Source organism: Rhinichthys klamathensis, unplaced genomic scaffold, assembly GCF_029890125.1.
Source record: "Rhinichthys klamathensis goyatoka isolate OS25496 unplaced genomic scaffold, OSU_Roscu_1.1 h1tg000064l_1, whole genome shotgun sequence".
Taxonomy (NCBI): domain Eukaryota; kingdom Metazoa; phylum Chordata; class Actinopteri; order Cypriniformes; family Leuciscidae; genus Rhinichthys; species Rhinichthys klamathensis.
In genome coordinates, this window is record NW_026606607.1 from 1,945,615 (window position 1) to 2,065,074 (window position 119,460).

The following is a 119,460-nucleotide window of genomic DNA, read 5'->3' on the forward strand; positions in this document are numbered from 1 at the left end:
GATACTCTTTAAGCATTCTGTTTTTCGCATACTATATAGCAGGGAAGTATTCGATTTCAGACAAAGCGAAGGAATGTTAGAATGTTGCTATCATGTTTTGGCACATTGCTAGCATGTTTCTAACATGAATTAGCACAATGCTATGTTTTCTTCTACAGAAGATAGATAGATATGTTTTCTTCTACAGAAGATAGATAGATATGTTTTCTTCTACAGAAGATAGATAGATATGTTTTCTTCTACAGAAGATAGATAGATATGTTTTCTTCTACGATAGATAGATAGATAGATAGATAGATAGATAGATAGATAGATAGATAGATAGATAGATAGATAGATAGATAGATAGATAGATAGATAGATAGATAGATAGATAGATAGATAGATAGATAGATAGATAGATAGATAGATAGATAGATAGATAGATAGATAGATAGATAGATAGAGGCCTTTAACTTTTTTGTTGGGTCCAGAAGGGAAAATGAACATGTATTTGCACACTATAAAGGGGTGCTAAATAAAGAACACCTGAACAGCCCTGAATCAAAATGATTTATTACAAATTTATATTGAATGTTGGATGGTGTTATTTTCCCAGCGTCTGGCCTGCAGGTTTGACCTCTTTGTCAGTATACAACCAGACAAAACCAACATGAGGGTTTGATTTACTTTACAACCTGCTGTGGTTATCTCACATCTCAGACAAGCAATGAATGCACTGAAAATTTACTGCTAATACAGAACTCAAAGCTGATGTTCTCTGAGAATCCCGAAAAAAGAAAAAAAAATTCTGCTCATCTGTTTTGGATCTGCTGTCTTACAGGCAATCTGCTTGAAAAGTCTTTAATTCATGTAATATGTAGCAAAAAAAAAAAAGGCTGCTTACACCTCCAAAGGCGTTACACATTACACTAAATCTGAAACTATTTGCACTATCCACTATAAAAAAATTGACCTTTTGTGTGATTTCTGAGTCTGGTTATGATATTGTCCTACATGGTTGGTTTAAAGTGTCGATTGAGAGCTGTTTGTGCCTCACACCAAGCTTTCCATGACTCAGTCTGGGCGCCAGCCGGGTACAAATGCCAACAGCCGCCATCTGCCATCAGTTACTGCACCTCATGACTGGAGAATGCAGCGCTGCACTGGAGACACAAAACACTTTATTTCATTAAATCAGTCAGTGGTTCATAACAAAGCATGAAGATAGTGCATTGTTATTTGTCTTACAAAAGATTGTGAGACTTATTTGTGATTTAAGATCCCATTAAATGGTCTGACGAAAGCAATGTTCTGTTGTTTATTTCCAAATGTAAGTTCACGTCAATGAAGGACACTATTAAATTCAACTAGATTCGGTAGTTTGCACAACAGACTAACAAAAGTCAACTCAACAGGGATGGATGGATGAGACGTACGGATAGATAGATAGATATATAGATAGATAGATAGATAGATTGATAGATAGATAGATAGATAGATAGATAGATAGATAGATAGATAGATAGATAGATAGATAGATAGATAGATAGACAGTTTTCATCCGTTTATTGTCTGTCAGGTGAGAATTGTCGCATTGTGAAAGTCTGATAATAATAGCTTGTTTATGTAAAGCCACAAGCCTCGTGAATTTGCAGACCTGTGTGACTCTACCTTATTCTTCTTTTCTTTCTTTTTTTCTGAAAATAGCATTGATTTACATTTTTGAGACTTAGTCACGCTTGGAGTGGGATTAAACACGATTCCTGATGACATCTGAAAGCTCAAGTCAATAGGAGAACATGGAAGCGCATGCGAAATGGAAAAGTGCTGTATGGGTACACACACACACACACATAGAAACAGTACACTGGGATAGGATTGTAGTTTTTTTAAAAGGGTTTAACGTGCATGTTAGTGCAGATAAAAAAATAAAGAAAAAAAGATTGGACTAAGTCAAATCTTAAGCACACAATGTATAATGTATCATGTTGCTATTCTATACAATACAACCTTACAGGCCTCAGTATAGGTGTTTTGGGCTAAATGCCCCCCTTGTAAGAGAAGAACGAACAGAGCTCTCTTAGTTCCAGATAGAGTATCTGATGTATAGCTACAGATTACAGGAGGGAAAACCACCTCTTGTCCCCCTGAATAAAGAGGCATTTTGGTTCTATGTGACAGAATTGACAAAGTAACTCTTTGTTGGCTTGGCTGTGACTCACTCGCTCTTATCAAACATCAGCATTTAGGAACGGTTAACTTACCTAGCCGATAAACGCTCCACACCTCTGTGGGAACCTGGCAGCCTCTCTCCCATCAGCCTAAAACAAGATCCGCTGAATGACAGACAAAGAGACGGGTGAGTTTCTCATGCTGGGTCTCTGAGGTACAACATCACCAGAGGAACATGGTAAAAAAGACACAATAATGAAACACTGCACCTTCACATGATGTATGGTATGGGACAGAGTACTGTTGCATTTCTCAATAGGTGCTAATGGTTTGGATTTGTGATGGTTGACCCAAATGACTTGTAAATATAATGTGATGTTGACCCAAATGGACAATATATATAACGCTAAATATATAGTTCTAAAAATTGTTCTATATATAAAATAATAGCAGGGTCCACACAACAGCTAAAATTAACAATAACGATAAAACGATAAAAACATTGACAGCCAATCAGAATCCATCCTGTTTTAAACAGCTTGAGCATATAAAGCAGCAGACGACAAAACTGCAGCGCACACTTTGGGGCCATTTACACGACACCGTTTTCAACTAAAAATTGCAAACTTTATGCGTTTTTGCCATTCGTTTACACGATAACAGCGTATTGGGGGCCTGAAAATGCAAACATTTGAAAACGTGTTTCACAGTGCACGTTTTTTTTAAAATGTCTCTGTGTAAAACGTCTCAGTGTAAACTGCAAAAACAATAATTTGTAAAAACTGTGACGTCATGCACATGCGTATTGCGTGTTCAGTCTATAGGTGCGTAGTGTTTCCTTACAAAGTAACATCGCCAACTACTGGCCTGGCATGAACAATACAGCGGTTTAAGTCGTTTTTATAGATCCGTGTGAGTGGGGATCGTTTTGACGTTGTTGTCTGTACAAAAAAACGCAAAGAAAAAACGTTTCCGTTTTTTCAGTGCATCATTGTCGTGTAAACGTACCCTTAGAATAATCTGAATGATATCATACGCTGATGTAGATGCTGATATAGTTATCATTATAGATATTTTTATAGTTATCGTTATTGGTGTTGCAAAGCTTTTGTAGAATAAAATTTTATTTTATTTTATTTACATTAAATTTAAATAATTTTTGAATACACATATAGAGATGGTCTACTCCATCCTCTCATTTGAAAGACTTTTTTTTGTATTTCACTTTTAAATATACATGAATGTCTCTGTTAAACTCAAAATTATCTTGTTTTAAACATGAATTTTGAATTATTGGGGTATGTTTATCATGCAAATGAACATGCAATGTCAGGGGGCGTTTACATGACACCTTTTTTTTTTTTTAACTGAAAACTTTTGTATGCGTTTTGGCCATGCATTTACACAACAAGGGCGTTTTTGGGGCCTAAAACGCAAACTTTTGAAAATGTGTTTCAAAGTGCACTTTTTGTCCCCATGTAAAACGTTTCTGTGTAAACTACAAAAACTTGAATTTGTGTCTATATAGGCGCAAAGTGTTTCTTTACAAAGTAAGTGACATCGCCACCTATGGCCTGGCAGCATAATATAGAGTTTTTAGTCATTTTTGCGGATTCGTGTGAACAAGAATCATTTTGGCAACATTGTCACCTGTACACGAAACTTTTCAAAAATGCAAAGGAAAAACTTTTCCATTTTTAGGACATCGTTGTCGTGTCAATGTTCCCTTAATCAATACATTTTACTCAATAAACCTGTGGAAACATCTGGCTTTAAAAAAATAAGAGTTAATTCTGTTATTAGTGAGCCATATAATGTAACTAATCGAAATATTCCCGGCCAAGTGCCAAAGTGTGGAAAGAAACAGGTGAAAACTTGAATTATTCACTTGATCAATATTAGTAGTAAAAGTAATGTTGCTGTTGTTGTTTCATCAACTAGGATATCTAACCAAATGCTAGTAAACCTTACATTGTTTTGGTCAATGGTGCAGCAGGCCTCCGAACAATAGGAGAAAAGCTGCTCTTTGAGATTCAGCAGCCTTTTATTTCAGAATGGGTCACAAGAGTTGTCCTATTGTTCCTGATGCATTGTGGTGGAAAGAAGCAAACAAAACACTGCCCTCCATTGCCTTTGTCCTAAAGCTCCACACTGCATCCATACTCTGTGTCACGATAATGGAGTTTGAGAAAGGAAATGTTCTTTAAACCAAGAAAGATGCTGTTGGAATGTTAGAAATGTTGTTAGGCTATAGTATTGTAAGCTGCCATTTTTCTCCTTTTCTTTTTACTGATAGGCTACATGACTAGCTGGTTATCTCAAAAGTGTACAATTTATTTAGGTAAGGGAGTGAGTACAATAAGAAAGTTTAAACAGCATGCAGAGCTTAGCATATCACTAAAAATGCACTATAAATCAATCCCAGGTAAATATAACTATTATAATGTCAGGTTTTCAGGCGTAGAAATCATTCTAGTCAGTGAAACGGCCTTCGTTGCTTTGAAGAACTGGATTTGTTTAATCATGATTACATAAATGCTGAGAACTAGTGTTTGGACTTAACTCTTGGAAGAGAATCTGATCATTTTAATTAAACCCAACAGAAAAAAAAGATTATGTGACTTTCTGGAAATGTCAATTGATTCCAAAAAATAATTTTCAAGAGAACAACTTGTTACAGCATGATCTTGATAATATCTCTCAAATATTTACTGCTGGCAGTAGGACATAACAAAATTGCAAATCAGGCTTTAAAAACAGGTTTCTGAGCCACTATTGAATTAAACAAGCACTCAAAATCCGCATTAATAGTGACTGTAAGCAACTGAGCAGAGAAAAATACATACGCATGTGCCTCTTATGTAAGAACAAATCCGGTTGGTTGAAGTCGACAAGCTTATTTGAATATCGCATGCTATTGGGCAACAGGCCGGCGAGCAGTCAGAGGGGGCGGGGCGTCGGAGTAACTGAACGCCAGTCAATGTAGCAAATGTATTTGGCTTTGGGAAGTCCGAGTCTTTAAGCGAATCGGTTCGTTCAAAGGATTCGTGTCAATGGGCATACTCAAAGGAACAGATTCACCAACTCATTTGAATCAAAACTCAGAAGTATTGCTAGAAGAGGTCTCCGCGAGATATTTTACGGTTTCTTTTTGAACTAAAAAAGATATTTAAGTTATGCATAATAGACATAGCCTACTATTGATTGGGCCAAGTGCTGTGTTATTCATGTCACCCCCTGCCCTGGCAAACTTACTATGGAAATCATATTTATTTACATTACATTCATTGTTAGGCTACTGATCATGTAAAATCATCAAACCTTAAAACAATTTAAGAACCTTTCTCTGTTAGTTTATTTAAGATGCTGTAGCTAAGTTGCCGTTTTGTTGTAGGCTACTGGTATTTTGGCGCATACTGTAGTTGCCATGGTAAACTGTTGTAAGTGCCATGCCATGTATCTTCAACTTCCAAGATTCAAACGGATCAATAAAAAGAACCGATTCAAAAACCGACTCGTTCGCGAATCGGACATCACTAGTAGTAACTGTCGCGCCGCCAACTGGAAGAAACCGAGATCAAACTGTTCGCGTTCAAATCTTTGATACATACGTGCGCTGCGTTCTAAACGCTAGTCATTCTTCGCGTCCGTATCAGCTAGATTCGGTGATTTCTGTGTGTTTTTCTTTCATTATGGAGCTGCTTATTTGGCTGTGGAGTGCTGTAAATAATCTTTTGTCGATAGATTGAAAATCGTTTTCAACGCATCGGATATTTGGATATTATTCGCGTGTTTGGCAGAGAAACGATGCATTATGATTCATGGTCATCTAATAACTGGAACAGGTAGGTGTCTTGCTGACCCCTCTCTCTTACTATTGTTGGGTACTGTTGTCATGTAAGAAATTTGGAAACACAAAGGAAAGTGAAGATGATGATTGGATGAGCGGAGGACATTCAGACCGAGATGATGGTTTTATGATTGTTTACAATCCACATTAATCTACGGAATGATAGTACACACGCCTGTTATCAAACACCCTGCATGTATTCAAACAGCACATTTTCATATCATGACAGCACATGGTGTTAAATCGGGAACAGTACCCACTCTACTAATTTAGTCTCAAATAGCTACCACAGATCTCTCCATAGAAACACATGGTGAAATGAGATGGTAGTTAGGGCAGTGTGTCAGATGACAAGCTTTCGCTGTTAAACTGTACACTGTAAACAAATATTTTAATGATTTATCACAACTTTTTACCTTAATTTTGTCAAATCAACTCAGATGATTAATGTGCTTCAGATAATAATATTTTTTTTCTGAGTTTCTATTTATTAAACCAAATTTCTTCATTGTATCAACTCGATTTTTTATTGTATTTAAATGAACTTAAGGCAACCAGGTAACTTACTCATTATAAAGTTAAACCAACATTTTTTTTTACAGTGTAGTGTTCAAAGCAGGTCAAATCATAATTCTGCTTTATCATCTCAATAATATATTCTGGCAATGTCAGATTATCTCGTATGTTTACTAAGCAAAGAAGTTTTGTTTTCTACCCTGCTCTGTTTTACCCAGCTCTATAGTTTACCTTACTCTACTGTATATTTCCATACTCTGTTCTACTATTGTGCTTTATAGGCTACTCATCATATTTCTATTTTATCTATTGGTAAACATCATTGGAAAAAGTGCTAGCTAAGAGAATGAGAACACATTCCACTCTGTCTGTTTTTGTGCTCTACTCTGTGTTTACTCTACAATATTCATACAGCATGATGTGGGCTCGCCTCTATTCAACTCTATTCTACAGTTCCACAATGGCAGTTTTAGGAAGGCCTGTTGGTGGCTGTTGACCTGGATAGAGCATCTATTTGACAGGGGACAATCATCTTAGTCATCATACTGTATTTGTCCTACATTGTGTCCTCTCATGTAACCTTTCTTTGGCCGCAGGACTTCACATTGGGCGGGCATGAAGAGATCGGACGGTGTGGATTAGATCATTGGGATTATAGCACTTTGATTTCTCTCATCTCAATGTTGGGCTCCAGAGGACCTCTGCCTTTGTGCTCTGAAATGAAATAATGGCGACGTGTTGGGCTGCGTCAACGCACCACGATGACAAGAAAAATCCAGCAGCGTCGTCAGTTTGCGAGGTAAATAATTTCATTGTTTTAAGTGAGTGAAAGCACAATAAAAATGACAGTAAGGCCTACACCTTCTGCAGCTCAAGATGGGACGAGTGCTTTAGTCAGACACACTTGCAGTGCTGGCGGGACGTCCGTAAACCGAACTGGATGATTTCGACTTTTATTTAATTTGCTTATTTTATTGGCTTGCCATGTCAATATGTCGTTTTGATGGTGATCTGTTCAAACCTTTGTTTTGTCATGCAGTTCAATTTATAAAGGAATTAATTTATGAAGAAAATTAATATGACAACCACGTACAGGCCAGTAATATTGATACATATTATATTTACATTTGTGATTTTTTTCAGAAGCATTTTTTGAAACATCTGATATCATTACAAATTTGATACCGAACAACAATACAATATTTGTATAGATTGTGGTCTCATAACACGGTATTTTGTTCCTGGAAACAGCCGCTGACTGTTTATATTGAGACTGCAATCATTAAATGAAGTAGCCTATTTGTTTTATTTGGCAAGCAAGGCCCTTACTTATCTAATCTCAGTAATGTTGTATGGCTGCAAATGCATAATAATATCACTCTTCAGAATACTAGAGCGATGTAGGATCGTGCGTGTCCTCTGACATGCAGTCAGGCTCTCAGTGATGATGTAACACCGCATGTCAGAAGAATATAACACAGTTCTGCCAAACGCATGCTTGGATTAACCAAGTAATGGCAAAAACCAGTGTGTGTGTGTGTGTGTAATCGCCTTACAGAGTAGGCTCAGGGCCTATGGGTATAGAAGGTCGGTGGGCACAGTAGTTTTCAAACATGTCGACAGATCACTCAGTATGTGTCAAGAGGGATTCAGTATTTATAATCTGTGTGTTTGTTTCTTAAGCTGCCAGTTGTTGAAAGAAATTGTTTATTTGGAAGGAACAGAGCATTACTTTGAAGGATCAGTGCATTTCTTTAAAAGTGCAGTACATGTTTTTGAAGAAACAGTGCATTATTTTGAAGAAATGGTGCAGCTTTTTGAAGAAACGTGCATTTCTTTAAAATAACAGTGCTTTTTTGCATGTTATATTTTGTTTGCATTCAGCTTTTTGAGGAAAACATCATTCATTTTGTCTTACCTTTAAAGTGTTTACCATAGGCTTATTTTTTAATAATATCATCTGAAACTCTTAAAGGGATAGTTCACCAAAAAAGAAAATTCTGTCATTAATTACTCAGCCTCAGTCATGTCGTTCCAAACACGTAAGACTTTCATTCATCTTCCTAACGCAAATGAAGATCTTTTTGTTGAAATCTGAGAGCTTTCTATCTCTATAAACAGCTACACAACTACTTTGACGCTTCAAAAAGTTCATAAAGAGATCGTAAAAGTAATCTGATATGATTTGAGCGGTTTAGTCCAAATTTTCTGAAGAGACTTGTTCACTTTATATGATGAACAGATTGAATTTAGGCTTTTATTTACTCAAATTAATGAAAGAATTTTCATTTTTTGGCGAACCATCCCTTTAACAACATCAAGGGGCCGAAAATGACGAGTAAGGGTTAACGCAGAACACGGTTAGCATCATATGACCCTTTTAAAAGTAGTACTATACCTTGATTTTTTTTACCCTACTGCCCTGCGTCTTGTGTTTTTAAATGCAAACAAACAAAAAAACATACGTGTGACATTAGTTTGTACTTTGTTCACGAGCACTTCCCTCTTAATAACTAATTACGATTGTGCATGTGGCACAGTTTTTGGGAACTGGTTGTCTCAGTCCAGTGCTCGGTCCTCACTGCTACCTAGTTATAAAGTTAAACAGTAACTGAAGTTCTCAGCAGGTGTGTGAAATGTCCCCTGCAGACTCATAAAAAAATGCCTTGAGCTAACAGCATCTGGGCTTCAGTAAGCATCATTGCACTACCACCAGCAAAATATAGTTGGGGATTACATTTTAAACAGTGATATACTTCAATACAAATAATATTTGTTATATTTCTGTGATATACAGACAGTAGCTCTGTTTCAAAACCTACTGATCTGCCTTTCTGTTTAAAGCTACCTTCTATCTATGGCAGCATCCTAAACATTCTGGAAACTCACAAGTGAGTGAGTTTAACACCTCTACATAGCAGTGACTCCTTTCAACACACAGATATTGTGAATCACATGAATCTCTTGACTTCACAATTAGAGTTTGACATTAGCATGATGCTAAGCTAACATCGCCATACTCTAAAATAATAAATTAATAAACTTGTATACATAAAAGTGAAATAAGTACATTGAGCTATTTTGTTTGCATAATCAACATTTCTTGACTTGCAATTATTTACTGCGCTTATTGCAGTGCATTCTGGGATTGCCTCATTGCAAAAGATACATGCGGTGCTGTCTTTTGTAAAAAAAAAAAAACTCACTTAGAATTAAGTCTCATACTTTTTCAGCTTCATGTCGGCAACACAACTTTGCTGCTTTAACATTCGGTCTAGGTAGGCAGCCACCCAGCTAATGTTGTGGAAAGGTTTTTGTTCAAGTTATGAACAAACATTCTTCCAGTAACGTTAATGAAACATTCGTACAAAGTTATCTAGGAATTTAGTAATGTTCTCAAAAAGTAAGTACAAAAACATTATACATCGTTCATGGAACATTTTTACTTGAAACGGTTAGAAGAATAGATTTACAATTTAACATTTTTAAATGTTACTAATTGTTTCAGAACGTTCAGAGAACATTGAAAAGTAATGCAAAACATAATTAGAACATATTTTGTTATCTTGGCTATAGTTTTTTTGTTACCATTTTTCCTTTGCAGAGCAAAGAAAATTAAATGCAGTAGCATTATATCTGTCTAGTCATATATAGTGCCACTGGCAAAACTAAACATTACGGTGTGTAATTGCTTTGTTTATATGCATGAAAGAGTGATGTGATCCATTATCCACACATTCGGTGTCCCTCATGGTTAATTGTTGGGTCCAGTTGTGTTCCTGTCTGTGATGAAGCTTGTTTAATTCATTAACACGCTGAAATCCTCCACTTATCATGAGTTAAACCAGTGTTCTATTTCCATAACATCACCCCCAAGACACACATAAGAGTAACTGCGATTAGGGTACATATAGTATCAGTGCCTTTTCTTAAGTTCTTCCTTGTAGAGCATGGACAGGTGCTTGACTCTATACCTGCTCCAGTCTCTCCTGACACCTAATAGACGCCTCCCCCCTCCATCCTGGTGGTCTCAGGTGGGCCCGTTATTCTGTCCCGTCTAGTTCTCCATGTCTAATGAGGGCGTCTCTCCCTGTCTGCCTCTCTCTCTTTGTGTCTCCCTCCCTCGGTCGCCCTGCCCCCTGTGAGGACGCCAGTGCCATGGAGGGTAATTAAAGCCCAGCTGCTCCTCGCTTTTACACCTCCACTCTCTATCTCTCTCACACACATACTCTGGTGTTCCCCTGATGAGGTCACCTTGTGGAGGTTCTCTCTTGTAAAGCATGTTGTAAATCTTATCGTCAAGTCAGCATGAAATTAAAATGTACTTCCACATAACCATTTCAAAGTTTGGGATCAGTAAGATGGTTTTAAAACAAGTCATTAATGCTCAACAAAGCTGTAATTATTTTAGGCAAAAAACCCGCAGTAAAGCTAATTTTGTGAAATATGATTACAAATTAAAATAACTGTTTTCTATTTAAATTTTTTTTTTTAAATACAATTTTTTTCTGTGATGACAAAACTGATTTTTCAGTATTGCTTAGCGTTATAATATGCTGATTTGGTGCTTAAGAAACATTTCTTATTATTATCAATGTTGAAAACAGTTGTGCTGTTTTTTCCCCCAGGATTCTTTGATCATTTCAAAGGAGAGCAGCTTTTTTGAAATGGAAATCTTTTTTAACATTATAAATGTTTTTTTTTTTTTTGTCTGATGTTACCAATACTCTAAACTATGATTCTGATATTTAAAATTCACTTTTCATGATTCAGTCAATTGCTGATGAAAAAATGTGGGTATAGAAGGGTATATCCTGTTTCATTCAGAAATACATCAGATTATAGACTTGACTTTAACAAAACCCTGATTATTTGTGAATTGTTTGCTCAAATCATTAAGCAATTGAGCCCTATTGTAGATGTTGTGGAGACGCCCTTTACAAACTCATCTTTTAGATCTGACCGTTGTCTCATTGAATCCAATGGACCAAACCATAATCCAGTGTTGACGGGGATTTCTGTGTTCTGTTCTGTCTCATATCAGAGCTTTCAGTTGGCACTTCAGCCCTCCACCCGCACATTCTGTTTCCATATGCATTGATTTCTGTTGTCTGTTCAGAAAAAAAGAGAGAGAGTGTTAAATGCTGGCTGTCAATGTGTGTGTGTGTGTGGATTCACCCCTGTTTTCAGTCTATACAGTCTCTCCCTTTCATGTGAATGTGTTTCTGTGTACTTGCCTTTGGCTTGCCCTCTATTCTAACATATTTGAGAAACGCTCTGTTCGTTGCTCTGCACAAAATCGTGTGACATTTAGGGGCGGATTCACTAAAAATAGACTGTGTCACTGATATCGTACTTTATTTGCATTTTGTATTGTTTTAGCACCTGGTTTTAAGAAATTATGCAAATCAAGTAAAGCTATAAACGCCCACAAAATCACTGCTGAGCGCGATATGCACAGGACAGTTCCCTATTTGTTTCTGCCATTGTGGTTTGTATGCTGGCATTTCTACCAGAATTCATTGGTCACCTAGCTTCACGTCTTCAGCCTAAAGCAGCCTGAAAACGTCTTGCTGGTCTGGTCTTTTTCATTCAGCAGGGCTTTAGTGAAAGCACACTAATATCTGAAATAGTAAGATCTAGTAGATGCTTTGATCTCTAATCCAATAGATTTCCTTAAACCCAGTGTTCCAGTTCTTGACCTGAATCCACTCTAGAGATGGATATTTCTGTCAATAAACCTCTCAGAGCTCTAGTCTTCCTTTGGGAAACATCAGGAATGTCTTATTTAAGGGCTTCTCCCGATGATACACGGCAGCCGCTTATCCGATTCCCAGTTATCATCATTCAGTCAAGCCTTTGGACTGCTTATGAGTTAGTATAGGTGCTGCTAAGATTATTTTGTCCATCATTGGAAAAGGACATTTATTGTTAATGCTCATTTTATCTGGAATCCCCGCCACAGTAGGTTAAATTCACAGTGGATTTACTTTAGGCATACTTTGTGCTTTTCTGCAGTATAGCTCCATTTTTTATGTCATGAGCAGCCATCAGATGGTAGTTTGTTGTGTAAGCCTGTAGTCAGAAAGGAAACCAATAATCTATAGTATAAATGACACAAGTCTGATGCCTCTCTCTCTCTTATTACCACTTACTGGATGGGTAGATTGAGTATGTTTCTCAGTGGGAATTGTGTCTAGTGAGGCAGTATCGGTGTATATTACACATGCCCAGAGCACATCTGTGTTAAGTCGTTGCCACCTGGTCTGATGTGCAGTTAGTGAAACGCATGGATAGTGGATACTGCTCATGTTTGGATGTCACACACACTGCGACTCTTACAGTCTTGTTCTCTCTTAACTAGCTCAGCATTGTAATCATATTCTCTATCAAAATAGACCAAACTGTTTTGTACAGTTATTGTTAATATATCTCTAAATAAAAAAACTTGACCTGGATCTCATTTTAATTTTTTAGATCTTATTAATTTGTATTTTTGTTATTATTACAAGAGGAACAAAACCTTTAGTAATTATGGTATACTGTAAAAATATATATATTTTAAATATAAATAAATTATAATTTAATATGAATCAACATGTCTACATTAGGATACCAACTAAAGTAATTTTTAATCATTTGAATTTTTAATCACATTAGGTAGAAATACAGTAACTCCTTAAGGTAACAACTGCTAGTGCTTACATTACATTTTCACAATGTATTTGAAACTTGGTTACCATGGTAAATATTTGTAAAAAGTACAGAGTAGATCGAAAGGCCGCGTCAGCTCAAGTAATATGTTTGAAGTATGCTGTAATTCTTTCTTCTTCCTTCCTTGATTAACTTAACCAACACTCTATATGAATGAAGAGACTCTTGTTAGCAATATTGTGTTCCACACAAAATCTATGGAATGCTGTCTGTGACAATGAGACTTCCTGTTAGCGAATGGATGCCATATTCCTCTGTCACTTTCATTTTCATGAGATTTCATTTGGTTAGCTGAATTTAATCTTGATAGCATCTGAATGCTCCGCATAGCTTTAGTATTCATGTTCTGACCACAGGCGTCACCGTGCATTAGAATAGTTTGCCTGCATGTTTCACACATATTTGTCTTTATCATGACCAGATTATTTTGTTATTTCAATGACTTTTTTTTGTGTGGTTGGTTATTTACATCTGCATGGACACTTTTAGATCGAAGCAGGAAATATCACTCTTTTCTGTTAGTGTTAACTCATAGCAAGTCTGCTTAATGAATGAATTGAACTACTGATGCAATAAATACTTTACCCTTTGTATCTCATGTTGCTGAATTTTGACTTTGACTGTGATTTGCCCAGCATGTTACTAGAGCAAAATCCTAATCAACCAATTCGATTTAATTGAGAAAGGTTTTGGTTTAGGGCAAGGGTCAGGCTTGAACTGATTTTAGGGGTTATTAACGCTTTAGGGTTAGGGTTGCGGGTAGTCTTAGCCTAAGAATGCAAGTAGATGTTATTCGTGGACTGTCTGGTGCATACAGGACACCAAATACTCTGACAGACTCTGTGAATCGGGTGCAACAGTCTACCTAGATTTTTTTTTTTGGTTTATAAACCATTATAAGAATCACCCTTATTTAAGATTCTGGGCTGGACCAATGAGTGATTGGGGAAATGTTGTTCCAGTACCAACAAACGATGCTGATCCAGAAACGGGTCACAATCACCTACTGAAAATAACCAGAATTTCACAAAATATGGCCCACGCTGTGTACAGCTGACTTAAGTTCAGCCAGTGTAGGATGGTGTGGTGTAGTGTTTGTAAGCTGTTAGTGTTTATGTCTTCTCAGGACACATTAATAGCTGTATCTTCTCATCGCCTGAATCATTTTCCATCTGAACTCAAGAGTCATGTGATGAGTTTGTGTCAAATCAGCCAACGCCTGAATTGACTACCCACACGTCATGTATGGTTTTTTTAATCCTGTGATTTGGCAGGCAATCATTGATTTGTTCTTTTGATGTGTGCATTCAGAGCTTCACTACCGGTATTGATTTCATCTGATTGGCCCCTGGGCTGGTCGAAAGGAGTCCGAATATGAGGTTGTGAACCCTAGACTGATCCATTCACTGTTAAAGGGGGAGATTCACAGTTCATTAATGACAGAACTGTGAGGGTTGGTTTATTTGTATTTTTAGGGATCAGACCACGGTTTGCAATACAGTAAGACCAGGGTTAACTGTGTTTAGTTCCTTCACTTGGTTGTTCCTTTGCCTGTTATATCACGTCCAAGAAGTTTGCAACACTTTGGGGTATGTTTCAATGTTTGTTTTAGTTCTTGCAGTGCCCAGAGGAAACACTGTACCCAATGGATGTAGTTTTTTTTTAGTGTACAAGAATGATGTGTTTCTCCAGCATGTGTTTATACAGCACTACATATGAGGCCCTGGTGTTCCTAGCCTGCACATTGGGAGTTTGGCCCAACTGACCCGCACAACATGAGTGTGTATGTATCCCTGACCTGCCTAGAGATCCTTCATGTGTGGCTTCATCAATCCGCTCCACATCTTCATGTAATCTTCCCCATCTACGCTTTGAATTTCATGTTGCTGCAGCCTTTTATTGCAATCCAGCATAAATGTTATGCAGAGCCAAGAATAACCTAACACAGTTGTCGGTCTCTGGTGCATTGCTCTGGTTTACCTCGCTCAGGCTTGACCTAGTATCCCAAAGCCTCTCTGAAAAGCCTCCCCATGGTAGTGCATGTCCACTGAACCCATCCTTCTAAACAGCTTCTATTCAGCACTCCCGCTTTCATTTTGCTTCAGACTCTGATGTGGTTCTGGCTGCCAACTCCTTCCATCTGATTGACAGTTGGCATTTGGATGTTATTAAAATTGCATGTGTGGAACCAATCTGCTGACAGTTGGATTCCTTTTGTGGTTGGTGCATTTCTGAGCCAAGATCTGCAAAATCCAGCCAGATTCACCTTGGCCCCATTTTGCTACTTTGGATATCACAGATATAGTGTTTACAGTATCATAACATCTGTCAGATGTGTAGATTCCCCTTGATCATAGCAATTTGCTCCTATATGTTTCTAAGAAGCAACATACTTAAGATTCATAAGAGATAAAGGAACTAGATTTATACCACCACTACAATGCTAAGGTACATGTTATAGGACAGGGGTGTCCAATCCTATTCCTGGAGGGCCACTGTTCTGCAGAGTTTAGCTTCAAACACAATTAAACACACATGACCTAGCTAGTCAAGGTCCTCGGGCTTACAATAAGCAAGTGAGTTGGGGTAATTTGGTGCCAAACTCTAGATGGACGTTGGTCATCCAGGAGCAGGATTAGACACCCCTGTGCTAGGGTGTCCTGAGAAGTATTCGCTAGAGAGTTGCTAGGGGGTTTCAATTGTGTTTTGGGTGGTTGTTGTTTACTGGCCCAAGTTAATGCCCCCAATTCCCCCCCCCCAAAAAAAATTAATTGGCACTCTCCTTCTAAATATTGTTTTGTCCTCTGGGATTTTTTCACAAATTTTTTTTGTCTGTATAAAAACAGTGTAAGTGTTTATTCAAAACCCTAACCATAAGTATGAGCACTATTTACAGCGATGCTTGCTTTACCAAACATTTACAAGTCAATAATAAAATTGCCCCAAGTAGTGCATGTTGTACACAGTTCAGCCAATTCAGTTCTGAAAGCATATTCACACACTTGCCATAGTCTCGTGACACGTTCTATAACATGCAAATGCCCAGTTTTGTTTCAACCTCATTCTTCTGTTTCTGCGATGCGTGAGAGGATCACAGTGTTTCTTTAAAGCAGTAGGGAATTTAGAGTTCCTCGGGATGTGTTTTGTCTTTTGCAGTCTTGTCTCCTCCATCCAGGGGTTAAGCCTGCTGCGGCAGTGCTACGGCAGTGCTACCTGACTCAGCACTGCGAGAAGACGAACAGATGGGGTGATTGAGTGGTAGAGCGAACAAGAGGGAGAGACTGATTACTCTTAAATACTGAGCACTGGATACAAGCCTCCTTGTTGGTGTCATCACCTTCTTATTATTTGGAGACCTCTCTTTGGAACATTGTAGTAGAACTTGCGGACGTCTGGGTGGATTTCTTGTGTTTTGGTGTTCGAATGCATTATTAATCCAGCACTAATGAGCTGTGGAAAGGATGCGTTTAGCTGATGGAGTGCCTGCTGGGCACACAGATGGGCTCAGACGCAACGCTCTCACTTCCTCACACCCCCTATCACCTTTGTGCCAGGAGCAGGCTCCAAGGGACCGACTGGAGAGTCAAGCGATAAAAGCACAGGTGGACGAGGGGGTGCCGTCTGTATCAGGGCTAATGCCATGGCTCATCTAAGAGTTCTGGACTGCATGATCAGCCACAAATGGAGTCGGATATGTGACCTTTACTGTGCTTTTAACAGTCAGGTCTGTGCAGCCTTTCTCCATGCATGAAATGCAATTTAGTGTGCATGTCTTTTTAAAATGCACAGTATCTCCAGTCAAAGAGTCACATTGTTCTGCCGATATTCATAGTTCCTTTTGACCCTGGCAGCCCTTTCTGTCTTATCTCATGGAAATGCTTGTCTGATACCAAGAATAACTTGGTGTATTCCTGCTGCGTGGGAATGCAGAACTGGTTGTATGGGGATGTCTGATTTCACAGAGGACTCGTGACTGATCTCTAGTGTTTTGTCGATTTTTTTATTGTTATTATTTATTTCTGTATTTTCCATTCAGGTGAATAATGTGCACTTAGTAGAATTGGCTTGATGGCTAGAAAAACAAATGATGAAACCTTTAAAGCAAAAAAAAGATTCTGAAATATTGAGGCTTTCAATAAAGTAAAATGATTTATTGTTATCAATGTCATTATATTTATCACTTACTTTTAAGGAAATAAAACTAAATAATCTAAAGAGCATAGTCAGAGCTTCTTAATGTAAAGTGTGCCATTTTCTTCTGTCCTTGCATGCTATCCGTCTTCTGAAAGTGAAAGCAGATGAAATACAAGACTACTTCTGTAACACTTAGACTATTATCTTAGTAACTATACTCAATGACAATGCTTTGCACATCCCTAAATAGCAGCACATTTCATTCAGTACTAAAATATGAAACATTATGGTTGGTGTTTTATTTGGTTCCTTTCCTTCTTTGATACTGGTAAACTGCAAAACCCTAGCACACAACTGGTGCAGCTTTCTTGTATAAGTGTGTGTGTGTGTGTACGTGTGTGTGCATATATCTCTGGCTTCTTTTCAAAGTTCATTTGGCACGCAGTTCATAGACAGACAAGTGAGAGACTGTAATCATTGTCCAGCTCTGTCTTTCTGTGTGATCTGAGTTGCGGGTCGTGCTGTGCCGTCTCTAACTCAGCAGTGCCTTCTTGCTTCGCCCCTTGAACTAATTTAATTTTAGCTCTGCTGAAACTGTTTGCATGCATGTAGGACTGATGGGCCTCTGTTTGGAGCCATGAACACAGTCTTTGTGCTAAGGCTGCAGTATGATATTCAGCATTCACACGCCAGCACCTGGTCATCGGTTGGAAAAAATGACCGGCCCACGCTGGGCAAATCCTTAACCTTCCAGAAGGGGTAAAATCTGTTAGAAGAGCGTCCCGTTGTGTTGTTTTTTTTGTCTTAACTCAGTTCATTGTGGTTAAATGAGCATGTCAGCTAGTCTCATCATTATGACGACCGATAACATCCCTCATAAACGTATTAATAATTCATAGCAGCCCAGCAGTGAAGATCCCAATTATATTGGTCTTTGGGAGCATCTGTGGAAGCCCAGGGGACTCTAATTGGCCCACCTGCTCCGCTGAGGGTGAGGGGCCCCACTCTTTGTGTAACTATGGCCCCAGCTCACGCTCGCATCACACCCGCCCTGACAATACACCCCGAAGTAACGTATAGAGCATGTGAAGGGCTGTGAACAGGATCTGAAGGGAATTAAAGCATTAGAGAAATACTCCAGACTGAGCTGGTTTACTTTCACTGGGGCTGTATGTCTGTTCTAATGATACTGCCTGTGGGCTTCACCTTCTGTCCTTTTGAGATCACTCTTGCATAGCCTCATGCTTCAGGCCCGTTCACAGACCATCTGATGCATACTTCACATAGTACTGGGAGCAACTAACTAAGAAAAGTGATGCTACTAACTTTTCTCAGTTGAGTGACTGCATTTCTCAATAGAGATCTCTTTGTATAATACATTCATTGTGTACATTGGTCTCTTTGTATAATATTGTATTGCACTCAGATTTTTAGTTAAGTCTATGACTATTGCAGGCCAATGGTTCAAATGTTTACTTGCTGAGGTTTGTTCTAGTGCTTCAATCAAGTACGTTTGAGCTTCTGTTTAAAAACCTAAATTCAATCTGTTTATCATACAAAGCAATCGTGTCTCTTCAGAACATTTGGATTAAACCGCTCAATTCATATGGATTAGTTTTACGATCTCTTTATGAACTTTTTGAAGCGTCAAAGTAGGCCTGTCACGGTAACTAATTTTGCTGGATGATAAATTTTCCAAGAAATTATTGCGATAAACGATAATATTGTCGTTCTGAGACCATTTACATCTAAAATAATGATAATGGCATAATAATGCAGGTACACCTTTTCAAAGGTTATTACACTTTTATTTCTAAAGACTATTTAACACTGAAAATGGAAAACATTTGAAATATCCACAATAAATGAACAAAACAACCAAAAACAATAAAAGCAAAAAATGCACTTGAATAAATACCTAAAACAAGAAATAAAATGGATGTAAACAAAACCCGACCCTACCCTATGATAAATTATTTGTTATTAAATCATTAACACACAAACCACTGTTAATTTAACATAAAAGCAAGCAGGCTACTGCGTGCATGGTTTGGCATGACTGAATGTGCGCAAAGTGCGCTCCCTTAATAATTCCTAAAAAGCTGACAGTTCATCGCAATCTCACACATCTATGTTATTATCAATGAAGCTGACTGCACAATCAATCTTAATCTTAAAGGAGAACTCCGGCGCAAAATGAACCTTTGGTCTAACCAGCGCACTTGGATCGGCGTTCGTAGATCGACTGGTAGAGACTGTTTTTCAAAGATGGCTTCTGCCTGTATACGCGAAGTTGACTGTATGGAAAAAAATATCTTCTTATTAAACTGTCTTGACACTGACAAAGTTCTCAATGCTTCGGTTTGAAGGTAGGGACCCTCATTATGCTACCGTGTTAGTGTGGGGCTATTTTGAGCCTTGTTAGTGGTATTAACAAGCGATTTTTATTTGTCATTACTCTATGCCCAATATACTAGCGTTATACTAGCTTTATAGGCTAAACTGTTTTTAGAGATAAAACTATTTACATTCGATAATCATGAAAACAAATCTCAGATAACGGTTGACTAGGTAACAATGTGTAATTAGACCAAAGGTTCATTTTGCGCCGGAGTTCTCCTTTAAATGCTTCTGATTGGCCATTGCGTTAAAAAAAAATCAGCACATATGTCTGTGATTGGCTACATCGCTCAACGCTGCAAACATGTTATGAATAGAAACTCTGGCCTGTAAATCGTTTCTATTTTTGTTTCAGTTGTTCTTGTTGGTTTTCTGCAACAGATGAATAAAATTCTATTAGTTTTTATATGTTTTATTCATAGATATTTCTAGTTTGCGGGAGTCCCGCGAATCGTTTTACTCTCCCGCAACCCGCACACACAGAGTGAGTGCAATACCGCCCGTGCCCGCGCTCGCACTCGGCCATCAAATCTGGTGCCGCACCGCACTCTATTGCGTTGGGAGTGCACGTCTCTAGATCTTTTTTTACATTCTATGCTCTAGAATCTAGATCAAGGGTCGGGTCGGGTCAAGTTCGGGCTCGGGCAGAGAATCTAAGCTGTAGTTCACTCCTCCTACGCTAAGGAACCGTTGTCATCCAGTCTCTTTGGTAGAGAGAGAGAGAGAGAGAGAGAGAGAGAGAGAGAGAGAGAGAGAGAGAGAGAGAGAGAGAGAGAGAAGGAAAACAAACAAGCATGCAAATGGAAATTATCGCGGCCGGAAAAATTATCAAGCTAATTTCTTTTATCGTGCGATTAATTGATTTATTGACTATCGCGACAGGCCTACGTCAAAGTGGGGGTTACGTTGTCTGTCAATGGAGGGAAAGAAATCTCTCAGATTTCATTAAAAATGTGTTCTAAAGATGAATTTAAGCCTTACGGGTTTGGAACGACATGAGGGTGAGTAAATTATTACATTTTGGGTGAATTAACCCTTCAAGACCGAATGCCCGGACCGAATATTTTGTCACGCGTTTTATTTCTCAACTGTTTACGTTCACTTAAGACCTAACCGACTGTGTTTACGAGGATACTCGCCAAGACGTGCATTTTGACAATTTTGTGTGAATTTGTCCATTCAAGCGCAAGAAGACGAGAAAGAAAATTCAATTCTGTATTTGCGTGCTGTCTGAGAAGCGGCTATCTGGACACGCACTTTGGATGTGTTGCGCACAGCCGCAAACAAAACTTCTCACACAGAGCCCAAGAACTGCTATACCTGCTTAACTGCTATACAGTTGGTTAAAAATAGTACAGAATGTGAAGAGATTCTGAAGTGCGCACCTGATGGACACTTTACTATCTCATGAAGCCATGGAAGAGGAGTTGTGAATGGCAGTGAAGCAACGCAGCTGACTCGGTTAGTCACATGACTGTGACAACATGGCCAATGTAGAACGGCCAAATTGCATTCATACTGTACTACACACATTCATACTATATCGTCGCAAAGTTTGTTACCCATGAAATGTAGCCACTTGGACAGTTTGACATTGCAGACACAACTCTAAATTGTCCACTCTCTCAAATGAATTCTCTCATTGGAAGTCTGATTCATTTTAGCGAATCAATTCGGATTGTTCATTTAGATGTATCGGTTTAAAAACGATTCTGTTCAGTCATTTTGTCTTTTCAGTGAAATACATTAAATTTATAAAAAGAAATTAGTCATTTTACAAAATAATATATTTGCTGGTCATCACTGTGTTTTTGACTCATACTTGTGGCTTATATAAATTATGGTGTTTTCCAGTTTTATTTGTGATATTAAGCTTAAAAAACATGTTGATTGAAAACTAAATTGACGCATTTAATAAAATACGAGTTTAAAAAAATGGTTTTACAAACAATTTAGACAGAAATGTGTTATGCTCATGTCTATTGAATGAGTGTACTTTGTGAGGTGTCTCACACTGCCCAGTAGAGCTGCACGAGTCTGGATAAACTTCGAGTCACTATATTTTGTTTCAAATATATCAGGATTCTCCCACGATTCTGAACAGACAACTAAACAAAATAACATGTTTTTTTTACCAGACGTTCTGACAAAATGTTAGATGCTGTAGTCTACTTCAATGTTTAGGCTAATTCATTTGAATGAATTTTTTTTAAAATTCTGTTTGAATGAATGATTCAATGACTCACTAATAAACAGGCCTACTTCACTTGTTTAATTTCTGGATGAATCAGCGTTTTTGGAAAAATCTCTTGACTGAATGATTCAACGACAAATACATTTTTAACAGTAATTTGGCGCCACCTCGTGAAGAGCCAAGTTACATTCAAAAGGGGATTTGCTCTATATGATCGCTTCCATAGACATAAGTGTTTATATACACTTTTATCCCAGTAATTGATGTTTTGAATATTTGTAACATAAATAGCAATACTGTGTGGTTGAAAAGACTGTTTGTGAAGCTGTTTCCTATATGATAACCACTTTCTCTGGGGCATATTTGAATTTTCCGTTGTGATTTTGTCAAAGGTTTAATAGACAATGGCGAATCATTGTCATTTAGGAATGAAATAGCGTGGGTGTTTGAATCGAGATTGCGATCTTTTAACGCTTAATCATGCAGCTCAACTGACCAGTATTGATTTTGGTATTGGAGCTTTTTATGAGTGCAATATCAGACAGATACAATCGGTATTGGTACATACCAGCCGCTACCATCAGCGCTTCCAAAGAAAGTTAATCATTGGATTCTGTAAAGTTTGTTGCTTTGCAGGTACTGAATGTTTCTGAGAATACATATTCTGACACCTGCATATTTTTTTGTTTTCAAAGTTATTGCATAGCAGATTATTTTAGTTTTAGCCTATATGTTAATGCCACATAAAAAAAATAAAATTAAAAAAACAACAGCAAAATAACTGTGAATGGCTATGTGAGACTAACTCTTACAAGGCCCCATCACATGATCTGTGATGGGAAAACCGGAAAAGCCCGCTAGCAGTGTCCACTCAAAGAAAACTGATAGAAATCTGTGTGAGGAAGAAACATGAGAGGGATTACGATATCAAAGGCAGATTGTGCATGGATAACCAACATTTTCTGACATAATTTCACTCCACCCACTCCCAGGAGAGAATTCACAATCCATTTATTTCGCCCTGATGCCTGGGAAGAGTGAGAGAAGTGTCTCTGCTGCTGTAACGTGCCCTGTGCTCTCCTTTAAAGAGGAATTCAGGACCACACAATTATCTCCATTGATACGAGAAAGGGAATCATAAAACCTCCAGATCAGCTGCAGTGGAGAAGGGCAGCTTTTGGCTTAGACACATTGGTTTGGTTGCCAGTATTTGACACTGTACAGAGGTCACTTTATATTTAACTTATTTGCACGGCTGTCGGACCCGCTGCTTTATGTGTCACTTCCTGAATCCTGTATGAGGGTACGAGATCTACAACTATCTGTGTGTGTGTCTGTGCAGTGCAACTGTTTCTAATGCAACAGTTGAGCATGTGTGCTTACTATGCATAAAGAAACTGCTCAACAACCTGTAATATACAGAGAAATAAGATTGGTTATTTGAATAAACATGCCTAGATCTAGGGCTGTTGCGATAACCGCAATATTGCGGTTACCGCAGCAACCGCCAAACCGCGTTTTCTTTTTTCATAAGGCCATCCCCTTCGTAGTTGGTACCATGTGTATTGAATGTTAAATAAGTTAATAATGATAACAAGACTGTTTATCATGGTGATTTGTACAGAGGCTTCGTGGATTTGGACTTAAGCCTAAACAGACAGTGAATGAGATCGCCTGAGCGCGTGCGATTACCTGTCTTTGAAGTCAAGTCATGTATATTCGTGAAAAGGTTGCCGTTTCCAAGAAAAGCGAAATATTTGTCGTATCATCCTTTTAACGTGTAAGGGTAGGCCATTTACCATGAATGGCGTCAGCGCTGGTCAGCATTACACAGCGCGAGGAAGCCGTGGGGGGAAAGCAGCGAGTCACGCATTGGTCTCTATTAATTGAAGCATTGCTTCAGCTTTGCCCAAAAGTGAAGCATTGCTGGCCAGCTGAGCCTTGAAAAGTGGAGCTCAAATGTAAAAAAAACCCAATTAACGCCTTGTTTCATTACATCTATCATTTAAAGGAGCTGTATGTAAGAAATGTATTTCAATTAATCATAAAATGGCCCTGATATGTCACTAGACATTAAGAAATCATGTACATTTCAAATACTTATAACACTGACAACAGTAGTCCAGCCAGGATATTGTAATTTAAAAAGTGAAGTTGCAGCCCTCAACTGATGTTGATGTTGTCATGTTGTGTTTTGGTCTGATGCGCCGCCCTCCACCTATCTACCAATCACGAAGTCAGTGGTGTTTCGGCATCCGTGTTGCCAGCTCTGCTCTAGTTACCACAGCTGCAGCTCGTCACGTTCCTGCTGGATCCTGCAGTCTATCTGGCAACCTCGAGTCAGGGAGGAGGGGGAGGGGATACACCACTCTACAGTAATTTGAAAGTGATTGCAGTACCAGTTTTGGCCACAATCTTACATACAGCTCCTTTAAGGAATCAGCTTTTTTGAACGTTTTCGTTGAATGAACGGTTTAATGACTCACTCAAAGACAGTCCGTTGGCATAACAATGTAACTGCGCGCTGAGTGACAGTCTTTCAATGCGCAGAGACGCTGTTTAGTTTCGGTTACATTGGTTACATTGTTTTTGTGTATGCTGACCACGTCATAACACGTATTTATAGCAATAAATAAATATAAATAAATAAATGGCGGTAATACCGCATATCGCGCTATTGAGCCACTCAAAATTACCGCAAGGGAAATTCCTTCACCGCGACAGCCCTACCTAGATCTACTGACTTATCTGTATTGTACTACCAAGGAAGCATTCACACTGACAGCAATTTGCACCAACAAAGTCATTTGATGTCATTCAGTTTCACTGAGAGTTGTGGATCTAAGGTGACACGTGCTGCATTAGTTATGTTTCGAATTTAACTCCTGCGCAAAATGGGAATATTGCATCAAACATTTGCGAATAAATCAGCGTTTCCATCCAGTGAGTCGAATAGAACAAAATCGTCACTTCCTGATAAACTGGTGCTAAATATCACTAAGAAAAGTAGGAGAAACCACTCTAATAAATTACTTGCGTCTCAGAAGGCGCAGACGAAACGCAGACTTCGTGGGAATGTAGTCGTGTAAGACCGCTCTGGAAGGTAATTATTCCAAACCACGTTGATGACAGACTTTGGCTCAGGCATTTCAGAAAACAACCAAAACAGAAATGTCAGATGCTGTGCAAAAAGATCAGTCTGCTGGTTAGTTTAGTTATGCCGTCACATGATTTGTTTTGATGGACATTGAGGGATTTATTCGGTAAAATTGTGTAGTTTATGCACGTTTTCTTATCGGATAAAAATGTATCCGATAAGTTTTTATGCGCATTTTTCGAATTTATGCACATCTTGGCGTTTCCATCCAGCAGTTTTTTTTATGCGATATCCTAAAATAGGTGGATGGAAACATAGCTATTGTCTGTTTGCAATGCAACAAAGTTGAGCAGTTTGTTTAACGTTATACAAAAGAGTTTAAACGTTTACGGTTGACCGATGATATTTGGCATTTTTTAATTATCGGCAATAGTGCAAAGTTTTTCTTTTTGGCTGACAAGTGTCGTAAGTGGGACTTTTATTTTGACAGTGATGTTCAACAGTTCTGTTTAATGATAGAATGGCTAATGCCCTAATTGTATTCTGTAAATGTATGCATTTATATCATAAAAAAAAAGACTTATACTGTATCTAATAAACATTTAATTACACAAACCTCCTAAACTTTGGCGAACCAAGCTTTCAGGGCTTCGCAAGTGGGCATTGAAGTGTGCATGTGGTATTTATTATTTGTAAGTAATCAACAAATTTGTGTCTTTCCAAACCTGTATGCATTTATTTTACACATTCATTACACATTTTTTCCCAATAGAATAGAATAGTCAGCAATCCAGTGTTGTTTTTGACCTCACTGACTTTTATTGCATAAGCTTGCAGTTTAGTGGACAGAAAACTGATTTGTTCAAAGTAAAAAGAATTGTTTGAGCAACAGTACTTTCCATTAGGGCATCCAGCAGTTGGCGCTCCCACTGTATAATATAGTGACTAGGCGACATCTGATTCATGTTTTCTGTATGGACGTGTCTGTGCAGTTAATTGGTTCTGATGCTTGTACTCACATTGACACTACACAGCAAAGTACATAACCATATGCAGTGAAAATCAATGTGTGCTAATGCAGCACAAATATTCTCTCCATATTTTGTGCCGGTACTATAATAACATGAAACATCTGCCTCCAAAATACCTTCTATAAACACAGAAACGCACTGTGGTGGTACAGTGATGGTATCAGTTTGCTATGCCACTAGGGCTGTGCTATAAAATCCTCTATTGCAACACGGCATGCTTAAAACAGTTATGAATTGCTGATATTGTCACGGAATGCCGATGAAGGAAGATACTGAAGAATGAATATAGCTATAACCGACAAAGGATAGAACAGAACAGGGTGTAAATACACAAGGTGAATGAGGGAACTAAACAGGCACAGGTGGAGGAAGATTAAACTCATTAGGACTAACAAGAACATGTGCAGACAGAACGAATGGAATCGTTACAGATATATGCTCAAATTTATTACATATTTACATCATATATAAAGAATATCATGGTACATGTCCAATTGTGACACTGGCATGCCTGTATAAAAAACACACTAGGCAGATCAAACACATTTGCCATTCGATCTGTCTCTCTTTTCTTATTATAACTCGAGTGGCGTTAATGGTGGAAATGCACTTGTTTTCTGTCTCTCACGAGTGTGTGTTTCTCTGCTGTGTGCTGTTATCCAGGGTTTAACACGCTCTGAATGTGAAACAGGAGAGAGAGTATGTGAGACGTCTCCTGTGAAACGACACAGGTCTTTTGGTGCAATGCAGGCAGGAGGAGGCGGAGCTTAGAGGAGGCATCAGAGGGGCAGGTTCAGAGTGGGAGGGATTGTTTCAAACCCCGCCCCCATCCACTTACGAAACACACACACACACACACGCAGACGCACACACTCATTTAAATATACCAGATCACTCTCTCTTAATGTAAACATCACAACCACAGGTCAAAGAGGAGGCGGTTACCATGGCAACAGTGCATAGTAGTGTAGAATGCTGCATGAAGGCCAGAGAAGCAGAGCAGCAGTGATACATCGCTGTAACTCCACCCACTCGACCTGCAGTGGAGGGAAACCACACGGCAGAACACACGCATATACTGCAGCCATACATAGAACACTGGCAAAAAATGATTGTAGCAGTACTATAACACAGGGATGCTATTTTTATGATATATAATAATAATAATAATTTAATTTATTGTCATGTCATTGCAGTGATACAGCGATTATTACATTAGGGCATCAGTCGACAGTGCAATTTCATGAAGTACAAGAGATCAACAAGAGCATATTTTGTAAACAGGGCACAGCGGCAGATATCAACCAAGAAAAAAAAAAAGAAGGTATATGAGGCGGAGAATCACTAGTAACCAGGAAAAGAGAGTATACTTGTATGTGCTGCAGCGATGCAAAGTCCAGTCACAATTATTGCAATTGTTCGATAATATGCATAATAGACGGATTAAGTGAAATCAACAATAGCACAGAAACAGGGCAAAGCGACATATAACAAACAAGGAAAGGGCATATGAGGCGAAGAATCACTATTAACCAGAAAATGTGTATAATTGTGTGTGCTGCAACAATGCAAAGTCCAGATCACAGTTATTGCAGTTGTTGGGTAGTGTTAGTTTAGAAATGTATTTCACAATAACGATATAGCCTATATCACGATATAGTTATTTTACCTCGTTTATGTTATTAAAAATAAGAAAAAAAAGCAAATTTCAAACAATAGGACAAATACAATGTAACAAAAATTGAGTTTTTCAGGCACAATAGCTTTATTTAACATGTAGTTAGAATTCGTACAGAAATGTAATAATCAAATGTAAAAAAAAAAAAAATATTGCATAGTATTCACTGTATGAATTAAATACAAATGTATTATTATGAAAGCTAAAAAAAGTTAAGTCGAGAACAGTACGATTCACATTATTAACAAATCTTTTGCTGATTCACATTAAAGCAGCACTAAGTTGGAATTCCGTTTTTGTCAAACAGCGACCCCTAGAGTCGCTGTGGAGTACTTGTACTGTCGTGAATAGCACTCACGCAGAGATGGCTTGCACTCACGGCCGGATCCCCTCCCCCTGTACACCGGTACCTGTTCAGTAGGATGGACGCTGTAACGAGTGGAAATAAAGTATGGCCCCTTTAAGAGCTGCGCGCGCCCAACACCACATGTATACGGCGCCGGGTTATTTCTGTTTGATGCTCATTTTATCAGAATTTTATCAGATCTGTTTTTTGCCGTAAAGCAATTCGTTACCTCGCGAGACCTGATATCACACGATACTTCCTTCCCGCCGGCCCAAAGTTGCAAGGGTGGTTTTGCGGCTCACAGGCACCAGGGGGGTGCGAGACGACCACCGTTCAACACGAAATCAGTAATATAAACATTACAATGACTCCAAAGCTGTTCGGTTAAGGTAAAAAAGTTACTTAGTTCACCTTTAATAACACAGAGCAGCAGATCCTGTATATTGGGCTGCTGTCACTTTAAGACCAAACGCTCGGATCCATTATACTGATACACATCCGGTTTACACCCAACTGTTTACATTCACTTGAGACGTAACCAGCTGTGTTTACATGAATACTCCACACAATGGGCATTTTGACATAATTGCGTGTATTCGACCATTCAAGCGCAATAAGACGTGAAAGAGAGCTGAGTTCGCGAATGCATGCTGAGAAACGTGGCTTTCTGTTCATGCGCTTATGCTGTGTGTCAGTGATCGCGTGCACTGCATTGAGTTATTTTTCACTTTTTAACATCGAGCATGTCCCAAATTCACGCACGTACCCCTTTTTATATTCTCATCATGCATTTCATCACCCTGAAGTGTCAATAGTGCTATTACATACCGCGGTATACACAACATTTTATACCAAGATAACGATGTCGTCATACCGCCCAGACCTAGGTGAAAAATTTTCCCATTTTCATTTTGACCCCCCTCTACAAAATAGTGGATTACTCAGTAAATATCCATCCATGACATTTAATATTTTGGCTTTCATCATTCATCGGGGCCAGGGAATTTTCCCAAATTGTATTGATTTGACACGGAATAACCCTATAGTTTTATGGTAATACCATGGTATGTTCTGTAAGGGAAACACTCCGGCAAGCCTACTTATGTTTTATAGATTGCATACTTTTGCTGTGATTGGGTGTCTGTTTTGCTCCCAGTGAATATCTCAGGAAAAAAGCTGCTGTTCATTTAACATGTGCTGTGTGCTGCAGTTTGTTGAACACATCAAAAGTGCTCACCATGAAAGATATGAAGCTGGTTTTGTTTCAAAAACACTGTTTATGGCTTATTGAAAATGTGTCAATTGCTTGGTGATCTTGTATTGATCCTAAATATTGGGTTGACAGCGTTTTTTTGGTTTGAGTGCAGTTAGCAGGCCTCATCCATATGTTAGTGAGTGATCTGCGCTGCTTTCATTTGAGAGAGCACATGCATGCCAGAGATGAGTTCTCAGAGCTGGAGTATTTCCTGTCTGTGAGCCGTTTGACCCTCCCTAACACACACACACACACGCACACACACACACACACACACACACACACACACACACACACACACACACACACACACACACACACACACACACACACGCACACACACACACACACACACACACACACACACACACACACACTGATACAAGGAACAGCACTGCGAAACAATGTACTGTAATGGAGTGAGATAGAGAGAGAAATGAAAGTTGATATAGAGGAAGAAAGTATTATCAGAGAGGGAGATAACCATATAAAGATAGACAGATCGAATGTAGGAGTGTATAATAGCATCTTTATTGGGTCCAGCTGGACTGGGGTGTGGTCATCGGCCGAGAGACCCGCAGAGCTCAGAATGGAGCTACAGTCAGAGTTTCTGAGCCCGCTGCCAAACGTCCGCCGTAGACGAGTGTATGTATGTGTGTGTGTGTGTGTACTGGCTTGACTGCACAGGAGGGCAAACAATGCAGTGGCATCTATTTACACAGAATAAGCCACCTGACACAATGGCGTCTGCACTAATGCCAGTACGGTCACGTCTGAACATGTCCCTCATAACGGTCGCTGCTGTGCTGGGAGTATTATGACATACTCTGGGCAGGCAGGTCAGCTGTCATGCGGCACGTCCTGTTGTGTTATTTGGCTACCTTGGGCCTGCAGTGTGTCCCACCCTGCTTGTGCTTTAGTAAATTGCTACTTCTATGTTCATTGGTTCTAAACCTGCTGATCTTCTAACAGGCCTTTTCTGAGTTTATTAATTTGTTTAATTGGTTTTTCACATCTATTCTTGTTTAATTTTTTTGTTTTTTTTTATGATGTCAGTAGGGGTGTGACGGTTATTATATAACCGTGAGACCGACGGTTATAGTTGAACACCGTCATTAGAACTCTATAACCGCCAAAACCGTGTTATTAAAATATTTTTTACAAACATTTTTTATCATAGAGAATGTTTAAATACTAATATCAGCTTAAGAGGGAAACGGAGGCTGCTACTGCTGGAGATGATTCGGGAGAGGTCTGTGCCCCTTTACCGATCAGAGCGCGCGCTGACACGGAGTAAAGCCTTGTTTATACTCGACGCGTCCGCACGATCGCGAAGGTGCGCGCGGCAAAAATGACGCGTTCGGTGCGCAAGACCGGCAAGACCCCATTTGGCTTGGCTGTGTGTTTATATCTATGGGCTGTGTGCACGGCTTTTTTTTGTAACAGCGCGCGCGGCGCCGCGTCCGAATCAGACTTCAAGCCGAATCTGCCCGAGCATGCACGTCTCACCGCACCGGCACGCAGTTTGCGCGTCTAAATTGCAAAGTTCATTCCAAAGTTTTTTCGTTAAGGTTTTGTTACTGTGTGTGACTTATAAAAAAAAAAAAAAAGCACGTTCATTGCAACGTTTGTTTGTTTTTTTAGTTAAGGATTTGTTTACTGTATGATACATTTAATGGAAAGCACGATCACTTCTAGTTGTCTTGCTGTTCATGTTAAATAAACGTAGAGCCAGTAGCTATCAGTGTCTGCTTGTTTATTCAAACTAAGTTGTCCTATAACAGACGAACAGTTATCCCCCCCCCCCCCCCCCCCCCGACGACGGTTATGTTATGAACCGTCACATTTGACTAACGTCATAACCGTCATCACCAATTCTGAAACCGGCACACCCCTAGATGTCAGTTGAGCTGAGTTGAAGTTGAACTGAGGTAGCAAACAGGATGCAAAACTGCCATTCAAATTTTAAATTCAAAGAAATTAATATATTTGTAATTTTTAACTAGCCTAGAAATGCAAGACAAAGTACGTTTTAAGGTTTTGATTATTAAAAAAAAAAGCACTGACGTCTGAAGTCTGACACATGCCCTTACACATGCAGAGAGAATTATGGATAGATTAACTTTTGTAGCCCAGGCTGGAAAAGCACTTCTTTTCCCAGAATGCATTATCTGTGTTGAATTTCTGTGCTTTCAGTAAAATTCACTTCATGTAATTCCTATTTAAATTCAATGGTGGTTTATATAGTTTAAAATAGTAGTATTTTTCCTTACATGGTTTCATTTCAGAAGACATTAGCTGCGTTTACATGGACCCTAATAATCCGAAGGTAATTGGACTAGAAGCACAGTCGTAATAAAAAAGTCACATGCAACCTTACATTTTGATTAAATTGGCCAAAGATTATAAGGGGTGGTTTAAAGCTTATTCTAATCCGATCGAGAGGACATAAAACACTTGGAAAGGCCTGCGCATGTGCAATGACGTAGAAAGGGTGTAAATTCTGAATTTTACAATGTATCTCCAGCTCTTTTTGGTTTATTATTTGTTTTATTCTTGGCCTTGTGCCTCTTTCTACTTGACAAACTTAGTAGAAAGCATCATGAACTTATTTGTCTGGAGAAGGGAATTCAGGATTGAACCTGCATCACCCACTTGAGCCAAATGTTTCAATTTCTGAAGCACATTTGTGAACCACTGCGTCACAGCCATGTCAGGCTCTAAGATTGAATTGGACCTCACAATAACCACGTCTTTCCCAAAAGTTAAGCGTGAGTATCCTTAAGTGAGTATCCTTTAACCCCCTCACACAAGCACTCATCCACGCACGCATCTATTTTTGTTGCCATCCTAAGTAGTTTGTTTGTTGTTCCATCTCATCAGTTTCTTTTTTGTCTGTGAAACAATGAGCCAAGCCTGTGTTACCAACTTGTGGACAAACAAATTAGCATTTCCTAGCATACAGTACGTGCGTACTATGCTGTGGATGAAATTTATGTAATGCGCAGTATACGCATACCATAGCGTATGTAAGAACTGAATTATATTTCTGGGCAAACATTACTAATGCGGTGTATCTAGGTGACTCCCCTGTAAAGGCTGGATGGCTCCCCCTCACATGTATATCACAGTACATTCCTCCCTGAATTCTTTCCTGAATTAGTGGTTTTAAAAGCAGTTATTGGCTGTATTGGGTCATCAGGGAGTAAGTAAAAGTCAAGTGGTTTGGTCTGTGTGTGTGTGTAAAGGCACCATTTGTATTATCTCATCCAAACAGCATTATTGTTCCTCATTTCCTGTTACTCTGATGTGGTCGGAACTGTGTGAAGAGTGTTTCCTAAAATCAACCTGGTGGTCTCATGACTTTTGAGCACCCTTAAAAGATTAGCTTACATATTGTTCTTCTACACTGTAAAAAATTTCTTGTCAAATTAACAGTAACTTACTGGCAACAATTATCCAGTAGTTGCTGTATTTGATTCAACAGTAAAATTACTGTAACACTAACTACAGTAGTGTTAAGCATACTGTAAAATTAAATACATTATTTTACCGTAATTTTTTTATCATGTTGAACTACAGTATTACACCGTTAATTTTTAATAATACTGTATAGTATTATACAGTTATGAAATGTTATTTTATTTCTTTTATAGTGCTACTGTGTAACCTGTAGAATATGTAGAAAATCCGTAGAAATATTATTTTAACTGTTACTGGGAAATAGAAAAAAGAACAATTGAAGATTTAACTGCACAACCAGGTTTATTGTGTATATTCAAACAATACATTAGTAATAATAATGTAATATAATACAACAATAAAAATCTGTTTTAAAAAAAGACTAATGAACAATTTATCATTAATAATTAAAATCAGTGAACAATTCATATATTTCAATTCATGGAAAAATTATCCTGAAGAGGTAAAATAGAAACTTGAAAGCAGAACAGGTGAGGATGAAGGCCAGGTGCGGAAAAAAGTGGAAGAGCAGCGACAGCACTTCTGATAATCCTGCAAGAAATGATAAGCACAAATCAATCAGAGGCTAAACATTCAACTAATAAATAAAAAAAACTAAATCACATTATCAACACCTTTTAAGGGGATTTTTTTTTGCCTATGGTATCCACTTATTTTTCACAGAAGAGTGGGCCGGTTTCATACGCTTACAGTTATTTCTAACTGTACACAAAAGCTTGTTATGCTTCTTGATATTGCAAACTGGTATTCCTTACCCTATTATTTTAATGTATTGAATTTGTCATAATTGTAAACACTAGTTTGAGGCACAAATATTTTTATCATTTACAGCATTTGTTATTCATCTCTTATTTCCTTATAGCGGCTAATGAACCGGAAGTCTCGCACATTCACAGAAAATAGCTTACTTCACTTTTGAAGTTGAAAAATAAGGTGGATATACTGCTTGCATGTTGTGTGGCATACATGGATATACATATATCGACTATATTAGGGGTGGGGGAAAAATCGATTCACATATGAATTACGATTCCATCTTCTGCGGATTCAAACCGATTCACACATTTCAAAAATCGATCTAAATGTTTAATAATGTGATGATGTTGTTTCAAAGAAGGACAGTTTAGAGAGTGCACAAGCTTGAAACAGAGGAAGCATTATGAATGAAGCTTATACTTGACTACAGAAGTTCATATCAATATCTTAACAAATAGAAAATAGTCTTAAATAATGTTTAGTTAGTCGAGCACACTTCAGGCTTTTCTTGCGATCTTTCCATGTACAGGTAGGCTACTTTAGTTTTTACATACAAGAAACACGTTCAACATGGACACGCAAACGGTTTTCTGTGGCAACGAACAAATACCGCCTATAAAAGAGCATGAACATGTCCTGTATCAGAGGCTAAAGTAATAAATATTGAGAATGCAATGGGCCTTATTCTATATCTCTGACTCCAAACAATCGGCCACTGATGAGGGCTGCGTTTCCCCAAAGCATTGTAACCTTAAATTAATTATAGAACAATTACCACCAATGGTCTACAATCAATTTAGGCTTACGATGCTTTTGGTAAACGCAACCCAGATCCTGATGATAGTCAGTTCCTTTCATAGATATGTCTGTTGACTTGATGCTCACTAATTTGAATTACGAAAAAGATGCGTGTATGAACGCTGAGCGGCAGCGGGCTAGATTAAATTAACGCAGATATGAGGTGTGTATAATTGAAACTAAATAACTCCCACTCGATTGGGAATAACAGTAGCTGCTGTTTATTTCTATGCTGTTCGATTTTGAATCAAATTTAAATTTGATATATGCATAGAATATATTTAAAATCTATGATCAAATATAAATCTATGCATATATCAAATTTTAATTTGATTCAAAAGAGAATTGATTTTTGAATCAAATCGTGACCCCAAGAATCTATTTGAATCAAATAGAAAATGTATGGTTTAAGTCATTTCCGCCCTTTTTGGATTTTTCTAAATACAGATTCAGACACAAATAATTTCTACCGATATGGGCTCCGCTGCACATCCCTAATATATCTTACCTTAATGATTTTGCCAGTCATATTCTGCAAAGTCCCTGATGAAAGATGTGTGAATTCAAAGACATGTTCTTCCTCCGAACAACCTTCCCACTCTTTCTGCTCCCCTGGAACTGTGATGTGCATTTTGAATTTTCAGGATTTATCCTGAAACCTGTAAATAAATAAAAAAATATTTTCCAACTGAATAAAAAACAACAACTCTTACGGACCATTTCTTTAAATATAGTCATTCTAACTGCATTCTAATAGGCTTCATCGCGCAGTTTAAATGGATAGTTCACTTCAAAGTGAAAATTCTGTCATCATATACTCACCCTCCAGTTGTTTCAAACCTGTATACATTTCTTTCTTCTGCTGAACACAAAGGAAGATATTTTTAAGAATGTCAGTAACCAAACAGTTAACTGGGCCCATTGACTTAGTATTTTCTTTATCCTACGATGGAAGTCAATGTATCCAGTTAACTGTTTGGTTATGAAAATATCTCCCTTTGTGTTCAGCAGAAGAAAGAAATGTATACTGGTTTGAAACAACTTGAGGGTGAGTATATGATGACAGAATTTTCATTTTGAAGTGAACTGCTTGACTCTCAAGGCGTCGTTTTTTTTCCTTCAAATGAGTAGTCAGTTTGCACATAGTTAAAACAACAATTACGATATTATAGCTGACAATACTGTAAATGACATACCTAGCTTTGTCTTTGGACAAAAATGCACACTTTTGAGCCCTTCCATCAGATAGACTGAGGTAAATATGAGCGCGCAACTGCACAAGGTTTACTGGCTGATCGTCAGGTCCTCACAGACGAGTAAAAGAAAATAGTGATTTACACGAAAATAAGCGCGAATAAATCGATAAGAGGAATCGTAATGTTAATTTTTATAACAATAATCCGAATCCTAACCTTGGGTATCCGATTTCAGGATACATTTCTCGATTTTCAATTCCCAACCCTATGAAAATGTAGGCTACGTTACCCGCAGGCGCTTCCACCGACTTAAAATGGTAAATAACAAAATGTTTAGATCATTCTGACCGTATACGTGGTCAGCTAATAACTGTAAAGTTAATAATTAGCTAGAATCCATGTATGCATACAAATAATAAGATTTATTACTTACCAGATGACGAAGTTCCCCAGGTCGGCAGAAACAGACACGATCGATGCACTGACATGACAGTCACAGAAGAAAAACTCGTTCAAACTCAAATGCGCTCTCATGCACCCCCCACTGACAGAAATGAATACTGTCATGGTCACCCCATCCTGAAAATGTTTTATGTAGCCTAAAAATAACGTTGCTATACCAATTTTTCCTGCGGAATTGTGTGTGGGTTTTTTCGCGGTCAATTTGCACTGCTGTATTTAGATTTACAGTAACTGATAATTTCCCAGAATGCATTGAAAATCAACAGTAACATACTGTCAACTGTGTGCACAGTACATAACTGTTGAAAATACAACATAATACTGTGACAACATCTAAATCTACTGTAACTTACTGTACATAGGTTATACAGTAAGAAACTGTTGAGAAAAACAGTATAATCCTGTGAAAACAACAGAAATCATTTACAGTGTACCTGGGCAGTTATGTTTAGCTTTTCATCCTGGTCTGTTTATATGGGTAATTACAGAATGGAGGTAATGGCATGCATCAGGTGTGATGCAGGTGTGGGAATGTACGTCCTCTTGTGTTGTGAAACTTTTCCTGACGGACTTTAAGCTCACAGTACACACACACACACACACACACACACATATCCAGTCACTACATTCCACTGTGCATATCTCACCAAGGGCCCCAACTGCTTTTAATCATGTTGGTCACGAGGCGGCCCAGCTGCTTTAGGTTTGGGTGGGACAGCGGAGGAAGGGGGGGGGGGGGACCCTAAACTCTAATAGCGAACATATTTCTCTAGGCCCGACCCTCTTCTCCTTATGACTTCACCCTCCGCTGAGATCAGGCCTGAGGACTGTCAAGAAAGGGAGAGTTTGTCTCAGACCGGTCTGTTTTCTCAGTTCAGTTTTGAGAACTCTTTAGGTCATTGAGGTGATGATGAAATTTCACTGTTATGATTATGGGTGCCTTTTACATGCTAATCACTGTCATTTAGCATGTTCTCCTATTACTGCAAACAACATAACAATCCATAGATGTTGCCATAAATGTCAGAGTGTAATGTCCCATGGTCTTAATGTCATGTTAGCAACAGAGTGGACAGCCCCCTCTGCAAGAGATCTGCCTCTAGCAAACTACTCCTACACTGTCCTGCATTGCGTGATCAATACATTTGTCAATTTCATTTCAGTACTCGGTAGGTAATGTACTCTTGGGGATATGTATATAATTGATCTCAGGCATCACTGTGCACTTCCGAAGCCATAGTTTCACTTTAGTTCTCTAGTCTGGACCACATGCTGACTCAAAGCTAACCAATCAGACCTCAAGATACTGCCAAAAATCTGAAAAAAAGTTTTTTTTTTAGTCATACATTGGATATGTGACTGCAACAAGCCACCCACAATAAGAAACGAGGCCTCTATTTTTGTTACTGTATGTTACGCACACATTGAAATGTCTTTGGTCTGAAATTTCGCTACCCCCACAAAGTGTTTGAAAAATTACTTGCCACTGGAAACTTGCTGAGTCATGTTTGGTCAAGACTCTTGGTCTGTTTAAAGAGGCCCTCAAAGAGACCAAAGTTCACATTCAAGTTCAAGTCTATAATGCCACTGCATGCAATGGAAGAATTGTACTGTCTCATGGCAATAGGCAACAGGCATGGATGACTGCCTTTAGCTCTCCCTTTTGCGCCAAAGCAAGACATGCCTTCTGCTGAACAGGCTCCTCAATCCAACAATCATGTCATGGAGGGGGTTTGACATGTTGTCCATGACGTTTAGCAGTTTGGACATCATTCTTCTCTCAGAAACAAACTCCGGAGGTTCCAGATCCACTCAAATGACAGAACCTACCTTCCTAATGAGTGTATTTAGCCGGTTGGCATCTCCAAGTACACCAGCACACTAAAGTAGACTGAACAGACTGAAAGAACAAGCAAAGTATTTAGCAAAATACATTGATGGATCTGAGCCTTCTCAAGAAAATAAATCTGCTACTGCCCTTTTGTTGATTGTCATTGTAGGTTTTTCTTTATTATGTAATTTCCTGAGTTGCTCATACAAGACTCTGGAGTTGTTTTTCACAATGTAAGCTTGGGCAGTGTTTTGCAGGTTACCTGGTTACTGTAGTTGAACCATTTGAGTCTTTGTGTTTGGCCTCTTCTGAGGGGCTTATGTTACACATAGAGCAACATACTCTGTCTATCAGGATTTCATCATGGAACCTTCGGATAAATTCCAGTTCCTTTTAAAAGGCTTAAAGGATTGATTTATTTTTTTAAAGCCTCAAACTTTAGGGCACATGCTTGCTGCCAAGCTCAGGGGGAGGCTGGAGATGAGATTTTAGGGAGCTGTATTTTAGTGTGGAAGATTTGCTGCTAAATATCCTGTCTTTATTCAGTTACTCTACCTTCGCTTTTACTATGTAGTTCAGACAAAAATGTACAGCATGATCTGCACTCACTGCCAACGAGGCATACTCTCTGTTCCCACAGACAGACTTCATACATCAGGACAGTGCATCACCATGGTCCTTGACCTGTGTCCATCTGTTCCTATTATACCCCTTTTCCACCAAGGCAGAGCTGGTGCTGGTTCGGAGCCAGAGCCTAGTTTCAATTCGGTTCTTTGTTTTTCCACACGCAAAGCACCAGCTCCGAACCAGGAAAAGTGGTTCTTAAGTAGCACCAAATCATTGCTGGTCTAGAACAGAGCCAAGTAAGAACCGCTTGCGTCAGGGGCTGGGGGCGGGGTTACCGTGACCAACAAGACGATTAGAAACTTGTGACCGCCATTTTTAAATAGCAGCTAGTCGAGCTAATAGCGGCTTGATTATAATATCCGTCTATGTAAGTTACGGCGAGCTGCACAAACGCGTTGGATTCCGATGTATTTTTGCAAACCCATGAGCATCCATAGTAACGCAATGTCCGTTATTGTTGATGGCTTGTTCGAGATGCATCGGAGCGGCGCGGACCGATCGGAGCTGCGGGAGTGTTTGGAGATCATACGACTCCTTGTGCTTTTGGATCGCTTTCGCAGTGCTTTGATGTCATGCGGCGATCGATCTGCGAGAAGCCGATGCATCTCGAACAAGCCTGGCGTGTTTGTGTTTGCCGTTACCGCACTAGCGTTGCTGGGCAACATGAGACGTATGCAGTGACGTAAGATCTGGCTCTGTTGTGGCTCTCTAGCCGGTGGAAAGGCAAACCGGTTCTTAGTAAGCTTGTCAGTCGAACCAACTCCGAACCAGCTCTGGCTCTGGCTCTGAACCAGCACCCGGTTCTTGTTGGTGGAAAAGGGGTATTAGACAGTTTGTCCACAGTGGCTCGTCTCATCTTTGGCCCTGTCTCAAATTATGTACTTAATGTGGACATGGATTTTTAAAATTTAGAAGGGTGATCATGAGTGCCCCCTTTACGGGAGCTGTTCACCCTTGATTAGTCCTTTTGCCAAGCCTTCTCTGGTATGGACTCCCCAGGACCACTATCTGACAGCCTATCTGGCATGTCACCAAAGTGTTGGTTCAGACAATGATCACAGGGCATAGGGCAGCATTTGGGCCGACTCTTTTGAAAATCTTAAATGTTTTACAATGATCTAATCCATAAACTCTGACCTCTAACATCTTTTTAAATGCCTTTAAACAAGACAACTATGTATCTAAATGCACCTGCAATCTAATAGACAGTAATTCATTAATTTGTTATTTCATTTTACTTGTTTTTCCATCTTACCTGGTTCCACTAGCCCTGTTTGTCAAACTTCTTCATAACTATCTTAACATTGATAAAAATACAGACCAACTGATCTGTGTCCATGATGGAAGCATGGGCTTTGTGGGATGGGATTCACTCTTGCCTGTGTCCAGATTAAAGGCGGATTCTTAATCAGTCACTCAAGCTTAACAAACCCCCCACCTAGGCTGATGGTGGTCTTAGCTGGTGGGGCCATCTGGCCGTCAATCTGGGACTGCTCCTGAACCAAGAGTTGTCCTCGGCTTAGTTAGTCTACCCCGAAAGAAGTCTATGATGACTCTCATAGGACAGAGCAGAGAGTTTGTGCTTGAGTCAACTGTCCCCATAATTCAAACAGCTAAATAAACATATTAAACAGTGTTTTATTAAAAATGTGCAAATGGGAAAATGTGTTAATGCCATCTCAAAATGGCCAAATATTACCTCACAAATTCGTCTAACCAATATATTGGTCTTTCATGTGTAGACATTCAAAAATTCTGTTTCTAATACAATGCAAACCGCCTCGTTTTTTTCCCGGCTAAATGCATGTGCCAAACATCACTGTCTGTTCTCTACTACACAACTGAAGGAGATTGATGATGCTCCTGTGGTGCCCAAAGAACTGGATTTAACAAGATCAGCCTGTGTGAGAGGTTGAGATCCTAAAGTAAGCTTTGTTGATTCTGGTCCCTACTGGGGATTGACTGATTGATCGATTCATCTGGCTTGATTAAGTCTTGGTTATCTCCAGACTGCCAAGTGTCAGGCAAAGTGCAGGTTAGATTATATATTTGACAGCAGTAGATGAATGAAATGTTGATTAAATGCCAAAGCTAAGAAAATTAAGTTATGCGGAAGCAATGCTTTTCCACAAGCAAAAACAGAAAATGAGAGATAAACTTCTTTGCAACAGATACTGCAAGTAGATACCTACTCTCATTAGACATTCTCTGCTATTTTAAATGCCTCTTGTTTTATTACACAACACCATTACTGTTTCAAAAGGGAAATAAAGGAACAGAACATATTACATCAAATCCAGCAAACACATTTCTGAATCTTTGCCTCAGTCAAGAAGACACATGCTAACATGCAGTCATTTGAATGATGCTTGGTAACTCTGTACTTAAAAGAGGTTGTAAAACTATATAATTTTATGTGAAATCATTTAATAATCTATAACTATAATCTGTAACGTGATTCTATGGTGTTGTGTGAGTCTATCCCAGCAGCAGAGCTCATGGTGAAGGGTTTTCTAAAGCTGTAGAGCTGCTGGGATGGAGGTGTGGAGGGTTTAATGGCCTGTTCTAAGCTTCATATGGCTCTGGTCCTGATTGCATAAGCAGAACTTAAAAACAAATCAGAAACAGCACCATAGAGAGACCCTGTGTTTTGACAAACGCTACATACGTCTGCAGACCTTTTTGAGCAATGTGAAACCATATTGAAATGCCAAAGTGGAAAAGAAAACTATGTTTATCCAGATTCCTTGTTCCTTGGTATTCCCCTTTCGAATATTAACACAGTGCTGTCACAGTGGTGGATTTCACCAAGAACTTACTCCGGAATGTCCATGCCAAGTCCTTTATCAGCATCCTGCGACGTTTAGCTCCAAATTGCCCCAAGATATCGGCCTGGAAGTTTCTAGTTATCCTGCAGACCTTGATTAGCTGGTTCAGTTGTGTTTTATTGGGGTTGGGGTTAAACTCTGCTGGATGGTGGCCCTTCAGGAGCAGAATTGAGCACCACTGAACTGACATGCTTTTGTGTGTTCTACCTCCTCGATAGCTCGCGTACGATGCCCAGCCGTCTATTTGATGTGTGTGTGTGTTTGCCTTTAAAGATGTGTTCCTGTTTTCAAAATTGCTAGATAGAACGTGACAGAATAGAACGTAGAGTTGGATATGTTGAACTATTTTTAAACATTAGAATTTAAAAAGTATCCAGCTGTGTCATGACTCATGTGGCAGATCACATGAGGTTCACTGTCTATACCCCTATTGGCCATTTAGGAGCAGATTTACTAAACAGGGCAAATTAGCGTGAGAGTGCAATTCCAAAACAGTGCCGATGGGAGTGGAAAGTTCTGCGCGTGATCTACTGACGACCCCGCAATTTAAAGAACACAGACGCAGTCAGATCATTTCCATAATGACCAACGCAATCTACCACGTAGCATCTGGTGCTTTTTTATGTGCTTTTTTGGGCGCTAACTAATGGCACAAACACCAGTACATTGAGCGCAAACCTTAGTAAATCACCTTGCGTGATTCATTTAAATACTCTTCTCCCATAAATTTTGCACCTGAAAGGAAAACTCCTACAAATGCATAAGGTCAGCCGCAAAAATAACTGTGTCCACGCCTTTTCAGCACTAATTTTTCACTGCGTGTCTTTAGTAAATCCTGACAGTAGGTTTTTTATGCCAAGAGGGGGTTTACGCTGGCGCAAGCTGTTAGTAAATCTGGAACCTAGTCATTGCGTATTTGCATAAAGTTCAACGCTTTTTTGTCAATAGTCTGGGACTCATATTTCCTCAAATTGCCAACCTTCATAGTACTAATGATTGACTTCTGGGAGTTTTTGTTTTTAATTCACTGTCAGTGTTATTTTTTTCCATCATCTTTGTCAACCATCAAGGTGTTATCAAGGATTTATCATCATAAGTTTAATTTATCTAACATCCTAGTATTACTCTTAAGTCTTCATATCTCTGTTTTGTGAAACTTAGAATCTACTCCACCTTAAGGTCCATTTTTCCAGGCTTACGTCTTCTCACCTCTTTCTCCTCCCGAGTCTCCTGACCTGACCTTAACCCTATATTCGTGGTAAACTCCAGCCTCTGGCTTTCCACGAGGGATTCAGCTGAGAACAGACATTATGCAAAACGACTGATTACAGCACTACAACACAGCAGACAGTAAATCAAAGCAAATCCTGCTTTGGATCTCTCTACTCAATTCTGGAGGAATGCCTCGGAGGAGACAGTTGGACATACAGCTCGTAAGGCCAGTGTTAGGACAGATGGGCTTGTTCAGAGATAGGATTTCCCCTACAGCCTCCTCCACTGTCCTTAGAGAACCCTGATATATTTTAGATTGGTTATATCACCCTTTTGTGGTCTCTAAGATCACAGGAACTCTCATATCTTCAGACCCAACAAGGAGGCAAGTGGAGAGCACAGGTGTTGGACATGTGTCTGATGAGAAATGTGACAATGTTTGTCATTTTTATTAGTTTAAAGCTGCAGTCCGCAGTTGTTCCTCTTTGTCGCCATCTCTGTTCGAAATCTGCAATTGCAGTCATTCGCGGAATTATCAACTTTACGTGAGTTGTACCTCGGCAAGGCACAGCGCGGATGAATCCAATGTTTGAGGAGAATGTGCGGTGTGGATACTGGCATTCAGAATCACAGATTATACTTTTTGGAAGTATGACCAACATAAGAATTTTCACCCTAAAATGTAATCTGAACAAGTAAGTAACATCCACTTTTGTTCTTCTGACCAACTAACCGGAAAAAGGCATTGCCGTAAATCGCGCTGATTAAATCTAACGATCGTTTATCGTTTGTCAAACCGTGCAAATTATACTCTGTTCTCAAATTGTTAATGCTGTGAGAAAAGGCTATAAATCTCCACCTCCAACATCCTCACACGCAATATAGACTATACTAGCCGAGACTCCTCCTTTATGTGTACAGATGTGTGTGTGTACAGATGTGATGTAATGACGCAAAGACATGCTCGAATCCCCCGCGGAAATCCACCAGTACCACTGGAATTAAAAACATTATTACAAGCTTACCGTTTTGAATCGAGCTAAGGCAAGCAGATAGTTTTGAACACTGGCTGGTTATGTACTTGCTCAAAAAATTATTTTGGATCATTTTTAACCCAAAAAAGTTACGGACTGGAGCTTTAAAGGGATTGTTCACACCAAAATGGAAATTCATTTACTCACCATGTTAAATTTTTTTCTCATGTGAAAGACAAAAGGATTTTCATACTGCAAAAGTTTCTCATCCTATCTTCGTTTATGTTCCACAGAAGAACGAGTCAGTTTTGGAACGACCTGAGGGTTATAAAAGATGATAATTTTCATGTTGGGTGAACTATCCCTTTAAATAATTTTTCATGGAAAACTTTTCTTCTGTCATAGCTCTCAAATCTCATTATATCTTGTTTGACACTGTTGTAATTGATAACAAAAACTAAGACTGTTAAAACATTTGAATAAATTGAGATAAAGCTTATAATAAAATATAAATATTAGAATAAAAAAAAAATGCTGCCCTTGGCAACTAATGAAATAAAATAGTTGAAAGACTGAAATTAAGGATTTAAATATATAAAACTATATATGTGTATAAAACTAATAAAAATGACTAAAACATAAACTAAATAAAAAAATGCTAAAATAAATGCTTATATAATAGCAATGGTTTGACATTTAGTTACATTTAACACTGTTGAGTGCAGAAGAACATTGTAAGTGAATAATTTAAATTTCAATCTTTTTCTCACACATAGATATCACATGGCTTTTCCCCCAGTATACGAATTTAATTGTATGGAAAAATAAAATCATAGATATTTTTACTGACATAAGTCAGGTAAGTGGGGTGAACTACTCGTTTAAAACCTCAGAATGGCCGTATGACCGTGTCTGCACATCTGCTACATTAGCAGTGTGAGAGGAGAGCGATACACACACCCATCAGCTGATGGAGGCGGAGACACAGTGTTCTTCCATGTGCCGTGGCCCTGAGCCTAATAAAATGAGGAAAACACCAGTTTTTCTACGCATGCTATTCACTCGCAGATGCTGTGGATAGTTCAAAATCACTCAATTTATGTGATCATGACCCCCCCCCCTCTCCCCTCTTGATTTCTTTTTCTTTCTTGTTTAAAAATCCCCCTCTAATTTATGACTCTGTGTTCAGCTTTAAGGGTGTGGGCCGCTGCTGTCATACTAACAGCTCCAGCAATCTTTAGAAGATCCTGTTTCCAACAGTCAGGACTATCGTCCTGTAAACTCCACCAAAGCCCACAGCAACTGCTCGTAAAAACAACTGAACTGGCCAAAGTCTTGTTTTCTCCAGTATAACCCCAGCCACTCGGCTCTTTCGATATGAAGTCATCATGCTGGAAACTCTTTCCATCCAAATGTTGATGTCAACTGAGAGACCAACCAATGGCGAGAAAGACCCGAGCTCACGCTCATACTGGATGCCTTTGGGAGTCATATCGATCTGAATCTTTCATGTGCAGGCATTTTTAGTATTTTTAGATTTAAGTATGTCTTTCAAAGCACTAATGAATTTGGGATCCAGGTTGTGAATATTTCACCACTCACAGAAATAGACATGGGAGACGCAGTTGATAACATGCGTGACATGTCTCAGCTACGGTTGTGTGTGTGTAGTATTATCTGAGAACGCTCCATTCATGTGTTGTGTTTTAATTCTACTAATAAAGTTCAGAAATTCCAATGGCAAGTCAATTTCTAATGGCAGTTTCAGGCAAGTTTATGGTGGATTTCTGTTTCCTAAACAGCTGTGGAGGGTCTGTGCTATGTTGTTCATTAGCTCTCTAGTTAGTGTCTTTTATTGTTTCCTTTGAGTAAGATGGTTACATCACTGTCTTAACTGACCTTGGAAATGCATTTGGAAAATGAAGTGTAATTTAACTGAATTTAACTTTTTAAAAGCAACTGTTGTGACTGTCTCTCAATGTTTACATCTGCAAGGCTATGAGTAGTGCGGCCATTTAAATGAAAGAATTTTCATTTTTAAGTGATCTATTCCTTTATGTATCCTCATGTTGTTCCAAATAACCCATATCATTTTTTTCATTCGAACACTAGTTAGAAAAAGTTTTTTTGCTGAATTCATCAAATTCTGTTTCATAAATGGCTTAAACATTTTTAAGTCTTATTTTAGTATTGTACTATTATAGTATTTATTAATATTTTGAACTTTTATTCTTATTCGTTTTCATTTTAATTATTAAGTTTAAGTAATTTTGTTTTGTGCTTTTGTCATTTTTATGATTTTATTGATTATTTAATAAATATTTATTTTACTCTTCTAAGTAATATTTATTAGACTTTTTTATTATTTCAGCTTTATATCAATGAATGAAAATTATTTTTAATAGTTTGACGTTTAGATGTCAATAATAGCACTGTTCTCAAAATATATATATTTTTTTTCCACAGAAGAAAGAAAGTCATACAGGTTTGAAATGGCATGAGAGGGAGTGAATGACGACAGTTTTCAGTTTGGGGTGAACTATCCCTTTAAATTTTTGACTTTTTCCTCACACAAAGACTTTTAAGAGAAAATTTGGAATACAGCGCAATTCACGTAGACCACTTTGATGGTGCCTTTTGGTAATATTTGGAGGTTGACAGGCCCATTCCCTGTTCAGTTTCATTGTATGGAAAAGAGCAGCTTGAACATTCAGCAAAATATCGATTTGTATTGAATGGAAGAAAGAGATTCATACAAGTTTGGCAGAACTTTAGGGTGAGTACATTTAAATGTAATAATTAAGTGATGTCAGATTTTTTTTTTTTTTTGAGTGAATGCTTGGAGACATGTGCAAGTTGCTCTGGCCCTGCTGCTGTACGGCCCTGTTTGTGTGATTTTTTCCAGTTCTGCTGTACTTTAAATACTGAGACCTCTTTCAGCCCACTGGAACGCTTGAATCATTATACACACCACACATACCTTCACATGTTCCTTATATTTCCAAGTGTTTATGTATCTGCCTGTTTGTGCATGAATCAGGGGGTTGTATGAATGATAAATCTGTTTTGAGTGTATGTTATCTGAACGCTGTGTCTTTGGAGTAGGAATTCAAAACTTGAAATTTGTTATGATTTTTATTTACGTCAAAATAAGTGTACTTCTTTAAAGACGACAAACGATTATTAAAACAATGATTTGAAATGTATTAAAAAAAAATTACTAAAATTTTTTTTTTAAGTGCACTTACATTTGTTGGAAAATGTTTAATTCTAAATAAAATTATTAATTATAAAACCATTGCATAAAATCAAATTTATTGTATATGGTTCATAAGGAATGTTACATGTTATTAATTTTCTCTTTTTTTGGTATTCCATTCACAGCCCTTTAATTTTTCATTGGTTTTGTTTGTCTGATTGGGTTCAATCCCTCAGGCAGAATCTGTCTGAATGCAAATATTCAGATTATCGCCACACTCTTTCTTTGTCACAAACATATTTTGCCTTCTTTTCTGCATGGGAGCAGCTGCTGTTAAACGCATGAAAGGGTGTGTGATTGACAGCAGCATTTGTCTATAAGTGTCTGGGGACCCGTGGGGACAATGGCAGGGCCCTTCACTGAGCAATAGCTGCCACACCTCAGACCCTGCACCCGCACCATCGGGCCCTGGTCCCTTTGTTGGTGTTCAATAGGGATCTAGGAATCTTCTCTATATCTCTAGGTCCAGGTGTAAAATAATAGTCCTTATATGATGTAATGTTACTTATTACTATATTCTTAAAGTGGATTCTAAAAATCGTAATATGGAATTTGGTATTTCGAATTGGTATTTCGAAGCGCCCATGATAACTATACCTTGCATGTTCATTATCCTGATATATCGTATTACCGTATATTGGATACTGTCTACTTGTCCCACAGTTTGTAATTAAATCAAAGTGTACTTAGTGTGTTAAGAAACAGTCATGAAAGTGTACTCTCTTTAAGTACACTTAAGTGGCCTTTTATTGTGAGTGATTTCACACTATTCTCATGCAAACACAATGACATGTAAAACAATAATGAGTTATGAAACCGCAGTGTCTAGCTTAGCTTTTTTTTTGTGGTGTCTAGTGATGTTAAACACACACAAAAGCGCATATGCTGTGTTTTCTTGTTTTATGGAGACTTTCCATAGACATAATGATTTTATACTATTTTTATACTTTTTTATACAAACTCTATCGCTAAACCTACCCATCACAGAAAACTTTCTGCATTTTTCATTTTCAAAAACCATTACTTAGTATGACTTTATAAGCTATTTTCCTCATGCGGACCAAAGAATGTCCCCACAAGGACAAGGATTTCGGATATTGCCATCTTTGTTGGCACATTTTGTCCCCATAATGTAGGGTTTACCTAGTCTAGCGTAGCCAGACCTTCAGACTGACGGCAGAAGGTCTGGACTCTATCGCAGCTTTTCTTGGCCAAGAGGACGTTTGACTGACATGTAACGCAACCAATCACAGTTCGTTTTGTTCCACGTCATGTTTAGGGGCGTGGCAATATAATGTCGGTGTCCTTACAATAACAGACCGGCGTGCATCTAATAAATTATTCATTCAAGAACGTTGTGCAACAAGTTTACTGCAACAATAGAGCCGCGAACTTCACATACTTTTGAAAATCAAGCGTTTAGTTGATCCTGGTAAGCGCTCATTGTAAACACAATGGCTTTCTTCTTCCACAAGGGGTTTTGGCGTCACGCATTTGTTTCCAGGCGGACCGATAAAGAACGAGACACACAAGTCACCCGGACATCCTGTAGAATTCAACCAATCAGATCGTGACTTCGAAACTCCTGAAGTGTTTCCAGAAAAGTGTGTCATACGCATAAGATGTTCAGCCAACGGTCCATGGGTGTGACGTCTGAGGCTGAGACTAGGGTTTACCAGGCCACACACACACCAAAACTTCTCTAAAATGCGGTTGAAATGTGACTCACATTTGATGTTAAAAAAACCTGCATCATAGTGTTTTGTTTTATTACATGGTTTCCAGTGCAAGGAAATGTGTTCAAGTATTTTTTTTTTGCCAAAACAATCTATAGGTGTGACTCACTGACTCCTCAACAGATTATGTTGATGTTTTTTCTTTCCCTCATGTGGATGGGGAAAACCAGTGTGACTAAACCTTCTCAGTTCAGTCAAGCTCAGTGTTAGGCTAACGTAATTTACCCAACACTTACCTAACTGACTGTTATTTGCCATATTTCAGCCACACAAACAGTTTAGAATGGCTTTTCTCATGAGCAGAAATGTCACAATATACCTCTACCCTTGGGAATGACTTTCCCACAACTGCCTACCTCGGAAATAAGTAATACGAGTCACTATTACACATAATGGCCCGTCTGTTTGTGCTATCTCACTTCCTGCGTAGCATACTGGAGTGTGCCAGTGACACCAGTTCAGGAGGCAGGGATTTTTGGGTGAAGCTGGCATATTACTGAACTCCATATGGTAAGGGGGTTATATGAGGGGTCTCATGTGATTTTTCTTCCCGTAGCCTCCATTAAGGAAGCTTTTGTTACTGTAAGACATACCTCAGTGAGTCCAGATGCAGTCTGCCCGGATTAAATTTGCCCTCTCTATGAGTCTTAGGCCTCCTGAATAGAGCTTAATCTTTCCTCTGCCTCGCTCTGGTATGAATGCCTAGGGTTCCTCAGGCTCCTTTGTGGTCTTCTTGTGGCTCTAATCTCTCGCTGCCGATCCACTCCATCCCTTTTGTCTTGTTCCTTCTGTCACACAAATCCACCTTAATAATCGGCCAATAAATCTTAGGCACCAGGATTTGAATAAGTAAACCTCAGTGGTTGGCAAAGATTTACTTGTATGACTAAAGCTTCATATTTAAATTAAAACATTTAATTAAATATCACAGTTATATTTAATTTTGCAAGAAATATGAATATGCTTTACAAGTTAACTTGCATTTTATGAAATCCGTTACATTACATTACATATTATTACCTAAAAAAAACGTATTTTTTCATTTTGTTTACATTTATAGACTCAAAGACTCCTATAGGCCACTGGGTGACGGAATATATGCCTTGCGCTCAAGCACACGCATAAAGCTTGCTGCAAAACACTGGTAAATGTAGGCTAATGATTATGAATGTGTCGGGAAAAAATAGCAAGGAGACATTTTAATTGTTTAATAAACTAGTGTTTTCTGAGTCAGTGTTGGCTGAAAAGATGAAGTTGATGTTGCTGACTCGTCATCTCTGCAGTATAGTGAACGTGTGCGCCTATAGATAAAAAATGCACCTTTCTTTGGATTATATAATCAGAGCGTATTTGTTTTCGATTTGGTTCTTTTAAAGTAGACATTTTAAGCTTTCTAAATGCCTATTTCTCATGTATGTGAGGCGAGTAGCCTATATGAGTTTCAGTTCATTTATAACGCACTCCAGTTCTTCTTGCAGTCGAAGACAGAGCAACTTTCTGCTCTTAAATTTATTCCGTGCACTGTCAAGTGCTTCTTCAGATTTGTCGTGTTGCTGGTCTTGGCAGCAATTATCTTGTCGCAAATATTGCATCGTGCGCTGTTGGCATCGAGCCTGGTGAAATGTAGCCACACTTTTGATCTTTTCCACATCTTTTACATCTATGGGGGTTGGGACGCTTACACACTACACTACAGGGAATCGAATTGTGATTTTTTTCTGCAATTGACCTTTCGCCGGCCCCTCCCCCAAAACAGCCATTGTCCAATCACACATCATAGCAACCGTTACTATGTGAGCAGGTCCGTCAAACATTGACTCCAAGCAAGATGGTGAAGCGGTGCGCCCACGGCGTTTGTAAATCGGACACTAGGTACCCCGAGAGATTGTCTGGAGGAGTTGTGTTCTTTCCGTTTCCAAAGCCGAAAACACAACGTGAGCGGTGCCACTGCCTACAATGGATAAAACAGTGTGGACGGCCCCACTCCCAGTTACATGTGTCGAACATGGTTAACTCGCGTGCAGCGTGCGTGAGACTGAGACACTGAGATTAGTCAAAGAAACATGGAGAAAGCAGATCAAGAGGATCCACAAAGGAATTACGTTTTCTAAAGGGTTGTTGTTAACATGATATTCTCGGGGGGAAATGAGCAGCAGTCAACTAGCAGTGCAGCACCCGTAGACTACAGTTTAGAGGAGTGCACGTTTGCAACGGGGAAAGCATGAAGCTTACTTGACAACATCAGGTCATACAGTATATCAATATCATAACGAATAGAAATAACCTTAAATAATGTATGGTTATCTGCATCTTTCCGTCTCTTATGTATAGTTACTTTTTAAACACGAAAATCACATTCAGCATGACACGCAAGCGGTTGCCGTGGTAATGAACAACCTGCTTGTTAAAGAGAATAATCCTGTATCTGAGGCAAAATGATTAATGCAGCGCGAGTTATATATTTCTAACTCCAAACAATTAGCCACTGAACCAGCTTATAAAATCTTCTTCAAGGCTGTGCTGGTTGCATTTGAGGTACAGGTCACGGGGTTTCTCAGATTTCGCTTGAGACCGGTAAGCATTAGCCTCTATAGTAGTCGTGTCTCCTTCATGGCGTATTTTTATATTTTGAATATATCCCTCCACTGCATACTGTAACCCCTTTTGCCTCAATCTGGAGGATATCACGGAGGTATTGCTCCTAAAAAGGTCACTGACACGCACGGGTATACCTCTTCCCGTCATGGCTATCTGTCGCGCTGGTCGTGTTTGACCATTTGTTTGACGGGCGTAGCAACAATAAAATGTGCATGATTTAAAACGTAGCATGATTTAATATGTGATTTGACCAAATTTTTGTAAATATTGTTTTTACTTAGTAATTTTTATATTTTTATTTAATAATAACAACAATGAGACTACTATTACTACTACTAATAATAATATCATTGCTATGTACCTAAAATGTACCTAAATACTACCGGTAAATCAAATAAAAATAAGAAATATTACTGTTATATTTCACTGTAAAATTGAGTATTTAATAAAAAATATAATAATAGTAAAAATAATTTCAATTTAAAAAAACAATTATTTTCAATTATTCAAACTTTTTATTTTGACGAAAAACCGCAGGGAGTCCTTTTTTTCATAAGCGCATATCATTACAAGTATGGGAAGATTGTTGGCAGATGTTGCATTCCCAAATGCACAGTAAAGTGAAAGTAAAGTGACCGAAACTCAGAGCATATGCAGAGATGGAGTTCGCGTGGAGCAAAATGTCCTGCAAACCGATCCTCTCTGAGACACTGCAAACACTGGCAGATAATGAGCTGTTCATTTGTAAGAACACATTGACGCGCTTCACTCTGAAACATGCGCAGCACATACATTTATTTAATTATTTCGCAGCCTTTGATCATGCATCCCTACTTACTGTGACTATTTTTTTCACTCGTTGTCAATTGAGGTAAAGTAAACGCCATGTGTTTGTGTTTGGCTCTTGGTCCACAACTCGCAGAACGTCCAAATCCACAATCTGGCTCACTTTTTCCCCTTAGGACGCCCTCTTTAGCACTAATTTGGTTTTTAGTTTACCTAGCAATAAAGGGGGAAAAACCCAAACAATGCTCTTGCCCTGCCATGGTTACAGCATGTTCTGCTTGGCCTGGAGTCTGCTAATGCATTTACCCACAATCCCCTGGCAAAGCTGCCCTCAGCTGTGACATGAGGGTGTTAAGAGACCACAGTTAGACAAAAAAGTGTGAAACCAAAAGAAACCCTGTTTTCTAAAAAAGTACTGTGGTGGTACATTAATGATGGTACTTTTTTAGTTTGTGCCCACTGCCACGTTCAGCTGATCAGAAAAGCCATTCCTACGGCTGCCGAAAGTTCATGGATATGGCTCTAGTTCATTTTGTAATGTTACACTGCTGTCTTTTATATGTTTTCAGGACATAGTTGAGAAAGTCTGCTACTGGTTTATAAAGGTAGCGGGCAGACAATAGCTCAGAGGGATGTTTAAGCTGCTGTTAATTTTACAGGCTGTGATTTTGTGGTTAGAACGCTCACCTGCTAGAGGAAGAGTTTTAATGAAACACTGCTGTCTTAGGATGATCTAGTTCAGAGCTATCAGCTGCTCTGCCGTAACCTCTACTTTCAAATTGGCTCGGTTTCGTGCTACTAGCATCTATTACAGAAGACATCAAGTTGGTAACCCTTTATTTCGATAGTCCACTTTAGACATTCTCCTAACTATAGGTTGGCTAACTACATGCCAAATAGCTGCCATTAGAGTAGAATATCTGCTAACTCTTTATTCTGTTGGTCCCCCAACAGACATTTCTACTGACTATAATGGCTCGTTTCCATCGAGTGGTACGGTACGGTACAGTACAGTACCCTTCCGTTGGGGTACCTAGCACAGTGGTACGGTACCTAAAGGGTGGAGCTAAACTCATTGCAGAACGTTGATTGGTTGACAGAGAATCGTCACTTGCGCGTGCTACAAGGGGAATGACAACATAAGAAGCGACATTTTTTAATATACAGTTGAAATATAATACTACTGTTATTGTGTCACGAAATGTAGTTTTAAGAGTTTTTCAGGCTAGAATGTAGTTGTTTAAAGCTCAAATCCATTCCAGGCGATCACACCGTACCGCTCGGTGGGAAACGAGCCATAAGTAACTTTGTAAGTTCATGTAGTTCTACTAACCCTAACCCTAACCTACCAGTCTACTAATACTCTGATAGTTAGTTGACAAGTTACTTATAGTTAGTAGAATGTCTATTGAAATAAAGTGTAAACCAATAGTTTTAGTTAAACAGAGAATACTTTTTTTTCCTGGAACATAGTGCACAAGTCGTATGGGAAACTTTGATGGTGTTTTTTGGTGTTTTACACTCCCTGGTCACTGTGTGCTTTGATTGTATGTAAAAGAGCAGCGTGCTGTGAACCTTCTGCTAAACATCTTCTTCTCCATACAGAAGAAAAAGGGCAAAGGGCTTTGGAACGACATGTCAGTCAATACGCTGAAAGGTCAACAGGTCTATTGAAGTGACACACCTGTGATGCCACAAGGCTTTAACACTCTGGGTTTCAAAAGATTCTCAGTGTATTGTGGTTTGTTTGAAGTGCATGCTTGTGAACCTTTGAAATAGTGTGCAAACATGCTTTTATCCTTTTAATTGTTGAAATACACCAGAAATCATTGACCCCCCCTGGCCAGGTTTGGTTAGCTTTGGTGGCCTTCTGATTAGGCCTACCATATTTGATGTGGTATATTCATTTGTGTTTTGAAGATGAACAAAAGGGTTGGCATGAGGGTGTGTAAAATGATGAAATAATTTTCATTTTTGGGTGAACTATCCCTTTAATTTTGGGCTGTCCCAGACGAAAGATAACCAATCGTGGTGATTTATGTGGTGGTGGCTCCTAAACGGTGGTCCAACGTCGTACAGTGAGAGGGGTTCAAAGACAGCCGTTGTCCCGGTCTTGCAACCTTAGCCTGCGATCATTTTCTGACAGTGTCAGAAATTTAGCATGATCTTCTCACAGTGTGTTTGCTGCTTCGACCTACGTCTACTGACTAGCCATTAAAAATGCAACATGAAATGGTGTATTGATCGACGCGACATGTCGATCAAAACAAATGAAATCCATTTGGTTACGTATTTTCTCAGAAGAAGAAGACTTTCTGCCCTAAAACTTTCTGCCCTAAAAACCTTTACACAGGACTGACTGAACACAGGCATTTTTAAATGACAAAATCAGATTATTGTTTGCTCATCCATACGTTTTTTTTTATTTCCATTGGTTTAATATTTTATTTACATAATGTAACAGCATTCATGTATTTTTAAGTGTGACTTAGTGTTAATCTTAGGGCCACTGTATCTCTTATTACATCACATGAAGTCTAACGCGGTGTGATGGCCTGTTTGTTTCCATGGCAGCAGGGTGTTGCCCCCTCCTTACTTATATGAAATAACCTCCATTAAAATACACTGTATGACTTCAGCCAGCTGGAATATGTTTTTATTTGAGGATTTCTTATGATGTGTCATAAATGACAGGAACTTTCACTCGTCCAAATGTGTTCTTAGCGTATTCTTAGCGTCACCCATATTAAAATGCATTTTGAACTATGGCCGCTTTCTTTTTAAACACATATATAGTTGAACTGTTTTTTTTTTATTTATTTTTTATGTGGAGCGAAACCCATTGGGAATGAACACCAGCCAATACCGTAGCACGCCTTCTTTTTTGGGCTGGTATATTCAGCAGGGATCACACAGTGTCCCCTTTGAGTTCAGTCTCACCATGATCCTCATAAACAAGGATGCCTCAGATGGCTGGACGGGTTATTTTTGTGATGTGTTTTCCAAACGCAATAGTGTGAGTGAGCGCTTGTGTGCGTCTAAAGGAATGTGTGTGGTAATGAGATGCCATGCCAGTGTAGAGGAATGAAGATGAGCATGCCATCATTGGTTTCCTGTTTTCACATTTCTGAAAGATCTCTGTGTACATCTCTGTGTAAAAAATAGCCCAGGACATGCTTGTGGGATATGGCAAGTGTTTGCACATGAGATTTAAGGAGTGAATTATTGATTCTTAGAGGAAGTGCAGCTTTATATAGATGTTTTGTTTGTGATTTTGGTTTTTATGTTGGGATGCTGAGATGCTTTAGGTCTATCAGTGCACTTGTTGGAGTTCTATCTCGTCAGGACCGGGCACTGTTTAGAGCAGGTCTTAAAATAAAGCAGCTGTGTGAGCGTCTACTGCAGGTCTGTGTGCTGGTGGTCACATGAGTCGTTCTCATGCCACTGTGTGCTCATATTTCATAACACTAAAGGAGATGATGAACAGAGAGATGCTCTACTACTGTTTTAGACTGTGGTTTGTAGGAAAGCCGGCTCTGATTTAAAGGGATAGTTCGCCCAAAAGTGAAATGTGGTTATTTTTTACTCACCCCTATGTCATTCCAAACCATAATCGGGTTTAAGCTCCTGAGGCTTCATGAGCAGCTGTAAACAGTGTTATATCTATGATAACTATGGCGTTGGTATTGAAAGTCCATACAATGTTTTTTCCCCTTGCAGCGGAAGGGGAAGGGGAGCGCTCTCATAGACATAGAGATACCACTTATGCCTACCCAACTTTTAGTTTTTTACATAATTTACATGAACATACAGCTATATTACACACTAAAGGAAAGGTACTATACAAAACTTTTGCACTACCATAAAAAGTGCTCTTTAATTTAGTGTTTCGTAACCACTTTTTACTTTCCATCTCAGTGGTTCCAAACCCTGGTCCTTGAGTACCTATAACTTGCACCTGTTTGATTCTGCTGTGGGCGCCATCTTCTGGCATTAAGCAGAAATTCATTCATTGCTACCCTCACAGTGCATTATAGGTAGGCAGGTCCATTGTGGTTTTGGACTGCACTACAAAATAGCTGTGCTTTTTAAATAGTGGCTATTTCGTATGCAGCCTTTGTTTCCTTAAACATACACACCTGATTCAACTGATCAGCTCATTAGTAGAGACCCCAAAACAAATGGGGTTTGTACCAAAACCTGAAATGGGTTTCAGATATGAGAGACATCCAAAATGTGTATAGTTGGGGGTACTCAGGGTTTGGAACCAGTGACCCTTACAGGTTTGATATCCTAATGTGATATTCGAGATAACTGCTGTACTTATGATGGCGGCATGGCACCCTTTATTTATAAGCTTAAGGCAATTGAAACAGTGTGAATAAAAATGCCTTATTTCTTTGATTAAACGTCTAACTTCACAGTCTTTGCGTTTCTATCAAATGCTCTTCCAAAGAAGAGCCATTCCAGCTTAGGTGGATGTATCGCTTATGGCAACAGCATGTTATCTTAGCATAGCATCAAAAGAAAAGACAACAATTTGTGCCATTAATGTCATATTTCTCTTCCAAAGCCACTATATAACATAAGTCGAGTGTTTAAAATAACCACTTTCTGTGATCTTATGTGGCATCTTATCAAGGAATGACGCAAAAAATATATATTAATTTATAGTATTCTATACAATAATAAAGTATGCCGATTATACATATTGTTAATTCTTATGAAAATTCCTGAGGTAGCTTGAAGAATACAGATATATTACCATATATTGTCTCAATTGTGTGTTTATTTTCATGTTTATAGTGTCAAAACATTTCTATCTGCATGTTGTTCAGCTGCAGCAAAAGCTGGATAACTCTGTCCATGTAAGGGATTTCGAATGTCATAACATTAACTTCTATGGCCCTGTCTCAAATGGCACACTTCATATGGACTTACAATGGTGTGCGTGTCTGTTAAGTCCATGAGACCGTAGGGTGTCCCATTTGTCATTTTAGTTGTCAGAAGGGTACTCGCAAGTTGCATGGGATCATTAGCTATGAGATAATTTAGCATCTTTTTTAAAAAGCCTGATGCTGGTCACGATTCACTGCCTTTATATGGATGAGTGCGAGTGGGACTGGAGTGCCGCTGTCCTGCAGATTTTAGCTCCAACTCTGAAAAAAACTCACCTGCTAGTAGCTTTAATGATCCTGAAGACATTGATTAGCTTGTTAAGGTGTGTTTGATTAGGGTTGGAGCTAAACTCTGCAGGACAGTATCCCTCCAGGACCGATGTTGCCTATCCCTGGCATACCAACAACAACGGGGGGAGTAAATGATGACTTCATTTTCCTTTTAGGGTGAACTATTCCTTTAAGGCCATTTTAGATGACTAACCATAATTTTGATAAATAGTAATAGTAATGCATTGCTAGCCTTAGCAAACATCACTAGTAAATGGTCTTTGCATTGTGATTGAATGTTTGTCTAAATGGTGCATGAAACTTTTACTTCAAGAGACGTTTGAGACGGGCAGTAGAGTAGCTTTGCAGTGAGCAATGGAGAACAAACAAATAAGGGACATGTAAAGTGAGAAGAGAAAGCCATCTCGTCCAGTGCAGGCAGATGTGTGTGTTGTGGCACGCTGGGTTGCACTCGGACGGTCTCTTTCCCTGCTTCCCCGACATGCTCCGTGTCTCAATGGAAACCTCATGCATGTGCACTCTGCCTTCCCACTCTGAAAGAGAGAGAGAGAGAGAGAGAGAGGGAGGGATCGCGAAGAGCGAGAAAGAATCACATCATCAGAAGATCAGCAGAGGAAAGCAGCAATAGCAAGGACCAGCAGGCTTTGCCATGCTCACTCAGAGGAATGGGGCGTGTACCGGCTGCGTTCTGCCCGGGAAGGACGGCTCAGATCAGATGGATGTGGCAGGGTGTACCTGTGCCTGGGATTGTCTGACAGGGGTGGACGGCTGTTTATCGGACACTTCCTGCCTTTGGTTCCAGCTCCTGGCCAGGGCATACTGGGGGGACGTGGAACTGGGGCTCCGGGAGGCTCAGAAAGATGTCTCTTGGCGCAGATTGAAGAAGACGACTCCAAGGAACTGCATGCGGGCTTGGGTAAGGTTCTCTGGATCTGCTGTAGGTTAAGAGCAGCAGAACCAAAAAGGAGAAGATGGGTTCATAGTGACAGTCTGGTCCTGCATATAAGGGATGGAGGGCTTTCACATAGACAGAGGCTCCCAGCGGTGTATTGAGTTACGCGGGGCTGAGGGGGGCAAGGAGATGGCTCTCAGGAATGCTTTGTGCGTCATTCACATCCAGGGTGCTTGGTTAGGTCTCCTACATTGAGCCAACATGTAACATATTTTTCACAGCAAGACAACTGTGTGTGTACGTGCCCTGGTTTCACGTTTCAGTTATTGTTCCTATGTAAGCAACGGTCCCAAAAGAGGAAACTTGGGATTGAACGGACTTTTGATTGGGTACTAGCTCACGTTTTTAAACCCAAACCCTGTGGATGGTTTCATCTAGAACAGAGTTGTGATTGAGTTGTTTCTGTTTTTATCTTTGGAAAAGTGTGTGTTCAAGAAAGAGAGACGTTTATGTGTTCACAGTGAGCTCCACTGTGGCTCAAGAGTGACTCACGCTTGCCATAACTACAGGACGCACATGAATATTTGTGTATTTCGTCATGACAGCATTTAGCAAGAAAATGTTATTGCTTAGAGGTTGCTCTATTATAGCTGAGAAAACTTCCATAAAATGGATTTCATTTTTTAAAATTTAACCATTAGTCTCAGATGTTTCTCCTTACATTTCATTAGATAAATGAAAATAGACACAGTTGAGACAGTCGTTGACAGTAGAGGAATAAAGCGATAAAATGAATGTGGATAGTATACCTCAAATCATTTAGTCTTTGAAGAATTTGATGAGAAAAGTTTGGGTTCATTGTGAGATTAGATTTCGGTATCTTGTCAAATATGATTTTGAGACCTTGTTTAGATATCCTATGAATGTCAGATTGCTGTGGTCTTTTTCTCAACAACAAAAAACTTTTTGCCAAAAGTCTCAATTTAATCCTATTGTTTTCTAGACAAACAAAAAAGATGCAGTAGATTGGATGGGCTGATAAATATATTGGTGGAATTAGCAGCTTTGTGCAGTTTGTCAACTTTTCTAGCCATAGAACACATGAATGTGATTTCAAACCAAGTTTCTGAAAACCATTAAACAAACACCACTCCTTAAAGTTTAAAGTAACTGGTGCATTTAAAAAACAAAACAAATGTACTTGGTAGTGAAATGTGATTGTTATGTAACTAGTTCTCAGACATCCCAAGTCTCCCGGAAGTTCCGGGAGTCTCCCGCATATTGCTAGCCTCTCCCTGATGCCCGCAAATTAGTTCAAATCTCCCGGAATCTAGAGCGAGATAGAACATACTGCGCCCAGAGCTTAGAAAAACTCATATTTAACGGCTCTGACTGCGCGCATAACATACACAGCGCGCGGCGCGTGCAAGGCAGAGAGGGAGAGAGCGAGAGACCTTGCGAGTGTGCCTCAGGAAAGATAGACAACCCCCCCCCCCCCCCCCCCCCCCGTCAACAATCCAGGCACCCCCCCCCCCGTCAACAATCCAGTCACCAAGATATACCTCCCTGAAATGACTTCTTGCAGGTTGGGATGTCTGAGTTCTTGAATTTGACTAAGGACCAATGGGATTGTGTGTATTATTCATGCTGTTTGATGGACTGGATGGTTTGTATGATGCTGTTCCTGGTGTGAAGGACTCTCACACAGGGCAGTCATTCACGTCTCCTGGACTTTCCGCCATTCAGATGAGAGCTTTTTCCAGCTGTATAATTTAACAGGTTAAATGTAGCATTGGAAACAGGGTTGTGTGCCCACCACAAAGACTTTGACTGGCTAATGGTAGGGAAATGAAAAATGAAAGGCAGAGGAAAGTTGTGATGGTATAGTGGGTGTTTTTGGAAAACCACGTGTATGAGTCAAGGTAGCATTAGCATATGAAGCAGAGTAAATACAGGAAAGAGAATCCTTCACACAGCATTATGATTATATGGAATGATGCCAGAAAGTTCTGAAATTGAGCTCATTTCTCATCATTTTTACAATAATAAAAACACAGTAACAAATGTCATATTTCATGTAGGGGTAAATTCAGGTTGATTGGGAGACTTTTCCCCAGTCACCCAATGGCAAAAAGTGTTCCAATCAACCTGAATTCACCTATATTTTATTTGCTATCCAATGTTCAGCTATTCTTTTTAATTAGTCAAAGCTCAGTAAACACTGCATGTCACAGACACAGAGATGTAGGCTACCTTTAATTTCACCAAACTGATTGCTCACTAAAAAACCATCATAGATAACGTTTTCAAATCATTTCATGTTGTGTGACATAAAGCGGTAATATCAAGTGGGTGAGTTGTTTACTTACATTTTAATTAGTCTTCCCATAAACACCATTATTTATTTACACAAAACGAGAGGCGGGATTTATCGTGTGAACTCAATGACCTCAGAGGAGGCAAGAGAGTCGCTCTAGCGCGCTGTAACTTCAACAACTGGTGCCGCTGTTGGACTGTGTCACTTCAGGAAAACTAGTAGTTTATACACGTTTTAATGTCATATTTTGTAATATTTGCATTGTTTTATTTTGTACTGTGGATTGTTTTCTCATCCAGTTTTTGAGGAGGCACTGTCTCCCTTGCCTCCTGGGAGAAAACGCCTTAGCTCCTATACTGTGCAGTATACTGTATGCTACATACTATAAAACTGCATGTGAAACAGTATTATGCAGCAATAATATTGTTGCGGGAGCTCACTACGTTGCATTTTTAATATAGAAAGTTGTGTCTAGTGTTCATTTTACTTATAATGTTGTCATTTTGTTATTAATCCAGATATCTGTCTCACTGTTTGGCAGTGTGGCCAAATAATTGAAAAGAAGGAAATGTTAAAGTCCCCCTGTAGTAAATAATTGTATCCCTTAAAACTCATATTTAATCACCAAAATTACACATTTAAAAGTTTTTTCCTGGGGATTTTTTTTCATGCCTTAATATAGCTTGAATGCAACTCTACACCCTTGCTTTGTTTAGTACGCGGATTCATGAATATGCTAATAATCCCCGGCTCCACTCACACCAGCTCACTCGGCCAGCTTACTGTAGTAAACGTTGCACAATGGTATCGCTCTTTACAGCATGGGACACATAAAGGTAATTAATATGATTATCCTTTTGCTTGACTAGGCTGTTATCAAACAGCTAATAATGTGTTGCTAATGTTACACAAACCATGTTCCCGTTTGCATCTCAGAGTCAGACAGCTGCCTTCTAACAATCATCAGAAACACTTTGAACAACTCATAACGTCAGTGGAGACAGGTACATAGTTTATCATACATTCATAATATACTGTACATCATACAGCCGATATATTGCTAAATCTTCCCGATTTTTCATATCAACAGAAAAAAATACCAGGATAACCTGGGGCATCTCTCGAGACTCCACTGCTACTGTAGTTTGCTGTTAAGGATATGCTAAATCCCGCTGACACATTGACTTGATTGGTTACAAGGTAGTTTGTGACGTCAGAAACACCAGAGATTTCAAACTGCGCTGGTTAAAGGGATAGTTCGGCCAAAAATGATATTTAACACATCCATTACTCACCCTCAAGCCGTTCGAGATGCATATGTCAATCTTGTTTCAGACGAACACATTTTCAGTTATTTAAAAAAATGTCTTAGACCCTTCAGTGGATATAATGTGAAGCAATGGGGTCCACCTCCTTCAAGTCCCAAAATGTGCATACATCCTTCACAAAAGTAATCCATCCGGCTCCAGGGGGATAAACGAAGGCCTTCTGAGGGTAATCCGTGCGGTTTTGTCGTAAAAATATACATATTTAAAACTTTATAAATGAAAACATCTGACTTCCGGCAACGATCGATGCGCGTTCACGGGTGAACTCAGGGTGAACTGAGTGGAGTTTTGTTTTGCTCTGATCTCTGGCTGCGCTGGCGCCTTCGTTCTACGTCACGACGGTTCCTACGCTACGTCATACCTCGTACGCCGACTTCCATCCGTGAACGCGCGTCGATCGTTGCCGGAAGTCAGATATTTTCATTTATAAAGTTTTAAATATGTATATTTTTACGACAAAACCGCACGGATTACCTTCAGAAGGCCTTCATTTATCCCCCTGGAGCCGGATGGATTACTTTTGTGAAGGATGTATGCACATTTTGGGACTTGAAGGAGGTGGACCCCATTGCTTCACATTATATCCACTGAAGGGTCTAAGACATTTTCTAAAATAACTGAAAATGTGTTCGTCTGAAACAAGATTGACATATGCATCTCGAACGGCTTGAGGGTGAGTAATGCATGTGTTAAATATCATTTTTGGCCGAACTATCCCTTTAACTAAGGGTGTATTCACACCAGGAAAGTCCGATAGTTCACTTGCTTTGGTCCGGACCAAATACTTTTTTCTTTTTTTTTTGGTACGGTTCCCCTTCACACTGCTCTTTTTGCAAGTGAACCAAAATTTGTAAACAAAACCACACGTGTGCTAAAGTCGTCCATTCATTGGACAAGGATTCTCAAGTAGGGAAATCAGAAAGTGCAAAAAAGACTTAACGTAAATTAACGCAGCATCATCCTTGTATTGTAACTATCATTACATTAACTGCATCTTTTTTTGCATCTATGCGCGATTAGACTAAAGAGAACGCTCTGTATGTGAATGTCCTGATGCAAACACTCATTCATTCATTCCATTCCAATGATGCACACACGGCGCGCAGAAAGACGCGCAACAGATGTAATGTAGTAGGCTACAACAGATCACTTTCCCATAACGCAACTCCGACTACGGAAGCCTTTTAACTCAAAGGCGCAGTGCTTTCTTGCAATTGGGTCGGTTCATGTTCACACCGTAAACGAACCGTACCAGAGTTCGTTTGGAACCGTACCGAGACCACCTCTTCAGCTGGGTCTCGGTTCGGTTGTTTGGTCCGCACCCGAGTTCGATTGCTGTATTCACACCTGCCCAAAAGGTCCGCACCAAGGGGGGAAACGAACTAGAGTTCGATTCAATCGAACCAAACAAGGCAGGTGTGAATACACCCTAAGTTTTAGAGAAAATACTCAGCAATGGTGTTGACTTATGAATTTGCACATGGTTTGTCTTAAAGCACATTTAAAACACCATATAGACATATAAACAACATTAACAACTTTATTTTCTCCACAGGGGGACTTTAAAAATCATCAAAAAATATGCCATATTCACAGGATGCATCCTGCATACTACACAGAAATGGTATGGGACTAGTAGTATGCTAGTATGCCTTTCCAAACTTCCCTCATGTCTTTGTAAGAGTTTGCAGTGGACTGTGTCCAACACTAAATGTACGTAATTTAATTCCCTCTGGTGAAGTCATGTTCAGGCTCAGTTGTGTAAAAGCCCAGCCCAGACTCTAGAGACATCCACAGCTGTCTGTACCTGAGCCCAGCCACAAGCTAAAATACATCCATTCCCTTATAATACATCCATCTCCTGCAGTGCTAGACCACAGTCTGGTCTGTTTGGCAGTCAGAGTGACCCGGAGTCAATGTGGTGTTGTCAGAGCCTACCACAGTCACACACCCTGTGGAGGAATGAGAGTCTACTGCCATTATTTCATAATGTAAATGTCACACGTTTCCTCCGAGGATGCAGGGGACGGACTGACGTCACCGGCCCAAATGCTAATGTGAATTACCACCTCCCCCCGCCAGAAGAACATTAGTGGTGTCGTGATGTGCATGACATATGTGTTGGTCATTGGTCATATGGAAAGAAATGTCTCGGTTGAGTCACAGCATTTTCTGTGTGACCTTCATTCATTGTAGTGGCAGATATTTGAGATGTGTAAAATTCATGTCAGCGATGCTTTATAAACACTCACAGGATACTCTGTTGCAATACCTTCTGCCCTTAAGAGAAACCCATTGTTTTCAGATAGCGTATGAATGACTGTTTGGAAACAGAAAAGCTCTGTTCCAAAACCTAGTGAGCTGCCTTGCTGTCTAATGTCTAAGATGGGGCCGTTCACTTCACACAGATCACACGTTCACGCATTTTTCCATTCCACTGTGCTACTTTTCCATTGATTTTCATAGTAAATGTGTGAGACGTATATCATTAACCATCGCGCTCGCATCTTTTGCAGCATCTTGCGTATTACATGACATTCTAAAAACTCGGTGCTCTTGTTAAAATAAGTTAAGCTTTTAAAAAAAGCATCTCCACAGCTTGCAGGATTTTTTTCCCATTGCACTGACTTGTGTCTTGGTTGCGTAACAAAACCAGACTTTTGCTTTTGAATAGCCCAATTGATATTTAAAACCCACCCAATCACGGCCAAAACTAGCCCAATCACGTTCGCATACTGCCTGTGTTTCATGTTTTTAACTGCAAAAATGTGTTCTGAGTGAACCTACCCTGAATAGACAGCTGCTTTCAAAGGCAACATTTAATCGTCTAACAACATGCCTAATGTAAAACACAGCATGTTGCTAAGCTAATGATGCAGTAATATAATTAGCATGAAATACATAATGCCAAAGAGTATAGAATAACACAAGACGGGTCACTCTTATGGTTTTGAATGGGGAAGAATAAGTCCCGCCTTCTAAATAAGAGCCAATCGCCGATTGGTACAGTCATCGCGTCACTGCAGCTGCCGTTAGAAGCTCCGGTTCCTATTCATACTTTGCAGTCATGTGACTACCATGGATACCTGGCGGGCAACAAACGGGTATTTTCAACGTAGAGTTCCAGGTCTTATGGGTCTTTTAGTAGCTATCAAGTCTGTTAGCGAGCTAGCTGCATAACTATGGACTAGAAATAGGATTAACTCCAAGGTAGCTAAATTGTGTAAAGCAGACAAGGTTTTTTTTAAGATAATCGAGCAGTAATAATTCCTCTGTAAATAATCTAGCTCTACTGTTGGGTCATCTCTGGTTCTCATTGAAAACCATATCACAAACCTCAAAACACCAACTTCTGTATAGTAAAACTGGCAAGATCCTTGATTAGTTTACTGGGTTTCGTTGCTGGAGAATGACGTTCTTGCCCGCCAGCCAGTACTTGTGACGTCACGTGCAAAGTACGAATAGAAACAGTCAGACGCTTCCTCTGCGCATGCGCATTAGCTTGATCCAGCTGAAAATTTTCGTTTTCTGTCATGATTCGAGCGTTTAGAAACTAAATTTATGAGACATTTGTTATCAGATTTCATTGGGGATTTCAAATATGAAACTTAATCATAAGCTTGGCGAACAGTGTTGGAGAATTTGATGTTTCCCCATTCAAAGAGATAGATCTGCACTTTCATGCCTGAGATGCATTTCAAAGATGGCCGCCAAATGAAATGACTTCTTTTAAAGGGACTTTGATAATGCATACAGATATTAGGTAAAAAAAAAATGCATTTAAATGTTTTTCAGTTGTAAATGCTTTGACCAGTTAGAACGGATATTATTTTTGCAGTTCTGTGTTGACGCTAGTTCCGCTTCAGCTTCAATGAACTTTGATGAACTTCTTCAATGGTAGATTGTGTCCTGGGTCTCATGGTCTGCTCATAAGTACCAGTTTATATGCATATCCTGATCATAATACAGTTCAGTGCCTATTAAAATCAGTTGGAACACCAAGAGTCTGTGTGTGAGTGCTGATGTGCCAGGTTAAAAAGGCAAATGTTTTTGCTGCTGCACTGGGACAGAGAGTGCTTTGTGTAATGATGAGCTTCTTCAAAGAAGGTCTTTTTCACTCTGAATGAGTGCCATGTCAGTTTTGGGTCAAACTCTTTTAAACCTTTCTTGCATTGACAACGGTATTATACTGCACATGTGGCAAAATAAATGACAGAACCATTTATAAATGAGGAAAACAGAAGTGCTCTTGATGAGTGTTGTCACATGAGGACATTGTCACAAAGGCCACTATAGGCTTTGAAACTCAAATGTCAAATTACTCAAAAGTGTGTTCTCCTTAGGGTGTTATTTGTGACTCTTATCCTACAGGCTAAAATTTAAGTATCAAGTATTTAAGTTACTGAGTGGTTAAATATCTGATCTGGTAGCTGCAATAATTGAGTGAAGAGCTATAGGCTGAATGTAGGCGCCAAAAAAATAACCATAATTTCCTCTATGTGGATTGTTTTATTAATACATGCACTGCCATTGAATAAAAGTATCCGAATGACTAATTATTAGTATTTTGTTCTCTTTCTCAGGCCAAACAGAAGGATGGTTGTGAACGCAGCGAGACATCAGCTTTGTCTCCGGCTGCTGAAGAGGAGCCCTTCTCATGGCCAGGGCCTAAAACATTGCACTTACGCCGCACCTCTCATGGCTTTGGTTTCACACTCCGTCACTTCATCGTGTACCCGCCGGAGTCAGCCGTGCAGTCTTCTCTCAAGGTCAGTTCACAGCAAACACACGCATAAGAGTGACCCAGATCATTGGGTCGATTGGTTTTGTCGGTTTGTTTCCTAAACGTAATTCAGCTTCAGAGTCTCTTTTCTCCCTCTCCAGCAGATACAGTATGTGCTTAAGATTAAATGCTTACCTTTAGTGCTCGTCTGCATACAATAATAGGATCATTTATGACGTTTGCATCTTAGGCGGGGGGAAGAGGGGGGACATGTACAGGCCTCACAACACCTTGTAGTGCTGCTTTGCGTGTTTTTCGGTGCTTTTAAAGATTAAAGCTCTGTTGTCCCAGATAATGCTAGTACCATCAACTGTTTTCAGATAATGCTTTCTTACAGATTACTGTTAGCAAACATGTGATTCACATTAATCCCTATGTCAGGCAAATATATTACACGAAAACTTGACAAACATATAGGAATGAGATCTATTTCACTGACCCCAAACTTTAGAACAGTATTTCTATTTTTAAAGCTGCAGTCCGCAGTTTTTCCTCTTTGTCGCCATCTCTGGTCGAAATCTGCAATTGCAGTCATTCGCGGAATTATCAACTTTACGTGAGTTGTACCTCGACACGGCACAGCGCGGATGAATCCAATGTTTGAGGAGAGTGTGAGGCTGTCAGTCACCGCGTCGCTGTGGATACTGGCATTCAGAATCACAGATTATTCTTTTTGGAAGTATGACCAACATAAGAATTTTCACCGGAAAATGTCATCTGAACAAGTAAGAAACATCCACTTTTGTTCTGGTTCTGACATTGCAGTAAATCGCGCTGATTAAATCTAACAATCGCTTATAAGTTATCATATCACGCAAAACCGTGCAAATTATACTTTGTTCTCGAATTGTTAATGTTAACAACGTCAGCATTGCATGACTACATGTAATGTCCTTCCGATATGTATCCTTGTTTTCGCATGGGTCCGGTTGCAGTCTCTTTTTTTCTGTAAGTTAGCCTCTCCGAAGTCCGAACGAAGTCTTTTGCATTTTACAGCGGGTGAATCTCTAGTTGTCACTGTTGAATGTCGTTTGAACCTTTCTGGATCCGCCATCAAAAATTGATAAGTTTAATTATATCAAGTGCAGTGAGAAAAGGCTATAAATCTCCACCTCCAACATCCTCACACTCATAGCCTACTAGCCGAGACTCCTTCTTTATGTGTACAGATGTGTGTGTACAGATGTGATGTAATGATGCAAAGACATGCTCGAATCTCCCGCGGAAATCCACCAGTACCACTGGAATTAAAAACATTATTACAAGCTTACCGTTTTGAATCGAGCTAAGGCAAGCAGAGAGTTTTGAACACTGGGTGGTTATGTTTTTTCTCAAATATGTATTTTGGATCATTTTTAACCCCAAAAAAGCTACGAACTGCAGATTTAATCTGTTTTATTATTATTATTATTTATTAGTATTAATTTGTTTTTAATGTAAAGTTGTCTGGAATGCTTAAGGTTTTAGGTGTAGCTTGGATTACACTTCAAATATGATTTCGATCCCACACAGCTCTTGATTTCATGAACGCTTTTGAAACATCTGAGTATTAACACTCTTTCATCTTCTTTCTCTTTCAGGATGAAGACAATAGCAGCAGAGGTGAGTTTAACTGGTCTGTGATCCACATTCACTGCATTTGTTTATTTAAGGCTTTTCTCTGATGCCTGCTACAGACTGTGCGATTTCTGCAATCCTATAAGATCATTATAAATCACACTGTACAACATGTATCTAATAAACTTGGGTACAACATGTATGTAGACTGTATGATGATGACACATACTGAATCATAGGCTACAACGCAAGTTAGAAGAATAAAACATCATCAGCATGCGCTAGTGGTAAACAAATAGAGCGAGATGAATGGCACTTTGGCAATTGTGGTTTTTATGCGCACTGAAAAAAAGAGGAAGCGAAAGAGGAGAATATGGAGTGAAAGAGGCCAATTTTACAAATGGAGCTTGAAGTAAGTAGTTTTATGTTTTAGCATCATGTCACGTTGATCAATATGCCATTTCATGTTGCATTTTTATTGGCTAGTCAGTAGACGTAGGTCAACTCGTAGCAGCAAACACACTGTGAGAAGATCATGTTAAATTTCGGACACTTTTTATCGCAGCCTATCTTTGGTCACATCTGCCGTCTTTGAACCTTTCTCACTGAGGGACGTAGGACCACCGTATAGGAGCCACGACCACAGAAATCACTGCAGTTGGTCGTCTTTCGTCTGGGACAACCCAAAATCGTACATTGTGTACCGGGGGTTCACTAGTAATTCGATTCTCAGAATTTCAGTTCTGTATGTGTTTGTCATGAGAGTGAGGTGTTATCTTCAGTGGCCTGTGTCTGACCTTGCACCATGCGAATTGCTGGGAATCTTTAATGCACGCTCCCGGGGCAGGAAAACTCCCAGCTGGCAGTGCAGCGTGCTCTGTGGCGGTTGATCAGCTGTGGGCTGGTGTTTGGTTACTTAAGAAGAGTGCCATGAAGGTTTGTGGAGTTAGAAATCATACAAGGTAGTGGAACATGCACAGTTCTTTTTTTTTGTTTAGCAGAAAAGCAGCAAAATAATTATCAGTAGCCGTGAAGTAGAGAGGTTTACAGGAGTAGGGCTCCAGTATAGATGCACATGATGTCACAGGAGGCGGGAGTTGGTGTTCAGCTTGAATACTGTGAAAAACTCACAAAAGTCAAGTCAAGTCAAGTCAAATATATTTATATAGCGCTTTTCACAATACAGATTGTATCAAAGCTGCTTCACAGTATCAATCAAAACAAATTAACAGTGTTTGTTTATTACTGGAAAAGACATTCAAGTTTGGTAGAGCTGATCAGTGGTATGATGGGTCATTTAATTTGAATATCCCCAAAACAAAACACATCTAAAATGGTATAGAGCTGTGCGAATGACTGTACAAAAAGATTCAACAAGAAATCGGAGCTATCTTTTTACAGACTGCCAAATGCTACAAAAAAGAGAAGCAAATGGATCACTGCAATTCCCAGAAAAAACTAGGCAGCGGAACGTGGATTGGCAGTTCCAATTTTGTGTCAGATATATTGATTTTTGGGGTAAAATTATATCCTAGCCTAGGTTATATATTGTATTGACAACTCATCAATTAAATACGCCCAAGCGTCAAGTCATGTCGAATTTATTTGTATTGCTCTTTCCAAGCAGCTTTACAGAAAGTCATAATGTTATGTCTATAAAGCCTTAGTACTTTACTAAGTTGTAGGGCTGGGCGATATGATGAGGTATAACATCGATATAAGTGATCAACTGGATTTAGATCTACCTATATTGTATTTGTAATGTTGTATCAGATAAAGGGTTCACAGGCTTTGCTTAATGTATTTCTACAGCAATGAAATCAGGTTCATATAAATGTCAGGAAAACCAGATTCTTAGCCAGATGTTAATGTCCATGGACCACTGGTTCTTTGGTAGATTGTGAGAATCTGTCTAGTTTGTCTAGAAATGGATTAATTTGCAATAAGTATTTTTATAGTAGTTTATCCATGTCTTTGACTTGCTCTGGTCAAAGCAGCACCATCTCTCTCACATCTCTCTCTCTCTCTCTCTCTCTCTCTCTCTCTCTCTCTCTCTCTCTCTCTCTCTCTCTCTCTCTCTCTCTCTGTTCTGCTGCAGTGTTTGTCAGTTTTCCCCTCATTCATATCCGAATCACGTCTGATACGCCCCATTATGACAACAGGAAAACCCACTCTGGCTTTCATCTGCTGCACGTATTCGTAATTTTTTGCTGCACGCACACTCACTTCAACATATCTCCCTGCCATAGAAACCCTTTAGTATGAGGTCAGTATGTAGAGTCCCGCATGCTCTCAAAGAACTTGTCTGTAATAGAGATATATTAACAGTTATAAAACAGATTCTCAGGCTCTCAGTAGCTGATTGGTCAATACGGCATTCCAGCTTTAGGACTCTTTTAACCTTAGAGATTTTGGCAAAAATAAGAGAAGGATGGCAACTAAATGTTTCAATGATCATTTGTGTCCTTAACATTTTTATTATGTAGGTATATAAAAGCAAATAGGCATTCAAGATTTGATTACAGTCAAGTTCTGTATGCCCAAATAGGAAACTAATTCACAATTAAAGTAATTCCAACATGCTAAATTGTGTGTAGTAATTAAGGCACCAATTACAGCCCATTTACAGGCAGAGCTAAAGATATATTGATGTCCACTTACAGCTGACGGATGTGTAGGGATGTTCCCTAGAACAGCTGTAGTGAATTGATCTGCCTTTCAGTTAAAGATTTGGTAAAGAGCTTTTCCTGCAGGAAATTGAGCTGCAGAAATTTTCTCGTAACCATTCCTAAATGGTGCATTCCAGAGAGTTCTGCAATGGGGGGTGTGTAACTTGAGACTTTCACACACACAGACACACACACACACAGATTTATTGTAGTGTTAAGGAAATGCTGCCCGCATGTGTAACACACGCCTTCATTTGGCAGCTTGTACTACTCTGCTAAGGGGCAATAATAGTCTTCATACTTCAGAGTGAGCTAGCTATAACATTGCTAGCTTGTTTGTAGATGATTTCTGGCCCATGTCAAAAGAACCCAAATGAGTCTCTATGATATTCTGGTTTCTATATATAACTTGAATGCCTTTCTTTATCATAGTGATTTGTACCTTAAAGCCGGGCTCAGACTACAAGAGTTTTCAAATCTTAATGGATGGTGAAATCTGGTTGCATCACGCACACAAGGAGAATTAAATCTCAAACCTGCACACACTACAAAATTTGAAAACCATGCATGGCACATCACACACTACAAGATATTCTTAAGATAATCATGCCAGATTTAGTACCTCACGTGATCTCACAGGGAAACGGATGTAAACAAAATGGATGCTGTGTCGCGGCAACTTGGTGTAGACATTTTACACCAAGACATTATAAAGGCAGTCGTGTTGTTTTCACATTTCGACCAGCCGTTCCTCCATCTCCATCTCTATTGTCCACTGGACCCGTACAGCTGCTTGTTGTCTCGCGGTCGCCATTTTAAAAGTTTTGGGCCCAATCACGGTCGCCATTTAAAAAATGTTGGGCCCAATTCTCCCCTTCCGACAATCCTAGGTAAATACCTGATTATTATCAGATTTTCCTGAGGTGTGTTAAGAGTGATTGAATCTGTTCGGAAGAACGTCTGGGCTGCACTGATCTCAAATCGTAAATACCCAACGTGTTGAATATTTACGATCAGAACTCCTGTTGTGTGGAGGTAACAAACCCGAGGACACACTCGCACGTGCTCTACGTATATATTGTCACATGGGCCGAAACGATACCCAATCAGAAAGCAAGCTGACGGAAGACAGAACCATAACACGACTTCATCCAAACCTTTTTTTTTTTTTTTTGCAAATTTTCTGTAGTCCGATTATTATCGCTATTTCTTCTTGCCCGTCATCCGCCATGTTTGTTTACTCTAAAGTTTTTACTTTCTGTAGTGAATAATTGACTGGGGTTTGAGACTTCTTCATGTCCATAACTCTAGAGCAAAGTTTGCACAATGCTTGTGTGATATCTACTGGCTTGCTTTTATGGTTTAAAATGGAACCATTTCCAATATTGTGCGAAAATTTTCTCTATCAACAATTGGTCACAAAATGATGGACAGCGATTTAGATTTTGCACGTTACGTCACTGGTCGGGACTCTGGTTGTTTGTGAATGGAATCTGTTAGTGTGTGGTGTGCTGTCTTGGTCACATCGTGGCATTACTCACACTATAGGAACAAAACTGTTAAATCTATGTTTGAATTTTTTTTGGACCTCATTTTGTGTGATCTACAGAAGAAAGAAAGCAAATGTTTTGTTTTCTCTCGGGTTTAGAATGACCTGAGAGTGAGGAAATGATGACAGTATTCATTTTTTTGGTGAACTAGCCTATTACTTTAAATGTCAGATTGCTTTTTACCCTTTTCAGAATGCAATGAGTGAAATCAAGTTTTTGAATCAAGCATTTGGGCTCATCTGCCTGTGGGAGTTTTTTTTCTCTCCAAATCTTAGTCTGCTGTCATATGAACAAACAACCACAGAAATACCTCAGAGAAATGTGGGTTTCTACATCATGTCACCAAACAAGACAAACTAGGATGTTTTCTTCCTCTTTTGCTTCTTATCATTACATAGGACTAGATGTTTCCTCACAGTAATTAGGATGTTTATTTGTGTAACGTATATGGAGAAGAAGCCACAGGCATGTGTGTGGATGGAGATCTGCACTCCACGTGCAGACAATCTGGGTGGAATGGTTGGATATCGTCCAGTTTAAGCTGTGTATAAACAGCTTTATGAGATCAGCGCTCGTACAGCCTTTAAAGTATGTTTGAAAGAATGACACAATGTTTGTGTGTGTTTGTTGACTTTTGCTTTAAAGCTGTACAGCCCAGAATATATTTTACTCATTTTCCATCATTCCTCTCACCCTTAAACGAGATGTGTAAGGTGTTGAGCTGAGGGAGAATTCACATATTGCACCATTTTTACCAAACTGTTTTGTCATTTTAATTTTTTTGGTGGTTTGTTCGTTTTTTTTTCTTCTTTTTTTTCGCGCAAACACTGCGTTTCATTATAGAATGCAACAAATTCAGCAATTTCAGTTAACAGGACACTATAACCACCCACAAAAAGCTGGTTGTAAACAGGTTTATTGGAAAACCATCTCCTATCCAGATGTGACATAAAACACTAATTGTGTTTAATATAAAATGTAATCATAAATATAAAGTAATATGAAGAGTTCAGATGCAAAAGCCTCTAAGTGCCAAGCTCGTATATTTAAGTTCAGTAATTTCACTTAAATGACAATTAATAGGTAATTTTCATTGTCATTTTAGTGAAATTACTGAACTTAAATATACGAGCTTGATAAAAATGATCATTCTTGAAGAAAATTTCTGATGGCACTTACAGGCTTTTGCATCTGAACTCTTCAATTATATAAATAAAAATGTTAATTAGAATTCAAATCAAATATTTTGTCCTAACCAACCACTAATGCAAAGCTATAATCCATCTGAATTATGCTTTACATTTTTTGGGGGTGTTGTGCCAGGTAGCCCCGCCCACTGTGAAAACTCTTCAGACTGAATAGATGATTATGGAAGTTTAGAATCCGATGTTAAACCAATTTCCAAGTTCCACAAGGAAAAGGTTAGGAACACCCTCACGAAAACACTCACTCACTAGTTTCTACCATTGTATGGTTGCATTTCTTTGTATTAAAAGTGCAATTTCCCCTTGCAAATTGAGATCAGTTTGTTTCCTAAATTGCGTGATTTGTATTATACCTTAAAATGCATTTTTGGATTCTACCTTTCGTGTGTGATATAGATTTTTGTGAATGTAAAAGGTCAGCAAAGGTCAAACAATGTAGTTGTAGCTTAGGGCCTGGAAGAGTTTGGTTCGTGTTTTCAACATGTCTAGAAGATGCTGTTTTCTTCGCAGCGAAAGCAAATCCACTTTGCATGCACTTCCAAAGGATGCGGCCTCGGGCTCCAATTAATACGATAAAAACGACACCATCATTACTGTTCGTATCACTGTGTATCAAGTGCTGAGGAAGGTTCCGGAGCTGAAATACAGATATGGTAATGAGCATATCGTTTCCAACATGTCCATAAAGCGGTAGACCAATCACAACAGACTAGGCCATCTGACCAATCAGAGACTGAATCCTTTATCAAACTGATTTAGACACTGTGAGAAAAGAGGTGATACTGCAATATATATTATGAGAAAATTAAACCCATGTAAACCTATTGTAGGAGGCCTTCAAAACAAAATAAGGAACCTTTTAAAAAAAGAGGCACTTTAAAACAATGCAAATAAACATATCAGCAGTCACAGATCATTCACAGTGAATTATCCCCATTGTGTTGTGCTTTAAGACTTTGCTACAGTTGAAAAAATATGCAGTAAAAATAAAAAAGTCAACATCTGTTCAAATATTTGTTTTCCTTTTCTATGAAAATACATGCCAGAGATATTTCATTTCATTTTGTTTTCTTGCCAATGTTTTGGGTGGTGTCCATGAGGACAGGGATTGGAGCAGGAGCACAAGCACAAGCAAATAGATTTCTGCATGATTCTTGGAGGACCAGTAAATCCCCACCTTGCGCGCAGGGGCCAGACTCGGTTTGGATGCACTCCAGACACCAACTCTAGTGTCTCCGCTGCTTTATTACACTAGTGCTGCCTGACTGCAGAAGATATGGAGAACGCTCGTAAATAAGAGAGCTCTGGGTTCCCAAAAACAATGTGCTTTTGGCTCTCCTGTCTCACAAAAGCTTGGCTGCTGTCCTCAACCTCCGCTATATTTCTGCACCTGATTACAGATGAACAGGTCCAGTGTAGTGTTGTAATACCATACTTGTACTATTTTTTTTTTTTGCAATGTGTATTATGTACACTCACCTAAAGGATTACTAGGAACACCTGTTCAATTTCTCATTAATGCAATTATCTAATCAACCAATCACATGGCAGTTGCTTCAATGCATTTAGGGGTGTGGTCCTGGTCAAGACAATCTCCAGAACTCCAAACTGAATGTCAGAATGGGAAAGAAAGGTGATTTAAGCAATTTTGAGCGTGGCATGGTTGTTGGTGCCAGACGGGCCGGTCTGAGTATTTCACAATCTGCTCAGTTACTGGGATTTTCACAACCATTTCTAGGGTTTACAAACAATGGTGTGAAAAGGGAAAAAGATCCAGTATGCGGCAGTCCTGTGGGCGAAAATGCCTTGTTGATGCTAGAGGTCAGAGGAGAATGGGCCGACTGATTCAAGCTGATAGAAGAGCAACTTTGACTGAAATAACCACTCGTTACAACCGAGGTATGCAGCAAAGCATTTGTGAAGCCACAACACGCACAACCTTGAGGCGGATGGGCTACAACAGCAGAAGACCCCACCGGGTACCACTCATGTCCAGTACAAATAGGAAAAAGAGGCTACAATTTGCATGAGCTCACCAAAATTGGACAGTTGAAGACTGGAAAAATGTTGCCTGGTCTGATGAGTCTCGATTTCTGTTGAGACATTCAGATGGTAGAGTCAGAATTTGGCGTAAACAGAATGAGAATATGGATCCATCATGCCTTGTTACCACTGTGCAGGCTGGTGGTGGTGGTGTAATGGTGTGGGGGATGTTTTCTTGGCAAACTTTAGGCCCCTTAGTGCCAATTGGGCATCGTTTAAATGCCACGGCCTACCTGAGCATTGTTTCTGACCATGTCCATCCCTTTATGGCCACCATGTCCCCATCCTCTGATGGCTACTTCCAGCAGGATAATGCACCATGTCACAAAGCTCGAATCATTTCAAATTGGTTTCTTGAACATGACAATGAGTTCACTGTACTAAAATGGCCCCCACAGTCACCAGATCTCAACCCAATAGAGCATCTTTGGGATGTGGTGGAATGGGAGCTTCGTGCCCTGGATGTGCATCCCACAAATCTCCATCAACTGCAAGATGCTATCCTATCAATATGGGCCAACATTTCTAAAGAATGCTTTCAGCACCTTGTTGAATCAATGCCACGTAGAATTAAGGCAGTTCTGAAGGCGAAAGGGGGTCAAACACAGTATTAGTATGGTGTTCCTAATAATCCTTTAGGTGCAACCTTTAGGTACAACAGAACAAAGTGTGTGGAATACTGTATCCCATAATCGTGATTAATCGCATCTAACAAAAGTTTGTGTTTATATAATATATGTATGAGACATATACAGTACATATGTAAATATAAATATACACACACACAATATATATATATAACGGTATATACACATATATATATATCTGTTTTTTTTTATAGCACCTTTATAGGCACATCAGAAAGAATATCGATAGATATACCCCTGAATCGAATTGTAATTGTTGCTTTGCAAACAAGTAGAGATGGTTCAAAATGTGTGGTACTTCAATCACGAATTATGAGTCTTCACCGACAGTTTGAGGATCCAATGGGGTTACGAGGTTTAGCCACAAGCTATTTTTAACACTTTCATTGGTTAAATATTTGCAAATCCCACAGACAGACATTAAGAGTGACCAATAGTAAATGATAATGGCAAAACATTTAATATTAGATAAAAGATGTGCAAAAGTTCTAACTTTTTTTTCTTTTCTTTTTTTAAAATGATTTCTTTTGACTCTTGTTTAAAAGAACATTAAAACATTTTTATTTTTAGATACTGCGTTCTAGTGTTGTCACGATACCAAAATTTCAGTAGTTGGTATATTACCAGTAAAGTTTCACCGTTCTCTGTACCAGTTTCGATACCATAGCAAAAACTATTGAAACACATTACCTTTACCTATTTAACTACTTTATTTATTGTGGAAAAAAAATGCAGATAATCTCAAAATATCCAAACTTGGCCTATATATCTGTCTATCACCATTCACCATGCTCTCTAGATCACCATTGGAAAAACTGTAAAGCTAATGCCAGACATGACTAATCACTAGTGATCTCTGTAATGGATTGATGTATTACCCAGATCTTTTGTGTTAAACGGAGGTGGCAGCTTGTGCAGCTTTCTTATTGAGATGTCTGGTGTGTAAGAAGTGGTTTGTAGGCAACAGACATGAGTGACAGCTCAGAGTGATGATGGGTAAGAACACACATTGGGTCACTGATCTTTTGGCTTGGTTTTTATACTGGATTTCAAATAAAATGACCTGCCATTTAGAATATACTGAATGAAACAAATATGTGTATATTAGGGAATTACATTTTAAATAGTTAGCCTACTTCCATTTCATATAAGTTCATGGATCATCCGAGTTTTCTCTGCACTGTCATAATTCCTTTTCATGGTTTGCAAAGTAGTTTAGTTTTCTGTTCACAATAGTTTCTGTCAGTCAGATGAAAGATGGGCATTCATGTCTTTATTTTACACTTGTGCAGCATACCAAGTCCAATTCCTTATTCATTCCCTCTCTCCCTCCTCTGTGGTGAGAATGAGAGATAGAAAGAGAGAGTCAGTGCAGTGTTGTGCAGGAATTTGGCCCTGCTGTGTAATGTTGAGGGGAATCAAGGGAATGGGCGTCCTCCCAACCACTGCCAAACAACATTATCCAACACAAAACAACAGGAGGGCCAGCTGCGCACGAGAGACTTTAGCCAAAATAACACACACAGAGACGGAAAAAAAAAGACAGAGGAAAGATTAGGTCAAAGAGAGAGAGTGGAAAATACTCGAGAAAAGAATATAGAGCAGAGTTTGGCACAGCTCAATGTATCAAATTTGTGCAATCAGCCAATCAAATTGGAGATGGTGATAGTATAAAGATTTTACATTTTTTGTATGCAAAAGTTATTTCACTGACTGTCTCAGGCTAAAGACCCCGGTCACTACCGGTCAACGTTTGGAATAATTACATTTTTATTTTTTTGAGGGAAAGAAGTTTCGCACTTTAGATTAGGGTCCAATTATCATTAACTACAACTTTTGCCTCAATAAATTCCTAATTACTGCTTATTTATAGTTAGTAAGTTAGTTGTTAAGTTTAGGTATTAAGGGATGTAGAATATGGTAATGCAGAATAAGGCTTTAATATGTGCTAATGATCAGCTAATGTACTAATGATCAGCCAATATCCTAGTAATAGGCATGCTAATAAGCAACTAGTTAATTGTTAGAATTGGACCCTACATACAAATTTATGTTTGTTAAAGTTTCCTATTTTAATATATTTTAAAATGTAATTTATTCGTGAGTTTTTTACTCCATTTTTCAGTCATGTGATCCTTCAGAAATTATTGTAATATGCCGAGGTGTTGCTCAAGAAACATTTCTTATTAGTTTTGATGTTGAAAACGGTTGTGCTGCTTAATATTTTGTGGAAACCGTGATTCACTGCCTTTTAAAAGTTTGGGGGTAAGTAAGATAAAAGAAAATAAATAAATACTTAATTTCACCAAGGATATATTAAATTGTTTAAAAGTGTCAGTAAAGACATTTACAATACTACAACAGATTTCTATTTCAAATAAATGCTGTTCTTTTGAACTTACTGTTTATCAAAGAATCCTTTTTTATTTTTTCCACAATAATATTAAGCAGCAAGAACTGTTTTCAACATGGATAATAGTAAGAACAGTTATTTTAAATTGTAATAATCACACAATATTGCTGTTTGTACTGTATGTAATAAATGCAGCCTTGGTAAACTTCTTTCAAAAACATTTAAAAACCGAATAATTCCAAACTTTTAAACGCTAGTACTTTAAGCAGATTCGGACAACGAATGCATGTGATGCCATTTAGAACATATTCAGGCTAAAGCGAAGGTGTTTTGTTGCTGTTAGTGATGTTTTAGAGCAGAGTTGGGTATACCTGTGTAAATCAAGTGATTCCGGCAGTTCCCACAGAGCCTGGTTTTGGGTTGAACTCATTTTCTCCACAAACCCTAGAGCACTGTGTACCCTGAAAACTCCCTGACACTCGTTCAACACAGTTTGCGGTTCGAGTGCAGATTGCCTACACCAGATCAGACTTCGATTTCTCACAATAAGTCATATTGTGTGTTGACACTGGCTGGGTTTTGAGGGTGAGTGTGGTTCAAGCTAAAACATCAGTCATTTACTGTACACGCTGAAAGAAGAAAGAGCTCTGTAGATGAGAACACTGGGATATGAACTGCACTTTGGGGCTTTTAGTTTTATACTGTGATCTAGGGAGAAGCAAATGGCCAGTAAAAGCAGTGTGTTTGTTGTGGGAGCATTGTTTCTTATTCCTTATTGAGCTCATACAGACTAACAAAAGAGATTCCAGACACTGAGGGGGCAACACAAACCTGTCCACACAAAGACGGTTTTCAGCATGCCCTCCTCTGCCCTCTATTGATGTGTTGAAGAAAAGCATGTTTGAATGAGTCACCCGAGGGACGGCAGAGAATTTGGCACAGAGGCTAGTGTGAAACATCATCGCACACGTGGACACATTCACATCAGACTGGAGTTGCAGCCGTTAGTCTCTAAACTCTGAAAAGACACTTTAAAAGGAATTCAGAAAATCATAATTTATTCACCATCATGTTGTTGATTTCCTGTTTTCCATGAAATACGAAGTAGAATGTTCATGCTGCACTTTACCATACAATAAAGTTAATGAGGAAGTGGCTGCCAAGCTCCAGAAAGATAAAAAGCACATTAATATAATACGTACAACTCATATTTCAATTCTTTTGCTGCAGGTTTAAGTACCTTTGAAATGACCATTACACAGATATTGTGATTAACGTCCACAGCATTGGTCGATGGCTGTAATAGTGTAACTGTATCAGTGGGACATCCTTTGGAGCATCCACCTCTCAGTAAAGCACAGCCATTAAAAGTCTAGTCTTGGCAGCCTGATTTGATAGATGAGGATGATCCATATCATATTAAACAAAGCCTCACAGGAGATGCCAATAGTAATCAGATTGGATCACAATTTATATGTAATGGAATAAAATATTAACCTCCTGGTCTGGTACTGAGCCATTGATGGTGTCCCATTACTAGAGCCCTCAATTGATCATATGAATGACTGCCCTATACAGGATATGGAACAATGTTCAGTATTGGGTAAACCAGGGCTACTCAGTTAAAAAGGCTTTTTTTTTTTTTTTTTTTTTTTTTTTTTTTGGTCCACATGATGTTTTCATCATTGTGGCAATTTATTGAGAAAAGATTTTGTCCATACCACATACCACAACTTCTCTACCTGACTTCTTAGATAAGCTCTTTGGCTGAGGGAATCCTGCTTTTTGTCTATTGAGCTTTTCAAATTAAACAGTAGTGATACATTGTAGTGCAAACCACTGTGAAAAGAAGTACACTCAGCATATTTCCAAAAAGTGTATAAACTTCACTAAAGTAGGACTTCATACTTCTTCATATGTAATTTCAAAATATATTATATTGTCTTTGAAATATGGTTAAAGTGTATGGCCAAATGTACTGACAAGCATTTATGGTAAACTAAAATAATCAAATACTTATGCTTGTGCTTTAGTTTGTTAGTCAGCATATCAATGTCATGATTCTGCCATCATGTTATTGATTATTCTTAGTCTTGTGGCAGGATCATGACAGAACCAATGTTTTGTGTACAAGCGCATGGCCAATTGTTTGGCCATGTGCTTGTGTTGTCTCGTCTTGTAACCCCGCCCCCTTGTTATCCGTGTTTAGTCATGATTGCCTTGTCAGCGTCACCTGTTCCCCTCGTTAGTTTCTTGGTATTTAATCCCCTTGTGTTTGCTGTCTTGTGTCGGTTCATTGCCTAACGTATGCTGTCGAATCTGTCTATGTTGCTATACCTTGCCATTTCTTACCCGTGAGTACTTAGTGTAGAGTCTTGTCTTTGTGAACGTTTATTTGTAGTGTTGTCAGTTTATTGTACAGTCATTGTCTAGTCTAGTCTGCCATCCATTCCTTGTCCTAGTCGTGTTTTGCCCCCTCGTGGGTTTTGTTTTCCTGTTTTGTTCCAATAAACCCCCTGTTCGTTGCACTCTGTCTGTTTTGGGTTCATCTCCTTTCGTCCACATAACAGAATGAACCGACCATAACTAGATAACAGAAGAACGGGCCAAGAGAATGTCAGGACGTTCGTTTGAGGGAACCCGTCTGGTCAGATTTCGTGGGACCAGTGGAGGCCGCAGTAGAGGCGGTGGTCGTGAGGAGTCATCGTCTTCGCCTTCTGCTCGACTGCCGGTTATCCCTGAGGGTCTCCGGATAGGGGTCGCGATGTTTGGAAGCCCGGTTGACTCTTCCATGACTCTTAGAGCTCCGTCCACCCCTTTTGATCTCCGTGGTAAACGAGGGAGACGGGTTTCTTGGGATTCCCCCTCGGAGTCATCGTCATCTGAGCTCACCCAACCAGAAGTGGTCTTCCCTGTTCCCGTTTCGTCTTCCGTTGAGCCCGGCCAGCCGGTCGTGAGCCCTGCTGTGACCATTGTCCCGCGGCCAAAGAAGAAGAGGAGAAAGAAGGGAGCTTCCTGTTCCCTATCGCCGTCTTCTCCTGAGTCTGCTGCCGCGAGTGCTGTTAATGAAGCTGCAACAGTATGTGCTGTTCCTGTATCTGCAGCCGCCACCGCTGTTCCGGAAGCTGCAGCTCTAGGCGCTGTTCTGAAGTCTGCAGCTGTGACCACTGTTTCTGAGGTGGCATCTGTGAGCGCTTGTCCTGTATCTGCTGCTGGAAGCGTGATTCCTGAGCCCGCGGTTGAGAGGGCGAGGTCTGATCCAGTGAAGCCAGCGTCTGAACAGCCCAAGCCTCCAGTGAAGCCTGCCGGCGAACAGCCCAAGCCTCCAGTGAAGCCGGCGTCCGAATCGCCCAAGCCTCCAGTGAAGCCTGCCGTGAGAGCCGCGGCCGATCGAGCGGCTGATGCAGTTTTACAGTCTGTTTCATCTCAACATGAAATGCCTGTCATCATAGCTGCCAGGACCCTGTCTGAGTATTTGTCGTGTCTAGCCAAGATCCTCGAAGTCCCTGTCCGTCCTGTCTCGCCCTCAGTCCCCGCACCTGCCACAGAGAGCGCTTCACCCGAGCCTGCCGCCGAGAGCGCTGCACCCAAGCCTGCCGCCGAGAGCGCTGCACCCGAGCCTACCGCCGAGAGCGCTGGACCCGAGCCTGCCGCTGAGGGTACAGTTTCAGAGCCCATGGCGGTCACTGAATCAGAGTTCTGGAGCGTTGATTCTGGGTCTACCTCTGGGAGCTCTGTTCCTGTTCCCACCCCCCTACCACCTGTTAATCCCCTTGTCTCTGTTCCACTACCTGCTGCTGCAGTCCCCGCTGTCTCCGGTCATCCGTTCGTTTCCCCTGTCTCCTCTGTCACGTCTCATCCCCGGACTGTTTCCCCGTTCGTCCCTGTCGCCATTTGTTCCCGTACTGTTCCCCCTGTCGCCACTGGTCCCCGGACTGTTCCCCTTGTCACCACTAAACCCCGGACTGTTTCGCCCAAGTCCCATCCTCGTTTGTCTTCCTCCAAGCCTGCCCGGATTCCTCGTTCTTTGCCATTACCCCATGGACCTAAGAACCCCAGCACACCCATCCTCCCTGGACCACCCCCCATGAACTCTGTTATTCCTCCACCTCCCCTGCCTTGCTTGATGTTTTTATTGTTCCATCCCAACCCTGTTATTGTTTATTCATGTATGCCGTTATTAGTGTTTTCCATGTTTTGTTGGTTTTTGTCTATGTCTCGTTCCGTCTTGTCCTGTGCTTAGTGTCTCTTTGAGGAGCGTCTGGTAGCCGCTCCTTAAAGTGGGGGTTCTGTCATGATTCTGCCATCATGTTATTGATTATTCTTAGTCTTGTGGCAGGATCATGACAGAACCAATGTTTTGTGTACAAGCTCATGGCCAATTGTTTGGCCATGTGCTTGTGTTGTCTCGTCTTGTAACCCCGCCCCCTTGTTATCCGTGTTTAGTCATGATTGCCTTGTCAGCGTCACCTGTTCCCCTCGTTAGTTTCTTGGTATTTAATCCCCTTGTGTTTGCTGTCTTGTGTCGGTTCATTGCCTAACGTATGCTGTCGAATCTGTCTATGTTGCTATACCTTGCCATTTCTTACCCGTGAGTACTTAGTGTAGAGTCTTGTCTTTGTGAACGTTTATTTGTAGTGTTGTCAGTTTATTGTACAGTCATTGTCTAGTCTAGTCTAGTCTGCCATCCATTCCTTGTCCTAGTCGTGTTTTGCCCCCTCGTGGGTTTTGTTTTCCTGTTTTGTTCCAATAAACCCCCTGTTCGTTGCACTCTGTCTGTTTTGGGTTCATCTCCTTTCGTCCACATAACAATCAAAATAATTGTACTTCTTTAAAGCATGACAAAAGATTATTAAAGCCCCCCTGTGGTGAAAATCAAGCTTTTAATGTTGTTTATATGTCTGTGGTGTTTTTAATATGCTTTAAGACAAACCATGTGCAAATTCATAAGTCAACACCATTGCTGAGTATTTTCTCTGTAAAACTGCAGTGAACCAAAGACAGTCTCAAAAACACGGTTTTGAAATCGCTGGTGTTTCTGATGTCACAAACTACCTTGTAACCAATCAGGTCAGTGTGTGATCTTCAACGAGTGGATCTCTGAGCTGAGTAAGTGAGTGGAGGCGGGGCTCATTTGCATATTCATAGAACCGCTAAATGAGGCAAGAGAGTTACATTCAAGCTATTTTAAGGCATAAATAAAAAAAAATTCAAGGAAAAAACATTAAATGTGTAATTTTGGTGATCAAAGGTGAGTTTTATGGGATAAAATGATTGACTACAGCGGGACTTTAAAACCTAATGATTTAAAATGTACTTTAAATGAAACTTAATTTGACATTACACAGTGAGGCCCCGTCCACACTACTGCGTTTTCGTTTAAAAACGGAGAATTAAAACGAATATGATCTCCGTCCACACCAGCGTTTTATCTGCGTATTAGAATTGATCTCCGTCCACATTAAAACGCCTGAAAACGCAGATCACGTGACCATTCACCAACACTGGGCATGCGCGTGCCGGTGTAAACAGGAAACGGATTGACATGTGATGGGTGGCTGACGAATCAGGGAGGAGCCGAGCGTGAGCCTCTGCGTCATCGTTTCTAAAGTCCTCTGTTTTGTCCCGTCTTCACTAAAACGCCCTCCGGAGATTCAAAACGCAAAACGGAGCTGCGGCGTTTCTAAACTTCTCCGTTTTAGGTCTTCGTTTTTTCCGTTTTAGTCTGGACGGGAGGTGCAAATGTAGCAAAAGGTCTCCGTTTTTAAACGAAAACGCAGTAGTGTGGACGGGGCCTGAGTGCACCTTTTAAACGTATATTTATAGTCATAAAAGTGTACTCTTTAAGTACACTTAGGTGGCCTTTCATTTAATTAATATTAGGGTATATTATGTTTAAGTTCATTTTGGTTTCTTGCCACTGTTTATTTCTGCTTTCTCATCAGTGGCAGAGTGACATATTTGAAGCTGAGACTGAAACTATTGTAGCAGTAGCATTTAATTCACTTAGACTGTGTGAACCTCTGTAGAGCTGCTTTGTTGTACCTCTACTTGAATTGCAACTACTAATTCCTGAATTTTGTGATGCTGTATTTTATAAAGTGCTATATAAATACAATTGATTTGACACTTAAAGGAGCTGTATGCAAGATTGTGGCCAAAACTAGTACTGCAATCACTTTCAAATTACTGTAGAGTGGTGTATCCCCTCCCCCTCCTCCCTGACTCGAGGTTGCCAGATAGACTGCAGGATCCAGCAGGAACGTGACGAGCTGCAGCTGTGGTAACTAGAGCAGAGCTGGCAACCCGGATGCCGCAACACTACTGACTTCGTGATTGGTAGATAGGTGGAGGGTGGAGCATCAGACCAAAACACAACATGACAACATCAACATCAGTTGAGGGCTGCAACTGCACTTTTTAAATGGCAATATCCTGGCCAGACTACTGTTGTCAGTGGTATAAGTATTTGAAATGTACATGATTTCTTAATGTCTAGTGACATTTCAGGGCCATTTTATGATTAATTGAAATAAATTTCTTACATACAGCTCCTTTAAACATTCATTTTGTAGAATTCAAAAACTAGAAAAATAAGTTATAGTCAGAAACTAATGCATGTACATACACACTCAGATGTACAGTATGTCAGAGCCAGAGCATGCTCAGTATTATATGTTGCCAGTGAGGTGTTACATCATTCAGTACATGGTGAAAATCTTCTGCAATACCTCATGTGCTTGTAGAGGGAGCCTGACACCACACATTAGTGTAACAACATTAAACACTGAGTTTTTGTGTGGCTATATGTTAGTGCAAGCACAAGTAAGATGTATCTGTTTGCATCAGTGATTTTGTGTGATTGGTGAATGTTTTTTGTCTGCAGTGCACTTTACTGTGTTGGTGTGGATTTAATTTTTCTGATCCCAAACTACTCTACATGTAGGTCAGCACATAATCTGCCTCTGTAGGTTTCTGCAGAGTTTGAACAGCTGACATTTGCAAAGCTACCCATCTCTTGCCCGTTTGTTTGGTATTAATTCGGTTAGTCAGCTCTGTTAAACATATTCCACTAGGGCTGCACGATTAATGGAAATAAATATTGTGAGTTTATCAAAGCTCAAAAGCTGTGATTTAACTAAATAAATATTTGCTCTGCGCGTTTCAGTGCGAAGTGCGGCACTGTTTTCACACGTGAGCAGCTCAGGAGCGTCTGCTCGGAGTTTGGGTCACTTTAATGTGCATTTGGGAACGCAATATGCGCCAGCAATCTTCAAATACTTGAATGAGACTTGAATGTCATTAACAAAAAAAAACAAAAAAAAGCTTAAGTCTGTATGAAACGGAAGTTGCGATAGTCTTTTGTTCCCTTTTGTGACGTATATCAGTGTGAAATGGCGTATCGAACAAAAGAAAAATGTAGGGAGGGACTTGATTTTGTTCATCTGCAATTGATTGGATGGTTGTGGTTTGCTATTGGTCGTCAGGTTGTCACGCCCTTGCACCGGTAAACAAGTCATCAGAGAAGAGAAGAGATGTAATTGCAAGAGGGAGAGGAAGTTATTTTGATTAAAGTTTACGAGGACACATGAATTAAAGAAAAATAGTAATAATGATGTGAATAGATCAATAATTTATAATAAATACCTTAGTATTACATTGTCCATTTTGATTTCATAGTGACTTTAAGGGCTTCCTGTGTTTTTCCTGTGAGTTCTGTCAAAATAAAAGTCAAAATAAATGAAGACAGCCAAAAATCTTAGTATTGTAATTTTACAGATGTAAAAGATTTTTTTTTTTTTTAGTTCTATTAAAAATATTAAAAACAAAATAAGAAATATAACTATTATTTTACTGTAAAATTCATATTTCTTATTTTGTTTTTATAATGTTTTATTCAAAATTATTATCATTATTATATATCCATATTGATATATAATCATACATTTTGGCCAAATTGTGCAGCCCTACAAGCAAGCACATTAAACCTCGGGGGGGGAAAAAATTATCGTAATTTTTACGAGAACAATCGAAAATAGATTTTTTCGTGCAGCCCTACATTCCACAGAGTTATACAGATTGTCCTCCATCATAGAAAATGATGAAAACGTTCAGATTCCTTGTTGGGCTATGCAAGCTGATAATTCAATATGTTGGTTTGTCGCATTTGTCCCAGAGATGATGCACTTTTTCAAAGGCTTTGTTATGCCGTTTCTATGTATAATGGAGAAAGATTCTTTGTTACTGTTACTTTGTTAAAATGTCCAAAAGTAACTGACGAGTTAGCAGGTAAATGTTTACGACTCACAATTTAGTGTGCAGCATCAACATTAGATGCATACTAATCAATGCAGTGTGTCATAATGTAAGCGTTGTCATCATTTGTAGCTGCAGTGCTTCAGACAGCACACATACTTAGTGTATCCCTACAGGCATGCGGCTGTCAGCATGATCTAGCCCCGTCAAATATGTGCATACACACACTCTCACACGTAGGCATGCGCATATCTTATATTATCTTATGCTTTACTCAGATCGGATTATGAGAGATTGCCACAGAGGATTCAGTGAGCATGACTAGAGCACAGTAGATTAACGTGCTGTCTCGTCGTTGTGCAGTATAAGTCTGTGCAATATTACCGATTTCATTTGGAAAATGCATGAGAAAAAGAGAGGACATGGCCAAGGCTTGACAAGGTTTCATTAGATATTCCAACTTGAAAAATCATAGAATTTGTGAAAGTTCCCTGCTTACTTTTTGTTTTTGATGACTCTCAAGTGACTCTTGCCCTTTGTCTCGTGCCATCAGGGAGACAGCGGAACAGACTGGAGCCAATGGACACCATCTTTGTCAAGCAGGTGAAAGAGGACGGCCCCGCACATGGAGCTGGACTCTGCACAGGTACTGGTTCTTGTACAAGTCTCGAAACATGTTTTAATGCTCGTATTTGATTGTTGTAGGCCTAGCACAATATCAGATTTTCACTAGATGATTATCTTGGCCCAAAGAATTCACAATAAAGATTTGATCACAATATCTATAGAAATTCTGGGGAAAAAATATAAATGATGATATCAGTCAGATTCATCTTTAACTTAATGTTGTGTTTTCTCTTTTTTCTGGCCAATGAATCACAATCTCAAAATACAACTATAGGGAGGCGGAGAGAGTGTTTGTAACCAAAAATGTTACAAAAGCCTTCAAAAAGAATGGTACTTCCTGTAAACTGGGATGTCTAATGCCCTGTCCAAAAGCTTCCCCACTGGCGAGCTAAATATTGTGACCAACCGGCGTTAATGTGCACCACCGCCACTAACTATATTGGAGTGTCAACCAGATAGTTGCTGGATTATTTGTGATATGAATGTCAATGTATGTGTAGTATTAAGCTGATATCAATATTTATTTGTTTTAAATATCACAGTTATCATCAATACTGGTATATCGTGACACCCCTAGTCCGTTGTTTTAAACTAACATTGGTGAGTTGTACACCAGGTGAGATTTTGTTGAAATTATTTATCTATTATACCGTCTTAAAGTCCCCCTAATATGCTTTTTCTGATATTACCTTTCATGTAGTGTGTAATATAGCTGTGTGTGAATGTAAAAGGTTTTTAGAGATAAATGGAGTCTCCTAAAAGAAAGAACCAATTGTGAACCCGCTGAAACGAGTCGTCAGTAATTCCAGCCTTATATCCTGCTCGAACCTACAAAGGTTTGTAACAGATTTGCATAATGCCAGCCTATGGTCTTCATTGGCTTCTTACGAACAACGTCTACTTTGACCCGCCCTCAAACACTGTAGTTGTAGCTGAGGTCTGGAAGAGTTTGGTTTGTGTTGTCGACACGTGGAGAAGACACTGTTTTCTTCGCTGCGAAAGCAAATCCACTTTGCATGCACTTCCAAAGAATGAGGACTCAAGCTCGAATTGATTCGGTAAAACTGACGTTGTTACATCCATCTGACACATACTGTATGTACACTAGCAAATATAAAAATAGCACAGATAGACCACACATCCTGCTTGTCAGCCCCCTTAAGACACAAATCTGTAGTTAACTGATGCATGAAGGCATCACTACTAAACAGTTGGAGGTAAACCAGGCAAGAGGTCAAACCATCAGCCAGCATCCAAAATGCATTGGCAGGACTTCCTCATAAGCAGCTGAAGTGTTATGTAAGTGTGATCAGTCTGGACCCAAATAAACATTGAGAAGTTATTACTATGTTGGTCTCAGTGGACAGACTTTTGGGAGGGTCCAGAACACATGTTCCCACAATTATCCACAATATCTCGCTGCTGGCTCACTCTGATTGTTTTCCTGTGAATCTCATCTTCAGCACACATCGGTCATCAACATATCTGAACAAACATGCTTACTCCAGGTTTACGAATTCCTATTCAAATCTGTAATTATTTTTACCATGGCATCATGTGCCATGATTTTAAAAACCAACAACATAATTTTAAATAACTGAACTATAGCATCTGGCTCTCTTCCTGTTTCTCCTTCCCACAGGGGATCGCATTGTAAAAGTCAACGGAGAAAGCATCATCGGGAAGACGTATTCCCAAGTAATCGCCCTTATCCAGAACAGGTAATGTTGCAACTTGCACTGTAGCCTCATAGTTAAGGATCTGACTTGGTAACTAGTTGTAGGTTTTGATTTTAACGTAAATGAAATTTTATACGATACTTAATCCAGGAATACTTGCTGCTCTGTATCCACATGCTCCCTTTTTGCTCATTTTGTGGGTTGATTATCTGTTCCTGCTAAGTCTTCCAGATAAATCTCTTAATCCTTGAGGAAGTTTAATGAATATGCTCTTTATTGCATAATTTTGTTTGGTAAAAACACAGCTAGCAGTTCTTCCTTGTTCTTGAATATCATAAAAAAAGCACTGTACTCGTGACTGTATTCATGACTTCGTCTGAGATATCATTTCCAGTTTATTTTTTAAAAATGTTTCTTTGCAGTGACACATCTCTGGAGCTCTGCGTAATGCCAAAAGATGAAGACATTTTACAGCTGGTAGGTTTAATTTCTCATGGGTTTACTTGTCACACATCCCAAAAAATCATAATTTCTTCCGCGAACATAGATTAATCCTCAGGCTTTATCTCGCCTTTGTATTGGCTAGTTAACCTTGATCGGTTAAACTTGTGTGAATTCTTATTTGAGAGAATTTTTATTATTTTTAATTTTGTGGCCAGTAATGTCCTTTCAAGTTTAACAGTGTGTTGTGGTCAAAAGATGTGGCTTTTGAAGTTTCTGGGTGAAAAATGGATGAAATTACTTAAGCAAAAGGAATTGTTGGAAGGGAAGCAGAGCAGTGGAGACAGATGGCACCAGTTTGCGTAGGTGAAGATGCTCTTCCAGGCAGAGTTCAGTGATCCAGCGGAGCAGAGAAGCGTGATGGCGCCTGTGTGTGTGTGTGTGTGTGTGCTTATTTTGAATTCAGCTATAATGAGGTTTTCCGCAGAACTAGGGACGTAATGCCAACCCCATTTCTGCAGTGCACATTCCAGACGGAACTCCAAATCTCAGGCTGTTACATGTAATGCTCATCTTCCACTGTGGAGCCCTCGGGCACTTTTTGATTTCACAGTAATGAGTCCATCCAGAGTAGAGTTTAAGACTTAGGAATGACACTCATGCTTGTTATTTCAGCTAACAGGAAGCAGTTCTAGCAACAAGTTATCTTCCAAAACCTACAGTCTTCTACTGTCTGCATAGGGATCTTCCCTCTAAGGCAGCTATGTTCCTCATAAGTGACTGGTTTGAAACCCTACATATACTCAGCAAATCTGTACCACATACCAATAACGCTCCTCGCGAGAAGATATTAACTCACAATTGATTCCAGTAGAGATAGATATCATATCATACATACTTTTATTAGATTAAACAATTTTATGATTGTTACTTTTAGATATTATTTGTATCATTATTAGTAATTTAATGTCTTTTTTTTCATAAAAAAAAACAACAAAAACAATAGTAATCCAAGATTAGGAATATGCTAATATTTTATCAACCCGTATAAACTTTGCAGTCTTTTTTGGTCATCAAATACAAAATTATTAAAAAATATTAATTTTTATACTACAGGGCTGTTGAATGCTTGAATCTGATTGGTTGACGAACGTTCTAAGGCGTGCAACTATTTTCAGGGAAACGCACATCTAAAGTAGTTCCAGGCAGGTCTCGACCACATTACAGTTCCACATCACTTCGCCAAATGATTTTAGTTATTTCAAGTGTCCTTACAGAGTACAACAGAAAAAGAACCAAAACCCAAAACAATTTAAAAGCTACATGGGATTAGATGCGTAAGAAATTAGTCCTACACACAAGAGCGTTTTAAGGACAAAAACCTGACAAATGTCTTAAAATACATCATCAGAACAATGTTTTGAGGTGTGGTAACCGTAGTATATAAGCAGAATAATTGACTCAGAGCCATTGAATTATTGAAAAATATGGCACTCCGCTTCGCATTGTGGCCGAATTACCACTCTGGGTGTGCATTATTTTCTAATAACAGCCCATTGTCAGTTATTCCTTTATCAAACAACACAATACTAATGTTTTAACTTGGGAAGAGTTCAGAGATCAATATTTGGTGGAATGACCCTGATTTACAATCACAGTTTGAGTCTTGGTATGCTTTCTATCACATAAATGTATGGTAAAAGCTGTAGTCTAAAATTGCCTTAAATTATGCTGATGACAAACTAGCTTTAGAAATTATGGATAAAACACAGAGAATGGGTTTAGGTGGAGTAGAGGCAGAAAAAAAGGATCATATTACCATGTGTGCTTGGGAGTCATAGGCAGAAGATATGAATGGACTTCAGGGAACGTCAAGTACCGTATGCAAAGTAGTCAGCTGATCAGATCCAAAGCAGCACCTTGCAAAGTGCCTATTTTGACTGTGAAACTAACAGGTAAAGGACAAACTCGTAGCAGGTATAGATTTAAATGTATGTCCATCCATTTGCTTGCCTTATTTGTAGATGCTATTCATTTTTCATTTTTTCTTCCATTGCGCTGCTTTAGCTACATTTCAATCCATGTTGCCAGATTATGTGTACTTTGTCAAAAATATTGGATAATATTTTCACTTTTTTGTTTGAGAAAATCATGAGAATATAATTTTTTTGCAGTTTTTATACATTTATTTTTTATTTTATTGAGATAGTGACAGACCATCCCCTTAAAATAAATGTGAAAGTGGTCGTAGAAGACACATTTGAGACGCGTATTACTTCCAGGTATAGACAGCAATGAGTCTTAGCTGACCACTTGTGGACCACCTTATTAATGAAGCTGCCATTTGAAAAGAACAGAATTGTGCGGACAGTCACAGCACTCTTAAAATAAAGCTTCTTTTTGGGCATTGATGGTTCAATAAAGAACCTTTGACATCCACGGAACCTTTCCATTACAAACGGTTATTTATAGTAGAAAAAAAGTTCTTACGATTATTAAAAAAGTGGTTATTTTAAGAAATGTTCACTAAAAGTTTCTTTAGGGAAAAGTTTTTGGAACCTTTGTTTTTAAGAGTGTGTTTAGGTGGAAAGGAGCCACATATGCAATGTATAAGAGAATGTTGGCTGACTGAGTTTGTGTGTAAAAGTTTTACTTGGTTTAAAGCTGCAGGAACACTCTGGAAAGAGCAGCAGTTGTCCCCCTCTGATCTTAAGTGTGTCCTCCTCTGTCTGGTTCATCTCTGGTGTTGGACTGGCAGGCCTCCAGTAGTCTCTCTCTCTCTCTCTCTCTCTCTCTCTCTCTCTCTCTCTCTCTCTCTCTCTCTCTCTCTCTCTCTCTCTCTCTCTCTCTCTCTCTCTCTCTCTCTGCTGCAGTGTGTATTTATAGCATGCTTTATCCTACACTAGAATGACAGCAGCACTGTCTGGAATAGGGGCTGATTGCTTCTGGTGTACCTGTAGAGCTCTTGTCATCTTCCCTCACAATTGCTCTTTTTCCTGTTCTTTCTTCCTTTGTTTTTCCCGCTGTCAATCTTACCTTCCGGCTGCAGTTCTCCAGGGATATCACAGCTCTGGTAAGAAGGAGCTAAACCTGTCACTTGCTACCTCTCTTCTGTTATGTAATTTTGCCCTTTTGTTGTTGTAATATCTGTTCCAATCCAGTCTTTACCTATCTTAAGAACTGCAAGCTTGGGTACAGTATATGCTTATTCAATCACAAAACACGTTTTTCTCCTAATTTATTCCACTGCCATAAGGTTGCACCTTAAAATTTGTTGGCTTCTGAGTCATCTTTATTTCCCTAGAAGAGGCGGAGCAGACAGAGGAAGAGAGAGAGGGAGGGACATGTCTGTGTAACTCGACACTTCAGGTGTAGAGTCAAAAGTCCAGCTATCACGTCTGTACTCTCATTAATGCCTGAGCTCTATCATATGCACACTGAGACAGCTGAGGCAGAAATAACTTTATATATTTAACCTGGGATAAGAAGACGCATTGTAAATTGAGTAATTTCCTGAGCAGAATGTAGTATTTTGACCTTAAGGATTTTAGTTGGCTGTTGACTTTGTAAGATGATAACAGAGCAGCTACTAGCCTCTGTAGAGTGCTCGGTGAAAGGCTGCCCTCCTCTCGCTTTTTCCTCTTGTCTACGCACTGCTCTCTCTCCTCAGCTAAAGGTAGGTAAGCCTCTGATACCTAATCCCTCCATGAGGTTAAGGCATTTGAGCCTGGCTATGTGACCTTTTCCCCTCTCTCACTTTTCCTGGGATGTATTTGAACTTTAGAGAAAGACATCGGGGTCAACCTGCCCCCTTTAATTTACTAGATAAATAGTATAGTAAGATTTTTGACGTTTGATACAACATTAACTACCGGTATGTTTGTAATTAATCTATTTTGCATTTCAGTATTTGTTTAGTGCATGTAGTGTTACTCATTCTTTATATTTAATCAAATGTCCCTTCTTTTCAGGCCTATTCTCAAGATGCGTACCTCAAAGGAAATGAGGCATATAGTGGAAATGCCCAGAACATCCCCGAACCGCCCCCAATATGTTACCCACGGATAGAGCCCAATGCCTTGGCCATGGCACAGGTGTCAGAGCCATCATGCTCTGCCGAGGCATCATGTGGAACCAGACAAGGAGCAAATCGATGCCACAAGCCTGACATAGGCTGCCGCTTTGATATACCTGTATCTCCCCCTATCCCATCTCAAACCTCTCAGGTCCCCAAGACCCAAACTGTTGTGCGTGTATTTAATGAGAACGTTAGGACAATGGTAGCGTCACCTGAAACTACAGATCAAACTTCCCATGTGGCCTGGGCTGGTCCCTGCCACAGGATGGAGGAGAATCAGAATGCCGCTTCAACAGACCCAAGCTTTAACAGGTCCAGAGCTCATGTCACTTCATCTCCAACTGGGGCAGCAGCACAATCTCCGCACAAACCCAACAGAATTGCAGAGCCCACTGGGTTCTCTGACAAAACTGCACAGACTTGCATAGACATGAAGCCTGTATCTTCCCACAGACATACCTTAACCACAACAGCAGAAACCTTCCCATCAGCCACCTCTCCCACCCCTTACACACCATCTCCTCCACCAGCCACCCCTTCCCCCTGCTCTCCCCATCAGAATATTGACTGGAGGAACTACACCACCTACAAGGAGTACATTGACAACAAACGGCTCTACATGTATGGCTCCCGGACTATTGAGGAACGCCTGGACAGTCTGCGAGCTGCATCCCCATCCAGTACAGGCGAATACAGCAAGCCGAAGAGCATGTCGACAACAGCTACGCCGTCACGGGGCTTTTCTGGATCACAGCTGAGGCGGAGGAGCGCCTCACATGATCGGAGTTATCAGGTATCTACTGTGCTGCCTTTGCGTAGCGCTTCTCATGAGAGGCTTGGTGGTTCAGAACAGACTGCTCTTGCACGGAATTGGCCCCGCAGTGCTTCCCAGGATGCCCTCCCGTCGGCCCCCACAGGTATGCTGAAACCGCGAGCATATTCTTGTGACTATCTGGGCAGACAGAATGAAAATGCAACATCCATGTTGGACAGGCAGGCATGCTGCAGAACTGAGACAGAGGATTGGTTACTCATGCACAGAGGGGATGAGGCAAGAGCAAGCAGGCAGTCTTCTTCCTTACGCATGGCGCCTCACAGAACACAGGGTGTATTTAGCCCAGACAGACGAGGGGGCAGTTACCCAGGGTTGCCTATCACCCCTCTCTTCAGCAGAGGTACGGATTCATTGCTTACCTCCAGAGCTGAAAGCCTGGGTAACACCTCTGCACCTTCCGTAAACAGACCCTCACTGCTACCTGAGAAAAATTATGGCTCAGACCCTTCCACTGCTGCTGCTTCATATATAGCTTCTGCCCTGGCCTCAATACAAGGCCACATCACTGGTAGTTCCAACACAGGCCCCATCAAAGACCAAAGAACACAGCTCACTGCCAACCACATGCCCCACAATGCAAAGCAGTTACAGCCTAGGGGGCGGGCTGACAGCCTTCAGGAGCCTGTCAGAGAGGTAGCCCGTGGACATCGCTCTTCTTCTTGTTCTGCCGTCACTAAACCCAACAGAACAAAGCCAGGTGGATCCAAGCCTGACCAGTTACTGACCAGTAATGGAACAGTTCCTCAGCAGCCTAGGTACATAGAACCACAAACTCCCAATGAGAAGGTGGTGGAAGGCATCGAGGGTCCAAATGCCACTGTAGTAGTGGTTCGGAGGCAGAAGTCTGGATCTCAACCTATCCGCCACACTTCCTACATTCTGGCGGTGAATGAGACAGAGGGAGTGGCTGAACCACCTGCAGTCTCCAACACATGCTGGCTGCCTAACAATACCCCACGCAAAATGCACATGAGGAAACTAGGAGACCAGTGTAAAACCTCCTTTTCAAGCAACCTTGATGACTCACTGGACTCCATTCCCTTCATTGGTGAGAGGCTTTTTCAACTATACAATATAACCACATATTCTGTTGCTATAGCAACTGTTCAGTCTACCCTGAAAGGAGATGAGTTTTGAAAAGGTTAACATGTTTTAATATATTTTTTGTTACTTTACTTTCAAATACTTTTTGTCCTGTAGTTCCAGCATCTTCCAAATTCATATAAAAATGTTTATTTTACATATTCAAGGGGGTTTGCATATGCCAGTTGCATCTATTTTGGCTGTTTGCTTGCTTAACTTTTGTATAGGTAAAATGTTGTGTTAGTAGTGTGTTTAGCAAAGTGATTCACAGAACATGTGTTCCTGCTGTATCTTTGTTTATAATATTAAGCAGCTGATGGGACACAGGGGAAAGACTTTGTCTCAACATTCACTGTTTTATATTATTCAGAGCTAAACATCTAACTAAACATCTGAACTTCATCTCCCTACTTTTTACACAAGGCTGTCATTGTCTACTCCATTGTGCTGCCACACTAGAGCAGGTCTTGATGAATTTGCTTTTTTATTGCTCAGATAAATCATATAAAAGGCCACACTGTTTCTTCGTTCTTAATGGGCCAGGCTTTGCATAGAGAGCTTTAGATCAAGTGGTGTACAACAGTGAGGTTTTATGATGTTAACAGTAATAACAGCAGGATGAACAGCTCAACTCAATGTAAACAAAGTTGGCAGAGAGGAGTGATGAGTAATTTGAGTTCTGGTAATGTGTGTGTGTGTCTGTCTGTCTGCGAGGTGTGTGTGTGTGTGTGTGTGTGTGTGTGTGTGTGTGTGTGTGTGTGTGTGTGTGTGTGTGTGTGTGTGTGTGTGTGTGTGTGTGTGTGTGTGTGTGTGTGTGTGTGTGTGTGTGTGTGTGTGTGAGAGAGAGAAAGAGAGAGAGAAGGAGAAGGTGTATTTCGAGTCATTGGTCATCCTCACTATATTGGCCAATTTCTAGACATTACAGACATACAGATTCCTCAGGTATGTCCAACACGAAGACATTAGAATTTGTTGATTGGTCATCACAAATGGTTGTGCTTCTCAAGATACAGTTCCATACTCCACCAGCCTGCACATTTAATTATAGAATGTGTCATGGGCTTTGATATGTACACAACTAGTTCAGTGTGTTTGTGAAGTGCATGGGTCAGTCCCTGGGAGCATCTCCAAATTGTAATGTACACCAGTACAGTGATAGGACATGACATCATAGTCCACAGGGGCACAGATAATGTGACATACTGACACATTCCACCCAGGGCAGCCACTTCCACTGCCATTCCCTGACACTTTCCTACTCCCCCCCAGCTCATCCACAGCTTGGAAAACTCAAACAAACAAGAGAGAAGTAAAGTGATATGACAAAGTAATGGAACATACCAGTGGAAACTAGCTCAAATATTTATCTTTTTTGATTAGTTCCTGAAATCTAATCTCTTTCAAAATAATGTTTTTTTTTTTTTATGTTTGATTTGGTAGAATGTGTTTTACAGTGTGTTGGTCAGGAAATCCAAACGTTCCTCTATCATCCATCTACCTAAAATATGGCTTATCATTTGGAACATGCAAGTAGCAACTTTACATAACTCTAACGTTAACCTAGATAAATGTGCGCTATTATTAGGTGCACATACATGTGTTATGACAACATGATTTTTTACATTTCTTTAACTCATCAAAAGTTGTTAAGCAATTCAACTTTTGAATTGCTTAACAACTAAATTGCTAAACAGCAAGTCAGTTTAATGTAATATAAGTTGAAATGACTTAAACATCCAAGTTGATTGTACTTAAAAATTTAAGGCAGCAACTTTTTATACAGTGTGAAGTATAAGCGTGCTTCACTCGCATGACATTGAGGCACCGGCTTGATCACTTGCATTTTTTGTCATACAGATAAGAGTAATACATAATTCCAAACTGTCTACTTTTATATGTGTACACTCACAATAACAAAAAAATGTTGTGCCTTTGTAAAATAAAAATAAAAACACAGGATGTGCTTTTTGACGTCTCTGTCTCTGTGAACTGGAGCGTGTCACAAAAATTTACCGAAAGTCAGTGTATAGGCTACTTGCCTCACAGACATGAGAAATATATATATATAGAAAGCTACACATGTCTACTTTTAAACGAACCAATTCGAAAACAAATACTCTGATTATGTTATCCGGAATTATGTAGGCTAATCCATATGAAAGGTAATTTTCTCTCTATATAGGCACGTTGACTATACTGTGATGTCGAGTCAGCATCGTCAACTTCATCTTTGCAGCCGACACTGACACAGAAAACACTAGTTTATTAATAAACAATTAAAATGTCTCCTTGATATTTTTTCCTCCACATTCATAACCATTACTTTTGCCAGTGCTTTGCGGCAAGCTTTATGCATGTGCTTGTGTGCGGAATAGGCTTCTGCACCCAGTAATATTTAAGTGATTAAATTAATATAGGCTAAACATGCAATTAGTTGACTAATGAACAACTACTAGTCAACTAGGAACAATTTTAGTCGGGGGAAGCCCTAGTAGACGTTTTTAAGTTAATTTAATACACTTTGGTTTGGGTTTGTTTTGTGATTGGTTTTGTGTTTTATTTAAAAGACTATGACTATGGTTGAGTTTGTTTAATTTGGTTGACTGTGTTGGGTTTGGTAGACTGTAAACTTTTTTTTTTTTTCAGAACTAAATAAGCACACCTAATTGTTATTTTAGCATCATAAATTGTATTAGTGTATTACACAGAGACTGCAGAGAGAGCTGGTTGCTAGGACCTAAAACTACAGGGAATTAAAATCATGTGGTTAAAAATGTACTAGTAATAATTTTTCCAGTGATGCAACCCGTCTGCTCTATTGTTTGTATATCGTCGGTCTGTGTATAAAAAGGTGTGGGAGTCTTATCAATTTAATGATTGCTTGCTGTATGAGTAAGCAACTTTCCTCTTGACTGTCTGATTCTGTTGTGTCTATTGGACTACATTACTCCATGCAATGCACTACAAAGATAAAAGATCTTATAAGTGTCTCATGTCTGTTGTCATCAGATGAGCCGTCAAGCTCCAGTAATGACCATGACACAACACACATTCCTGCATCTGCCGTGATTTCCAGCATGCCTATCATCACCACCATCCCACCCAGTCCAACTTCCCCTTCTCCCGTAATACGCCGACAGCTGTCCCATGACCAGGGTGAGGAACATCTCTGCCAACACATACAATTTCTCAGTGATATCAGAATTGTGTCTCTTTTTTAACTATGAATTCACCCATATCTCCAACCTAGATTCTTTACGACTCACAATTCTGGAATCTGATTCTGGAGCTAAAACCGAGCGCTCCAGATCCTTCGATGAGGGCTTGGATAATTACAGAGAAGGAAGAGGGTATGTTTACAGTCACTACTTAAAATCAAATCAGTACAATGACCACAATGATGAAAAGTCAACCTTCTTCCATTATTGTCTCTTGCATTATATGACCTCTGTGTTTACTGTGTTTGTACAGGCGGTCGATTAAACACACCCATGGATTCAGGGGCCTTAGAAAGGTGAGACTGCTGTAATAGAGAGATAATATATGACTAAGACTCACACTAACTGCATTATGATTAGTTTACACCTTAGATAAAGTTATGTCCAGTTGGCACCTGATCTCCAGCTAACATCAACATCTGAATGATCTAAGCACATGGTCTAAAGCGCACAGCGCAAGTGCACTAATGGCATGTCTGAATCCACTTTTGCTAGTTTAACGACGGGAAATGTGTAATGGGTGTGTTTTGGGCGTAATGTGCAATAAACCAATCAGAGTCTCATCTCCCATTCCCTTTAAAAGCCAGTAGCACTTGCGCCATGGCGGATTCGCTATTTACATGGCGGAATTTGCAAGCGGAAAGACTGAACGCTTCTCCAGAGAGCAAACTGATCAGCTCGTGCTCGAGGTTAAAGCGCTTCAGCAGACCATCTACAGGACAAGCCGGATTCCACCATATCTTTATGTACACAATAATAATATTTTACATTGTAATCCTTTTATTTTAAAAATGTGCCATGTTTGTGTGCTGCTGCACGTCCCTGTGTGTGTAATAAGCAGAGTGTACGCACATTGTGGACCCACCTATAGGCACACATTACAAACGCGCTCTTTAAATAACAAAAAAAAAAAAAATACTGTGCCATTGACTTTAGACGAGGTTTCAGTTGTCAATAGCACAGTCTTCAGTTGCCTCGAAATAGCAACGCGCCAACAATGCGGCTGAATACACCTCGGTTTCAGACCAGCACGCCCATGGGCGAACAGATGGGAGCAAATGCATTTGCTATTTAAACAATGTGGCACAGGATGTGAAAATGATAACTGCGTCGGGCTGAAACTAGCAAAAAACACTTCGTTAGCCTCATAGCATAATTGCGTAAGTCATATTTCAATGTCTTTGGAAAACAAGAAAAAAAACAAAATGACTTAGGCAGTTATGCTATGAGGCTAACGACTTGCGCCTAGCCTAGCGCCGCATTGCGTCGGGGGCATGATCTGTCAATTTAATGGGATTTTCTATGAGAGAAATGTAAGTTTAAAGTGTCACATTCATGTTTTTCATAGTCCCACCTGTTAGCACAGAATGAGTGTAGAACCATCCACATTGGATATTGATTAATTAATCAACATATTTAAATATTTTGATTTGAAAATGTAAAAAATGCATTGCTTGTCATCTAATAATCTGATGTCCTTTTCAATTTGACTATTGAGCTCAGTGGTCCTCATTTCAGTGGCAGCTGTCAAAGAATGTAAATTGTGCGTTTGGTGTGTTTCAGGCTGTTGACAGGTCCTCTGAGGACTCTGACTCTAGGAGAGACTCTACTTCAGATGTCTTCACTGATGCCACAAAGGAGGGTCCGCTTCATTTCCGGCAGCTGAACTCAGATAAGGGCAAGGTACAACACCATTAAACACCAACATTCACAATCATGTTTTCTCTTGTTCTAGGTCCCAGTACTGAATGAAAGTGTCGGCAGAGCATGCTGGTTTCTGATGCTGTAGGAGTCCTTGTCAAACATATTGTAAACGTGTTGAAACGAGTCTGAATGTGAATGGCTGGCAGGCTTTCAGAAACATTTAATGTTGGACAAAGTACTGTAGTGCGAGAGATCTTGTCTTGTGAGATCTTGTCATATTTTACACCACAGATTTAGAGGTTAAAACACGTACAATATGTGGTACATTTAAATAATAAGCCAACAATAAGACTCTGTTATAGTGATTTTACCAAAATTAAGGGTGTAAAATACAGCAGCAATGTACCATAATTTTTATCAAATAAACCCATTCATAACTTTAATTAAAATGTAGGCTGTTTACAGTTGACAAGCAGCTTGTGTATATTTGCTATTTTAACTTGGCTCATTCAATTCAATCATATTTTCATAATTCGGTTATCTTTCCTACAGCGTGTTGGCAGCGGCATACGGTCATGGAAGCAGATCTACGCTGTGCTTCGTGGCCACTGCCTCTACCTGTACAAAGACAAGAGGGACGGACAAATCAACGCCAGCTCCCAGATCGAAGACGAGCCTCTGCCGATCAGCATCAAAGCCTGTCTCATTGACATCTCCTACAGTGACACCAAACGGAAGAACGTCCTCCGGCTGACGACGTCAGACTGTGAATACCTGTTCCAGGCGGAGGATCGAGAGGAAATGCTGTCCTGGATCCGAGTCATTCAAGAGAACAGCAACTTGGATGAAGAGGTGAATGATCCGCACTTTTTCCCTCAAATACAAATGCAATTTCAATTCATATTTATAAAGGAGCAGTACCAGCCATTCAATTGGTGACTTCAGAGTTCATACAGTGTCTGAATTACTTACATCTTTAGTATCCCAATTATGTTAAGACTGACTTGGATGCTTGGAAGTTGGAAGATGCTTGCCTTTGAACGCTCAGACGTGTGCCGAAGTGGGCTAGACAACACTATAAAAACAATATAGCTTAATCTAAATCCAAAGGATCACAAAGGCTGACGGGAAACCTTTTTTATTTTTGCATTTTCGTTTAGTGATGTGAGTGGTGCGGGGTAAATATATCCAAGTCTAGTACCTGATATTGATATGGTGGATGTTTTGGACTTTCTTATGAATCATGGAAAAAGGCCCTATTTAAAGAAACTTTTTACAATAGCTGAACATAACCTAGGGCTTTTTTTGTAAGAAATAGTAACTCTTGAGGAAAAGCATGGCATCTCCACTATATGGTGTCTTCTTCTCATAGCACAGGGTTATCCAAAAGCCCTCTGGTGTGTTTGGGGATTCCACTCTTACATTTCATCCACTCACTTTTGTCTGCCTTCTCTCTGTTTCCTTCTTCCTTTTGTAGAATGCGACTGTTACTAGCACAGACCTCATCAACCGGAAAATAAAGGAGTACAACACTCTGATGAGGTAAGCAGGAAGAAGGGAAGAATTCCCATCAAATTTTTGGAGACTTCTTCCTTATCTAGATCTTGACTCGGATTATGTGTGTTGCAGTCCACCCAGCAGTAAGACAGAACCCTCGCCCAAGGCCTCCCGTCAGTCCATCAGGCAGACATTACTGGGTGGTAAGGGCGAGAATAAAGCCACAAGTCCTCACTCACCAAACAAGGACCACGACAGGAAAGCCATGCACAAAGGTAACAGCATCAAGGGCACTAACTCTGGATTCTTTGTATTTTATTCAGTACTTTTAAGTATCAATACAAATGTTGTCCAGTACTTGTGTGTAGTAAGCAATTTCTGAGAAACGCTGTTGAAAGTGGATCGGACCGAGCACCACAACACACTTGTAGCCGATCAGCAGTAGGGGGCATATACGTACACTCATGATTGGGGAAGAGAGATTTAATGAAACACTGTAGAAAGAGAGATAGCTGAGAGACATTACAAAAGAGAAACAGTCAGAGTGATATCACTGGAAAAAGAAGGGTTCTGATCAGGCAAGAGCTTTAGGACCTGCGTTAATATTAGAAAAGCTTTCCAGTGCTGGAGAGACTATGTTTCACAAAACCAAGATATGCTGTTGTTGTAATGTTAGATATAGAAACAGGACAGTTTTGGGTGTAATTGTTTGTCTGGAGCTAGTGTGCTGCTGATGACTAACAACTATCTCTTGCTTGAATATACTCTTGTGTACTGTATGTTCATTTTTAGTTCTTGTAGTTTGTCCATCATATTCACTTTATTTATTTATTTTGCTTCGCTTCAGCTATGATAAAGAGACATCCACTCTTGCAATGAAAGGAAGGGGTGTGTTTGTTTGGGTTGATTTTCAAATATCAACAGTTTCTTAGAAATTGCTTGCTGCAACTTTAAGTACTTTTTAAAGGTTCATCCAATCAGACTGAATTCAATAATAAGTATCTGCTTGTCAACATATGTATTTCCATATCTCTGCACACCCTGCTGGTGCAGACATCACACGTCATCAGTGTGTTCTGTAAGTCTGTGCAGAGTTGTAGACCGACAGTCACCGAGCGCCACAAACAAACAGCAGCCGCCTTTTATAGTTCCTCCTGAACCAAAACAACGAGCTTATGCTGCGTTCATGCCATGTCGTAACTATACGAGATGGCAACCCGTGATGTACCTGGAGCTGTTCACATCCTCAGACTCAAATGTATGCATTTCTATGTCAACACTATAGCCTGGTTAAAACCAGACCATTCTCAGTTGTAACTGAGTTATGGTCTGGCAAAGCGTCATTGACAAATCATTTCCAGAGGGGCGTCACCAACGGACGTCGCGGATAGACCTAAACCAATCAGAGCGATGAAGGAGATGACGTATGTAGAGCGGTGGAGAAACATCTCCGAGTGTTGTTCTTTGCTCGGTTTTTAACAAAAAGGAAACGTTCAAATCGCTTAAAACAGACGCGATAGCTGATTCGAACGAGTGATGTTCGACGGCGCCGTCCATCTTTGTAATGAAGGCTACAAAATCTGCTTCAAAATCCCAGCGCTGTCGTCATCGTGTAAAGCCCGCCCCAACGTTTCTGGTTGGTGCCTCGATTTCGACGGATTGGAAATGGGCTTGAATGAGCTCTTTGCCAGACTAACTTTCAGAGCAAATCTAAATTTGCCAAAAGTTGTCTGGGTTTTCCCAGGCTATCAACACTATCAATACTTAAAATAATCTGCAGCAGTCAGGTGGTACAAGTAAGAGCTCTGTAAGTTGTTTATGTAAATTATTATTGTAATGTTATGTGGTTTAAACATGAGGTAGCTTAACGGCGTCTCTCGTCTCGTGACACTTTGCAGACTTTGGTATCTCATGCTTTGAAAGCTAGCTTGCTATCCCTTATGGAACAAAAATATATGGGAATATACTGCAAAATATAATGCGATATACAGTAGCACATAATACATTTCCATATATGGGAAGCTAGTGCTTATATTTTTCAATATACTGCAATATATGCATTGACCATGTATGGCTATATATTAATACATATAAAATATTTAAAAATGAAGACAAAAATAGCATTACATGTAATATTCACAAAGTGTTATCCTTTTTTGTGTACATACTGCACATACATGTTCCCATATAAATGTTAATGTATCTTCGCACATATATACACACATTCACGGAATGAGTTACAACAGATTTCTAGTTCCCAGCAGGCTTTGCTTCTGACTGTTAAGGGAGAGTACATATTAAAATGAAGTGTTATTTCATGTGTTTTGCTCAATATTAATATAGGGGGAGATCTGTTAGTGTTTAATGTTCTGTTATTTTGGAATTTTATAGGTTTTCTGGTATGTCTGAGTTTTTGAGTTTTACCATTGTGCTGAAGAGTAGAGCCTGTGGTTCAGTTGACGATTGGTCGAGCAGCATTAAAACTATATTTATTAATTACTATATTTTAAAAGTAATGGCTATGCACTCCTCTGCACAGTGATAGTCTCTTAGCTAAACACTTTAGCACATGCAGGTGTGCTTGTGCTTTTGTTAACTAGCTTGAAAATATGAAACATTTATACTGTAAATAATAAAAAATATATATTACATTATACAGTATATGTCTCTATAAATGTGTGTGTTTATGCTCCATGAGTAAATATATCTAAAATATATTACACATGCAGTCTGCATCACATATACATCAATATATTATGAAGTGTATTACTGAATATAAAATTACACACATTATGATATATTAGTAAATATATTGTCAATATTGTATTTTTTCAAAATATGTAAAGCAGCAATTCCTAATGCATTATTCAATATATTGTAATATATTATATTTTCAAATATACTGTTGAACCATTTAATATATTGATCATTCATATATAGGGAAATATATTTTCTTTTCATAAGGGATTGCTAGGCTCTCCACAATTGCCTACCCTACCTTTAAGGCCCTGATTAGTGGTGTTGATTACTGCTATTTGTGTTGTGCACTTGAATGACCATCCACAGAGTTGCTGTCTTTGTAGAGCATTGCAAATCAGTCGCTTATGAGTTTCCTTTTCGGGTAGGATGCTGCCTTAGAAGGTGTATAGAGAGAGCTGGGTAGACAGCTTCCTAGGTTTGAAGTGCTTATGTTTCTTTAACACATTATTATTATGGCTGTCTGTAAATAGATGAAACCAGCCCACCCAAGGATAAGGGCACATGGAGGAAGGGCATCCCTGGACTGATGAGAAAGCCATTTGAGAGGAAACCGTCTCCAGGAGTCACATTTGGAGTAAGACTAGATGACTGTCCTCCTGCTCAGAACAACAGAGTAAGACCACAATAAAAAACTTTCTCTCTTTATTACTGCTTCACTCGGCATTGTTGATGGCAATGACATCCTAAAACTGTCCTTTGTGAAAAATAAGTACTCTTTAGCATACTATAATAATATACTTTAAATGAATATACTTAAGTGTGAACTGAATGTAATGTTTTGACAACTTTCCATAATTGCAAGTAAATTTATATTATAGTGTAAATTTATATTAAATACCATTAGCTGCATTTTAGAGAGCATTTTTAACTCACGTAAGTACATCTTTATAAGCAATTTTAGAACTATAATCCCACTGAAATATGGTTAAAGTGTAGGCTACTGCCAAATGTACTTACAAGCATTTATGGTAAACTAAAATATACTTTAATTACATTTCTATTGAAACTTTATAAATTAGCAATTTAGTACTTTTAAAATATATTAACTTTAAATGTAATATAGAATAACACTACTGTTATAATCAAGGACTTTGCATGTGGTTTAGTATTTTAGTCAACACATCAAATACTTTTTTAAAACTGTGACAAATGATTATTAAAACAATGATTTAAAATAAACTTTCGAGTAAAACGTTTAATTTGACATTATTAGAGAGTGCAATTTTTGAAAGTGTACTTAACTGTCAGCCATTAAAAAGTGTATTCTCTTAAAGTACACTTAAGTGAGCTTTCATTTCATTAATATAATATCTGCAAGTACAGTTTTTTTTATACATTTAAGGTTTTAAATACACTTCAAGTGCACATTCAGTACAATGAAATAATTTTTTTCACAAGGGAGTGAGCTCAATACCGTTGTGATATTTTTTATCTGTAGGTGTTTGATAATGTTTAAAGAGGAATTGTTTACTTAAGTGTGTGGGATGAACATAATTGCATTTGGAAACTGATATGTTTTTCATACTGCTGATTTTGGAGTCATATTTGTCTATGTAAGCAGCACACTCTCATATGCCGTGCAGTCTCAGGGGTTTATATTGGCTTGCAGGTATTTGACTGAACTTTGTGTGTTTTAGTTTGTTCCTCTGATAGTTGAAGTGTGCTGTAACCTGGTGGAAGAACGAGGACTGGAATACACAGGCATTTACAGAGTGCCAGGAAATAATTCTGCCATCTCCATCATGCAGGAAGAGCTCAATCACAAGGGCATGGGTGACATTGATATTCAGGATGATGTGAGTGTATATTTCTGTCTGTCTAGTTCAACATTTTCTCTGCTTTTTGCTTGAGGTCCTTCTTCCTCTTCTTCTTCTTTTTTTTTAAAATACATTCTCTATTCTTGGACAGAAATGGAAGGACTTGAATGTGATCAGCAGTTTACTCAAATCCTTCTTCAGGAAACTTCCTGAACCCCTCTTCACTAACGGTAAACGTCTTTGTGGGAATTCCCTTGCTTGAGGATCTTTATGACTCATATTGTATTGATATATTTTGAACATTAATTGTATAGTTTGCCATCTAGTGGTTGTGAGTGAAATAGGCATGCAACTTCAACACCTGCCACAGCTGAAATAATGTTCCTTCATGATCTGGCCTCTATAGATAGGTATGCAGACTTTATTGATGCCAACAGAATAGAGGATCCTGTAGAGAGACTCAAAGTGCTCAAGAGACTGGTAAGCAGCAGTTTGCCTCAATAACAACATTTGTTTTCAGTGGTAATAATCTCTTTGTATGTTATGGAAGCCCTGAATAAACCTCTCATTCTTCAGCTTCACGAGTTGCCTGATCATCATTATGAAACACTGAAGTTCCTCTCGGCACATCTCAAAACTGTGGCTGATAATTCCGAAAAAAACAAGGTAAAACAATTTTGGGATGTACACAGAATGTCCGCTACCGTTCAAAAACAGAATGGAAAAGAACACATAATACAGGGCTCTCGAGACATTGCAAGCTTTCCGCCAGATTTTCAGTGATGGAGATATTTGCTTTCAAGCTCTTTTTTTAAAGGTAAGCGTGAAAAGAAGTTTTATGCATGCAAAAAAAAGATATTCAAAAGTTGATTTTTTATGGACCAAAAATTTATCGGAGAGTATAGCTGAAAATTAAAAGGGCTTGGTGACGTCAACCAAAAAGGAAAGTCATTTTTAGAGTTACTGCACATCATACACAATAAGGACACATACGGAACAAGAATGCACGTGAACACTCTCTTTGTTTTTCATATACAGTATGAAAAGGGAGAAATGTCTCATTTTGCTCATTTATCATTGTGTCAGATGGAGCCACGTAATCTGGCCATTGTGTTCGGCCCAACACTAGTGAGAACATCTGAAGACAATATGACTCACATGGTGACACACATGCCAGACCAATACAAGATTGTAGAAACGCTCATTCAGCATGTGAGTTCTTCATTCTTCTTATGTGAAAAGAAAGTAACTTTTAAATGTCATGTTTTTGACCTTTGGTGAAACATTTCTGAATGAAGTCTGGTGTTTTCTCTTGCAGTACGACTGGTTCTTCACCGAGGAGGGTGATAAGGAGCCTACGGTGTGTATTAGTACAGATGCTTTCTTTATTCCACTATTTCTTTTATTAGTTTTTTTTGCTAAGGTAGGCATCATGAGCTGTGTTTCCACTGTCGGGCCAAAAGAGAATATGCTAGTGCGTGCCTGGGCAAGTCGCATTTCCACTTTCACTTCCGGGGCTTGATCGGGCCTCGCCGGTGCTTCATTGGGGCCAACAGTCTGGGATTTTTGGCCCACCGAATACCAAAGTGAGCCAATAGGGGCTTGAGGAGTGGTCATGAACAGAGGCGGAGTTTAAGAGACACCGATGCTCGTTTCGAATGTTTTCATATCAGGATAGCAGCTAACCTTGACATTAAAGACATTTAAAACAACTTTCAGATCAAAACTCACTTTCAGACACCAGCAAGTATGTGAAATACCTTCTGATTATAATCCGATGGGGATTCTGATCACAGAATGAGGCAAAATTATATTTGCGGTGCTAAAAGCTACTTATCCTTTGCCATAATATAAATACACATTTGATTATAGAAATACCTGAGACTGCTTGAAGAACTTGGACAAAGCTTATGATTATTATAGTGTATTTATTTGGTTTCATGTTTCATCTGTCTCTTTCCTGTGCTTTTGTTGATACGGGATTTTGCATCTGTGTATGTCATAAATTACATAACTCCTGTTTTCTGCTCGTGAGCTCCCTCTGCTGCTCTGACTGAAGGGATAACAGTGTAGTGTGATGGGAGAGATCGCTCAAACATCCTCAGAACGCATCTTGTATGATGATACATACAGTTTGATTCAGCATGTTTGATGTGCACTAGTTAGTTTTCAGTCCGCTAGGTTTCCCCTGCTGGTGAAACAGTGGGGTTGTGTGACGTTGTGTTGTGTTAAGGCCGGGTTTTAGGGTAGCGCTGTGAGGCTACTGGTCCAACAGTGGAAACACAGCTTGGTTTTGGCCTTGCGGCTCAAGGTCCGAGGCTATTGGCCTCACCCAACACACTGTTAGCCCTCGCAGTGGAAAATGGATTTGAGCAAACCCCTAAACCTAAGTAACTCTTAAAGGCCCCCTGAAATCTAAATTTAAGTTCTTTAGCTTTTAGTATGAATATGTTAGCCTTAAGGTTATGAATAAGCTTGTGATTTTCCAAAACAATGAAAAAATGTGCATTTAGGAGATATAAGCATTCAAAACTAAAGGCTTATTTATACTTCTGCGTCGGACCTACACCGGAGCCTCTACACTGTAGGCTATGCCTATAAGTATATGGTTTTCATTTATACTTCTGCGTCGTGGTCCGCGTTGACGCGCAATTACACATGCAGAGGGAGCATGTGAATCCCGAGAAAGGGGTTCTAGTAGACGAATCACAGCGCTTGAGGTCTGCCTAGAATTGACGCGTCGTTACATTTTTGGAGAGGTGCACGTCAGGGTACGCCGAAGGGTGCGCGTTTTACACACAGCCTACGACGTAGTTACGGCGGGAGTTCGACTCAGAAGTATAAATTGGGCTTTACAGTCCCTCACTTCCACTAAAATTTATCACGGATTTTTATCATTACTGCGAACTTCAGCTTCTCATCACATCATCTCTCCAATCAAATGCTCTCTAGAATCTAAAGCGTCCCGCCCCCTATGCTATAAATACTACCTGGCCAAAGCCACCTTTGACACATCACGGAGCAATATGGGTTGGAGATGTGTGTTCGGTTTCTCAAACGCTCGAGTTTTATTCCGTTTTCCAATTGGTTAAGAATGAAATGGCTAGAATTTATTCACACCTCTACTATTGAATCCAACGTATCATCAGCGCTCGGATTCGCTTCCATGGTGCTCTCAAGTACGACTTGCACTCTGTTAGGTAAACTAAACGCTATTGGCTATTTGAAAAGGGGGAGGAGCCTGGAAATGATGTCAACGCATCATACAAAGGCGCGTCCAAGGCACTTCAGTGGGCCTTTAAACTTTGGAGTGTATCTCTGGATGTGCTCTTTTGAGCAAGTAGCACCTAGCATCCACCCAGAACTCCTACACTAAAAATCACCCAAAACACCCTAGATCGTGGGGGAACGAACCACTCACATTTTCTTCCGAAAATGTAAAAACTAGTTTCTACTTGTGCTTTCATTCCTTTGTCTAAGCCATTGCAACTCTTCAGTGAATTGTTCTTTCTGTGTGTCTGCTCAGACTACAGTCCAGGAGGAGAGTGCTGTGGAGTCTCAGCCTGTGCCTAACATCGACCACCTGCTGACCAACATCGGCCGGACAGGCACCTCTCCCGGGGAAGTGTCAGGTAACATGTGCCCTTGGTTGGACCCTCTCTGCCACGGGTTCACCTTTTACACCCTGCTGCAAAGTATAACTATGTCTTAAACTAAAACAAAACGGCTACAATAATATGTTTAAACTTTCTTGATGAAAACTGCTTTGCTTTTCTGAGAACAGAAGCAGCTTCTCTATGTTTTTAACAAAAGCTGTGCTATGGCTTAATTACAATGCCTGTGCGAGTTTGTTAGGCAACATGTTATAAATGTTTTGCCTACATTAGCTTGCTTGGTGCGATCTTGAATTATTTGGTTATGATTTGTTTACTCTCCATCCTTTACCTAATTTAATTTGTCAATTTTGGAAACTTTCTGACTTATTCCCATTTCTGTTTTGTGAATCTCACAAAACATGTCAAAAACTGTCATGTTTCACTTAAAAATAAGTGGAAAAAAATATATATATATATTTTGCACAAGGACAATTAAGGCTATTTTTAACATTTAAGATTGTTTTGCATCCATGACAATTAAGAATATTCAGAAGCATTACTGTAATGAGAATTTTGGAAGAAAATGTTAACAAAATGGGTAACACTTTACTTGAAGGGGTGTGCATAAGACTGACATGACACCTTCATAACCATGACATGACATATGTCATGAATATGAAGTAGGGTTTATGCATGTTTATGACAACTGTCATTAAGTGTCTTTCGCTCAATAATGACATTTTGAATGCAAATATGACATTGTTTAAGATGTCTTTGTTATGACATCTTGACATAAACCAATACATCATAACCTGTCAGTGTATTTGTCATGACAACTTGACATTAAATTAAATTAAACTGTCATGTGGTTGGTTTTGACACTGGCTGTCATGAGGGCATTATAACTGTGTCATGAATATTTTTCGTGACCTCAACTACAGTGGTACAAATTGAATTTGTCATTAAAAAGTTATAATGGCTTCATGACAGCCAATGTCAAAACCAACCACCTGAAAGTTTAATGTAATGTTAACCAATAAAGCTAAGTGGTTTCTTAAGTTTGATAATTAATCTGCTATGTCATGTTTATGACAGGTTGTGTTGTCTTAGTAATGTCAAGTTGTCATGACAAAGACACTGACAGGTTATGATGTATTGGTTTATGTCAAGGTGTCATAACAAAGACATCTCAAACAATGTCATATTTGCATTAAAAATGTCATAACTGAGCAAATGACACTTAATGACAGTTGTCATAAACATGCATACAACTTCCTTCATATTCATAACATGTGTCATGTCATGATTATGAAGGTGTCATGTTAGTCTTATGCACACCCCTTCAAGTAAAGTGTTACCAGAAAGGGTAAAATGTAATAGGCTACTATATGCAAAATACAATTATTTTTCTTTTTTAATTTTGGGGAGAAATACGATCGTTTCCGTGAGATTCAACCATTTAGTGTGTACGTCTCTTTTTCTACGTGTCCAAATTCCACTGGGTCGTCTCTGTAATTCTGCCGACTTCTGCACTAACACGTCATGTTCTTTCTCCAAGAGAGAACAAACTAACAGCTAAGGCCAAACCGCAGAGCACGCTTGTCAATCTCTGATCCCTCTGTCCCTAGTGCCCCTCTGTCGCGTGTCCTAAAGGCTTTCCCAGCATTCACACATACTGATCTTGACACAGGCCAAGTGGGCGGAGTCTATCACACCGTGATGTCACTGATGGACTCAGTAGGGTCCGTGATGGGAAGCTGGAACTGTAGGAAGAGGGAGGACTGTTGCCCGCAGTGTAGCTGCCTAGTCTGCCGACACCCTCGCATTTTATGAAGTGGGCGACTGAGAAAAGAGAGCAAAAAAGTGCAAAGGGGAAGCGCATCAGAAGTGTTGGGTTCTGTGGGGCGTGAGTGGTTTGTGAGTTTACCTGGCGTAGAGCAGTGCTGCTGTCTCAAAGGCTCTTCGCCGTCTCTCGCCCCTCTCTATCTCTCTCTCTCTCTCTCTCTCTCTGAACGCTGGCCAAACGGAGAGACAGCATGGTAATGCTACTCGGCTCTGAATATCACTCGGTCATACCATTTGTCACCACCAAGGGGTGTTCAGGGGGGGCTCGGCTGGACACAGAAGAAATAAGCCTCCAAAAAATTCTAGTCTTCGCCATGGAAAATGAAATGGGAGCAAAGACATCAGCGAATCAATTTTTTAACTTTTCCTTGCTGGCATTCTGTCTTCCCATAGTGTCATCTTTTCTGCATAGCTAGCCCCTCTCTGACCCCTGTCACTTCTTACCTTGGTTCATGCCGTGAGTGTCTCGTCTTCATTTGTGGTCACGACAGCACACATTAGACCAGAACCAGCATTTAAACATCCAACCCCCCTTGTCTAACGCCTCAATTAATGTAGATGAGCATTTTTAATCATTTCTGCATCATGCACGTAGTTCTTGAGTGTAAAGGGTTGTAGATTTAATTGGTGAAATGCAACATTTTCCACTTAAAGAAATATTCCCGGCTCAAAGCAAGTTAAGCTGTGTGGACAGCATCTGAGACGTGCAGAAAATAAGTTTGACTTGTCTGTAAAATTGTACTGTAATGCACTTAGAATGGAAGTCTAAGGGGGAATGGTTTAAAGGTATATGAAACTTGTATTTTTGCTGAAGCTATTATGTGTTATTCAAGTTGTAAAACTGTCTAAACGGGCTTTTATCAGTTAGATTACTGTTATATACAGAAAAAACTTCTGGTTATGCGTCATTATACATGTTAGCATGATGAAGATGTACAGTAGGTTCAAAATGTATGTCCATATATTATGTATATAGCCAGAAGAAGTTTAATTTAGGTCTATATTAAGTATACATATACGTGTATATTTGAATGTTTACAGGGTTACTGGTAATGCGTTTTTACTTAGAGACGAGTCAAAGTTATTTTCTGTGATAATTGACACAGAATGTCACAGATGAGTTTAACTTGCATTGATTACTTTGAATTATAGTTGTGTTCTAATTAACAATTTGTCTGGTTTCTTCTTATCATTAAGATAATCAAGGTTCTGTATAACTCCTTTTAAGGATCTCAGTATGTCAGAATCAGATGTTCATATAGATCATATAATAAATATCACTCAATGATATCCGTCACTGACACTTTCTGCAAGACCGTTATCATTTCATCTGTACTCTTGGTGGTGTTGTGTCACTCTCCATGCATCCTTCATAAAGAGGTTCATCATGTTCAGCTGATCTCTTTTGCAACCAAAAAAATTCCTTTCGTGCCAGATTCATGTTACTATATTGTTTGTGTTTGCTGGATGGTCCTACTCGTGAAAGATTGCTCCCTACTGGTGAATATATATCTGAGCGTTCCAACAAAACATCGCTCACTTGTTTGTCTGCATGCACGCCTGCTCACCATACCTCTCTTTCCTTGTTTGCCGCGCTCTCCTCGTCATGCACAACCTTTCTTAATGCATATGTTTCTCTACTCATCTCTGTATATCAGTTTGTTTGAGATCAGTATGAGGACATGCACATGCCACTAACCATGTGTTATATTTATTTTTACTCCACAGATTCACCAACCAGTGACTCTGCTAAATCTAAGGTGAGTTTGATTCTTGGACTGTGGCCACTTTTCTGATAAATCAGGTGTAATGGGTGAGTGTAGTTCTTGCACCAGGCTGACACGCTCCACGACTCCCACTGTAGCACCCGAGAGCCAGTTGGACAGATGGATCAGAGGCCATCATGTCATGCTTTGAACATGCACTGCATTCAGTGTAACGGGGAAATGAATTGTTGCTAGAACGTGCATTAAGCATTTCTGCCTAGGGGTGGGAATCGAGAACCATTTTTTAGAAAAGTATTAACCGAAGTGACAACTGAATTATCTTCATGACGTTCAGCTAAGTTAACAGTTATTGAATGTCTGACACATACTATTCTATTTAATGAATCAGTCTCTCAAACTAATCTAAAACAGCATATTCACTGTCATTTACTGAATTAATAACTGGATTAATAAGACTGGCATTCACTGAATGAAGTCATCACTTTGTCAAACAAGTATTATTGCTATGTTAAAGGAGTAGTTCACTTTAAAAAAAACTTTTGCTGATAATTTACTCACCCCCATGTCATCCAAGATGTCCATGTCTTTCTTTCTTCAGTCGAAAAGAAATGAAGGTTTTTGATGAAAACATTCCAGGATTTTTCTCCATATAATGCACTTTACTGGGCACCAAACGGTTCAAGGTCCAAAAGACAGTTTCAGTGCAAACTGCAAATTGTTCAAAGGGCTTTAAACGATTCCAGACGATGAATAAGGGTCTTATCAAGCGAAACGATCGCTCATTTAAAAAATAAATAACAAAGTTTAAGTTTTATAAGCTCAAATGCCCGCCTTGCTCTGTTCTGTGTGACTCTCCTGTTCGAACTCGTTCATCAAAATGAACGAATCTTTTTACGAGTCATTTGATTCATTTAACGAACGAAATGAACGAATTGACTCGGAAAAAGATTCGTTCATTTTGATGAACGAGTTCGAACAGGAGAGTCACACAGAACAGAGCAAGGCGGGCATTTGAGCTTATAAAACTTAAACTTTGTTATTTATTTTTTAAATGAGCGATCGTTTCGCTTGATAAGACCCTTATTCATCGTCTGGAATCGTTTAAAGCCCTTTGAACAGTTTGCACTGAAACTGTCTTTTGGACCTTGAACCGTTTGGTGCCCAGTAAAGTGCATTATATGGAGAAAAATCCTGGAATGTTTTCATCAAAAACCTTAATTTCTTTTCGACTGAAGAAAGAAAGACATGGACATCTTGGATGACATGGGGGTGAGTAAATTATCAGCAAAAGTTTTTTTTAAAGTGAACTACTCCTTTAAGTTGTCCATATGACAATATTTTGTATGTATTTTCTAATTTTCTAAAGATAAACATTGGACATTACTTGTTGTAATAAACTACATTTAAAAAGCTAGAAAATCTGTTGCAAAATTATTCGTTTTTGTTTAGTATTTTTACAATACTGAACAAAAAACTAATATAATATAAAACAAAATACAGTATATCGTACAGTTTAGTTAGAATCATGTATTTGGTTCTTCCTCAAAAGTACTAGAAGAACCGTTAAATGGATTCCCATTCCCATTCCCATTCCCGTCATCTGGCTCCAGCTTTATTTTCAAATGCAACCCATGCAGCTTTTTCCATGTGTCATTGCTGTCGGTGTTGCGGGTGCCTCTTATGCTATGTGGCTGTTCTGAAAAAGAAGCCTCATTTGGACTTCTGTAACTGTCTCTAATGTTTCTTTCTATGTTCAGTCCTTCAACCTCTGATTTGTGCTGCTATCAGAGAAGCAGGTGGAGTACTCTGGGTTTAGCCACCTGCAAGGGCAGCGGTTGGGCTTTTTATTCCATGTTTTCTCGCTAGGCCTCAGTGCTTTATGGCCCATTGGATTACAAGGTTGTTTTGTTTTCCTTGTGACTGAATCTGTCACTCTTTCTTTCTCTTTGTGTCCAGGGCTCCTGGGGATCAGGGAAGGACCACTGCAGCCGCGAGTTCCTTCAGCCACGAGTCTCCTCCATCTTTGCTGCGGCCAACCGCAAACGAAAGAAGCACAAGGAGAAGCTGCAACCCAGCAGCTCTGACGACGACCTTGATATTGTCTTCACCAAGAAGGATAACCCAACTCAAAAGCAGAATCACCAAAGCCAGGAGGAGGATGGAGGCAGGTCCAGCCCATGCGGAAAATCACTTGTAGGAGACAACAGCATAAATGCAGAGTCCACCCCAAAGAACAAGAAGGAGCAGAGGAACTCTTTCTTTATGAAAGACAAACCCTCTTCAACTCTCTCCCTCTTGCCCCAGCTCTCATGTTCACCCGGTGTCATCCGCCGCACCTCTGGTCCTCCCAAATCATCCGTCTCGGATCGTTCTTCACAGTTAGATGAGACCACCTCAGACTTGGGCACTATGAGCTCTGGACCCTCCGGTCCCAGAACCAGACCTCGGAAATGGGGCACAACAACACCCCCGGCCCCTGAGCTATTACTAGCTTATGGGGGGGCTTCAGTGACTGCAGAGGTGAGCTCTATTACCTCAGACTACTCAACCACTTCCTCAACCACCTTCCTGACGGGAATAGAATCCATCACATTGAGCCCAGAGGTGCAGTCCGTGACTGAAAGCCGGGGAGGAGACGAGGCAGATGACGAGCGCAGTGAGCTCATCAGTGAGGGACGACCAATGGAAACGGACAGCGAGAGTGACTTCCCAATGTTTACCCCTGGCATCGCCAGACTAGACATACCAACCACGGAAGATAGTGGAAACAACACACCCAAACTAGCTTGCCGCTTGCTGCCCTCCCATAAACTGATAGAATGTGACTCTCTGTCTAGGAGGCGATCCCTGCGACAAAAGACGGACAGCGATTCATCTGTGGAGGCAGGAGCTGGTGGCGGGGTCAGCAAGAATGAATCAAATAGACTGTCTCGAGTTCTGGAAGTGATGAAGAGAGGCCGTTCCACCAGCAGCCTGAGTGCCCCATTGCGAACTGAATCGGACAGAGTTGAGCCAGCATGGCATCTTAAAATCACAGAGAGACTCAAGTTCCGTCTACGTGCCTCCGCTGATGATATGTTCGGTGTTGGCACGCAGAAAGCTCGCTCTACAGAGACGCGTAGTAAGAAGAAGAGCATCCGGCGACGCCATACTTTGGGTGGCCAGCGGGATTTTGCTGAACTAGATGTCATTCATGACTGGAGGGAACAGGGTGGGGTGGACCAAGGTGCCGAACTGTCCACTGTGGAGCGCCTTAAACCCAAGTGCGACTCTCAGGACTTGTCTATCCGGGACTGGATTGCTTGTGAGCATCGTCGAACCAGTCGAGAGCTGGAAGGTCAAGTTGGGATAAGTACAGCAGAAGCGGGAGATACCCATGCAGGTGTGCAAAGTGCTGAGCAACTGGCTCCTTCTGCCTCTCCATGTCCCCAATCCAGCTCTGAACAAGTAAACGGAGGCACGTCAAAGGGCAAATCCAAAAACAGCCTGAGTTCTGGAGCTGATGCTCATCCACAGAAATTGTCAGGAGCCCAAGTGGTGCGCTCACGATTCTACCAATATCTTTAAAAGAAAAGAATCATCTGCATGTGTGTAAGTGTGTCATAATGTGTGTGTAAAGGCCTGTTCAAACCAAGATGAATGTTTGGTGTGAAAATTGGGTGCGATAAACATTTTCATCTGAATAAACAGCATCTGTTCAGACTGACACAAACTGTTATTGCATCTGTTCAGACCGATGTGAACATTTGCATGCTGTCAGTGTGACAGAATTCTTACACGGGGTTCTAATCTCTTTTCTACTGCACTTCAAAGAAAGATTTGCGCTTTTGGTCACATTTCTAGAGCCGCTGCTTTTAGATAAAACTACGGCTTGGTGGTGCTTACAAAGAGACTATTTTGCTAAACGGCTGTGAATAGCAGAGGAAGAATCCAAAACCAGGTTTCTTGTCTCTGTTTGATAAGCATCATAGCAAATACAAATATCTAAATGGCTGTTTAAAATCATGTAAATACTGTTTGAATTTCTTTCCTCGTGACAAGCGGGTGTCAGATTCTGATAGTTGCGCAGCGTTTTATGTACCTGGGTCACCGGGGTATTTCTGCTTTTCTATAAGCGCCCCCCTACTGTCAGATTACATTTTCATTTAACCTGCCATTTTTATGTATTGGTATAAAAAGGCAAAACAGATCAATTTTCATGCCAAACATGCACATAGGTGTGATCAGGCCTTAAAAATGAATGAATGTACTTAGAGCTAAAGTTACTCCACCTTTATTTTCCATCCCCCTGTCCTTTTTTTAAACAAAGTATCTATAAATATGAATATATATTATAAATATAAATTGTATATATCTATATGTATAGGCTTATAAAAAAGTAACTGGAGTAATTTTAACAATTTTGAGTTATCTGACTCATTTTTTTGGATCAGTACTGGAGATCTTTTCTTGAAAGCTAGTAATATATGCATGACGGTGAAGTGGCCTGATATTCAGAGGCTGTACAATACCAATGTTTACCAACAGCCTCTGCTGCTGCGACAGCACAATTTTTGGACAGACATGCATTTGCGAAACTGTTACTGAAGGATACTGATATCAAAGGAAAAGAAAAGGCATCTTGTCCAAGATTAGGACAAAAAAGAAAACTCCTGATGTTACTCGTATGAAGAATGTAATATGCTTGCCGTTATATTGACTAACACGTAAATTGCTTGTTGCAGTTTTCATTAGTGAAAAAATGTAAATAATGTCTGTACTTGAAGTATTTTGGTTTTTGTTTTTTATTCTGAAGGTTAGCCCTGATATGGGCTGTTTTCTGAGCTGTGTGCTGTGGAAACCCCTTTTACAGTGCATCATAACAGCCAGACATAAATGTGGAAGAAGAATGAAATATTTTTATATTTCTACAGGATTAAAGTAAGTGCTAAACCGAAAGCGCCAGAGACTGAACATCTGTAGCAGTACCAGGCTTACTGGGTGGTGTCATGTTAAACCATTTGAAATGCAAACTACAAACTGACAGCAAATAAGTGGTGAAATTACAAGGATTTTTTTTTTTTTTTTACAAAAAAAGTGCCTCTCAACTGGTTCTGGTGACAGGAAAGGTGCCATTTCTTAATTTTGTTGTTTGTTAATATGGAATGTGTATTATGAATGAATGACTGAATTTTATCAGAAAAAAAAAAAAGAAGAAGAAAAATAAATTTTTATACAAAACGATGCAAAAGCAGACCCTGCGCTTCCACTGCTTCATCAGTCATAGTCTTAAGTCATTTCGTGCTTTGCCACTGGATATGTCTTTACCCTGGTCTTTTATTGAGGCAATAACTTAAATGTGTATATTTCTTTGTGTATGTTACCTTTGTTAAAAAGTCACATATTTTGTCCGAGCTGACCAGTGTAGCCAGCATGTGATTCCTCGGAAGAGTATGCATGACCTCATACTTATGTTTCCAGATTTCATCTTACCTCTGAATATTCATATGTGTGACTCCCAACTGCAAAGAAAACAAAAACACTGGAAATAAATTATCTTTGTCAGCGTCTTCTCATTGTCATTGGTAGTTTATGTAATGTAGACTTTAGGTCTCGCTGTCACTCAGTTTGGACACAGTCCTGTTCTTTATTATTGTTGGTGTTATTATTATGTCCCTAAAAATATCTGTTCCAATTTCACTTTATTCTTTTAGGTTTGTAAAGAAGTTCATTAGTATAGATGTACAATATTCTACTAAACTAAATTCAAGCATTTCTGCATAAGCCAAAAGATTGATGCAATCATATCATTAAGATCATGAGAAACATAAATTCAGACAAGTGTGTCCAAACTCTTGACTGGTAGAGTAAATGCTTGCTTAATTTTTAATGAAACATTTTAACAAAGTATTAAATGTTGGGTAACACTTTATTTTGATGGTCCCCAGACATTCAGTTGACTTTAAGTAACTTTTCACCTACATGTCAAT

The 119,460-nt window shown here is 39.5% G+C and overlaps 1 protein-coding gene across 1 annotated transcript; it reads left to right on the top strand.

The window, feature by feature from the left end:
- Nucleotides 1-57,706: 57,706 nt before the first annotated feature.
- On the top strand, nt 57,707-117,304 carry LOC130084430 (rho GTPase-activating protein 21). The gene is made up of 25 exons (XM_056249854.1): nt 57,707-58,020; nt 66,225-66,410; nt 68,005-68,026; nt 87,258-87,350; nt 88,974-89,052; nt 89,433-89,487; nt 92,501-92,524; nt 93,423-95,412; nt 98,457-98,603; nt 98,698-98,797; nt 98,919-98,961; nt 100,229-100,348; nt 100,862-101,161; nt 101,787-101,851; nt 101,939-102,081; nt 105,037-105,179; nt 106,204-106,362; nt 106,475-106,553; nt 106,730-106,803; nt 106,900-106,989; nt 107,410-107,535; nt 107,642-107,683; nt 109,850-109,955; nt 113,493-113,524; nt 115,448-117,304. Exons 1-25 carry the CDS (start codon nt 57,754-57,756, stop codon nt 117,056-117,058), a joined length of 6,096 nt encoding a protein of 2,031 aa, XP_056105829.1. The 5' UTR covers nt 57,707-57,753; the 3' UTR covers nt 117,059-117,304.
- Nucleotides 117,305-119,460: the final 2,156 nt, after the last annotated feature.

What these genes read in the sequence shown, in the direction of transcription:
- LOC130084430 (XM_056249854.1), top strand. Translation starts at nt 57,754, where the DNA reads ATGCTCACTCAGAGGAATGGGGCGTGTACCGGCTGCGTTCTGCCCGGG. An exon ending in GGAACTGCATGCGGGCTTGG is followed by an intron (nt 58,021 to 66,224) that starts GTAAGGTTCTCT and finishes TCTCTTTCTCAG; the next exon opens with GCCAAACAGAAGGATGGTTG. An exon ending in ATCGCCCTTATCCAGAACAG is followed by an intron (nt 89,053 to 89,432) that starts GTAATGTTGCAA and finishes GTTTCTTTGCAG; the next exon opens with TGACACATCTCTGGAGCTCT.